The sequence below is a fragment of the Notamacropus eugenii genome, chromosome 6, assembly GCF_028372415.1.
Source record: "Notamacropus eugenii isolate mMacEug1 chromosome 6, mMacEug1.pri_v2, whole genome shotgun sequence".
Classification (NCBI taxonomy): domain Eukaryota; kingdom Metazoa; phylum Chordata; class Mammalia; order Diprotodontia; family Macropodidae; genus Notamacropus; species Notamacropus eugenii.
Genome location: NC_092877.1, coordinates 185067132 through 185211310, shown reverse-complemented (window position 1 = coordinate 185211310; position 144179 = coordinate 185067132). Strand labels below are relative to the sequence as shown.

The 144179-nt window shown below is 36.5% G+C and overlaps 4 pseudogenes; 1 reads left to right on the top strand and 3 right to left on the bottom strand.

Moving 5' to 3' along the window:
- Positions 1 to 39483: 39483 nt before the first annotated feature.
- Positions 39484 to 40142, bottom strand: LOC140512216 (ADP-ribose pyrophosphatase, mitochondrial pseudogene; annotated as a pseudogene).
- A 20800-nt stretch (positions 40143 to 60942) lies between these two features.
- LOC140512215 (ATP synthase subunit beta, mitochondrial-like) lies at positions 60943 to 86208 on the bottom strand (annotated as a pseudogene).
- A 9305-nt stretch (positions 86209 to 95513) lies between these two features.
- LOC140512214 (heterogeneous nuclear ribonucleoprotein L-like) lies at positions 95514 to 101091 on the bottom strand (annotated as a pseudogene).
- Positions 101092 to 119693: 18602 nt separating this feature from the next.
- Positions 119694 to 138222, top strand: LOC140512213 (guided entry of tail-anchored proteins factor CAMLG pseudogene; annotated as a pseudogene).
- Positions 138223 to 144179: the final 5957 nt, after the last annotated feature.

Genomic DNA, 144179 nt, shown 5'->3' with positions numbered 1-144179 from the left:
AATCACTGTGGTCATCTGTGTTGCATATCAGGCTTAGTTAAATTTCCCAGTTTTCCAAATGCTTGCAAGCATGTTGTCGAAAATTTGAAAGTAGAGCCTGACAGCCATCCTTTTGAGAGCTGTGAGGGTGGCCACATATGGGCACTATAATGACAAACTCCATTGATTCCTTTTTAGGAGGACCTGTCAAAGTGTACCCAAGTTACCCAATACCTAGAGGCACCAAATAACCAAATGCCTAACCAAAGAGATCTAGGAACTCAAACAAAAAGAGATGTAAGGTCTGAATTCTATAGGCTCACTCAACCAGGTCAAGCTGAGAAGTTGAATTTGGATTAGAACATAAAGGATTCTTAGTGATATCAACCCTTCCTTCTTTACGATGCAAACAAGTATCAGAAGATTCCCCAAGTCCAACATCTACCTTGTATCTCAAAGCTTTCTGAACAGAACGGAAGGGATAGCAGTGAATGATGATTGCCTAACCAGATATTTTTCTTAAGAGTCTGTATTCTTCCTCCTGGAGTCCAATTAACATTTATTCCTTAGCAATCAATCAAGTAAATATTTGATAAATGAATATTAGTAACACTTAGTTTTTATCAGGTATTGTGGTAGGCAACTGGGGTATAAATACAATGAACAAAACAATCATTCCTTGAAATCAGCTTACATATTAATTAGAAAGAGATGTGATTATAAAATTCACGTGAATAGATATAAAGTTAATAGACATATGCATATTTTACACTCACAGAGGGGAAAAGTAGTTAAAATTCAAGCTAATATGGAAGATAAGGCATTAATACTTAAAAGTCTTTATTCAGAGGAATGTGCTTGAGATGTATTTTAAAGAGAGAAAGACTCTATTAGGTAGGGAAAAGGACTCAAGAGTAAAGATCACAGAGCAGGTCATTTTTTCTTCATGGAGCAATATGAGAGCATAATGTCAAATCAAGCTGGAAGGATGGACTGGGACTTCAAAATTTAATCAGTTTATATTTTGATCTTACAAGCAATAGAAAACAATGGAGTTGGTTAAGAATGGGCACCATATAGTCATACTTTACCTTGAAACTTAAGGCAATGGACTCAATTAATAATTTGGTGTAATAATCTTCTTAAGAAGTGATAAGGACCTGAACAATTGTAGTAGTATTGTGAATTGGGAGAAGAGATCAGTTATAATACATATTGTGAAGAAAGAAGCATTAAGGTTTTGAAATTGGTTAGCTGTATGGTGTGAAGGAGAATGAGGAATCAGTTCCAAGGTTCTGATCATCGGATAGAGGAAGGATGATGGTGTCTTTGCCAGAATGAAGTGATTTTGGAAAAAGCAGAGGGTTTTCAAGGCAAAATCATCAGTTCAGTTTAGCCACGTTACATTTAAATTGTCTGAGACACATTCAGCTGGACATTACTAATAGGCAATAAGTCTTCCCCGAGTGGATCTCATGTGAGAAACTGAGCCTGGCTATATGGATCTTGGAGTAATTTCAATATAAAGAATACTTAAAACCAAAGAAACTGATAAGGTAACCAAAAGAGAAAAAATACAGAAGAAGAAGAGAGAACCATAAATAAGAGGACATGACATAAATATTTTTCCAGAAAAGGTGACTGAGAAAAAGAAAACTGAAGGGAAGCCTATCTGGAGAGAATAATGTCAAAAAAAACCTCTTGGAAGAGAGAGTATACAGAATGAGATTATGGTCAACCAGATAAAATGTAGAAAGTAAATCAAGATATATTAGGACAGAGAAAAGCTAATCAAATCTGACAATCAAGAGATTGTTGGTACATTTGTGTAAAAAAGTTTCACTTAACTAATAAAGCTGATAGCCAAAACCAAAGGATTGAGGGGAGAAGAAAAAGTTGGATGAGATGAGGGGAGACAACCTTTTTTTTTTCAATGATTTTGTCTGAGAAAGAAAAGCAAAGAAATGAGACAATAGCTAGTGCCATTTTAGGATGCAGTGAAAAGTTTTTTTTCTTGGTTCTGTTTTACCTTTGTTGTTATTCTTGTTTTGTATTTCTCTCCAAAGGTGGGCAAGATAGGTGTATTGGAAGGTAATAGGAAAAAAAACAATTCATAAGGAGAGGTTAAAGTTTAAAACAAAGATTTATTATGCCATCTTCTGGACTCTTTCTACAACTATTTGCATTTTCAATCATTACTCTCACTCATTGGTCAAGGTGGGGAATAATTGGAATAATTCTTGCTGCTAATTGCCACTTCCATGTCCTCTATGATCATCACTCATTTACCTCTTTTGCTCTGAGGTTCACTACTTTCATGTCTACTACCAAAAAATATCTGGTAACTGTTGTCTACCAACTTCTGGGACACCCTTTTATTTCCAAACAACTTCATGTCTATTTCACATTTTTTTATTTACTTGTCAAATTTACAAATATATACAGGAAAACGTTAACATACACATCTCAAACAACTTAACCTCACAGTTCTTCATTTTTTCATCGCACCCGACCTACTCCTCCACTCCAACTCCACCACACACAGACATGGTCATACTCTTAAGTTTGTCACTGCTCACAAATGTACAACTTTCATGTTCAAGAATTCTGAATCTCTTGCTATTCCATCTCCCCCTCTGCCTTGCAATTCCAACCCTATTTTTTGCCCTCACCAAGGAGTTCAATCCTTCAACTTCTTCTTTCCCAGGACGTTTCTGCTGCAATAGTTGTACTCTCCATTCTTGTGCATTTTGCTTCCTTGGTAAACCAGTTCAACTCTGCATTGTCCACTTCACATTATTTCCTTACTCCCTCACAGTCTCATTGAATTTATCATTCTAAGGCTCATTGTCAAAATTCCCACCACCCCTTACCTTCTTGAACAAAGTGTGAGAAAATTGCAAAATAGTGTTTATTTGGTCAATTACAAATGCATGTCACATAATATCAAATTGGGTCTCACTACTGCTACTCACTACTCTTTTTATATTGCTCTAATAAACTATCCTACTCACCATAGTAACTCTTTCAAATATTTCCATCTCTTCTCAAAACTCCCATAGCAACCGCTCTTCAGACAATCTTGTCATAGAATTTTGACTTATATCTTACATGAAAATATGAGAATATTCTTAGAAAGCTCCATCTTTTTCCCTCCTCCTCATATCACCCTGATTTTTATTCCACTATCTCCTCCCTCATCTACTCTTTCATAATAAGGTGGTCCTGGGGGTTGAGTCAAGATGGAAGAGAAAAGGCAGCCACTTTGCTGAGTTCTCCCCCCAAATCACTTCAAACACCTTTACGTAATGCCATGAAACAGGTCCTGCAGAAACAGAAACCACAAAAGGGCATGGTGAAATAATTTTTCAGCCAAAGACAATTTATAAGAGTGAAACACATTGCAGTGTATGCAACACCAGAAGATACCTAACACCAGAAGACCAGGAGCAGCTCTCAGAAGTCAATACTTCTGGAGGGTTCATCCCACAGATGATAAAGGAGTCAAAAATTGGTCAGAAGGAGATTTCAGGAATCTCTTGGCTACCACTGAAGCAGGACTCTGCTGCTTTGCTCATACTTGGATTTGGGTTGTAATCCTGTGTGGCAGTAACATAGTAAGAAAGAGCAAGAGCAAACCAGAGCATATGGCTAAAGAGAAGTGTGGACCCTCTTCACAGGCAAGAAAAGAGTGCCTATGGTCTCTCAGAGACCAGAGCACAGGCCAAGAGAGTGGTAAACATATCTCTTCTCGGAGAGCTCTGAACGTCTCTCCTTGGATTATATCACCTTGAAGAATCCTAAACTTACAGGTTCCTAGAAGGACCTTTGGGGAAAAGAAACCTGAAGCTTGCAACAGTGTGCCCTCAATCTCAGAAGCAGAGACCTTTTTTATTGAGGAGTTTAAGAAGTAGTCAAGAAGTAGACAGGGAAAATGAGACAGAGAAAAGACAAAATTCTGACCATAAAAAATCACTGATGACAAAGATTAAAGCACATACACAGAAGAAGATAGTATAGTGAAAGCTCTTACAACGAAAGGCTCCAAGGGAAAAAAATGAAGTGGCCTCAGGCCAAGGAAGACCTCAAAAATAATTTTGTAAATAAGGTAAGAGAAGCAGAGGAAAAATTGAGAAGGGACACGAGAATGATGTAAGAAAACCATGAAAAATGAGTCAATACCCTTGTAAATGAGACACACACACACACACACAAACACAAATAAAAATTGAAGATAATCATGTCTTAAAAAACAAACTAGAATTCCTGGAGTCAAGATGGCAAAATAAGCAATATGTCACTCTCACTCTCACTGATTGACCTCTGAAAACTCACAAAGTATTGCCCTCAGGAAAGAATCTAAAACAGTGTAGGCAGCAGAAAGAGGGGATGAAGCAGGTTTTTAGTACAAGAGGTTATAGGGAATAAAAAGAAAGGTCCCTATCACTCTGGTAGAAGGGGAGCAGGATAGGACTGGAGGCATCCCAAGAAACCTCGCCTCAGCAGACAAGAAGATTTTAAAACCCATGGTAGTGGATCAGGCAAGCATAAATGTCAGGACTCCTACACTCCTCACATACCTCAGCACAACCAGGAAAACCAGAATACTCCAACTCAGGGAAGCGCCAAAGTTTTGTTGCTCTAGCGTCCTCCAGCAGTCAAATCTTCTCCTGTATCAGCAAGATCCAGGTGAGCAGGGGTCCTCTAGGGGCCAGACTCCAATCCCATCCCATAAGCTTCACTGAAGCCCTGGAAAAATGCATAAATATCTCACCTGGGCTCAGTACATGCCAGACACCACCACTAGGACCCCAGCTTAGCAGAAGGTAAGCTACCGGACCTCTACAGCCTACAACTGCTAGTGCCTTAGGCCCTAGCACACAAAGTAAGAGACCAGACCCTGTCCCTCAAAGCAAGAAACCTGGAACTGGGCCCCGTGTGCCTCAGCAGGAAAGATCAAATTTAAAATACAGGAAATAGGCAGACATCATGAGCAACACTGTCAATATACCCACATTCAAAACCCCAATAGGAAATATGCACTGGAGCCAAGTAAAAAGAAAAATATTTTTGGAAGAGCTTAAGAAGGATTTTAAAAGTCAAATAAGAGAGTAGAAAAAACGGGAAAATAAATGAGAAAAATGCAAGAGATAGTCAGTAGCTTGGAAAAGGAAAGACAAAAATTGTAGTAAACAATTTCTTTAAAAAATTGGCCAAATTGAAAATAATAAAAAAAAAAGCTTCCTGGGGAAACAAGAAAGAATAACACAACAACAAAAAAAAATGAGCAACTCCTTAAACAGTGGAATGGGTCAAATGGAATGGGAGGCACAGAAGGCAATTAAGATTAGAATTGGGCAAGTGGAAGCTAATGACTCTATGAAACATCAAGAATCAGTCAAACAAAAACTAAAGAAGGGAAAAAATAGAAGAAAAATATAAAACACCTCATTCGAAAAATAACTGACCTGGAAAAGAGATCCAGAAGAGATAATTTAAGAATTATTGGCCTACCTGAAAGCCAGGAAGAGGAAAAAAAAGTGCCAGGATAGCATCTTGCAAGAAATCATAAAGGAAAACCACCGTGAGGTCCACAAAGCAGAGGGTAAAAAAGTTATTGAAAGAAACCACCGATCACATCCTGAAAGAGATCCAAAATTGAAAAAGTCAAGAAATATTGAAGTCAAGTTCCAGATTTATCAGGTCAAGGAGAAATAATACTGTAAAGAGGCACAAAAATATGTTGGAACCAAACTCAGGATTATGACAAAACCATTTGGCAAAACAGGTAAAGAATGAATCTTACCAAATTATTTTTCTGATAAAAATATGTTGCTAGGAAGATCAAAAAGATAGAAAGTTATTGACCAATTTACCTAATGAATATTGATGAAGGATCACAAATAAAATAAGAGAAAAAATATTACAATATCTTTTCACCAGGATAATATGCTATGCTCAGGCAGAATTTACATGAGGAACACAAGGCTGTTTCAATATTTAAAAACAAAACAAAACAAAGAAAAAAAAACTATCAGCATTATTGACCATATCAACAACACAAGTAACAGAAAATATGTGACCATCTCAATAGATACAGAAAACAAAGTCTGACAAAATACAGCACCCATTCCTATTAAAAACACTAGAGCACTTAAGAATCAATAGAGGCTTCCTTAAAATTATAAGAACCATCTAGGTAAAACCAACAGAAAGCATTATGTGTAATGGAGATAAGCTAGAATCATTTCCAATAAGATCAGCATTAAAACAAGGATGTCCATTAACACCACTATTATTTAGTATTCTACTAGGAATGTTATTTTTAGCAATAAAGAAGAAAAGCCAATTGAAGGAATTAGAATAGTCAAAGAAAAACTAAAACTATCACTCTTTGCAGATGATATGATAGCATAGTTAGAAAATACTAGAAAATCAAGTAGATATTGCTTGAATTAATAACTTTAGCAAAGTTGCAGGATACAAAATTAACCCCACCTAAGTCATCATTACTTCTAAATATCACTAACAAAGCTCGACAACAAGAGATAGAGAATTTCCATTTAAAGTTACTGTAGAGGTCATTAAATGTTTGGGAGTCTACCTGACATGACAAACCCAGGAACTTCATGAACACTATAACAAAACACTTTTCACACTAATCAGTTCAGATCTAAATGATTGGAAGAACACCATTTTGTCATAGGTATGCCAAGTTAATATAATAAAAATGACCATTCTACTTCAATTAGTTTGCATATCCAGAGCCATACCAATCACTCAAAAGAAATTTATATACCTGGAATAAACAATAATACACTTCATCTGGAGGAAGAAAAGGTCAAAAATATCCATGGAATTTAGTGAAAAAATGCATGAAAAGATGGCTTAACTGTACCAGATTTTAAATTTTAGTAAAAAGAGCAATCATCAAAACTCACTATTTAACAAAAACTGTTAAGAAAACTGAAAAGAAAAATTATATCAGAAGCTAGGCATAGACTGGCATCTTACAATCTATGCCAAGATAAAGTCAAAATGGCTACAATATATAAAGGAAGCTTGGGGATTCATGGGAAACTTCCTTGCTGCAGTGTAGGGGGAACATTATAATACAGAAGGCTTCCCAGAAAGTCAATGTCAATCCACAACTCAGCTAACCAGGGTGAGATTCTGAGCCCCAGGGTGGTGGAACAAGCAAGTGCCAAGCCCAGGACTTCCAACAGTGACTCAGCTCAGTCAGGGGAAACAGAAGACACCAGCTCAGAAAGCCACCAGATGCCCCAGGGTGCAGCCATAGTTCAGCAGCCAAAACTCTTGATGTTTCAGCAAAACTCCAGGAAGCACAACTCAAAGAGGCAAATATCCAGTTGGACGGACATCCTCAGCAATCAAAATTAGTGCTTCAAAGAAACCTGAATGAACAGACTTCTTCCAGGGCAAAGACTCCCCATCGCCCACCCCTAGAACTTCAATGTTGCTGACCCTAATAGAGCACCAGGTAAGCTGCCAAGACCTACAGCCTACAGCTGCCACAGCTGAGATTCCAGCACAAAAAGCCAGTCATCGAGTCCCAGGTCTTGGGTCACTGTCTTCTGTGGTCCAGTAGGAGAGCTCAACTTTAAAAGTCAGGAAATAGCAAATACCATGAGCAAAAAGCAACAATATATGATGGTCATCAATTCTTACTATGCGCACATGGAAGGTCAAATCACATTCAGAAGAGCACAACACTGCCAATACACCCATATCTGAAATTTCAAAGGGGTATATGAATTGGTGTCAAGTCCAAAAAGCCTTCCTGGAAGAGCACAAGAAAGATTTTAAAAGTCAAATAAGAGACGTAGAAGAAAAACTGAGAACGGAAATAAGAGAAATGTGAATAGCCAATAGGTTGGAAAATGAGGAACAAAAATTAATTGTGAAAAACAAGTCATTAAAAAACTGGCCAAGTTGGGGGGTGGGGGCACTACATGGAAGAAAACAAGTCCTTCAAAACTAGAATTGGCCAAATCGAAAAAGAGGCACAAACTGTAATTGAATAAAACAATTAATTAAAAATTAAAATTGAGCAAGTGGATGATAAGGACTGTATGGGACATCAAGAATGTCAAGCAAAGAAAAAATAATGAAAAAAAGAAGAAAACATAAAACACCACATTGACAAACAACTGACCTGGAAAGTAGGTCCAGAAGAGATAATTTAAAAATTATTGGTCAATGTGAAAGCCTTAATGAAAAAAAAAAACAAAACAAAACCTATAGAGCATGTTTCAAGAAATCAATAAGGAAAGCTTCACTGAGGTCCTAGAACCAGAGGATAAAATAGTTATCAAAATAATCCAACAATCACCTTCTAAAAGAAATCTCAAATGGAAAATGACGTGGAATATATTGTAGACAAATCCCAAAATTCCCAGATCAAAGAGAAAATACTGCAAACAGCTAGAAAGAAATAATTTAAATGTCATGGAAGCACATTCAGGATTATGCAGGAACTTCCAGCTTCTACTTTAAAACAGCTGAGGACCTGGAATATGATATTCTATAAGGCAAGGGAGCTTGGATTACAAGTACTAATTGAAATTGAGCATAATCTTTCAGGGAAGGATTTAGACATTCATTGAAATAGGGTACTTCAGCACCTTCCTGATGAAAAGAACAGAGGTCAAGAGAAAACTTGATCTTCAAATATAAGACTCAAAAGGTACATAGAAAAGTAAAAAAAAAAATGGAAGAAAAAAACATGTTATCAATAAGGACAAGCTCTTTACATCCTACAAAGGAAGATGACATTTGTAACTTTTGAAAACTGTATCATCGTTATGACATTTAAATGTGCACACATTGTTTATGACTATAAATTGAATTTGATGTGATGATAAAAATCAAATTAAGAAGTGAAAAGAAATTTCCATGGGAGAAGAGGAAAGGAGTCAGACAAGGAAAAATTACATCACATGAAAAGTCATGAAATATATTACGTTAGAGGGAAAGAAGAAAGGTAATGATCATTGTTTGAATCTTATTCTCATCAGATTTGGCTCAAAGGGGGGAATAATATATTCAGTTAGGTATAGAAATCTTAAATTAACACAAAGGCAGTAGAAGGGGAATGGGGGAAGCAAAGGGATATAGGCAGCAGAAAGGAGGGAAAAAGTAGTAGGGGGAAAGTAAAAGAAAAAGTAGGGACCTGATCAAAGAGAGTGGTGGGAGGGAAGTGGTGATCAAAAGAAACTCTAATGAGGAGGTAAAGGAAGAAAAGACAGAGAAAAGCATAAATGGGATTGGGGATTAGGATGGAGAGAAAGAAAAATGTAGTAATCATAACTGTAAATGTAAATGGGATGAAATCTCCCATAAAAGGGAAAAGGATAGCCGGGTGTATTAAAAACTGGAATCCTACAATATATTGTTTAAAAGAAACGCATTTGAAACAGAGGGATACACACAGAGTAAAGGTAAAAGGCTGAATTAGAATATATTATGCTTCAGGTGAAGTTTACAAAAGAAGAGTGGTAACCATAATCTCATTCAAAGTAAAAGCAAGAAGGGGACATCAATTAATTGGGCAGAACACAGAAAGGGCTAGGAAGGGAACAAATTAAAAATTCCAGATTAAATGCAAAATTAAAAACTCTGAAACAAAAGGAGAAATTAATAAAATTGAAATTAAGAAAAATATTTGTTTTTTATTAAAAATAATAAAATAAACATATTTAATTTTATTAAAAATTAAAGAACACCAAATTTCTAATATGAAAAGTGAAAAGGACGAAATGACCACCAATGAAGAGGAAATGAAAACAATAACTGGGAGCTACTTTGCCCAAATATATGCCACTAAATGATCAAAGGATGTGAACAGGCAGTTTAAAGTTATCTAAAGTCATATGAAAAACGTTCTAAAACACTATTGATTAGAGGAATACAAAATAACTCTGAATAACCACATCATATCTATCAGATTGGCTAACTTGCGAAAACAGGAAAATGATAAGTATTGGAAAAGCTGTGAAAAAATTGGAACACTAATGTATTGTTGGTCAACTGATTCAACCACTCTGGAGAACAATTTCTAACTTTGCCCAAAGGGTTATATATCTGTGCATACCCTGTGACCCACTAATACCACATATCTATCTATCCCCCCAAAATTATGAAAATGGCAAAATGATGTACATGTAAAAATATTTACAGAAGCTCTTTTTGTGGTGGACATGAATTGGAGCATGGCTGAATAAACTATGTTATACGAATGTAATAGACTACTATTTCTCCATAAGACATGAAGAGAATTGAACTTCAGAACAAACTTGAGAAAGCTGTATGAACTGATGCTGAGTAAAGAGAGCACAAGCAGTAACAACAAAGTTGTGTGATGAGTTATGTTAATAAACTTGCCTCTTCGTGGAAATGCAAGGATCTAAGAAAACTCAGAAATGCTCATAATGCAAAATGCCATTGATTTCCAGGAAAAACAAAACAAAACAAACAAATAAAAATTTATGGAGTTTGAATGCCGATGGAAGCATGCAATGCTCGCTCTCTCTCTCTCTCTCTCTCTCTCTCTCTCTCTCTCTCTCTCTCTCTCTCTCTCTCTCTATCTCTCTCTTTTGTTTCTTCTTTATTGTGGTTCCTGCCATTGATTGCAATTCTTCTTTACAACATGACCAATATGAAAAGCTGTTTAATATGAATGTATATGTAGAGTCAATATCAGGTTGCATACAATCTTGGGACGAGGGTAGGAGTTTAAGGGGGAGAAAATTTTACAACCCAAAATGTATTGGAATGAATATTTAAAACTAATTATGAATTAATTGATTAAAAAAAACAGACTAGGCCAAATGTAGAAGTGAATGAGGAAATGCTAACAAGAAAAATGTCAATGGGCAAAGGAATGACTTAAGAAGGAGAATTGGGCAAATTGGAAAACATGAGAAAAATTCACTGAAAGAAAAAAACTATTTACAGTATAATTGGCTAAATGTAAAATGAGATACAAAAGTTCATAGAGGAAAATAATTTATTAAAAATTAGAATTGAACAAATGCAAACTAATGACTTTAAGAGAAATCAAGCAGCAATAAAACAAAACCAAAGGAATGAAAAAAATAGAAGGCAAAATGAAATATTACATTGGGAAAAACAATTGACCTAGAGAATAGACCCAGGCAATATCATTTAAAAAGCAATGAACTTCCTGAAAGCCATGATAAAATAAAGAACCCAGATATCACCTTTCTAGCAATTATCAAGGAAACTGCCCTGATATTCTAGAACCATAGGTTAAAATGAAAATTTTAAGAATCCACCAATCACCTTCTGTATGAGATCCCAAAATGAAAACTCCCAGGAATATATTAGCAAAATTCCTCAAGGAGAGCATTTTCCAATCAGTCAAAAAGAAACAATTCAGTGTGGTAGATAAGGATCAGAGGGTTTGGAATATTATGCTACAGAGGACACAGGAGGCAGAATTACAACAAAGAATCACCTACCCAGCAAAACTAAGTATAATCTGTCAGAGGAAAAAAATGGTTATTAATTGATATGGGAGACTTTCCAGCATTCTTGACGCCAAGACCAGAGCTGAATAGAAAATTTGAATTTCAAATAAATGACTCAAGAGAAGCATAGAAAGATAAACAGGAAAGGGAATTCATAAGGGATTTAATGAGGTTCAACTGTTTACATTCCTATATGGCATGATGATAACTGCAACTCAAAAACGTTCTCATTCTCAGGACAGATAAAAGCAGTATATATAGACACAGAAAACATGTGTGAATTGAATATGAAGGGATAATACCTATAAAATAATATTATTTTGTTAATTATTATATTATATTAAGTGATTAGAGAGAGGAATGTACTGGGAGAAAGGGGAAGGGAGAGGTAGAATGGGATAAATTATCTCACATAAAAGAAGGAGGAAAAAGATTTTTCAGTATAGAGGAAAAGAGGGAAAGTGATGGGGAGTGAGTGAACATTTCTCTCATCAGAATTGGCTGAAAGACGCAATAATAAATGCAGTGAATTGGATATAGACTTCTATGTTCCCCTCTAGGAAAGAATGAAGGGAAGGGTATAAGAGAGAGGGAATGCTAGAAGGGAGGGCAGATTGGGTGAGGGGTAGTCTGAAGCAAAACGCTTTTGAGGAGGCAAACGGTGATTGGATAGAGAGAATAGAATAGGTGGAGCTGGGAAATAGGATGGAATGAAATTGTTTGAAATAGTAATTGTGAAAAAAATGAAACAAGTTTTCCTGATAAAGGTCTCATATCTAAGATATTTTAAAAATTGATTCAAATTTTAAAAAAAAAATATGTGCCATTTCCCAATTGATAAATGATCATCAAAAGTTATGAACATTTTTCAGATGAAGCAATCAAGGCTCTCTCTACTCATATGAAAAATGCTGTAACTCACTACTGAGTGGAAAAATGCAATTTAAAACAATTCTGAGGTACTACCTCATATCTATTAGATAACATAACAGAACAGAAACAAAGAGTGACAAATGATGGAGAGGAGGTGGGAAAGATGAGCTTTAATGGTGGAGTAGTGAACTGATTCAGCAATTTTGCAGAGCAGTTTAGAACTATGTCCAAAGGACCATAAAACCATGCATATCATGTGATGAAGAAATACCAGTAATAGATCTCTATCACAATTAGTGGAAGAAACAAAATGGGAAATAACTTGTAAGTACAAAAATATTTGTAGCAGCTCTTTGTGGAAGGCAAAGAATTTGAAAGTGAGGGGATACCCAAGAATTGGAGAATGGCTGAAAAATTGTGGTATGTGACTGCGATAGAATATTGTTGTGCAAACACGATGAATTGTAGACCTAACAATGAAGAGTACCAACAACAATGAGACAAGTTTGAGTTATAGCAGTCTTCAGAACCAGGACATGTGTACTTTTCATGTGTTTGTCTGGGCTCAGAGAAAACTTTGTGCTTATCAAAGAATTTGAATTATCCTGTGATTTTGCCAGACGGTAAGATCAGCCAGAGGATAAGTGCAAGGCAATACTTCTAATGTCAAGCCAAAGGCACAGCTCACTTGCTGAGTCTTAGCTATGAAAAACAGTATGTCTCCTCATATCTTGACCTTTTCTCTCCACGCAATTTCTCCCTGCTTCCTAATTCCTCCGTTACTATTAAGGACACCCAGTATCCTCCCATGTTCCTCCAATGTAGTCTATGTATGATTCTCAGTTTTTACTTTCTAACATTTCCCTGATATTCAATCTGTCACCAAGACCTATTTATTCAGCAATCTTCCTAAAGCACAGGTTTGACCATGCCACTTTTGTACTCAATAAAAAGTACTGGTTCCCTATTACCTCCAGACTGAAATATAAAATCTGCTATTTTGTATTCTAAGTACTTTATAATTTTCTCCCTCACTCAAGTTTTCTTACACTTTACCACCGCAACTCACTGAGCTCCTTGCTCTTTCCCTTGTTAGATATTCTATGTCCTAACTCTGGCTACTTATTTACTGGCTATCCCCATGCCCAGAATTATCTCTTTTCATCTTTGTTTCCGAGAATCCTTGACTTCTTCATATACCAGCCACATTCCTGCCTTCCGCAAGATATCTTTCCCAATCTCTTTTAATTTTAATGCTTTTCTTCACTGATTATTTCCAGTTTTTATCCTGCGTATCGTGTGTATGGCTTATTCATATGTGTTTGCATATTGTCATCCTCATTTCATATATTCTGTATTCTTCGTGTCCTGTAAATATCTTTTATTTTTTTAATATTCACAAATCCGAGGCATAATTCTTGATAAATACTGACTGCTGGAAAAGATAAGAGGGGGAAGAATGAAAATCACGTGAAAAAGAAGTTTCTCTGGCAAAGAGAAAGGACACAAATGTTGTTATGATTTTTTATTAGTTATTTTATTTGTTCTCAGTTTTCTACAATCACTTTCATATATCTTAGACTTTTCCCCTTCCTCCCACACTCCCTTGCCTAGACGGTGTGCAATCCTATATCGGTTCTACACATACAATCCTATTAAATGCATTTTCACCTTAGTCATGTTGCATACAAGAATTAAAATGAATTGGAATAACCATAAAATAAAATAAAATAAAATAAAATAAAATAAAATAAAATATAATATAATATAATATAATATAATATGATATAATATAATATAATACAAGAGAAAATGATCTACTTCATTCTTCAATGCAATTCCATAGTTTTTTCTCTAGATGTGGAAGGCATTTTGCCTCGAGTCTGAATGGAATGAAGTTAGTGAAGACTTCTCAGTGTTTAACAAAAGGCTTTTAGTGGATGGTTAGGCCTAAGTCACGGTTTCCCAGAAATCATGTGGCTTTTGGGAATATGAAACTTAAACGCCCCCCTTCTTTGAGTTGCCATATCAGTATAACACAACCACCCTTATTCCCTTGGGTTGCCACATCAACATAATGCCTGTTAGTTATTCCATTGTTTCCTTGTCCTCTATTCACAGGGTAGACTGTCATGTTAGATTGTGAGGCCGCCTTCCAATCAATGGGAGTAAAAGGCCAGCAGGGGGGTGGGATCTGCATTACGGGTATGTAATTTCTATTTTTGCCTTCTGTAATTGCCTTCCTCTCCTGATTACTTATCAGAGAGCAGATACCCTTTCTCACGAGATACTAACATAATATTGCTGCATTGCTTCTACCTTGAGAAGTCTTTAATTTTTATTTGAGTGAGTGGTCTCTGACCCACACAAGTTCATTGGGAATTTTTTAGGTACTTGCATTGCTGTGAAGGACTAAGTCTACCAGAAAAATTCTTCTTTCACTGTGGCTGCCACTGTGTACAAAGTTCTCCTGGTTCTGCTCCTTTCTTTTTTTTTTTTATTTAACTTTTAACATTTATTCTCACAAAATTTTGGGTTACAAATTTTCTCCCCTTTTATCCCCTCCCCCCCCCCAAACCCAAGCATTCTAATTGCCCCTGTGACCAATCTGCTCTCTCTTCTATCCTCCCTCCCTGCCCTTGTCTCCGTCTTCTCTTTTGTCCTGTAGGGCCAGATAGCTTTCTTGACCCCTTAACCTGTATTTCTTATTTCCTAGTGGTAAGAACATTACAGTTGATCCTAACACTTTGAGTTCCAACTTCTTTAGCTCCCTCCCTCTCCACCCCTTCCCTTTGGAGGACAAGGAATTCAATATAGGCCAAATCTGTGTAGTTTTGCAAATGATTTCCATACTAGTTGTGTTGTATAGGACTAAATATATTTCCTTCCATCCTATCCTGTCCCCCATTACTTCTATTCTCTTATGATCCTTTCCCTCCCCATGAGTGTCGACCTCGGATTGCATTCTCCTCCCCATGCTCTCCCCTCTATCCTCCCCCCCACCCTTCTTGTGCCCTTGTCCCCCACTCTCCTGTATTGTGAGATAGGTTTTCCTATCAAAATGAGTGTGCATTTTATTCTTTCCTTTAGTGGAATGTGATGAGAGTAGACCTCATGTTTTTCTCTCGCCTCCCCTCTTTATCCCTCCACTAATAAGTCTTTTGCTTGCCTCTTTTATGAGAGATAATTTGCCCCATTCAATTTCTCCCTTTCTCCTCCCAATATTTCTCTCTCACTGCTTGATTTCATTTTTTTTTAAGATATGATCCCATCCTCTTCAATTCACTCTGTGCACTCTGTCTCTATGTATGTGTGCGTGTGTGCATGTGTGTGTGTGTACTCCCACCCAGTACCCAGATACTGAAATGTTTCAAGAGTTACAAATATTGTCTTTCCATGTCGGAATGTAAACAGTTCAACTTTAGTAAGTCCCTTATGACTTCTCTTTGCTGTTCACCTTTTCATGGTTCTCTTCATTCTTGTGTTAGAAAGTCAAATTTTCTGTTCAGCTCTGGTCTTTTCATCAAGAAATCCTCCATTTCATTGAAAGACCATTTTTTCTCCTGAAGTATTATACTCAGTTTTGCTGGGTAGGTGATTCTTGGTTTTAGTCCTAGTTCCTTTGACTTCTGGAATATCCTATTCCATTCCCTTCGATCCCTTAATGTAGAGGGTGCTAGATCTTGTGTTATCCTGATTGTATTTCCACAATACTTGAATTGTTTCTTTCTAGCTGCTTGCAATATTTTCTCTTTCACCTGGGAATTCTGGAATTTGGCCACAATGTTCCTAGGAATTTCTCTTTTTGGATCTCTTTCATGCGGTGTTTTGTGGATTCCTTGAATATTTATTTTGCCCTCTGGTTCTAGAATCTCAGGGCAGTTTTCCTTCATAATTTCATGGAAGATGATGTCTAGGCTCTTCTTTTGATCATGGTTTTCAGGTAGTCCCAGAATTTTTACATTGTCTCTCCTGAATCTATTTTCCAGGTCAGTTGTTTGTCCAATAAGATATTTCACATTATCTTCCATTTTTCCAATCTCCTCGCTATGTTCTGTGATATCTGTCTTTCTCATAAAGTCCTTAGGGTCCATCTGTGCTATTCTAGTTTTGAAAGAACTATTTTCTTCAGTGAGCTTTTGAATCTCCTTTGCCATTTGGCTAATTCTGCTTTTGAAAGCATTCTTCTCCTCATTGGCATTTTGAACTTCTTTGGCCAAATGAGTTAGGCTAGTTTTCAAGGTGTTAATTTCTTCAACATTTTTTTGGTTCTTCTTTAGCAGAGAGCTGATCTGCTTTTCATGCTTCTCTTTCATCCCTCTCATTTCTCTTCCCAGTTTTTCCTCCACCTCTCTAACTTGATTTTCAAAATTCTTTTTGAGCTCTTCCATGGCCTGAGCCCATTGGGTGGGCTGGGACACAGAAGCCTTGATTTCTGTGTCTTTGCCTGATGGTAAGCATTGTTCTTCCTCATGAGAAAGGAAGGGAGGAAATGTCTGTTCTCCCAGAAAGTAGCCTTCAATAGTTTTGTTTGTTTTCCCTTTTCTGGGCATTCTCCCCAGCCAGTGACTTGATCTCTGAATATTCTCCTCACACCCACCTCACCTCCTGGTCCTCCCAGCCAGCGTTTGGAGACTGAGATTCAAATGCTGCTTCCCGCCTTAGGGTTTTTGGCGGGGGCAGGGCTGCTATTCAGTGTGAGAATTAAGTTCAAATGGTCAGGTGGGGGCAGGGCCGCCTCTCACGCACAGTTCCCTCAGGGGGTTTATGTACAGACCTTCCACAATGGATCCAGGCTCCCGCCTGCTTGGGGAGCCCTTGTCTGCAGCCGCCTCTAAGCTTCTATCTCCCGGGGGGTCCGAGCCATGGGGGCACCCCACTCCCCTCTCGACCCGCCAAAGAGACTCTCTCACAGACCCCCGTCACCTGTGGGTGGGGGGGCTTGTGCCGCCGCTGGAGATCCTGTCCCTGAAGCCTGTTGGGATCTGTACCTATCAGAGCCGCGGCCACTGCAGGTCTGGGCTGGGCTCCGCGTCTGCAGCGCAACGGAGCTTTTGCGAGAGGTTTGCAGGTCCCTCTGTGGGTGGAGGGACCCGCGTGGCCTCTGGAGATCCCGTCCCCATAGCCCACTCGGATCTTTTCCTCACGGTGTCAAGGCCGCTGCAGGGCTGCACTCAGCTCCCAGCCCTGGCACCCAGTCCCCAGCACAAAGGACCCCCCGCGAGAGGTTTGCAGGTCTCTTCAGAACAGAAATCTCCCTCGCTCCAATATTCCGTGGCCTCTGGGTGCAGAATTCACCGTGAGTTCGTCCCCTCTAGCTGTTCTGTGGGTTGTGGCTTCGGAGCTATATGTATGTGCGTCTTTCTACTCCGCCATCTTGGCTCCGCCACGGTTCTGCTCCTTTCAAACATCATCAGTTCATATAAATCATTTCAGGACTTTCTGAAGTGTTCCTGTTCATCTTTTCCTACAGTACAATAGTGTTTGATTATATTCATGTACCATAACTTGTTCATCCATTCCCCAACTGATGCGCATCCTCTTGATTTCCGGTTTTTGGTCACCACAAAGAGAGGTGCTAAATTTTTTTGTGTGCATGTGGTACCATTTCCCATTTTCACATTCTTTTTGTTAAACAGTGCTAGAAGCGATATTGCTGGGTCAAAAGTTATGTACATTTTTGTAGCCCTTTGCGAATAGTTACAAATTGCTCTCCAAGATGGTTGGATCAGCTCACAGCTACACGAACGATGAATTATTGATCCAACTCTATCACATCTCCAACATTTAACTTCCTGTCTTGTCATGTTAGCCAATTTGAAAGGTGTAATGTGGTGGCTCTCAATTGTTATGATTTGCATTTCTCTAATCAATAGTGATTTAGAGTATTTTTTTTTCATATGACAATAGATAACTTCAATTTCTTCCTCTGAAAATTGCCTGTTCATATACTTTGAACATTTATCAATTGGGGAATGGCTTGTATTTTTTTAAATTTGACATAATTGTCTATATATTTTAGAAATGAGGCCTTTATCACAGACACCTGTTGCAAAAATTCATTCCCAGTTTTATGCTTCCCTCCTAATCTTGGCTGTACTGAAATTGTTTGTACAAAAACTTTTCTCTTTAATATAATCAGAATTATCCACTTTGCACTTCATAACGTTTTCTATCTCGTGTTTGCTCAAAAATTTATGCATTCTCCATAAATCTGAGAAATACACTACTCCTTGCTCCGTTAACATGGTTATAGTATCAGTCCTTATATATAGATCCTATATACATTAGGATTTTTTCTTCGGTACTGTGTCAGGCATTGGTCTATGCCTAGATTTCACCACAGAGTCATCCAGTTTTCCCAGCAATTTTTGTAAAACAGTAAGTTCTTATCCCAGAAGATGGGGTCCTTGTGTTAATCAATTAGTAGATTGCTCTATTCATTGGCTACTCTATCTTGAGTACCTCACCTCTTCTACTGGTGTACCCCTCTATTTCTTAACTGGTTGCAAGTGGTTTTGATGATTGTTGTTTTAGAATACAAATTAAGATCTGGTATGGCTAGGCCACCTTCCCTACCTAGCATTTCTTTTCAATAGTTCCTTTGACATTTTGGACTTTTTATTCTTCCAGATGAGTTTTGATACTATTTTTACTAGCTCTAGAAAAGAATTATGTGTTAGTTTGATAGGTATGGCATTGAACAAGTAAATTAATTTAGGTAGAATTGTCATTTCTTTTTATATTAGGTCAGGCTAACCATGAGCACTTGGTGTTTTAACTTACTTAGATCTGACTTCATGTGTGCAAGAAGTGTTTTGTAATTGTGTTCATATAGTCCCTGTGCTTGTTTTGACAGGTAGACTCCCAGATATTTTATAGTGTCTACCATAGCTTGAAATGGGATTTCTCTTTCTGTCTGTTGCTGTTGGGTTTGATATATATATATATATATATATATATATATATATATATGTGTGTGTGTGTGTGTGTGTGTGTGTGTGTGTGTGTGTACATATATTTGCATATATATACATATATATGTAGATAGATAAATATATATAATATAGATAGATATAGATATATACAAATCTCTCTCTCTATATATATATATATTTATCATATATATATATATATATATATACATGTATATATACAGAAGATTTGTGCGTTTGTTTTGTAACCTGCAACTTTTCCAAATCTTCTTGTTATTTCAAGTAGATTTTTAATTGATGCACTGGGAATTTCTAAGTATATCATCCTATCACCTCCAAAGTGTGATAACTTAGTTTCTTCTTTACCTATTCTAGTTACTTCTATTTCTTTCTCTCCTCTTATTGCTAGAGCTAACATTTGTACTATCAATTGAATAACAGTGGTGATAATTTGACATCCTTGTTTCACCTCACACTTTTCACTGGAAATGAATTTAGTTTATGCCCATTGCATACAATACTTGCTGATTGTTTTAGTTAGATACTGATTACTATTTTATGGAAAATTCCATTTATTCCTCTCTTTTTCAGTGTTTTAAATAGGAATGGTATTGTATATGTCAAAACTTTTTCTGCATATACTGAGATAATCATATTTTTTGTGTTAGTTTTATTGTGGATATCATCAATAATTCTTATAATTTTCCCAATACTGAATGAGCCCTCTATTACTGACGTAAATCCTACCTGATCATGATGTATTATTCTCATGATAAGTTGCTGTATCCTTTTTACTAACATCTTATTTTGCATCTATATTCATTACAGAAATTGGTCTATAATTTTCTTTCTCTGCTTTGGCTTCTCCTCTTTTAGGGATAATAACCATATTTGTATCATAAAAAATTTGGTAGTACTCCTTCTACATCAATTATCCGAAATAGTCTATATAGTACTGTAATTAACTGTTCTTTAAGTGTTTGATAGAATTCACTTCTAAATCCATCTGGCCCTGGACATTTTTTGCTTAGGGTGTTCATTGGTGGCTTGTTCAATTTCTTTTTCTCAGAATGAGTTATTTAATTATTCAATTTCTACTTCTGTTAATCTGGGCAATTTCTATTTTTTTAAAAAATATTCATCCATCTTATATAGATTATCGGAATTATGGGCATACAGTTGGGCAAAGTAATTTCTAATTATTGTTTTAATTTCTCCTCATTGGAGGTGAGCTCACCCTTTTCATTTTTGATATTGGTAATTTGGTTTTCTTGCTTCTTTTTTTAAATGAAATTTATCAAAGGTTTATCAATTTTATTTGTTTTTTAATAAATCCGACTCTTATTTAGTGGTTCTATAGTTTTCTTAATTTCAATTTTATTAATCTCTTCTTTGGTTTTCAGTGTTTCTAATTTGGTATTTACTTAGGGATTTTCAATTTGTTCTTCTTCTAGCTTTTTCAGTTGCATGCCCAATTCATTGATCTGTTCTTTCTCTATTTTATTCATGCAGGCATTCAAAAATATAAAATTTCCCCTAAGACCGGCTTTTGCTGTATCCCATAAGTTTTAGTAGGTTATCTCATTATTGTCATTTTCTTTAATGAAGTTCTTGATTGTGTCTATGATTTGTTGTTTAACCCACTCATTCTTAAGTATTAGATTATTTAGCTTCCATTTATTTTTTTATCTGTCCATGATCATTTATCACATATAATTTTTATTGCATTATGATCTGAGAAGGATGCATTGATTATCTTTGCCTTTCTACACTAAATTGTGAGGTTTTTATGCCCTAGTACATGGACAATTTTTGTATATATGCTATGTAATGGTAAGAAAATGATATATTCCTTTCTATTCCCTGTTTTCCCAGAGATCTATCATATCTATCTCATCTAGAGATTTATTCACCTTCTTAACTTTTTCTTGTTTATTTTGAGTTTCGACTTATCAAGTTCAGAAAGCAGGATGCTGAAGTCCCCCACCGGTATAGTTTTACAGTCTGTTTCTTCCTGTAAGTCCCATAACTTCTCCTCTAAGAATTAGCATTGCATACCACTTTGAGCATACATGTTTAATTATGATATTGCTTCGTTATCTATGGTGCCTTTTTCCAGGATAAAATTTCCTTCCTTATCTTTTTTGATTAAATCTATTTCTGCTTTTGATTTGTCTGAGATGAGGATTGATAACTCTACTTTTTTTTACATCAGCTGAAGAATAATATATTCTGCTCCATCGTTTTATCTTTACCCTGTGTGTATCCCCCTGTTTCAAATGTGTTTCTTGTAAACAATATATTGTTGGATTAGGTTTCTAATACACTCTGCCAATCGTCTCCCTTTTGTGGGAGAGTTCATCACATTCACATTCACAGTAATGATTACTATCTAGTCATTTCCCTCCATCCTCATTCTTCACTTTTATGCTTTTAGGCTTCCCTTCTAGCTTTCCCTCCACAATCGAGTTTTAATTTTTGACCACCACCTACCTCATTCTTCACTCCCTTATTTATGTCCTCTTCGTGTTTACTTTTTTTCCTTATTGTGTTTTCCCTCCCTTTTTCGCCTCCCCTCCGTTTTCTTTCCCCTTTCCCCTCCTATTGACTACAGAGCTAGCTGGATTTCTATACTTACCTGAGTTTGTTGTTCCTTCTTTGAACCAAATCAGATGAGAGTAAATCTCAGAAAAATGCTCCTCTTCCTCCCCTGTTTCCTTCTGCTGTAATATATTTTGTGCTGCTTCCTGTGATGTAACTTACTTTTTTCTGATTCCTTCTTTTCACATCTGGTGTTACAATCTCTTTGCACTCTTAAATCACATTTTTTATCATGATGTCGTTTACTTATAGTCATTCCCTTTGTCTATGTATATGCCTTTTATATATCATAATAAATCTGCAGTTCCCAAGATTAACAAATATCATCTTCCCTTTCAAGGATGGAAATAGTTCCCCATATTAAATAACAAGTTTTTCCACCCATTTTCATTTTTATACCTCTCTTGAGACTTGTGTCCGAAGATAGAATTTTCTATTGATCTCTTGCCTTTGTCTGGAAAACCCTTATTCGAATGAACGCCCATCTCCTTACCTGAAATATTATCTGTTTTGCTGGGTAATCGATCCTTGATTATAGTACCAACTCGTTTGTCTTTCTCAATATTATATTCCAATCCCGGCAATCTTTTACTACAGAAGCTGCAATGTCCTGTGTGATCCTGACTGTTGCTGCCCAATATTTGAATTGTTTCTTTCTGGCCGTCTGCAGTATTTTCTCCTTCACTTGAAAGTTCTGGAATTGGGCAACTATATTCATTGCTGTTTTTAGTTTAGGATCCCTTTCAGGAGATGAATGGCAGATCCTTTCAATGACTATTTTACCTTCTGGATGTAGGATTTCTCGGCAGTTTTCCTTGATGATTTGTTTGAAGATTTTTTCCAGACTCTTCTTTTTCATCATGGCTTTGTGGTAGACCAATAATTCTAGATTTTCTCTCCTACATCTATTTTCCAAATCAGTTCTTTTTCCAGTGAGATATTTTACATTTTCTTCTATCTTTTCATTCTTTATATTCTGTTTGACTGATTCTTGATGTCACAGAATCATTAGCTTTTCTTTGCCCAATTCTAATTTTGATCAGATTTTCTTCAGTCAACTTTTGCATCTACTTTTCCATCTGTTCAACTGTTCCTTTTAAGGAGTTATTTTGTCGAGTGGCTTTTTGTACTTCCTTTTCCATTTGTCCAGTTTTGCTTTTAAATTCTTCTATGATTTCTTTGTTCATATTTTTAAAATCATTGGCCAGTTTTTCTTCTACTTCCTTAATTTGGCTTTTAAGATCCTTCTTGAGTTCTTCCAAGAATGCTCTTTGTGCTTGGGACCATTTTGTATTGCCTTCTGAAGTTTCACATTGGAGTACAGTCTCCATGTTGACCTTGTTGGTATTTGTGATTTGGTCCTTGCCTCCAGAGAAAGACTCTAGGGTCTTATCTTTTCTGGTTTGGTTCTTACTTATGATGCTCCCCTTCTCCTTGATTTTAAAGTGGATCTCTGTTTCTAGGGTGCAGAGGGCTCTGTCCTACCGTTCTTCTGCTTGGTAACTGAAGTTTTGTGTGTTGTGGCCTCTGGTTCTTTCAACTAGAAGCTAGAATACTATAGATTACTTGGTGCTGAACTGGCTGATGTGACAAAGCTGAGATCAGGTGAAGTCTTTCTGAGTTTCCCTGGAGTTACCCTGGCACTAGCTATGTTAAGTGTGGAGGAGGTGTTGTCTGACCACAGGCCGCCTCAGTGATTGGTGAACCCCATTTGCAATAGTTTCTTTCCTATTCCCCTGGTTGTGTTTAGGCAAGGCTAGTGTCCTGGTATTGATGATTGTGGGCTCCACCCCATGGAACTCAGTGTCTCCTCTCAGGTGGCTGAAGTGTGGCTGTCTGGGACAGCTGTGGTCCTTCACTGTTCTCCTGCATCTACAGCAAGAGAGATCTCCCTTTGTGATTTTCCTGTCCTCACGGGCTAAGAAACTCTTTACCCCTTTGGCTGATCTCAGTGTTCCAGGATTGTTCCTGGGGAAATATTTTATGAGTTTTTCAAGGTCAACCACGTGAGCAATAGAGCATTTAAAGTTCACTCTTCCATCTGGGCTCTCAGAAATTCAAGTATGTTACAGCCATTTAATCTGCGGTCTGATAGTCTCATCAGGGGCTGCTGCAATTTCCTGGGATTCTGCAGTTCTCTCTTTTTCAGTGCCACTGGACTCCCCTCCTGGGCTGACGTGTTTGAGATTTCACAGTGCAGCTGCTGTTTCAGCTTTTCAGGGACGTCCTTATTGGCTTTCCTATAGCAACGTCCACCTTGGCACAGCCTGTGTGTTGTGTGGTGTGTGTTCCTCCTTCCTCATGCCACAGGTCTTTCCAGTCAACCTTCCAGTCAGTCCTGGGTTGGAAATCTGCCACAGTCTGAATCCTATTGGATTCTTCTACTCTAAAGTTTATTTATGTTGTCTTTGTAGAGATATCTGTAAGAGTTTATGTTAGAGTTTACGTGAGTAGTTGCTCTTACTCTGCCCAAACACACCTCTTTTGACAGCCTGAGGGAAAGAAAGAGTCGGAAACATTAATGTTTTTGACTTAAATAAAATGGTAGAAGAGGAGTCTCATAACAAATTAACTCATTTTGTTTTTCATTAAAGATCCTTAGCTGAGACAGATGAGACTGATGGAGGAATGGATGCCAATAGAAGGAAAGTAATGTGATGATAGGAGAATGTGATAATTAGTGGTGTCATAACATTCACATTTGTCATCATTTCCCTTCACTGTATAGAAACCTCCCTTCACAAAGACCAATTGAAATTTTTCCTTGATAATTAGAAAATATGAGGAAACCTATTAATTCTATAACGTGGAAACATTGAAGAAGTCTGAGAATATATATAATTTGTCTGTCATCAAATGTATTCTCAGACTTTATTAAATATGAATGGTCCTTCCTCCCTCCCTCCCTTCCTCCCTTTCTCCCTTCGTCCTTTCCTTCCTTCCTTCCTTCTTTTCTTTCTTCCTTCCTTCCTTCTGTCTTTTTTTCCTTTTCCTTTCTTTATTCTTTCTTTCCCTTCCTTCCTTCTTTCCTTCTGTCTTTCTTTATTCTTTCTTTCCCTTCCTTCCTTCTTTACTTCTTTCTTTCCTTTTCCTTTCTATATTCTTTCTTTTTTTAATTTAATTTTTTCTTATTATTTTTTAATGTTTTACAATCACTGCCATAAAATTAAGATTATATGTACCCCTCACCTACTCCCCATTAGCCCCCTCCCTCCACGAGACCACATACAATTCTGTATAGGTTCTACATATACTTTCCTACTGAGTACATTTCCACTAGAGTCATGTTATGTAGTCGAAATAAAATAAATGGAAGAAATCATATAACAAATCAAAACATGATACACAAAAACACACACACAAACAAATATGATCTGCTACATTCTGCGAATGACTTCCATATTTCTTTCTCTGAGTGTGAAAGGCATTTTGCCTTAGAAAAACACCATTGGGATTTTTTTTAATAATTTCTTGCGTTATTACGAAATTCCAAGTCTACCAGAAAAAAACTCTCGCACACTGTGGTCGTCGCTGTGCACAAAGTTCTCCTGGTTCTCCTTCTTTCATTCAGCATCAGATCATATAAGTCCTTCCAGGCCTCTCTGAAGTCTTCTTGTTCATCATTTCTTATGTCACAATAGTATTCCATTATATTCATATACCATAATTTATTCAGCCATTCCCCAATTGATGGGCATCCCCTTGACTTCCAGTTTTTGGCAACTACAAAGAGTGCTGCTATAAGTATTTTTGTACATGTGGGACCCTTTCCCATTTTTATGATATCTTGGGGATACAGTCCTAGTAGCGATATTGCTGGGTCAAAGGGTATGCACATTTTTGTAGCCCTTTGGGCATCGTTCCAAATTGCTCTCCAGAATGGCTGGATGAGCTCACAGCTCCACCAACAATGAATTAGTGTTCCAACTCTCCCACATCCTCTCCAGCATTTATCATTTTCTTGTTCTGTCATGTTTGCCAGTCTTATAGTTGTGATGTGGTACCTCATAGTTGTTTTGATTTGCATCTCTAGTCAAAAGTGATTTAGAGCATTTTTTCATATGATTATAGATATCTTTAATTTCTTCCTCTGAAAATTGCCTGTTCATATCCTTTGACCATTTATCAATTGGGGAATGACTTGTATGACTATACATTTGAGTCAGTTCTCTATATATTCTAGAAATGAGGGCTTTATCCCCAAGCTTAACCGTAAAAACTCTTTCCCAATTTACTACATCCCTCCGGATTTTGGTTGCATTGGGTTTGGTTGTGCAAAAACTTCTCAGTTTAATGTAATCAAAATTATCCATTTTGCATTTCATAATGCTTTCTATGTCTTCTTTAGTAAAAAAGTCTTCCCTTCTCCATAAATCTGATAAATACACTATTCCTTGCTTCTCCAGTTTATTCATGGTATCAGTCTTTACACCTAAATCATGTACTCATTTGGATTTTATTCGTGTGTACAGTGTCAGGTATCGGTCTATGCCTAATTTCCGGCACACTGTTTTCCAGTTTTCCCAGCGATTTTTGTCCAACAGTGAGTTCTTAATGCAGAAGCTGGCGTCCTTGAGTTTATCAAACAGGAGGTTGCTATATTCCTTGCCTACTATATCTTGAGTGCCAAGTCTTTTCCATTTGTCTACCTCTCTGTTTCTTAGCCAATACCAAGTGGTTTTGATAATTGCTGCTGTGTAGTAAAATCTGAGGTCTGGTAACGCTAGGGCACCTTCCCAAGCATTTCTTTTCATTAGTCCCTTTGATATTCTGGACCTTTTGTTCTTCCAAATGAATTTTGATATTATTTTATCTGGCTCTAGAAAATAATTATGTGATAGTTTAATTGGGATGGCACTAAATAAGTAAATTAATTTAGGTAGAATTGTCATTTTTATTATATTAGCTCGGCCAACCCACGAGCAACTGATGTTTTTCCACTTACTTAAATCTGACTATATTTGTGCAAAAAGTGTCTTGTAATTGTGTTCATAATCCCTGGGTTTTTTTCGGCATGTAAACTTCTAAGTATTTTACAGTGTCTGCCCTAGCTTTAAATGGGATTTCTCTTTCTATCTTTTGCTGTTGGACTTCGTTGCTTATATATAGGAATGCAGAACATTTGTGTGGGTTTATTTTGTAACCTGCAAGTTTGGCAAAGTTGTTTATTATTTCAAGTAGTTTTTTACTTGAATCTCTGGGATTCTCTAAGTAAATCACAATATCATCTGCAAAGAGTGATAACTTAGTTTCTTCTTTGGCTATTTTTATTCCTTCAATATCTTTATCTTGTCTAATTGCTACAGGTAACGTTTCTAGTACCATATTGAATAATAGTGGTGATAATGGACATCCTTGTTTCACCCCTGATCTTACTGGGAATGCATCTAGCTTATCCCCATTGCATGTAATGCTTGCTGATGGTTTTAGATAGATACTGCTTATTATTTTATGGAAAGTTACCTTTATTCCTATGTTCTCCAGTGTTTTCAATAGGAATGAGTGTTGCATTTTGTTAAAAGCTTTTTCTGCATCTGTTGAGAAAATCATGTTGTTTTTGCTAGCTTTGTTGTTGATGTGATCGATAATGCTAATAGTTTTCCTAATATCGATCATCTCTGCATTCCTGGTGTGAATCCTACCTGATCATAATGTATTACTCTCAAGACAAGATGCTGTATTCTTTTTGCTAAGATCTTATTTAAAATTTTTCCATCTATATTCATTAGGGAAATTGGTCTATAATTTTGTTTCTCTGTTTTGTCTCTTCCTGATTTGGGTATCAAAACCATATTTGTATCATAGGAAGAATTTGCGAGGGCTCCTTCTTCCCCAAATTTCAAAACTAGTCTATATAGTATTGGAATTAACTGTTCTTTAAATGTTTGATAGAATTCACTTGTGAATACATCTGGCCCTGGAGATTTTTCCTAGGGAGTTCATTGATGGCTTGTTCAATTCTTTTTCTGAGATGGGGTTGTTTAGGTATTCAACTCCCTCTTCTGTTAATCTGCGCAATTTGTATTTTTTAAAATATTCATCCATCTCATTTAGATTATCAAATTTGTGGGCATAAAGTTTGGCAAAGTAGTTTCCAATTATTGTTTTAATTTCCTCCTCATTGGAGGTGAGTTCACACTTTTCATTTTTAATATTAGTACTTTGATTTTCTTCTTTCTTTTTTAATAAATTTAACAAAGGTTTATCAATTTTATTTGGTTTTTCAGAAAACCAATTATTGGTTTTATTTATTAATTCAACAGTTTTCTTAATTTCAATTTTATCAATCTCTCCTTTGGTTTTCAGTATTTCTTATTTGGTATTTTCCTGGGGATTTTCAGTTTGTTCTTTTTCTACCTTTTTCAACTGCAAGCCCAAGTCACTGATCTCCTCTTTCTCTATTTTATTTATGTAGGCATTTAAAGATATAAAATTTCCCCTAAGAACTGCTTTTGCAGTATCCCATAAGATTTGGTATGTTGTCTCATTATTGTCATTCTCTTGAATGAAATTGTTGATGTTTGTATGATTTCTTCTTTAACCCATTCCTTCTTTAGGATCAGGTTATTTAGTTTCCAATTGATTTTTGGTTTATCTTTCCATGGCCTTTTATTACATGTAATTTTTATTGCATTATGATCTGAGAAGGATGTATTGATTATCTCTACCTTTCTGCACTGGATTGTGAGATTTTTATGTCCTAGTACATGGTCAATTTTTGTAAATGTTCCCTGTACTGCTGAGAAAAAGGTATATTCCTTTCTATTCCCATTCAGTTTTCTCCAAAGATCTATATCTACCTTATCCAGAGTTTTATTTACCTCCTTAACCTCTTTCTTGTTTATTTTGAAGTTAGATTTATAAAGTTCAGAGAGGGGAGGTTGAGGTCCCCCACTAGTACTGTTTTGCTCTCCATTTCTTCCTTCAACTCCCCCAACCTCTCCTCTAGGAATCTGGATGCTATACCACTTGGAGCATACGTTTAGTAATATTTCTTCATTGTCCATGGTGCCTTTTAGCAGGATATGGTTTCCATCTTTATCCCTTTTGATTAGATCTATTTCTGCTTTTGCTTTGTCTGAGATTAGGATTGCTACTCCTGCCTTTCTTACATGAGCTGAAGCACAATATATTCTGCTCCTTCCTTTGTCCTTTATCCTATGTGTATCCCCCCATTTCAAATGTGTTTCTTGTAAGCAGCATATTGTTGGATTATGGTTTTTCATCCATTCTGCTATCCGTCTCCGTTTTATGGAAGAATTCATTCCATTCACATTCACAGTTATGATTACAATCTGTGTATTTCCCTCCAACCTCTTTCCCACCATTTGTGCTTTTAGCTCTCCAGTCTCCCTTCCCCTCCTCAATAGTATTCACTTTTCACCCACTCCTCCTGCAGCCTTCCCCTCCTTCTTTTAGCCCCCCTCCCTTTTACTCCCCTTTACTCTTATTGCTTCTTCCCTCCCTTTTATCCTCCCTCCCTTTTCTTCCCCCTTCCCCTCCTACTATCTATAGAGCTAGTTAGGAATATCTACTTAAGTTTATTGTACCCTCCTTTAAACAAATGAGAGTACCTCTCAAACAATGTTCATCTCCCTCCCCTCCTTCCCTCTACTATAATTTTGTACTTCTTCCTGTGATGTAATTTGCCATTTTCTGCTTCCTCCTTTTCACACCTCCTATTACAATCCCTTCTCATACTTAAATCATATTTTTGACATGACATCATTTACTTTATACCTGTTCACTCTATGTATATCCCTTTTATCATAATAACTGTACAATTCTCAAGATTAACAGGTATCATCTTCCCTTATAGGGAGGTAAATCGTTTGCCCTAATTGAGTAACAGGTTTTTTTTTATTCCCCCCGTTTACCTTTTTATGATTCTCTTGAGACCTGCATTTGAAGATCAAATTGTCTAGTGAGTTCTGGCGTTTTGGCCAGGAAGCTCTGGAAATACCTTATTTCGTTGAATTACTTTCTCCTTGCCTGAAATGTTATGCTGAGCTTTGCTGGGTAGTTGATCCTTTGTTGAAGTCCCAACTCCTTTGCCTTACGGAATATTGGGTTCCAATTCTTTCTATCTTTTATTGTAGAAGCTGCAAGGTCCTGTGTGATCCTGACTGTATGTTCTTGATATTTGAATTGTTTCTTTCTGGCTGCTTGTAGTATTTTCTCCTTCACTTGATAGCTCTGGAATTTACCAACGATATTTCTTAGGGTTTTGAGTTTGGGATCTCTTTCTGGAGGGGAACGGTGGATTCTTTTGACGACTATTTTGCCCTCTGAATCTAGTACTTCTGGGTAGTTTTCCTTGATGATTTCCTGGAAGATATTGTCCAGACTTATTTCTTCATAGTGGGTTTCTGGCAGGCCAATAATTCTTAAATTTTCTCTCCTGGATCTATTTTCCAGGTCAGTTGTTTTTCAAGTTAAATAGTTTAAATTTTCTTCTATCTTTTCATTCTTTAGATTTTGTGTGACTGATTCTTGCTGCCTCCTTGAGTCATTAATTTCTACTTGCCCAATTCTAATCTTTATCATGTTGTTTTCTTCAGTTAGCTTTTCCATCTCCTTTTCCATCTGACCAATTTTTCCCTTTAAGGAGCTATTTTCTCCAATTAATTTTTGTACTTCCTTTTCCATTCCACCAATTTTACCAGTTAGATTTTGTGTTTCGTTTTCCATTTGACCAACTTTCCCAGTTAGGTTCTGGGTTTCCTTTTCCTTTTGATCAAGTCTTCCTTTTAGGGAATTATTTTCTTCAGTTAATTTTTGAACTTCCTTTTCCGTTTGTTCAATTTTCCTTTTCAAAGTGATGTTCTCATCATTGAATTCTTTTTTTATAATTTTAAAATAAATGGACAGTTTTTCTTCTTTTTCCTTCTTCAGCTGTTCCAGGAGAGCTGCTTGTGCTTGAAGAAGTTCATAGCCCCTTCTGAAGTTTCAGATGGAAGTACAGTCTCAACTCTGACCTCTTTGGTGTTTGTGTTTTGGTCCTTATCCCCATAGAAAGACTCTATGGTTTTTCACCCTTCATCTGCCTTTTCCTGTTCATGATGTTGACTGAGTGTTGTAGCTTCTGGTTCTTTCAGTCAGAAGCTACAGAACTTTGTGTTGAGCTGCTGTGTGAAAAAGCTAAAAGCAGGTTTTTGTTTTTTGTTTCATGGATTAACCCTGGGGTTGAACTTGTTAAGTGTGGAGGAGGAATGGTCTGGTCACAGGAGATCTCCTCAGCTGAACTGAGGCAAAGGCAAGCTCAGGGGATGGTGATCCCAGCTTCTCTATTATCTTCCCTTTTCACCTGGAGGGCTGAGGCACGCCTAGACGCTAATGCATGCTCCCACCACTCCTGGGGCTCCTCTTCTGGCGGTGAGGCTTGCCTGGGTCCTCGTACAAGTTTTCTCTGCCCTGGGTCGTCTGTCCTTCTGGTTCACCTCCGCCACAGTAGGAGGAATCCCCCTTAGCTATTTCCCTAGCCTTTGCTGTTATGAGACTATTTGCTCCCTTCTGCTGTTCCCGGTGATCCACGATTTTTCTTGGGAAATATTTTATGGTTCTTTCAGGGTCATCAGTTGGGGAGGAGAGAGCATTTACTGATCGCTCTGCCATCTTGGCTCCCGGAAGTTCAAGTAGGTGACTTACCGAAGTTTAATCTTCAGGTTGTGGGTCTCAGGAGCTGCTGCGCTGATATCTGGCGCTCTTTGGCTCTCACTGGCTCGGTTTGGCTTGTCTCCTACTCCACCATTTCTGTCCGCAGCTCTCAGGTTTCTCGGGTCCCTTCCACTCTGCTGTGCTGACCGTGCTGCGCTGTGTGCTGGGGGCTCACCCCATGGAACAGATCCTTCTCTTGGACCTTCCAGTCTAACCTGGGCTCTGAATCCATCACAGTCTGTCTCCCGCTGGATTCTGCACCTCCAAAATTTAGTCAGATTCTCCTTTCAGCGGTATCCAAAGGAGGTTGTCCAAGAGCTTAGGTGAGTCATTGCTCTCACTCCGCCATCGTGGCTCTGCCCCCTCTTTATTCTTTCTTTCCCTTCCTTCCTTCTTTTCTGTCTTCCTGTCTTTCTTTCATGCCTTTTCCCAGTTCTCCCTCATGCTTGTAATGCCCTCTCAATCTTACTCACATTTATTTTTTGTCTGTTTTCACAATTATTTTATTTGTTTTCAGTGTTATATAATCACTTCCACATATCTTAGATTTTTCCTCTCCCTCCTCCACCTTCCTCCCTCCTTCTCCACTCCCTCCACGGTACTGTGCAATTTTATATAGGATCTACACATACATTCCTATTAAATACAATTTCACCACAGTCTTGCTAAATAGAAGAATTAAAATGAATGGAAGAAACCATAAAACAAAACAAAATAAACAAAACCTAACATAACATGAAAGAAAATTGTCTGCTTCATTCTTTCATCCAGTTTCATAGTTGTTTCTCTGAATGTGGAAGGCGATTTCCTTTAAAAGTCCATTGGGAATTTTTTAGGTCCTTGCAATGCTATGAATGAGTAAATCTACCAGAAAATTTCCTAGCACTCTGTGATTGTTGCTGTGTACAAAGTTCTACTAGTTCTTCTGCTTTAACTCAGCATCTGTCAGTGTAAGTCTTTCTAGGCCTCTCTGAAGCCTTCTTCATCATTTCTTATACCACAATTCTATTCCATTACCATATACCACAACTTGTTCAGCCATTCTCCAATTGATGGGCAGCCCCTTGATTTCCAGGTTTTGGCCACCACAAAGAGAGCTACTACTAATATTTGGTACATGTGGAACTCCTTCCCATTTTCATGATCTCTTTGGGATACAGTCCTAGAAGCAATATTTCTGGGTCAAAGTGTTTGCACAGTTTTGTATCACTTTGGGCAGAGTTCCAAATTGTTATCCAGAATGGTTGAGTCAGGTCATAGTTCCACCAACAAGGAACTATCTTTCCAACTCCTCCACACCTTTTCCAACTTTTACCTCCTTACTGTTTTGTTATGTTAGCCAATCTGATAGGTGTGATGTGATTCCTTAGTGTTGTTTTGATTTGCATATCTCTCATGAATAGCGATTTATAGCATTTTTTCATATGTCTGTAGATAGCTTTGATTTCTTCCTGTGAAAGCTGCCTGTTCATAACCTTTGACCATTTATCAATTGAGGAACGACTTGCAATCTTGTACATTTGACAGTCTTTACTATATATTTTAGAAATGATACTTTTATCACAAACACTAGCTGCAAAAATTTTTTCCAACTTTTCTGCCTCCCTCATAATCTTCCTAGCATTGGGTGTGCTTGTGCAAAAACTTATCAGTGTAATATAATCATAATTATCCATTTTGCACTCCATAATGTTTTATGTCTCATTCACTGAAAATTTTTTCCATTCTCCACAAATCTGAAAAATACACTATTACTTGATAACCTATTTTGTTTATAGTAACACCTTTTATACCTAGATTATGTACCCATTTGGACTTTATTCTTTTGTACTGTTTCATGCATTGCTCTATGCCCAGTTTCCACCACACTGCTATCCAGTTTTCCTAGCAGTTTTTGACAAACAGTGAGTTCTTATCACAGAAGCTGGAATGCTTGGATTTATGAAACTGTAGATTGCTATATTCATTCACTACTGTGCCTTGACTACCTAATCTATTCCACTGGTATACCCCTCTATTCCTTAGCCAACCAAGTTGTTTTGATGATTGCTGCGTATAATACAATTAGAGATCTGATAGGCCTAGGCCACCTTCCTTAGCATTTCTTTTCATTGGTTCCCTTGATATTTTGCAACTTTTGTCCTTCCAGATGAATTTTCATTTGATCTTTTTCTACCTCTAGAAAGTAATTATCTGGTAGTTTAATTGGTATGGCACTGCATAAGTAAATTAACTTAGCTAGAATTGTCATTTCTTTTTATATTAGGTCAGCCTACCCATGAACAACTGGTGTTTTCACTTACTTAGATCTGACTTTATTTGTGCGGAAAGTGTTTTGTAAATGTGTTCATATGTTCCCAGGGTGTGTACTGGCAGATAGAATCCCAGATATTTTATACCGAATTCTGTGGCTTTAAATGGAGTTATTCTTTCTCTCTCTTGCTCTTGGGCTTTGTTAGTAATATATAGGAATGCAGATGATTTACGTGGGTTTATTTTGTAACCTGAAACTTTGCTAAAATTGTTTGTTATTTCAAGTAGCTTTTTCCTTTCTCCTATGGGATTCTCTAAGTATATCATCATATCATCTGCAAACAGAGATAACTTAGTTTCTTCTTTACTGATTCCAATTTCTTCAATTTCTTTTTCTTCTCTTATTACTACAGCTAACATTTCTAATAATATTTTGAATAACAGTGGTAATAAACTTGTTTTGTTTATATTTTATGGAAATATCATTTACCCTAGTACTATATCAAGTATTTGTGGGAAGGGCCTATTCCATTTTTTATCTTTGAATCCTCAGGGCCAAAAACAATACCAACACGTTTCAGGCACTAAGGAAATATTGGTTGATTGATTAATCATGATCATCACATATTTGAGAAAAAAAGTGTAAAAAAATAAATAATGCAAGATGGCACTGCACTTACTTTTGTCTGAATACCTTAAAGGTATTTGATTTCATAAAGGAAAAGCTTTTTTCAGACAAAATGACAGCAAACTTTTCACATGTATATGAAAAAGTCATGCAAAATTCCTTGTAAACTATATTAAAATCAAAAAATACTGATGACTTTGATTACTATTGCAAGTACAGTTCAAAGCATGGAAAATCAAGTTTACTAAAGTTGCTTATTACTAACATGGAAGATTTTCAGCTCAGAATTTGAATTAAAGCGGAATTCCCTTACAGATTGAGGTTTTTCAGATGTATCTATTGGCAAATTCCATATTGATTACTAGATCTGGCCCTAGAATGTAAGGTATATCTGTACTTAGCTTTTAAATGCTGAAACCACACCATTTGTTTGTTTGTTTGTTTGTTCGTTTATTTATTTATTTATTTTAAGTTTTCAACATTCATTTCCACAAAATTTTGAGTTCCAAATTTTCTCCCCATCTCTCCCCTCCCACCACCCCAAAGCACTGATCATTCTAATTACCCTTACTATCTGTCCTCCTTTCTAACATCCCTCCCTTCCTTTTTCCCTGTCTTTTCTTTTGTCTTGTAGAGCAAGATAAATTTCTATAGCCCATTACATGTATTTCTTGTTTCCCAGTTGCATGCAAGAACAATACTCAACAGTTTTTCTTAAAACTTTGAGTTCCAACTTCTCCTCTTTCCTCCCTTCCCACTCATCCCTATTGGGAAGGCAAGCCATTCAATATTGACTAAATATGTGTAATTTTGCAAATGACTTTCATAATAGTCATGTTATGTAATACTAACTATATCTCCCTCCATCCTATTCTGCCCCCCATTTCTTCTATTTTCTCTTTTGACCTTGTCCTGTCCAAGAGTGTTCACTTCTAATTATTCCCTCCTCCCATTGCCCTCCCTTCCATCATCCCCCCCATCCTGCTTTTCCCCTTCTCCCTCACTTTCCTGTATTGTAAGATAGGTTTTCATACCAAAATGAATTCATTTTATTCCTTCCTTTAGTCAAATGTGATGAGAGTAGGCTTCATGTTTTCCCTCTCACCTCTCCCCTTTTTCCCTCCCTTGAAAAGTCTTTTTCTTGCCTTTTATGAGAGATAAATTGCCCCATTCCATTTGTCCCATACTCCTCCCAATATATTTCTGTCTCACTCACTAATGTAATTTTTTTAGATATGATCCCTTCCTCTTCAGCTCGCCCTGTGCGCTCTCTCTCTCTCTCTCTCTCTCTCTGTATATATATATATATATATATATATATACATACATATATATGTGTGTGTGTGTGTGTGTGTATGTGTGTGCGCGCGCATGTGTGTGTGTATATAATCCTACCAACTACTCAGATACTGAAAAAAGTTTCAACAGTTACAAATAGTTACAAATATTGCCTTTGCATTAAGGAACTTAAACAGTGCAACTTTAATAAGGCCTTTGTGATTTCTCTTTCCTGTTTACCTTTTCATGCTTCTCTTGATTCTTGTGTTTGAAAGTCTAATTTTCTTTTCACCCTTGGTCTTTTCATCAAGAATGCTTGAAGACCATTTTTTCCTCTGAAGTATTGTACTCACTTTAGCTGGGTAAGTGATTCTTGGTTTTAGTCCTAGTTCTTTTGACTTCTGAAATATCATATTACATGCCCTTCGATCCCTTAATGTAGAAGCTGCTAGATCTTGTGCTATCCTGATTGTATTTCCACAATACACAAATTGTTTCTTTCTAGTTGCTTGCAATATTTTCTCCTTGACTTGTAACCCTGAAATTTGGCTGCACTGTTCCTAGGAGGTTCTCTTTTTTGCTTTCTTTCAGGAGATGATTGGGGGATTCTTTCAATGATGATTTTTCCCCTCTGGTTCTAGAGTATCAGGGCTGTTTTCCTTGATAATTTCGTGACTTTCATGAAGTATGTAGTATGTAGTCACATACTTTTTAAATTGTCTCTCCTGGATCTATTTTCCAGGTCAGTTGTTTTTCCAATGAGATATTTCACATTATCTTCCATTTTTTCACTCTTTTAGTTTTGTTTTGTGATTTATTGGTTTCTCATAAAGTAATTAGCCTCCATTTGTTCCTTTCTAATTTTTAAAGAACTATTTTCTTCAGTGAGCTTTTGGACCTCCGTTTCCATTTGGCTTACTCTGCTTTTTAAAGCATTCTTCTCCTCATTGACTTTTTGAACCTTTTTTATCAATTGAGTTAGCTTATTTTTAAAGGTGTTATTCTCTTCAGCATTTTTCTGTTTCCTTTATCAAGCTGTTGACTTGCTTTCCATGATTTTATTGCATCTTTCTCATTTCTCTTCCCAGTTTTTCCTCCACTTCTATTACTTGATTTTCAAAATCCTTTTTGACCCCTTCCACGACCTGAGACCATTGAATATTTATTTTGGATGCTTGGGATATAGTAGCCTTGACTTTTATGTCTTTCCCTGATATTAAACATTGTTCTTCCTCATCTGAAAGGATGGGAGAAGATATCTGTTCACCAAGCAAGTAACCTTCTATAGTTTTATTTTTTCCCTTTTTTGGGCATTTTCCCAACCAGTGACTTGAGTTTGGGGTACTTTTTCAAGAGTTGGGTACACTCTGAGCATCTGTAAGATCTCAGTTCCTCCAAAGTGGCACAATCAAGCTGGTACACTGATCTAGAAGAAACCAGAACCTTTTGTGCCCAGAATCTGTGAGTACTAGTTTCCTCTCCACAACCACCTGGCCTCTAGTCCCACCAAGCCAGTTCTGGGGCCTGAGATTTAGGTAAGGGAATTTACATTCCCCCAGGGAATTTCAGCTGGGACAGGGTCACCATTCAGTGTGAGAGAAAGTCCAGCTGCTGAATTCCTCCAGGAGCATTGTGTGGGGGCAGGGCTGCCACACACTGCTGAGGTAAGGATCAGCTATTCAGTGCCCCCAGGGGTTTTATGATCCAACAATGGATGCGGGCTGCTGTGAGTGCTGCTCTGAGGGGTCTGATGTGGGAACTGCTGATGTGAGATGTGGCCTCTGCTGCTGCCACCTGAAGCTGGAGTTATGGGAAGAACCTGCTCCCTTTTTTGGCATCTTGAAAAACCCTCTCACTGACCTCTGGCTTCTGTGGGTTGAGGGATCTGCAAACCGCCGCTAGTGCTGCTAGAGATTCTGCCCCCAAGGCCTGCTAGTGTCCTCCCCACAGAGCCGTGCCCACGTGTCCAAAGCTGGGCTGGGCTCCACTCTCCGTCCAGAGTGACAGACCTTTCCCATTGGCCTTTCAGGTCACCCTTGGCTGTAAATGTCCTCCTCTCCGTTGTTCTGTGGCTTCTGCTGCTCTAGAATTTGTTGACAGTCTTTCTTTACAGGTATTTTACGGGATGTGGGGGAAGAGCTAGTGTATGTGCCTGTTTCTACTCCACCACCTTTCTCTGCCTCCCCTCTGAAACCACATTATAACTGGGTATTATCGGTATCCAATTGAAATTAAAATTATTTTGGTATAAGAAAAATAGCACTACACTCAGAAGATGTACGCTTAATTTCTGCCTGTGATATTTATTAATAATTGTGTGACATGAGCAAATTATTTTCTGCTTTGTGACTTTGTATTCTTTTTAATATGAAGTGAATTTTTTTTACTTCCATGAAAGGTTTTCTTTTTTGAAGAAAGCATTTTGTAAGCCTTAAACCATTATGCAAATGTTAGTAATCTATTACTGTATTTTGCAAGTGCCTTAGATTTGAGTATTTTGTTCCTTCCCCTCACTGAAGGAATCAGCCTTTAACATTTAGTATTTTATTCAGCTTTGTCCTCCATTTATCTATTTGCATTAGTATTTTTTTCCTCTTATCATCTGGCCAGCTTTTGCCAAGAGATTCTTCATTAAGATCACAGATTTAAACCAGGATGACAGGTTGAGAATGAAAAATTTAAAGACAGCAGGGAACTTCAAGGCCATCTAGTCCAACACCCTCATTTTTTGTCAGCTGGGGAAACTGAGACCCTGATGGAATAACTTTCTTGCCTACAGTAACATAGTTAGTTAGCAGCTACACTGTGCCATACCCAGCTAAAATAATTTTTAGGTTTAGGACTGGAAAGAAGTGTAATAATCACAGATAACAAAATGCAGTAAAAATATTTTAGTTAGAAAAAGCATAAGTATAAATTAGTGAAAAATAAGAATAATATTTAAAAGGATACAATTATTAGTTCCTAATTCATATGAAACACTACTCTATACTATCTTCTCATACATATTCACCATTACAACGGAATCTCTACATCAGGAACGTGTTTCTCTGGGAGTTTTATACTGTGCTGACCCTTCAGATAATGCAATTCCCATAAAGATGTCATTTTATACCTCATCAATTATTGAAATCCTAGTTGCTTGGATCAACCAAATCCTGAGAGCAATTTCCTTGACCCCTTAAGAGAAATTAGTGTGGTCTACCTGTGCTCCTCCTACGTTAGCAACAAGATTGTAAATGTGATACCTTTTATTTCCCTCCATTCTAGCAATGTAACTCTCCTAAGGCTGCCTTACTACATGGACTTCAACGTTATAAGGGTTCAAATACATAGGAGAAGAATAACCAAAATATGTTGTAGCAGCAAATATTTTATTTTTCGTTTTTTTCTTTCAGTCAGTTATGTGTTTATTACATCTACAAATCTTTAAAACACATCAGTAACTTAATTCGGCTTAAGCCATGGCTAAATATAACATGTACAGAAGACTACATTTTTATATTTCTCTTCTCTTAGCTAGAAAACTTTTCTTCTCTTTTAGCATTCTATTCTTTCCCTATCACACTCATGAGAAAAATATTTAAATACAATTTCAGAAAGGAATAAAATAACCATCCAAATAAGTGACCTGCCCTCATTAATTATCATTCTCTGCCCTACACCACTGTTCATTTGAAGACCTGAAATGAACATGGAGACTCTTCAGCCATCATCCATGGCAGAAGGCATCTGAGGCATCTATGTTCTCACTCTAGCAAGCGCCTTACTTCTCAGCCACATTTTTGATGAACTGGGAATAACTGGCATAGGTCTCAAGCTTATCACTAATGTCCACCCATTTCACTTTCCCAGCATCATTTCCTGCTTACACAGCCAGATTATCCATTTTTTCACCTGTTTAATCATGAGAGTTCACAGTTTCTATCTCCATCCATGTGTAATCATTATTTTCAAGATCATCCACATATCCCTTATAACCCATTAAATGTTCTTGGCTGAAGAGTTTGTGTAACTACATCTTTTGCTTCTTAGCACTGGATTTTGGTAGGGAGTTCATAACTTCTTCACGAAATTCTCATTTTAAGGTAGCACTGATTTTCTCTTCTGGATCCACAATTTCCCCTCCAGTCTTTCTTTTGGATTTCGCAAAATGTAAGATATTTCCCCCAGAAAGAGGGTGAATGATTTTATTTCCACTGGTGTCTCTTTTCCATCTAGTAATGATGGGAACTGCAGCATTGTTTCGGTCCCAACTTCTAAAAAGTCCCCAGACCAATTCATCCTGGCAAACCTTCTGGTTTTCTAGGTAATGTATTTTCAATCTCATAAAAACCATTCTGGCTCTTTCATTCAACATGTCCATTTTTTTCATTTAACTTCAGGAGAAAAATCCCTTATACTGTTCTGTGGATCTACCCACATGGATTCAGCCAAGACAGTGACTGCTGTATATTACACAGGATAATACACCTGCCGCTCAACAAGCCAGCCCACTTTCTCACTGGGTACTTGATAGTTTGACTTTTCAACCTCAATAAAGTGACATTGAAACCTTGTTGTGGGAATTTTCATCTGCACCATTTGAGGCTGATATAATGATTTCACTGTGATGGAACAAATGCGATGAAAATGAACTACTGTAAGATCACCCTCGTCTCGAGACCTACAGAGGAGCAGAACCGCAGCTACTGAGGGACCTACTGGTCATCCAGGACAGGCTCACACTGAGACACACAGCAGCTAAGTCCTGAGCCAGGCCGAGCTTTGTTGCAACGTCCAAGATCAGGGGAGAGAGGAGGGGAAATTGGCCTCCGCTGGAGAGATGAACTCGGGCAGTCAAGACCCTAGGTCTGGCTGTTCTACAAACCTGCCGGGGGCAGGCTCCTCATCTATCTCTGTCACAACTACTTGGCTTTAAAGCCGCAGAGACACCCAGGTGGCTCCTGTTCAATGGGAGTTCAATGGAAGCCCCAACCTCATGGCCAGGGAAGTGCCTAGGACCCCTGACCTCATGGCAGCCTCAGCACATATTGATTTTGAGGAAGATAGGGCTGAATCGCTTATTTGAAGAGATAAACTTCTTTGGTTCATGAAGCGGAAAATTGTATTGCAAAAGACCATCAGAAACCACTCATGCAAATCAATCTGTTTTATAATTTTGCATGACCGTTCCAGAAAAATAAGTCCCTGCTTTCACATAAATAATTGCTGACGTTCAAACAGCTGGAAAATGGCAGATGCAGAGTATGGATCATCTTTATTGCAATGCTGTTGATTGCCACAATTGAATCAAACTTATTTTGCATGATGTTGAAAGAAAAATAAAATATTTTGGTGTAGTGTAGAACTGGTGTATGACAAAATAAAACTCCAGAAGCATTACAAGGTTTAAACATTTCCAAGAAAAATGTAGCTGCCAAAAAAGCTAATGCAATTTTATTTCGTTACTCAAAGTTCTGAGATTTCATGGGTGATATTTGTGTTCTCTCCATCAATTCAGAATCATATACCTCTAAATCTTAAAAAAGTTTTTCATAAGTTTCTTTCTTTAAAAATAACTGTTATTGCTATTTCTGCTACTCTTATTATTAATACTGTGATTGGTTCCTGATAACCATCCTACACTGAGTTTAAGTAAACAGATCTTAGAAGAGATGGTCATGCAATTCCTTTCCGCCAAGATTACAAGACTGTAGAGCCTGTAAGAGGTAAAAGAGTATTTGCACAGGCTTCATGAACCCAGAATCATCTGCATGCTATGATCTGCTTTCAAGAGTAAGGCTAGAGTAGAAGAATGAACATTTGTAGAAGCACTGACAAGTAGAATATTTAGAACAAGATAGATGTTAGCATTCAATATCCCATACTGATCTCAGCCCTGTGCATAGTATGTTGGGTAGAATGTTCATAAACTGGGCTTTGGAAAAATTAAAAAAAAAAGGAGAGGAGAGGAAGGATCATGAATAAAAGGCTTGTCAAGAGGAACAGTTGAAATAGCTGCAATGCTTAGCCGAAAAATGAGAAGATTTAGAGAAAAAGTGTCTTTAACTTCTTTTGAGTATTTTATTTTTCTGTTATATGTAAAAACAATTTTTAACATTTGTTTTCAAAACTTTGGGTTCCAAATTCTCTCTTTTTCCCTCCCCCCCTTGAGAAGGCAAGCAATTTTGTATAGGTTATACATATGTAGTTATGGTGAACACTTCCATAACAGTCATGTTGTGTAAGGAAACAGACCAAAAAACATCCCAAGAAAATTAAATATTGTAAAAAAAAAAGTATGTTTCAATCTGTATTCAGACACCATCAGTTCTTTCTCCGTCATGCAGAGCGTTTTTCACCATAAATCCTTCAGAGCTGACTTGAGTTATAGTATTGCTGAGAATAACTAAGCCATTCACAGCTAATCTTACAATACTGCCGTTACTTTGCACACAGTACATTTCTCTTTGCATCAAGTCATGCAAATATTTCCAGGTATTTCTGACACCATTCTGCTCTTCATTTCTTATAGTACAATAGTATTCTATCATATACACATACCAAAGTTGTTCACTACCAAACTGATGGACTTCATCTCAACTTCTAATTCTTTACCCCTAGAAGAGAGTTACTATAAATATTTTTCCCTCCTAATGGATCTTTTTGCACTCTGTTTTTTATAATCTCTTTTGTTTTATAGACCTAGAAGTGGTATTGCTAGGTCAAAAGATATACATGGTTTTATAGTTCTTTGGACATAATTCCAAATTGTTCTACAGAATGTCTGAATCAGTTCACAACTCCACCAATAGTGAATTCACGTCTCATTTTTCCTACAACCACTCAAACACTCATCATTTACCTCATCTGTCCTACTAGCCAATCTAGTAAGAATGAGGTATTACCTCAGAATTGTTTTCATTTGCATTTCTACAATCAACAGTGAGTTAGAGTATTTTTATATGGCTATGTATAGCTATGATTACTTCATATGAAGACTGATTATATCTTTTAACAATTTATCAACTTGAGTATGACACATTTTTATAAATTTGATTCAGTTCCTACATTTTTGAAAAGTGAGGCCTTTAACAGAGAAACTTACTTAAATTTTTTTTCACAATTACTATAGTTAACTGTATTTCATTCCATCCTATAGCCCCCACTCCCATTTATGCGATTTTTCTGTCCTTTCCCACTCTCCCTTCTCGAAGAATGTTTTGTTTCTGAGTACTCCCACATACAGTCCTTTCTATCACCGCCCTCATTCTTATCCCCATTGCTTTCTATTTTCCTGTAAGGTAAGACAGCTTTCTATACTCAAGTCAGTGTCTGTTATTCCCTCTTTGAGCCAATTCTAATGAGAGTAATGTTCACTCACTCCACCTCATTTCCCCGCTCTTCTCTGCTACTTTAAAGCTTTGGCTTCCTTGTTTTATGCAAGATAATTTATCCCATTATACTTCTCCCTTTCTGTTTCTCCCAGTTGATTACTCTCTTTCATCCTTTAATTTTATTTTTTTAGAAATCATCCCTTCATATTAAAATCACACCTCTAACCACTATTTTAATAATGAAAAAGATCTCATGAGTCACAATTATAACCTTCTCATGAAGGGTATATGAACAGTTTAAAAGTTTTAAGACCTTTATGATTTCCCTTTTCTGTTTACCCTTTTATGCTTCTCTTGAGTCTATAATTGAAATTCCAATTTTCCATTCAGCTCTGATCTTTGCATCAAGAATGCTTGAAAGACCTCTATCTCACTGAATATCAATTATTTTCTCTCCTGAATAATTATACTCAGTTTTACTGGGCAGGTAATTCTTGGTTGTAATCATAGCTTCTTTGCTTTAATGTAGAAACTGCTAAATGTTGTGTTATCCTGACTATGGATTCACCATACTTGATTTTTTTTTCTCTTTGTGGCAGTTTGAAATATTTTCTCCTTGACCTACGAACTGTAGAACTTTATTATAATATTCCTAGGAATATCCATTTGGGGATTCCTTTCTGCAAGTGATTGGTGGATTTGTTTTTGAATGTCTATTTTACTCTCTGGTTCTAGAATATCAGGACACATTTCCTTAATTTTTTAAAAATAATGTCTCGATCCTTTATTTTATTATGGATTTCAGAAAGTCAGTTTTATTGGCTTGGCTTGCACACTGGCAACTGATATTTTTCTAATTATTTACATGTAACGTTAGTCTTGTGAAAAGTGTTTTGTACTTGTGTTCATATAGTTCCTGGCTTTGTTCTGGCAGGTAGACTCGTAAATATTTTATAATTCTTTCTATCTCTTCCTCTTGGGTTTTCTTAATAATATATAGTAATGCTGAAGATTTATATGGGTTTATTTTATATTCTGAAACTCTGCTAAAGTTATTTCCTATTTCAAGTACTTTTTTTACTTGATTCCCTTGGATTCTCTAAGTATATCATCAGATCATATGGAGCGTGAGAACATTATTTCTTTTTTGCATATTCCAATTCCTTCAATTAATTATTTTCCTTATTGGTAAAATTAATATTTCTAGTAACATATTGAAAAAGAGTAGAGATAATGGACATTCTTGTTTCCCTCTCCATCTTATTGGAATTACTTCTAGCTTATCCCAATAACATAATACTTGGTAATGGTTTTTGGTATGTCATTTTAGGGAAGACTACATTTATTCCTATGCTCTCTTTGTATTTTGTCAAAAGCTGTTTCTGCATCTCCTGAGATAATTAGACTGTTTCTATCAGGTTTATTGTTGATATGATCAGTTATGCTGACAGTTTTCTTAATATTGAACCATTCTTGCATTCCTGGAATAAATCCTGCCCAGTCGTAGTGTACTATTCTCTTCATAAGTTATAAAAATTTTTCTAATACTCTTTAAAAAATTTTTGCATCTCTACTTATTAAGAAAATTTGTCTGTAATTTTCTTTCTCCTGTTCGACTGTTCCTGGTTTACACACAATTACCATATTTGTGTCCTAAAACGAATTTGGTAAGACTCATTCATTGCCTATTTTCCCAAATAGTCTATGTAAAATTGGAATTAATCATTTTTAAATGTTTCGTAGAATTCATTTATAAATCTATACGGGCCTGAAATTTTTTCCGAGGGACGTCATTGATTGCTTGTTAAAGTTCTTTTTATGAGATACAATTCAATATAATTTCCCCCATGGATATCGGCAATGTAAATGACGTGGATGATTATTTGACAAAAATATAAATAGCGCATATTAAGAGAAGAGGAAGTTCAATACATAAATAACCTCATCTCAAAGAAAAGGAATGTAAAAAGCCATCAATAAACTCCCTAGGAAAAAAATCTCCAGGGTCAGATGGATTTGCAATTTAATTCTATCAAACATTTAAAGAACAATTAATTCCAATACTGTATAGACGCTTTGGAAACACTGGGGAAGGAGTCCTCTAAAAATCATTTTGTGATACAAATACAGTTTTGATACCTAAACTAGGAAGAACCAAAAGAGAAAGAAAATGCTACACCAATTTCTCTAATAAATATAGATGCAAAACTGTTAAATAATATTTTAGCAAAAAGAATACAGCAAATTATCACGAGAATAATACATTATGACCAGGTGGGATTTATATCTGGAATGAAGGGCTGGTTCAATAATAGGAAAATTATTAGGATTATTGATTACATCAACAACAAACCTCACAGAAACCACATGATTGTCTCATTAGATGTAGAAAAACTTTGGACAAAATGCAACACTCATTCATATTGAAAAAACCGGAGAGAATAGGAATAAAGGGAACTTTCCATAAAATAATAAGCAGTATCTACCTGAAATCTTCAGCAAGCGTTACATGCAAAGGAGATAAGCTAGAAGCATTTCCAATAAGATCGGGGGTGAAACAAGGATATCCACTTTCACCACTAATATTCAAAACCGCACTAAAAATGTTAGCTCAAACAATAAGAGAAGAAAAAAATTAAAGAAATTAAAATAGGCAAAGAGAAAACTAAATTGTCACTCTTTGCAGATGATATGATGATATGCTTAGAGAATGCCAGAGATTCAACGAAAAAACGACTTGAAATAATAAACAACGTTGGCAAAGTTGCAGCTTAAAAAATAAACCCACACAAATATTTTTCATTTCTATATACTGCTAATAAAGCCTGCAAGCAAGAGATCGAAAGGGAAATCCCATTTAAAGCTAGGGCAGAAGCCATAAAATAATTGGGAGTCTACCTGACAAAACAAATCCAGGGAATATATGAACACAATTACAAAACACTTTTCGTACAAATAAAATCAGATCTAAGTAAGTAGAAAAACAGCAGTTGCTCATGGGTAGGCCTAGATAATATAATAAAAATGACAATTCTACATAAAATAATTTGCTTATTCAGTGCCATACCAATCAAACCATCAGATAATTATTTTCTAGAACAAGAAAAAAAATAATATCAAACTTCAACTGGCAGGACAAAAGATACAGAATATCAAGGGAACTAATGAAAACAAACACTAGGGAAGGTGGCTTAGATCTACCAGGTCACAGACTGTACAGTAAAGTAGCAATTATTAAAACCAATTGGTACTCGCTGAGAAACAGAAGAGTAGACCAGTGGAATATATTAGCTATACAGTAGTCAATGAATATAACAATCTACTGCTTGATAAACCCAAGGAACCCAGCTTCTGGGATAAGAACTGACTGTCTGACAAAAATTGCTGGGAAATCTGGATAAGAGAGTGCCAGAAACTCGACACAGACCAATGCCTTACACCCTACACACGAATAAATTTCAAATGGGTACATGATCTAGGTATAAGGATTGATACTACGAACAAATCAGTGGAGCAATGAATAGTGTATTTATCAGATTTAAGAAGAAGATATCAATATTTGACTAAAGAGCAAAAAAGCATTATTTCAAATGAATAATTTTTATTATATTAAACTGAAAAGATTTTGCACAACCAAACCCAGTGCAATCAAGATTAGGAGTGTAGCAGAAAACTGGGAAACAATTTTTGCAATAAGTGTCTGGGACAAAGGCCACATTTCTAAAATATGTAGAGAACTGAGTCAACAGTACAAGAGTATAAGTTATTCCCCAATTGATATATGGTCAAAGGATATGAACAGGAAGTTCTCAGAGAAGGAAATTAAAGCTATCTATAGTCATATGAATAAATACTCTAAATCACTATTGATTAGAGAGGTACAAATCAAAGCAACTCTGAAATACCACATCACACCTTTCAAATTGACTAACAGGAAAAATCAGGAAGATAATACATTTTGGAGAAGATGTGGGAAAGTTGGAACACTAATTCATAGTTGGTGGAGCAGTCAGCTGATCCAACCATTCTGGAGAGAAATTTGGAACGATGCCCAAAGCGCTCTAAAAACATGCATACTCTTTGACCCAGCAATAATACTTCTAGAGCTATATCCCCAAGAGATCATAAAAATGGGAAAGAGTCCCACATGTACAAAAAATATTTGTAGCAGCTCTCTTTGTAGTGGTCATAAACTGGAAATCAAGGCGATGCCCATCACTCGGGAATGGCTGAATAAATTGTGGTATATAAACGTAATGGAATACTATTGAGTTATAAGAAATGACTTCAGAGAGGCCTGAAAAGATTTATATGATCTGATACTGAGTGAAAGGAGCAGATACAGCAGAACTTTGTGCACAGTAACGGCCAAAGTGTGCGAGAGTTTGTTTGTTTGTTTGTTTGTTTGTTTTAGTATACTTCGAACTCCATTGTAATGCAAGGACTTAAATAATTCCAAGTGATCTCTTAAAGCAAAATGCCTTCCACATCCAGGGAAAGAACTATGGAATTCGATCGCAGAATGAAGCAGGTCATTTTCTTTTGTGTTACGTTTTGGTTGGTTTTATCACCTCTCCCATTCATTTTAATTCTTTTATGCAACATGAATAAGGTGAAATGTATTTAATGGAAATGTATGTGTATAACCTATATAAAACTGTATGCCATCTCAGGGAGGGAGTGAAGAGGTTAAGGAGAAGGGGGAGAGGAAGGGGAAATACATAAGATATATGGAAGTGATTGTAGAGCACCAAAAGCAAATACAATTTTTTTTAAAAAAGAGAAACAGTATGTTTGATAACCAAATAAATTGTTTATTGAATGTTTAAAAATAATATATTTTTCTTCTGTTAATCTTGACAGTTTGTATTTTTTAGATATCCATCAGTTTTACTAAGATTGCCAAATTAAGAGTTCGTACTTATCATTTTAATTTCCTCTTCCTTCATGGTAAATTCCACAAAGTTCGTTCTCTGGATGTGTATGGCATTTTCCATTATGATTCACTTTGAATTGTCTTAGTTCCTTGCATTGTTGAGAAGGGCTAAGTTTATCAAAATCAGTCATCACACATGGTGGCTGTTTCTGTGAACAGTATTTTCATCCTTATTCTCACTTCACTTACCATCAGTTAATGTAAGTCTTTCAGAATTTTCTGAAGTCCCCTCAATTTCCAGTTCTTTGTCACCACAAAAAGATCTGCTGTAATTATTTTTGTACATGTGGGTCATTTTCCCATTTTTATGATCTCTATAGGATACATTTCTTTGAAGATTTCTTGAAAGACCCTGTCCAGGTTCCTTTTTTTCATCGTAGTTCCCATACCAATAATTCTTGAATTATTTCCCTGGATCTAATTTTCCATGTCAGTTGTTTTTGCAATGAGGTATTTTATGTTTTCTTATTTTTTTTATGCTTTCCATTTTGTTTGACCAATTCTTCCTGTCTCATGGAGTCATTAACTTCCACTTCCCAATTATAATTTTAATGAAAAGTTTTTTTTCAGTTAGATTTTGTACCTCTTTTTCCACTTGGCCAATTCTACTTTTTAAAGGAGTTGTTTCCTTCAATGTATATTTTCCCCCCATTTTTTAAATTATGTTTTCAATTTCTTTTCTTCCACCTCTCTTTTTTGACTTTTAAAATCATTCTTTACATCTTCCACGAAGGTCTTTTGGGCTTGAAACTAGCTTATATGCCCTTTTGAGTTTTGGATGTGGGTATATTACCTATATTGTCCTCTCCTGAATTTGTGATTTCATGTTCCCTGTCACCAAGATAATTTTTTTTTCGGTTATTGATTTCTTTTATTCTTCTTGCTCATGTTTTTTTTTCCTTTTTTCTGGTCTTTAAATTTGATCTCTGCTTCTAGGGTCCAGGGGGGAACCGTCTTATAGTTCTTTTCTTGGGGGTTTGGGTCCTTTTTACTTTGCTTGATCCTCAGGTACTGCCAGTTCAATGCTGTTGTGCTCTGATAGTTTGCCTGGTGCTGAGCTGAAGCTGATGGTGGGGGCTGATATGTGCCTGATGTTGGTACTTGCTTTCTTTGTCTGGCTGGGAGTCAGGATCTCCTCCAGAACCCCTGAGGTGAGGCTGACTGCTGGATTGCTGGGATGTCTCCCATGCTATACTGATCCCTTTTCAGTCACAACAAGAGTGATCTTTCACTTTAATCCCCCTAGCCACCCAAGCTGAAAGATTGCTGTACCTAGACTTTCTGCTATACTATTCCAAGATGTTTTCTGGGGCAATATTCTCTGGGTTTTTCAAGGTCAACAAAGCAGGGTGAGAGCAGCTTTCTGCTTGCACCAACATGATCCCTGTCCGGAAGTTTAAATGGATGAGTTTCAAAAATTCAATATGTGGGCTGATAGCCCCAGGAGCAACTGCTGCCACTGCCACGGATCCTACACAGAACTGCTCTTCTCTCCTACCCAGTTCCAACAGACCACCCTCTACTGAGAGGTCTGGGATTCACCACTGCTGTCAGTGATTCCTTCTCCTGGGGTCTGCTCCACCTTTTGTATGGTCTAGTCTTCACTGGTGTAGCCTGTGCACTAGACTGTACTCCTCTCTCCCATTATCCTTTTAAAGTAATTTTTCTCCTCCTTGACTTTTTAGACCTCTCTTACCATTGGACTCACTCTGTTTGTTAATATATTATTGTAATGGTAATTTAAATGGGAATATCTTTTCCCATTCACTAATAGGTCTATGTGACCTGCTTGGATCACATGGAAGCCTAAGTCACATGTGGTGAGAGGAGCTTGCTGAAGGAGTGGAACAGGAGGGGTAGAATAGAACCCGGAGTAATTTGATCAGAGCAGTTAAGGCAGAGGGACAGAGAATACACAGGTGAGCAAGCACAGCTAGGCTTGTGAGTGGATATTTGTGGGAAAGCCCCAGCATATTTTCCTTGGAGGCTTTGGATATAGAAGTTTTGACTTTGTTGTCTTCTTCTGAGTGTGTTTTGATATTTCCTGTAATCAAAGTAAATTTCCATAGTCAGAATCTTGTTTTGTTTTATTTTGTTTTCTATTTATTGCTCATTTTCCCAGCCTTTTAGATGGTTTTCAACTCTTTCTTAAGTAGGGCTCTGCTTCTGAGGGGAAGAGCATGCTATTCCAAGTTTCAGAGATTTTGTGCAACTGTTTTTGGAGATACTTCTAGGGGCCTGTAAGTTTTCAGTTCTTCCAAGTTGAAATGATCTAAGGAGAGGTGTTTGCTCCTCTCCTGGCCTGTGCTCTTGTCTGTGAGTGATCACAAGCACATTTTTCTGCTCTGAACTGCAAGAAGGGTCCCCACTCCATTGTTGATACATAGTCTGCTATGATTGTTCTCCTTCTTATCCTGTCACTGCCACTGAAATCGGGATCGATGTATGAGCAAAGAAGCAGAGTACTGCCTCAATGCTAGCGAAAAGATTCCTGCCATCCACTTTTAACTAGGTTTTTGAATTACAGTCTGTGGGCTGAGAGCTCTGGAACCAACCTTTGCCACAGCCAATGATATTGCTGAGTCATTCACTCCCAGGTCCTCCATCTGCTTTGCTAGAGTTGGGGCTGTGTTGGCATGGCATTCCTTGGACCTCTGCTCAACTCTCACCCAGATATGATTGACATTTCCTGATGGCTTTCTAAGTTGTCTTTGGCATCTGTGGACTGAGAGATAGGGATACCATCACTCCTGCCATTAATTCAGCTTCCCAGAGGCTGGGTCATGTAAGTTATGTGTATGTGTATGCATGTGTGTATGCATATATATATGCATATATATACATATGTATATACTACATACATATATACACACATATATACATATATATGCACATATGATTTTTTAAAAAATAATTTATTCATTTTCAGTTTTCAAAAGTCACTTTTCCATAAGGTTTTAACTTTCTACCCCTTCCTCATTCCCCTCCCCAAGAAAGCATGCAACTTTATTATATGGGTTCTATGCATACATTCTTGGTAAACTCATTTTCACTTTTGTCATGTTGCATAGAGGAATTAAAGCTAAAGGGAGAACTGTGAGCAAAATTTGCAAAATAAAACAAAACGTAACAAAAAAGAAACTTGTCTGTTTCATTCTGTGTTCTTACTTTATAGTTCATTCTCTAGATATGGATGGCATTTTGCATCAAGGGTCCTTTGGAAATACTTTCAATCCTTGCATTCCTGTGAAAGGCTGAGTCGATCAGAAACACTTCTCTTAGTGTGGCTCTTACTGGGGATAATTTTCTCCCGGTTTTACACATTTCACTCCACATCAATTCATATAATTCTTTCTAGTTTCTTCTGAAAACTACCTGTATGTCATTTCTTACAGTACAATATTATTCAATTGCGTTCATATGCCAAAACTTGTTCAACCATTCCCCAATTGATAAGCATCTCCTTGAATTCCAGTTCTTGGCCACCACAAAAAAAGCTACTATAAATACATGTGTATATGTGAGTTCTTTGCCAATTTTTATGATCTCTTTGGGGTACAGCCCTAGAAGTGGTACTGCTGGATCAAAGAGTATACACAGTTTTACAGCCCTTTGGGCATAGTTCCAAAATGTTCTTCAGAAAGGTTTGAATGGCTCTCAGCTCCAACATGGAGTGTTCCAAATCTGCTACATCTCTTCCCACATGTATCATTTTCCTGTTTTATCATGTTATCCAATCTGATAGATATGATGTGGTTCCTCAGAGTTGTTTGGATTTACATCTCCCTAATCAATTGCGATTTGAGACATTATTTAATATGTGGATAGATAGCTTCAGTTTCTTCCTCTGAAAACTACCTGTTCATATCCTTTCATATTTTATCAATTGGGAAAATCACTTCTATTCTTTTAAATCTGACTCAGTTCTCTATATATTTTTAGAAATGTGGTCTTTATCACAGACACTAGTTGTAAAAATTCTTTTCCAGTTTTCTGCTTCCCTCCTAAATATGGTTGCATTGGCTTTCTACGTACAAAAACTTTCCAACTTAATGTAATCAAAATTATCCATTTTGCATTTTGTAAAATTCTCTGTCTCCTGTTTCGTCATAAGTTTCCCAATTCTCCATAAATATGACAAATAAAATATTCCTTGCCACTAATTTGCTCATCATATCAGCCTTTATACCCAAATTGTGTACGAATTTGGACTATATTCTGGTATGTGGTTACAGACATTGCTCCATGCCCTGTACTGACCACACTATTTTTCAGTTTTCCTAGTAGTTTTTGTGAAAAAGTGAGTTCTTATCCCAGAACTTGGAGTCTTTGGGTTTATCAAACAGAAGATTGCTGTAATCATTGAGTGCTGTGACTTGTGTACCTAACCAATTCCAAAGATATATGCCTCTCTTTCTTAGCCAGTACCAACTGGTTTGGATGATTCCTGCTTTATAATACTATTTGAGAACTGATATGACTAGACCACTTTCCCTAGCATTTCTCTTCATGAATCCCCTTGATATTCTGGATTTTTATTCTTCCAGATGAATTCATTATTATTTTTTCTAGCACTAGAAAATAATTTTCTGATTGTTTGATTGGTAGGGCACTGAATTAGTAAATTAATTTATGTAGAATTTCTGTTTTTATTGTATTAGCTCAGTCTACCCAGAAGCAACTGATGTTTTTCTAATCACTTAAAAATGATTTTATTTGTGTGAAAATTGTTTTATAATTGTGCTCATACATTCCCTGGGGTTTTTGAGAGATAGATTCCCAAATATTTTGTAGTGTCTATCATAAGTTCAAAAGAAATTTCTCTTTCTATCTCTTGCTGTTAGTACTCTACAGAAATGCAGATGATTAATGTGGGTTTATTTTGTATCCTGCAACTTTTCCAAGACTTTTATGATTTGAAGTAATTTTTTACTTGATTCTCTTGAGTTCTTTACGTATATCATCATATCATCTGCAAAGAGTGATAACTTAGCTTCTTCTTTGCCTATTCTAACTCCTTCAATTTCTTTTTAAAAAAATAATTACTTTATTTGTTTTTTCAGTTATATACATTCACTTCCACAAGTCTTAGATTTTCTCCAGCTCCCTACCACCTCCCTGCCCTCTCCCTCCCCAAGATGGCATGCAATCTCATACTGGTTCTGCAATACAGTCTTATTAAACACATTTTAACTTTAGTCATGTTGCATGGAAGAATTAAAATGAGTGGGAGAAGCCACGAGAAAAATCAAAGCACAACATAGGAGAAAATATTCTGCTTCACTCTGCATTCCAATTGCATAGTTCTTTCTCTGGATGTGGATATGATTTTGCCTTAATCATCCTTTGGGAATGTTTTAAGTCCTTGCATTGCTGTGAAGGGCTAACTCTACCAGAAAAATTCCTCTGACACTGTGGTTGTTACAGTGTACAATGTTCTGCTTCTGCTTCTTTCACTTAGCATCAGTTCATATAAGTCTTACCAGGCTTCTCTGAAGTTTTCCTGTTCATCATTTCTTATAACAAAATTCTATTCCATTTCATTCATATACTACAACTTGTCAGCCATTTCCCAACTGATGGGCCTCCACATCGATTTACAATTCTTAGTTACCACAAAGAGAGTTGCTATAAATATTTCTGTACATGTGGAACCCTTTCTGATTTTTATGATCTCTTTGGGATACAGCCTTAGAAGCAATATTTCTGGCTCAAAGAGCATGCACACTTTTTAGTCATTTGGGCATATTTGCAAATTGTTCTCCAGAATGGTTGGTTATGCTCACAGCTCCACCAACAACAAAAATTTATGTTCCAACTCTCCCACGTCTTCTCCAACATTTATCACCTTCCTGTTTTGCAATATTATCCACTTTGATACATGTGTTGCAGTATCTCAAAGTTCTTTTGACTTGCATCTCTCTAATCAACAGTGATTTAGAGCATTTTTTCATATGACTATAGAGAGCTTCAATTTCTTCCACTGAAAATGGTCTGTTCCTATCCTTTGATCATTATCAGTTGAAGAATTTGTATTTTTGTAAAGCTGACCCATTTCTCTATATAGTTTAGAAATGAGACCTTTATCACAGACACTAGTTGCAAAAAATTGTTTCCCAGTTTTCTGCTTCCCTCCTGGTCTTGGTTGCATTGACTTCGTTTGTGCAAAAACTTTTCAAATTAATGTAATCAAAACTATCCATTTTGCACTTCATAGTGTTCTTTATCTCTTCCTTGGTCATAAATTTCTCGATTCTCCGTAAATCTGACAAATATTCTATTCCTTGCTCCCCTAATTTATTTATAGTATCAGTCTTTATACCTAGTTCATGTATCCATTTGGACTTTATTCTTGTATACGGTGTCAGGCATTGATTTGTACCCAGTATCTGACACATTGTTATCCAGTTTTTTCTCAGTAATTTTTGTCAAACAGTGAATTCTTATTCCAGAAGCTGGAAACCTTGGGTTTATGAAACACTAAATTGCTATATTCATTACCTACTATGTCTTGAGTACCTAACCTATTCCACTTGTCTACTCCTCTATTTCTTAGTCAGTACCAAGTAATTTTGATGATTGCTTCTTTGTAATAAAATTTGCGATCTGGTATGGAATGGCCATTTTCCCTAGCATTTCTTTTATTAATTCCCTTGATATTCTGGATCTTTTGTTCTTCAAGATGAATTTTGATATTACTTTTTCTAGGTCTAGGATATACTTTTTTATTAGTTTGATTGTTATGGCACTGAATAAGCAAAATAATTTATAGAGAATTATCATTTTTATTATATTAGTCTGACCTACCCATGAGCTAATTGCATTTTTCCACTTAATTACGACTGACTTTATTTGCGTGAAATGTGTTTTGTAATTATGTTCATATACTCCCTGGTTTTTTTTTGACAGGTAGACTCCCAGATACTGTCTTACAGTATCTACCATAGCTTTAAATGGAATTGCTCTTTCTGTCTCTTTCTATTGAGCTTTGTTAGTAATATATGGAAATACAGGTATTTTATGTGGGTTTATTTTGTAACCTGCAAGGTTGCAAAAGTTGTCTATTATTTCACATAGATTTTTACTTGATTCTCTAACATTCTTTAAGTGTATCATCATATTTAAGTGATTACTTGGTTTCTTCTTTGCCTTTTCTGATTTCTTCAATTTCTTTTTCTTCTCTTATTGCTTTAGCTCACATATCTAGTTCCATTTTTAATAAGAGTGGTGATAATGGCCATCCTTTTTTCATCTCTCATTCTATTTGAAATGCATCTATCTTATCGACATTGCATATAATGCTTATTGCTGGTTTTAAGTAGATACTGCTTATTATTTGATGAAAGCCTCCGTTTATTCTTATGCTCTTCATTTTCAAAAGGAATGGGTGTTATATTTCGTTAAAAGTTATTTTTTTCTTCATCTGTTGAGATAAGCATATGGTTTCTGTTAGTTTTGTTGTTGATATGATCAATAGCGTTGACAGTTTTCTTAATTTTGAATGAGTCCTGCATTCCTGGTATAAATTCTACCTGATCATATATATTATTGTTGTTATAATATGTTTCAATTTTTTTCTAATATCTTATTTAAAATTTTTGCATTTGTATTCATTAGCAAAATTGTTCTATAATTATCTTTCTCTATATCAGCTCTTCCCATTTTAGGCATGCGAACCACATTTGTAACATAAAAAGAATCTGGTAAGACACCTTCACCAATTTCCCAATTACTCTGTTTATTATTGGAATTAATGGTTCTTGAAATGTTTGAAAAAATTTGTATGTAAATTCATCTCACCCTGAAGAATATTTTTTCCTAGTGCGTTTGTGGGTCGTTTGTTCAATTTATTTTTCTGACATTCGGTTATTTTACTTCTTGTTCTATTAACCTGGGATGTTTAAATTTTTATAGATATTCATGCATTTCACTAAGATTGTCAAATTTATAGGCATATAGTTTGGCAAATTCATTTCTAATTATTGGTGTAATTTCCTTTATATTGGAGGTGAGTTCACCCTTTTCATTTTTGACACTGGTAATTTTGTTTTTCCTTTTTTTTTAAACAAAGTAACCAAAGTTTTATCAATTTTATTGTTTTTCCATAAAACCATCTCTTAGTTTTATTTATTATTTCAATAGTTTTCTTAATGTTTATTTTATTAATCTCTCAGAGCTCCTAATATGGTGATTTACAAAGAATTTTAACTTTTTTTCCTAGCTTTTTCACTTTTATGACCAATTCATTGACTCCTATTTTTCTATTTCATTCATGTAAATATTCAGAGATATAAAACGTTCTCCAAGTACTGCTCTCATTGCATTCAATAAATTTTGGTTTGTTGTCTCATTATTGTAGTTCCCCTGAATGAAATAAGATATTAGAAAAAAACTCTTGAGTGAAGTAGTTAACTGTTTCTATGATTTGGTGTCTGATCGCCTCTTCATTTAGGATTAGATTACTTAGTTTCCAATTAATTTTTTGTCCACCTTTCCATGACCTATTATTACAAATATTTTATCACATCGTGATATGAAAAGGATGCGTTAATAATGATATTATTTTGTTGTCTATGGTGACTTTTAAAAAGATATAGTTTCCTTCCTTATCTATTTTTGCTTCACTTTGTTTGAGATTAGGGTTGCTGCCCCTCCTTTTTTTTTAGCTGAAACAAAATATATTCTGCTCCAACCTTTCACTTTTACCATGAATGGGATGGGGAGAGAAGATGACAGAGAGAACAATACAGATAGTAATCATAAATGCAAATGTGAATTGCATGAACTCTCCCATAAAATATAGGCAGATATCAGAATGGATAAAAAGTCATAATCCCTACAATATGTTGTTTACAAGAAACACATCTGAAGCAGGGTGATACACACTCTAGGCCCATACATTGTGGGGTGCTCAAGCAGCTGAAAATTCACTTCCTCCACACCCACTGGAAGCAGAGAACTACCTTAAAAAAGAGCTCAAAAGTCAAGTAAATGATAAAATGAGCAAAAAGAAAACAACATTAAACGAATCAGCCTAGAGAGGCAACTATATAAGTTGGAACTCAAAGTTTTAAAAATGAATATTAAAAAAAATTGTTTTTACATGCAGCTGGGAAATAAGAAATACAGACAACGGGGTATAGAAATCTATCTGGACCTACAAGAAAATGGAGGGGAATGGAATAAGAGAAGGGAGGGGTGTGACAGAAGGGAGAGCATATAGAGGGAAGGGTTAATCAGAATGCAGGCTGTCTTGGGGTGGGCATAGGGTACAGATGGAGAAATTATTTTGAAGTCAAAATCGTGTGAAATTGATTGTTGAAAATTAAAAAGTAAATAAAAAAAGGAATAAGTTGCAAAATCGTCTGTAATCCTGACTGTAATTCCTCAATATCTGATTTTTTTTTCTGGCTGCTTGCAGTATTTTCTCTTTGACCTGATTGTTCTTGAATTTAGTAACAATACTTATTTTCATTCTTAATTTGGAATCCCTTTCAGAAGGTGATCAGTGGATTGTTTCGATGACTATTTTGGCCCCTGGATCTAGGACCTCAGGTCAGTTTTCCTTGATGAATTCTTGGAAGATATTGTCCAGGTTCTTTTGTTCATCACAGTTAGACCAAAAATTCTTAGATTTTTCTCACTTATATCTATTTTCCAGGTCAGATGTTTTTCCAATGAGATATTTTACATTTTCTTCTATTTTTTTCATTCTTTAGATTTTTTTCTGTTTATTTATGCTTTATTGAGACTTTAACTTCTATTGCCTAATTCTATATTTTAACAAATTATTTTCTTCATTTAGGTTTTGTACCTCCTTTACCATTTGTCGAATTTTTCCAGTTGGGTTACCTCCTTATTCATTTGACCAGTTTTTCTTTCCAAATATCTGTTCTCTTCAGTGATTTTTTTTTTCATTTTGTCAATTGTATTTTTGATATTATTGGTCAATTTTTCTTCTACCTCTCTAATTTGGCTTTTAAAATATTTCTTGAGCTCTTTCAAGAATGTTTTTTCAGCTTGAGTCCAGTTCATATTCCCTTTTGATTTCAGTTTTGGGGATAGTGTTACTGCTGTCCTCTTCTGAATTTGTTTTTTTGATGTTCGCTATCCTTGCAGTAAGATTTTATTGTCTTTCCTTTTCTGATGTGCTTCTTACTCGTGGCGATTGCCTTTTTTCTGGCTTTTAAAGTGAATCTCTTCTTCTGGGCTACCAGGGCTCTGTTCCATGTATATTGTGGCGGGAGTCTGAGACCTAGTTATTGGCTTTGTGTGTTGTGGCCTCTGGTTCTTTTAGCAAGATGCTATATAATCCTACTTCATACCTAATGCTGAGCTGGCTAGTGTGTAGTCGAGGCCAGGTGAAGTGTTTCTGATTTTCCTTGGTTTGCACTGAAGCTCATGGCATGAAGTGTGGACAAGGGGTGCTCTGGCTACAGAAAGTCTCCTCCTCTCCAAGGGATGAGCTAGATCATAAGCAGGGTCTGTGACTGGCAATCTGCTGTATACATTTCTTTGTGCCCAATTCCCCTGCATGCTTGGGGCGCTGGTGTTGGTGTTTAACAGCTCCAACCCCCTGGGGCTCAGGAACTTCTGCTGATCCACTGAGGTGGGACTTGCTGAGACACCTCCAGTCCTATGCTGTTCCCCTTCAGCCACAGCAAGAGGAACTCTTCTCTTCTATCTCTTTGTAACCTCTGAGCTGAAAGACTCCGACACCCCTTATGCTACTTCCACTCTTCTAGAATTTTTCCTGGGAAAATATTCTACCCATTTTTCAAGGTCAACAAGGGCAGCCTAAGAGCACTTACAGTTTACTCCACCTTCCTGGATCCCAGAAGTTCAAGGAGGTGACTTTCAAACAAATCCCAGGAGTAGCTGCTGCAGTTACCACTGGACCTGCACTTCCCCTCACTCAGTTCCACTATACTCCCAACTTTTGCTGATTGGTTGAGAATCCACAATGACACTTTGATTCAGTCCACCCAGAGCTATTCCCACTGAGTCTGAGCTGGTGCAGCCTCTACTCTGCATTCCCTCAGCTCACTGTGAGAGATCCCTCCCATAGACCTTCCAGGATGTCCTGGACTGGAAATCTGCTCTGTCTCATAATGGATTGTGTCACTCTAAAATTCGTTCATATTTACTTTTTAGAGGTATTTGAAGTAGTTTGTTGAAAAACTTCTGCTTTCACTCTGTCACCTTGGCTCTGTCCCCTGCATATATTAATTTTAAGTGAAATTATAATCAAAGTTGGGCTGGATGGTAGTAGAGTTTGACATAATTGAAGACTGATTGAATACAGTAGGTACTTTTTTACTGAAGTAAAAGTCACTACTTGTTGTTCACTTTTTTTAGTTTTGTCTTACATTTTGCGACCCATAGAGCAAAGTATGTCAAAAGTACCCACGGTATTTTCGTGGCAAAGATACTGGAATGATTTGCCATTTCCCTCTCAAATGATTTGCCTCTCCCGTATCTCCAAGGAAATATTTACAGCACTGGTGGTGACTATGAATATGCTAGCATACTTGTCAGTCACAAAGTATAACAGATTCTCCATATAGAAGGCAGAAGAAAACATTTATTTATACACCAGAAAGCCAAATCCCAGAACCAGAAAACAAAATTTATCATAGTGACCAAGATGTTAATACACATAATCATCACAGGGGACAAAGCTATTTCCAAGCCTCCCTCCACCCCCTCTTCTCTGCCTTCTCACAAACAATCATGAGCCTGAGCCTAAGTCTTTGTCACGCCTGCTAGCCTGTGTCTTCTCTCCTCTGACTCAAACCTGCACACTCACTTTCTCACGGTTCTCATCCACCCTTCCTGTTCTGTCCATTCACCAAACTCCTCCCATCACATATGACATTGGCTTCCAGGTGATATAAGCACATCGTCTGAGCCTATTAATGAATGAGAAAGATCTTTCCATTTGAATTGCTATTGCAGGTCCCACAACTAGTAAGTGTCTGAGACCAGATTTTAACTCTATTCTTCCTAAGTCCAAGCACAACACTCTATCCATTGGGCCACCTCATTGCCTCAGGATAGAAAAAAAAATCATTTATCTGAAAATACTTGAATTGATGCAACATGAAATAAACAATCAGGAGTACTTTGTTCATAGTAACAGCAATATTGTATGATGATCAACTGTGGGTGATTTAGCTGTGCTCAGCAATGGAATGATCCATGACAATTCTAAAGGAATCATGAAGAAAATGTTATTTGCCTACAGAGAAATAACTATTAGAGTTGATTCGAACGGAAGCATATTTTTTCTTTATTTTTCTTGTTTGTTTGTTTATTGGTTTGTGCTTTATTTAACAACATGGCTAATGTGAAAATGTTTTGTCTGATTGCACTTGATAACTCATATCAAATTGCATGCCTTTCCAACGTGGGGGGAAGGCATGGGAAGGAGGGAAGGAAATAATTTGACTCAAAAAAAATTTAAGAACAAATGTTAAAAAATATTTTTTACATGTGATTGGAGGGGTAAAGTATTATATATTTTAAAAGTCATTACTAGTTTGATAAATTTGTTGGTACATTTAGTTAAGAAAAGGTGAAAAATCTAAAAATTTCCACCTCTATTACCTCTGGAATTGTAACATTTCTTCTTTGATATCTTAAAATCTGGATCAATCATCTTTTAAAATTATAACAAGAAGTCCCCATGGGGTTGGAATGCTTGTAAATTCTACTCATCTCTTGCTTAAAGAGAAAACAGGGACATATTTGTGGGAAATAATATATTAATGCATTGTTCAACAGTATTGGGTTTGGTGAAATCATACATTTTGTTTCTTGGATTTTTGGTGGTGTGAGATATGTAACTTATTAAGAAGTTTAAATATTAGTCAGAAAGTAGTCAAATTTCCTAGTGAAAGTTCTTGTGTAATTGACTCAGACAAGTGAAATTGAAGAATGTAATGATGTGGCCGATAACTGTGACTCCTCATGAGTGTTCTTCAGCCAGGTTTTGGCTTTATCAAAGCTTCTATAATGGTTTCTACCATATTAAAGGACTGCTCTGTGAAATGGTTACATTGACATTTCAAAATCTATTGCAGTCCCTTAATGCTTTCTTTCATGGGTATGAACTACTCCATACGTACTGTGAATACCTCAGCAATCTGGAACAACTGTTTGTAAGAACTTCTGGATTTCCTGGGCATAAGGCAATGTCAACTTGTTTTCTTCAGACAATTCATTCATACCAAAAATATCAATTTTGTCTGATAGAAACATAGTCCTGCAGAATCTGAACATCACAGGCAACATCACAGAGATCCCTGCCAACAACTTTAGGGTCCATGCTCCAAGGGGTGGAGTCCAGAGCATCCACTGCAAGTAAATGTTCATTTCAGCTATAGGTTGGGACACCATGATGTTAGGATTCAAGTGGGCACATATAATGGCAGTATTATGGTCAGTTAAGTCATAACCTATGATAATTCTTTCCTGCATGGTGTCCATATTAGTGGCCAAGGTGGGCTAGTAACCAACAGCAGAGGAGATTCTGCCTAATAAAGCAGAAATCTCTGAGCCAGGCTGAGAGAATTGAAAGATAATATCAATATCAAAACAATATATCTTGACCCTCTTTCTCTTTGAAATATTCTGCCACAGTGAAACCAATCAAGGCTATCTAAGACCAAGCACCAGGTGGTTTGTTCATCTGGTCATATACCAATGCTACCTTGAAAGTAACATCTTTCATATTGATGACACCAAACTTAATCCTGTGGTCTAAGTCACCACCCTCTCGGGGCTATTCACCTACATGAACAAACACAGAATAATCACCATGGACATTGGCAACACTGTTGCTGACCTTTCTAATATCATTAAAAATCTAACAAAGGTACAATAATTGCATTAGCCAAGGTTTTGTTGTTTGTTCTGTATTTGTTTCTTTCCTTTCAGGATTCAAGGACCATAGTTAATCCAGGATATCATCTCTAAGTACCTCATTACTTATCCTTTGTATCTTTTAGTACTGTTTAATCGTGTTCTGTAATTTTTATCATGAAGTCCATTTTTCTTTGAAAAGAAAATAAATCCTTAGGTTGAGACCGGGTGACTCATTGGGACAGGGTTTTGAGACGACATACTAGTAGTTGGGGTGATGGGGAGGTTCTATTAGAAGCTTTTCCCACTGGTCTTTTATACCTTTCTTTCATTATTTTTTTGGTTTCATTTTGAACTGTTATGCAATACAAAATATCTGCAACTCCTATTGGCATCCTGGACTCCTTACCACTTCCACAATGTGGTTTCTTGCATTTTATATAGTAACCCCCCTTTTATATCTTTGAATACTCAGATTGCTACCACTCGTGGTTCTTTACTAATACTTGAAGTAGAGTCACACTGGGCCACTTCTGAAGTGAAATTTGCAAAGAGCTTTGTAAAGAGCTGCAGCAGCTTTACAGATAAGAGAACACTCTAGGGCAGTGGAGAAAAAAAAATTAATAGAGTGGGAAACTGGAAAGAGAGATGCAAATAACAACAGGTTGGTGAATTGGTCTTCAGTTATTTTGGGTTTTTTTCTGCAAGAGTTAACTTTTGATGTGTTTTTATGGATTTTCCTCCTCTTAACATTACTGATTTGGTTGAAATGAGGAAGGGACAGGTCACTTTATTGTTTATCTACATTTGTCAAAAAAGATCTGAGTTCTAGGTTACTTCTAATTCTACCATAACTTAAATATGATCCCCAATTCCCTAAAATTTTTGGATTTTAAAGAAAACAACTAAAGACTTTTATAAGAAATAAAAAGAAAACATTTCAGCAAAACCAATTGATATTCTGCTTGTATACTTCAGTTTACCCAATATCTCCTGGATATTTTAAATGAATGTTGTAGTTGACAGAATAATAAATTTATTCAAGAGACTAAATGTTTCACCCAAACTTTTTACCCCAAACCAAGATTTTGCTTCAAAGTATGCTGAATCTTAAAATAAGCAAAAATACACTATTTCACTTCACTTAATATAATTTACTATTGAGATGATCGAAATGGCTATAGCATTCCATTCATTTATGAAACCCAACTATAAACCATCAGGTATTACATGAATACAGGTTTCTTTTAATAGCTATATACAATGACAGATGTGTAGAAGGAAGGAAAGATTTAGTGAAACGTTAGAGAATTGTATTTCAGGGTTTTTTTGAAAAAAGGAATATTAATATAGTCCCTTTCTAAATTTATAGAACATCTCACATTGCATAGTGATATGAAAGGGAATTCTATTAGATTATAAACTCAAATGTGTTTTATTAAAATTTTAAAAATCATTAAATTTCTGTATACAGAACAGCGCCCAGACACATTTTGCACACAGTAAGTTCTCAATAAGTATTGGCAAGCAAAATAAATGAGTAAACATTTAATGAATGAATTTGTATTAATCGAGAGACAAAGATATGTATAGACTTTATACAAGTTGAGAGAAGTAAAGTTCCTTCTTGCAAAAGTTAATTTTGGTAAAAAAAGAAGAAAAGAAAAGATGAACATTTTTTTCCTCACCCAGTTTCATCCTATGCAACACTCTCCCCATATACCCTCTGAGAATCAATATTTGAAGTCTATCACATGACTTATACACCTAAGTCCCTGGTTCCTATTTCCATAAATTAATATTCTTTACAATATAAGATACTATGCAGTCAATAAAAGTTACTATTTATTTTATGATGATGCTTGGATTTTAGGTATTATCTCATGTAAAGAGTAAGAAAATATTTCAACCTTCCACAATAAAATAAATATCAAGAAAATAAATGTTAACTTAAGTGCAGAGTACATCTCATGTTGGGTATGTCAGAGAGCAGGCAAAATCAGTCTAAGTCTCAGAACGTGACCCTAATTATAGATAGTTCCTAACCTTCGTGTTACACCCCTATAACTAAAGAAGAAAAATAATACAGGTATTTCTTTACATTTTATAATGGATGAATAGTGGGTTAACATTGCTCTATAATTAGACTGTCTTCAGATAAAATTAAAATACAAACAATAAGTAAGTTTGTCAATGGAGATAACTCTTAACTCTGAATGTGAGCCCAATTTACCTATCGTTATCCAAAGAAGTGTCAAAAATATTTTAAAATATTCTCAAACCACAATAAATATTATTTTAGCAAAATAATTGGGAGACTTGCCAAACTTCTTAAAGACAAGTGAAGCAAGGCAACCTAGAGAGAGTCATCATGATGCAGTGGAGGAAAATGTATAGGAGATCAATGAGCTGGAGAGAGCTTAGTGACAGGGTAGGAACTGCGCTTTTGAAAATATCACGTGATTGATGAGTTAAAGATGGATTCAAGAAGGGAGAGACTTGAGATAGCCAATATTACTAGCAGGCTATTGCAACATTTCAGGCATGAGGTGTTGAGTGTGTGGTGGAAGGTCAGAGGTTAAAAAAAAAGAAATATTCAAGATATATACCAAAAGTTTAGTTGGCAAGCCTAGCAAAGAGATTGGATATGGGGTGGTAATGGTGGTGGAAGCGTTAAGACATAGTGAAGATTCAAGAATGACACTTAGGTTGAAAGCCCAAAGGATTGAGACAGGATATTATTCTTCAAAGTAACAGGAAATTTTAGACAGGATAAATATTTAGGGGGGAAAATGAGCTCCTTTTTGGATAAACTAAGTTTAAGATGTCTGCATGATATCCATTTTGAGATGTTGAAAGGCGACTGGATGTATAAGACATGATATATGAGATATATGTCAACATAAAAGTTATGGCAGGGTATATGTGTGTGTATATATATATATATATATATATACTTGAAATTCATCATAGGGATGATTATAAATCCATGGTAGTTCATGAGAAGACCATGGGAAGTAGTATAAAGGGAGAAGAAATCTTAGTATAAGGTGTTATGGGACACACATTATTAATAGATGTCCTGAATGAGGAAAAAAGCAGTGTCTTGAAGACCTACAGTGAAGAATATATCAAGGAGAAGAAAGTTATCTATTGTGTTAAAAACTGCAGAAGTGAAAAGTAATGAGGATTGAGAAATTGTTGTCACTGAATTTCTCAATTAAAAGATCATTGTAATTTTGGAGACAGCAGTCTTGGTTGAATGATGAGACTGGATGCCAGATTATGATGGGTAAAGTAGGGAGTGAGGAGAAAAAGGGAAAGAGCCTATTGTAGACAGTTTTCTTGATGGGTTTATCCTAAAATGGCAGAAAAGATACTGGAAAATAGTTTGTGGTGAGAGATACATCAAGTAAGTATTTTTCCGGATGCAGATGTGCATATTTTTATGAAGTACAGATGGAGCTCGTATACAATGAGACATTGAAAATAAGGGTTGAGATGAAAGAGAAAGATCTGTTGGAAGAATCAGAATGGAATAGAATACTGTTAGAAGGCAACAGAACACTGGGAAATGAGGATGAGGAGAAAGGGGGAATGCCATCAACTTTTTGGTAAGAATGAAGCAAGTTTCTCAGCTGCGAGCATGGGGGAGGAGAAATCTTGGAATGTTTGTGGAGGGAGGAAAATGTTTGGAAGCACTGCTGTGGAGAACGACAAAGTCACATAATAAAGGAGGATAGAAAGATTGCCTAGCAGTATGGATATCCCAGTTGAGGTTATTTGACATAAATTCGAGGTAGCCCCAGTCAGAATAGTAGTTTAGGGTTTTCTTCATCTTATTTCCACAGTACTTATGGAGAAACAAAAATATATATGGTGTGGGTGATTCAAGTCTAAATCTCAACAGAGAAATACACACACACACATATTTGCACTCATTTATAGAATTCAATTGGTTCATCATTGGCCAAAACAGGAAAATAGGAGAAAGTAACTATTCCATTGTTGATAGTCTGGGACAGAAAATAGGAGTCTGGTGATTGGAACCTGGGGTAGGATTTAATAAGGAAAGATAGAGGGATAAGTAGAAAACCAATATAATATAGTAAGATAAGAGTATTTGGGAATTCTCAAACATGGAAACTGTGCATCAGTCAGTGATGGCAAGGGCACGATATGACCATTTTTGTGAATACCAGAAGTTGAGTGCAGAAAGGAGACTAAAGAACTGTGCGTTAAATCCGAGGAAACAGAGTGAGGGCAAGTGTTAGGGAAGACAGAAAAAATATGAACTTGGTACTGAACTCATTGAAGAAAGAAGAGGAATGACAAGTAGATTTATAGACAAAAGTTATCATGATTTTGATTAGGTATGGATTGCATGAATCTCAATGGAAGACAGGTTACTAGTAATGATGGTAGGGAGAGGAACTGTGGCAATGGGGAGCAAGTGGTATTTCAATTCCCTTGCCCACAATCAGTGAGCTAATGAGAATGAGAGAACATGTGGCAAGGATTAGAAAGAGTGTCCAGAGAAGCTGTATGATCAGGGTATGGCAGTTTCAGTGATTGATAAAAGATGGAAATAGTGATAAAGAAATATATTGAAAAAAGAGGTAAGTTTGTTACCTGATGGAATGGACTTTCTAGAGGGCATAGTGGAAGGGGTTGGTAGAATTTAGTTGGAAACCTGAGACGGAATAATTAAAGTGGTTGAGAATAATGAATCAGGTAATAAAGAACGGTTAATGGATTTTGGATGATGACCTATACATCTTCAGAATTACTGAGATCTGTAGGATATGACCAGGTGTGGGATTGGTCATCTCTAAATATAAGGTGCCATTCCTCTTCCCAGATGAGGGTGAACATTAATATAGCATGATGGCAGCACTTTAAATAGGAGACTCTGGTTCATTTCACATCTTCTATAGAAACCTATATGTTAGGCAGAGGATAGCACAGCAGGAGATAGAGGGTAGAAGATAGCACATATGAAAGTCATCTTGGACATTTGCCAGGTTCTTTATGGAAGAAAGCATAGCAGAGGATAGAAAATGTCATCAGTTACCTATTAAAGTTTTTAATATATTAATATTAACTATTATGTTCATCAAATTTGCAAATCACACGGAGTTTGCAGATACCACCAACACATTAGATAGTAAAATATTTTGAGAATTTAAAGCATTGAGCTGAGTTTAATGCAGCAGAGGTAAAGGTAAGTTTTTCACTTGGTATAAAATTCATTTTCACAAGCATAAGAAGCAGGAATAAGGAACATATTAATAAATAACAGTTATTCTGAAAAATAATATCTGTGATTTTGGTGGAATGCAAGGTTATGAGTTAGTATTACCATCACTATGATAGCAAAAATAAAAGTTTAAAAAATCTAAAGAAATTTTGGGGATTATTGAGAGGGCTAGAGTACCCTGCAGGAAGTAGGTGATAGTTCTTTGCCCTGTTCAGATCTCAACTGTACTATTCTGTTCCATCACGGACACCAAGGGATTTTTTCCTTTTGTTTTGCTTTTTTACTTTATTTATTTTAAGTTTTCAACATCCATTTCCACAAAATTTTGAGCTACAAATTTTCTCCCCATCTCTCCCCTCCCTCACCTCAAAACGCCAAGCATTCTAATTACAACTACCACCAATCTTCTCTCCCTTCTAACATCTCTTCCTTCCCTTATCCCCATTTTCTTTTTTGTCCTGTAGGGCAAGAAAAATTTCTATACACCATTACCTGTATTTCTTATTTCCCAGTTGTATGCAAGAACAATACTCAACAGTTTTTCCTAAAACTTTTGAGTTCCAACTTCTCTTCCTTCCTCCCTCACCAGCCATCCCCATTGGGAAGGCAAGGAATACAATACAGGCTATATATGTGTAGTGTTGAAAATGACTTCCATAATAGTCATGTTGTGTAAGACTAACTATATTTCCCTCCATCCTATCCTGCCCCCCATTTCTTTATTATCTCTTTTGACTTTGTCCCTCCCCAAGAATTTTTACTTCTAATTGCCCCTTCCTCCCATTTTTCTCCCTTCCATCATTCCCCCACCCTGCTTATTCCACTTCTCCCCCAATTTCATGTATGGTAAGATAGGCTTTCATACCAAAATGAGTGCATTTTCTTCCTTCCTTGAGTCAAATGTGATGAGAGTAGGCTTCACGTTTTCCCTCTCACCTCCCTCATTATACCCCCATTGAAAAGTCTTTTTCTTTCCTCTTTATGAGGGATAATTTGCCGCATTCCATTTCTCCCTTTCTACTCCCATTATATTCCTCTCTCACTCCTTAATTTCATTTTTTACGATATGATCTCTTCATATTCTACCCTGTGCTTCATATTCACCCTATGTTCTCTCTGTGTGTGTGTGTGTGTGTATATATACACACACACATACGTATTTATACACACACATATTATACATATATATGTATAATGTGTGTGTGTAATACCAATTACTCAGACAGTGAGAAAAGTTTCAAGAGTTACAAATATTGTCTTTCCATGTAGAAATGTATAGAGTTCAACTTTAGTAAGTCTCTTATGATTTCTCTTTCCTGTTTACCTTTTCATGCTTGTCTTGATTCTTGTGTTGGAAAGTCAAATTTTCTTTTCAGCTCTGGTCCTTTCATCAAGAATGCTTGAAAGTTCTATATTTCACCGAAAGACCATTTTTCCCCTGAAGTATTATACTCAGTTTTTCTGGATAGGTGATTCTCAGCCCCAGTCCTAGTTCCTTTGACTTCCAGGACATTACATTCCATGTCCTTCGATCCCTTAATGTAGAAGCTGTTAGATCTTGTGTTTTCCTGGTTGAATTTCCACAACACTCAAATTGTTTCTTTCTAGCTGCCTGCAATGTTTTCTCCCTGACCTGGTAACTCCGGAATTTGGCCACAGTGTTCCTAGGAATTTATCCTTTTGTATCACTTTTGGGAGGTGATGGGTGGACTCCTTCCATATTGATTTTGACCCCTGGTTATAGAACATCAGGAAGTTTTCCCTGATAACCTTGTGAAAGGTGATGTCTAAGCTCTTCCCCTGGTAATGGCTTTCAGGTAGTCCCACAATTTTTAAACTGTCTCTCCTGGATCCATTCTCCAGGTCAGGCACCCTTCCAATGAGACATTTCATATTATCTTCCATTTTTTTTCATTCTTTTCGTTTTGTTTTGTGATTTCTTGGTTTCTCATAAAGTCTTTAGCCTCCATCTGTTCAATTATAATTTTTAAGGAAGAATTTTCTTCAGTGAAATTTTGAACCTCCTTTTCCATAAGGCTAACTCTGCTTTTTAAAACGTTCTTCTCCTCATTGACTTTTTGAACCTCTTTTACCACTTCAGTTAGCCTGTTTTTAAAGATGTTATTTTCTTCAACACTTTTCGGGTCTCCATTAGCAAGTTGTTGACTTGCTTTTCACGATTTTCTTTAATCTCTCTCATTTCTCTTCCCAATTTTTCCTCCACCTCTCTTACTTGATTTTCAAAATTCTTTTTGAGCTCTTTCATGTCCTGAGACCATTGAATATTTATTTTGGATATTTGGGATACAGAAGCCTTGACTTTTATGTCTTTCTCTAATGGTAAGCATTGTTGTCCCTCATCCCAAAGGATGGGATATATGTTCACCAAGGAAGTAACCTTCTATAGTCTTATTTTTCCCCGTTTTTGGGGCATTTTCCCAAGAACTTACTCGACTCTTGGGTTCTTTGTCAAGAGTAGAGTATACTCTGGGGGTCTGTAAGATCTCAGTTCCTCCAAGGTGGCACAGTCAAGTGTGCACACTGTTCTAGGAGCAAACAGAAACCTTTGTGCCCATAATCTGTGAGTAGTAGAGTTTCCTCTCCACAGCCACCACTGGGGGCTGAGATTCAGATAAGCTGCTCAGTTTCTACAGGGGCTTTCAGCAGAGGCAGGGCCACCATTTACTTTGAGATAAAGATCAACTGCTCAAATCCCTCAGGAGCATTAAGGGGGGGCAGGGCCTCCACATAGGAGTGAGGTAAGAAACAGTTGCTCAGTTTCCCCAGGGGTTTGACGATACAACAATTGATGAAGGTGTCTATGGGGGAGGCTGCAGCCCAATGTCCCTGCTCCTCTGAGGCTGGAGCTATAAGGAGACCCTGCTCCCTTCTTGGGGAGCTGAAAAAACCCTCTCACTGACCTTTGGCGCTTCTGAGTTGAGGGATCTGCAAGCTTCCTCTATTGTTGCTAGGAATTCCACCCCGAGGTCTGCTCAGATCCTCCTCCTATCACTGTGCAGCATGTCCAAGGCTGGTCTGGTCTTTGCTCCACGTCTGATGTGACAGACTTTTCCTATTGGTCTTTCAGTTCACCCTGGGCTGAAAACCTCCTCCACTTCATTGATCTGTGGCTTCTGCTGCTCTAGAATTTGTTGAGAGTCTTTCTTCACAGGTATTTTATAGGCTGTGGGGGGAAAGCTGATGTGTGTGTGTGTGTGTGTGTCTGTGTCTGTGTTTCTACTCTGCTATCTTGGCTCTGCCCCCCGACACCAAGTTTTAAGAATCAAATTAAGAAGCTGAATAACATCCACAACCCAAGTGGCGAAGGACCTTCAGGTCATGCTATATGAAGATTATTTGAAAAAAAACTCGGTACAATTAGCCTGGTTATAAGAATACTCTGGGGAATAATAGAACTGTCTTCAAACCACTGAAACTTTTATGTGGAGCACACTTATTTATTTATCTTCAGAGTGCACAACCTAGAGAAAAGATAGAATTTGCAAGGAGAAATTTAGGATTACTATTAAGGGTAACTTCCTAACAATTAGAACTGTACAGAAATTCTCCTTGTGAGTATTAAGCAAATTCTGGATAACCACATGCATGGCATTTTTCCTGGGGATTTGTGTATTACGTGGACTGAACTGACCTTGTCAGGTGCCTGACAAATCTACAATGTTATCATTCTGTAAGAAAGACCCAGAAGGTGGTAGAACCCAGAAAAAAAAGGACTTAAAAGAAAAGAAAATGCCACAGTTACAATGACCTCTCCAGCTCCCTTGTAGCTCTAACATAACCAGTCATTCTCAGATCTCAAAAGTAACAAATCTCATCCTAATATGATGATATGAAGGAAAAACAGCAGAATAAGCAGTAAAGAGGGAGGATCCTGGGCATTCAGAAGGGAAAGGACTAGCAGTAAGAAGCACATGTCCTATGTATATTAAAGAAAATAAAAAAAAGCAATAGCGAGATTTAAAGATAGACACAATGTGACAAATAAGGGGAAGCGAATAAACTTTAGAAGAAAAATGTCATTAAAATGGACAAGCATTTCATAAGAAAAGAATTACTCTGAGGAAGGTGAATATATAAAAAATTCTTCAAGTTCCCGAAACTTACAATGAGATAATTCCAAAAGTCTATAGAATGGTTTAGAAGAGCAATTCAAGAATTAAGTAAAACTATCAAAGAAAGAAATAGATTTGTAAGGAAGAAATCAACAGATTTGAAAAGAGGTTAGAAGATTTATGAAACAAAAGACAGGGATTGCTCATAAAATTCGGTTCTGTGAAAATCTGTAAGAGAATGAGAATAAAAAATGCTTAGACTAAAAGGAAATTAATATTACAATTTTAAAAGATGAGAAGAACAGATATAAGTTTTACAAAATAAGAATATTAAACTTCAGAAGCAAATAAATAATACCTGTATTACAGGTTCATTGTAAACATAAAAACATTCTGAATACAATGCCAGGAAAACACATATAGAAATTGTATATAAATATTGGAAGCAAATGAAAAGCACAGATCCAATGTATTCATAGAACATCCAAAGATTTTACTACAATATCAAATAACAAATTTTCAGAAGCCAAACAAATTCATTTCATATTACAAAGAGAATCATGTAGGATACCGGAGGATTACTCCGTTTTTGTAAAAATATAAAGGAAAAAAGAAAAATTGTATTAAAAAAAAGATTTACTAGCATTGCCAAAAAACATCCTGCAAAGCTAAAGCTATGCATCAAAGAAATTAAGAAGTTTAGTAACAGTTTTGGAAGACTTTTTTTATTCCTTCAAAAGCACACAGTGGTAATCAGAATATTCAACCTGCAAGGTGATTTAACAAAAGATAGCTAAGTATAGTCATACTCATACACCAGTGAAAACCTTAAATATGGAATGTTAGTTTTCAAATGTCATTTCATGAATGGGAAATGGGTGTATGTTTATTGTTTGGTTTTCTTTTAACAAAGAAATTTTAGTTCTCTCACTGTCTGAAAGATATTGAGAAGACAATGAGATGGTCAATATGTCAAAGAACCTAAAGAACAAAAGCTACTGTAACAGAAAAAACATCAGAAGGAAAATGAGTGCAAAATGTATATTTATATTTCCAGTGAAAGAACTATATTGTCTCAGTATTTTAAGTGGCAGGTTAATAAAAAAGATCCCCTGTTGGCAAGAAATAGTTGATAAGACTTCAACACATGTTGACAAGCGGCTTTTTTAGATTTTTTCTCTTGTATTTTGGTGGATGGCAGAAGATTAAAGGTAGAACAATGATGTAGGAAGCCATGGAAAGAGGAACAGAAAATGAATGGTTCCAGCAGAAAGTATTGATCTGAAAGTATTGTTTAAGGCCTTGATAGAAGCAGGACCGAATCAGAAAGGAGTCCTGCTATGAACTACATCAGAGGGTTCAACATATCAGGAGATTATGTTTTATAAGACAGGGTCAAACTTCTAGGTACTATTTTCTATAATGGTGGAAGTGTGTAGACCTGGAGGAGGTAGAGAAGTGAAGGCTCAAAGAATGTTGACAAAATCTATAACAGTGACTGCTAGCTTCATAGGGAAAGTGGCATGTCATCGAAAAGAATCAGTAGTAAGGGAAAAGACAGAGACCAAAATTAGATTATTGCAAGCAGAGCAAATTAGAGACAATAAGTGAATTTCTAAAACAGGGAGAAAGTAGAATGTATACGTGTTCACATATTCAATGCAATTAATTAGAAATAATTATAATCTTAATGGATTATAGCTCCCAATTAGAAGAATAAGAATTGAAAAATCAATAAAACAAGAGAACTCTGAAGTTTTGTGATTGCAAGAAAATAGAAAATATACACAAAGATGTACACTGGGAAAATGAGAGAATTGAAATAACTGAATATGCTTTAGACAATGTAAACAAGTAGATCTAATAATCTTATATATGGAAGCAATGAACTTGATTTCTAGGCAGCATAGGCAAAAAAATTAACGATATTAAATGTGAGGGGCCGGAGAAGCCTACATGGCAGAGTAGAAGCAGGGAATTGCCTGGGCTATCCCCCCAAACCTCTCAAATTACCTGTAAAAATGGCTCTAAACTAATTCTAGAGCACGAAAAGCCACAAAGTGACAGATTGCAAAAGGGTTCCAACCAAAGACAATCTGGAAAGATGGCAGGAAGAATCTATTGCACCATTGGAGTGGAGCCTTAGAGCAGAACACAGGGCAGCTGGCAGAGATGGTACTGAAGAAAGACTCAGGGGCTGAATCACTGGCAGCTGTAGTGGTTTTCAGACTTCTCAACCCCAAAATACCAAAGACAACTTCAAATGTAAGTTGGAAAGCTCTCTTACCTAGGTGAGAGAGGAATGTGTTCTGGCCACAGCCCCAAGGTGGTGGTAGAGCTCTCAGCCTAAATATGATGAATGAATTGAGTCTCGGATCTGGGACATAGTGCTGGGTGTCAGTCCTGGGGAGAAGAGGAGTGCAGGCATGGCAGAACTGCAGGCAACTGTAGAGAGTAAATCCTACTCAAATGTCCAGGGCAGAAAAGAGTGCTTGTGGGTGCTCACAGACTAGAGTGCAGGCCAGAAGAGGCTTCTGCTTTGACCTCACTTTGGTGGAAATGTGAATTTACATGTCCCTAGAGATATTTCTGAAAACAGCTACATAATACCCCTGAAATTTGGGACAGTACACCCTCTACTTAACAAAGAGCTAACACGTCAATTGGCTGTGAAAAAAGACCAAAAAGGGAAACAAAAATAAGACTATAGAATGTTGCCTTTGTGGTGAAAAGGTATTTTCTTATGATGAGGAAGATAAAAGCATACAACCCAAGGAATGTCAAAGCACACAAACAGAGTAAGACAGTAAGGTCATATTCCTACATCCAAAGCTTTGAAGAAAAATATGAAATGATCTAAGGGCATGGAAGAGCTCTAAAATAATTTTGAAAATCAAGTTAGAGACGTAGATGAAAAAAATTGGGAAGAGAAATAGGAGAGACTCCAAACATTCAGAAGAAAATAACACTAAAAATAGAGTAACCCAAATGGCAAAAGTGGCCCAAATAAAGCAATGAGGAGAATAATGCCTTAAAAAACAGAACTGGACACAAGGAAACAATCTAAAAGTTCACTGAAGAAAATAATTCCTTAAAAATTAGAATGAAACAAATGGAAGATAATGACTTTATGAGAAATCAAGAAATTAAATAACATAACCAAAGGAATGTAAAAGTAGAAGACAATGTAAAATGTCTAAATTGAAAAAGAACTGAGCTGTAAAAAAGGTCCAGGAGAGACATTTTCAAGTTATTGGACTACCTGGAAAACTGTGTTAAAAAAATATCATAGACATCACCTTCCAATAAATTATCAAGGAAAACTGTCCTGATATTCTAGAACCAGAGAGTAAAATAGAAATCGAAAGAATCCACTGATCACCTCCTGAAAGACATCTGAAAAGAGAAACTCCTAGGAATATTGTATCCAAATTCCAGAGTTCCAACGTCAAAGAGAAAATATTACATGCAGCCAGAAAGAAACAATTCTAGTCTTGTGAAAATAGAATCAGGAAAACACAGGAGTTCTCATTTTCTGCACTAAGGGATCAGAGGTCTTGGAATATGATATTTCAGAGATTAAATGAGCTAAGATTAAAAATCAGAATCACCTACCCAGCAAAACTGTCTATAATACTTCGGGGGAAAAATTTGAATTTCGATGAAATAGAGGACTTCCAAGGACTGACTTCGAAAAGACCAGAACTAAATAGAAAATTTGGCTTTCAAATACAGGAATCAAGAGAAGCATGAAAAGTTAAACAGGAAAGAGTAGCAGAGACTTCAAAGAAGGACCCATTACAGACGAACTGTTTATATTCCTACATGGAAAGATGGTATTTGCAACTCATGAGACCTTTTTCAATTTTAGAGTAGTTAGAGGGAATATATATGTGTGTGTGTGTGTGTATATATATATATATGTATATGTGTGTGTGTGAATGTGTATATGTGTATCTTATATAGGTGTAGGCATTGGTGTATGTATGTGCATATGTTTGTATATATGTGTGTATTTACATGTAAATATATGTATACATATATATATGTATATACAGAGACAGTCAGAGAGAAACAGAGACAGAGAGACAGGGTACAAGATGAGCTGAATATGAAGGGAAAAAACCTAAAAAAATTAAGTGTAGAGATGAATGTACTGGGAGGTAGAAAGGGAGAGGTATAATGCAGTAAATCATCTCAAATAAAAGAGGGAACGGAAACCTTTTACAATGAAGGGGAAGAGGGAGCAGGTGAGAGAGAATACGTGAGCCTTATCTCATCGGATTTAGCTGAAGGAGGTAATAATTCCCATTCGACTGGGTTTGGAGGGCAAGGTGATAGTACAGGGAGGATAACAGAAGGAACTGCAGATTGGGGGAAGGGTTAATCAGAAGCAAACACCATTGTAGGAAGACGAGTCAAGGGAGAGAAGGGAATAAATAGAGGGCAGGACAGAATATGGAGAAGTGTGGTTATTCTTTCACAACAGGACTGTAACGGAAATGTTTTGCATGGCCACAGATATATGACCTATATCCAATTGCTTGCTTTCTCAATAGATGTGGGTAGTGATGTAGGAAGAGAGAGAATGTGTAACCCAAAACTTTAAAAAGCAAGCCTTAATTTGTTTTTTTAATGCAACTGGGAAATAAATTGTAAAAGCAGTGGGGTAAATGGGGAAATCTATCCTGCCCTACAGGAAAATAGAGGGGAGGGTTGGGAAAAGGTGGGTGGTTACAAAAGGGAGGGAATATTGGGGAAAGGGATGGTTAGGGTGCATGCTGTCCTCAGGTAGGGGAGAGATTGGGAGAAAATTTAGAATTCAAAAACTTTTGGACATTGGTGTTGAAAAATGAAAATAAATTATATAATATTCTTCTAAGAAACCACAAAAAAAGAAAATTCCCAGAGGATCACAACCCCTTATGAAGGGAATAGTAAAGTGGAAGAATTGCTTTTTTTGGAGTTGCTGGTCCAATTTTCTACCTTTTAGATAATCTCAGAGGTAACAGTATCAGATATTTACATAGCACTTTAAAGATTTGTAAAGGGTTTTACATACATCATCTCATTTGAGCCCTACAACCACCCCCCGAAGTAGTTGGTCTCCTACAAAAAAACAAAAAACAAAAAACCGCCCTGCATACCCTTTGACCTGGGAATATCAATATTAGGTTTGTATCCCAAAAGACATTTAAAATAAAATGGAAAAATGACATACATATATATATATATATATACTCACATATATATGTATATATACATATATGTATGTATATATATACACACATATATATGTATATATACATATATGTGTGTGTGTGTGTGTATATATATATATATATATATATATATATATATATATATATATATATAATATTTATAGTAGCTCTTTTCTGGGCTAAAGAATTAGAAGTAGAGGGCTTGTCCATCAGTTGGGGAATGACTGAACAAGTTGTCATATAGGATTATTTTGGAATATTATTGTATTGTAAGAAATGATGATCAAATTACTTTCAGAAAAAACCCGGTAAAACGTACATAAGCTCATGTAAAGTGAAATGTACTGTGTCCAAAGTAACAGCAATTTTGTAAGATGATCAGCATTGAAGGACAGTCATTCTCAGCAATACAATGATCGAACACAACTCTGAAGGACTTATGATGAAAAATGCTGTCCATTCCCGCAAAAACAACTGTTGGTGTCTGAATACAAATTCAAGTATAGCTTTTTTATTTTAATTCTTCTTGAGTTTTTTCAACTCTGTTTTCTTTCACAACATAACTATTATGAATATGTTTTGAAATACTACATATGTGTAACCTTCTTTGAATTGATTGCATTGTCAGTGGGGTGGGGGGAGGGAGGAAATTAGAGAAATTGAAACTCAGTTTTCGGTACAGATGTTAGAAATTGTTTTTATATAAAACTGTGGAAAATAAAATATTAATAAAAGCTGAAAAATTATAGATAAATGTATATATATGCATACTTACATGTATACGTATAGGCATTGTAGACGTATATGTATATTAGATTGCGTGTATAGGAGAGGGCAAATGTAATTGCGACTGAATTCTTAAAAGGAAAACTTACACAAATTAGAAAAGTTAGAACCAAAGAAGAAGGAGAGAGAGAAGGGTGGGAGAGGGGGAGAAAGGGAGTGGGGGGAGGAGGGAGAGAAATAGAGAGAACATTATACTGAGGCTTAGATAAATCCAAAATAAGATAAAAAGATGTAAAACACAGTGGTAAATAAATTATTATAAAATTCACATTTGAAAACCAGGTTTAATGCTGTATACCCTACATTACCAGTCACCTAACAAAAAAACAAGGAATATATATCCTAAATAAGAAAATCTCCCCAAAAAATAAGCGAATAAGAAATGAATCCCCATAATTATCTTTCCATATCCATTGTTTTAGCCTGGAACATAGCAACTGCTTTGTTCATTTATAGAAAATAGGAAAAATGGAAAGTTGTCAAGAATACAGGTGGTGTTTAAAAAAAAATGTGCAACTATGAATGATCTTATTAAAGCTTTCCTCAAATCTTCAATTCATAGAGAAATAAGAATTAAAACAATTCTGTGGCTTCAAATAATATCATAAAATTAGCAAAGGTCGCAAGAATAGGAAGTCATTCTTGAAGAAGCTGGAGGAAGACAGGAATGTAGATAAATTAGATAGATAGCGCAAGGAAAGATCAAACAAATAAATGAATGTGTGTGTGTGTGTGTGTGTGTGCGTGCGCGCGTGACTTGGGGAGGGAACTGTAACCTTTTCTATTATGGATAACCTTTTGAAATTATTCAAGAAAAGTGACTAATCTAATTCAGTTCTGTGACCCAGGGATTCTACTGCTGGGAACATATTGTAGTTAGTCTAAGCCAGAAAAAAAAGGTCCGGCCCATACTAAAATATTCACAACAGCACTTCTTGTCATATGAATGGTGTGGAAGTTAAATCAATAAAAATCAAGAAAGGGCTAAAACAAACAAACAAAAAATGCTGTATAGATATAATGTAGTACGATATTCTTGTAACAACAGAATGACAAATGTGAAGAATTCAGAGAACCACAGAAAAATTTATGTGAACTAATGCAGAATTAAACAATAGATTAAAAAATGTACACAATACAAGCAATGGGAATGAATGGGAATCACACTAATGCTGGAGAAAAAAGCAAGTGATCATCAGACATTGGTGAAACTAACTATGACATATGAATGTAAGGAAATATTACTGCACCATAAGAAACAACGAAGATTCAAATTTCAGAGCAGTATGGCAATACTTAAGATTCAGAACAAAAGTGATATTAGAGATTATTTGATATAGCATCATCGTTTTGCAGGACAGGATACTGAATAATACATGTAGGAAATGTATGAGATGATCGCTGTACACATGATATCTCTCTTATATGAACCGATATACAGTGAAATAAGCAGACTAAATGAAATAATATCCACAACGACTAAAGGACTATAAGATGCAGGGAAATTAGAATTACTGAGAAACTTATTTCTGGAGAGCTTGGGTGATTGCATCTTTCTTATTTGAAGAGGTAGAAAATTATGGATGTAGAGTAATACATATAGTGTCTGATGTGGTTGATACATTGGGAGAGGATAGGGGATTGCCCTTTTATATAGTACCTGGCAGTGTTAGATACTTAACAAATTTTATCTCCTTTCATTCTCTCAGTCCTTGCAAAATAGGTGCTGTCATTTTTCTCATTTTATATTTGAGGCAAAAGAGGCACACAGAGGGTGAGTGACTTGCTCAGGTTCAAACAATTGGTAAATATCAAAGACTGAATTTGAACTCAAATCTTCTTAAACTACGCCCAGCCTTCTACTACTTTGTCACCTAGCTACTACTTTTTGTTTGGTTACTTTTACTGAATGTTATTTTTTTCATATTTCTACATTTTTTCTTCTTTTTTCCTTGTTAAAATGAATAGCTTACTTGATATAGAAGCTCAGAGAACTATATATTCAAAAATGAGGTGAAATTAAAATTAAAGATAATAATATTTCTTTTTAAAAATCACTAAATGGAAGCTGGATACTGAGCAATTACAACAAATTAATAAACAACAATGGTCTCAAATAACAAACAGCTCAATGTGGATACAATGTTTTTTTCAGGAACGCTTATCTTTTTTCTCTTGAGGGAGGGAGGCGTCATTTTCTCTAGAAAAGACCATGATATGAAAACAAAAAACATCAATCAAACTAAAGGCAAAGTTTGGACCAGATACTTTTTAAAGTTCCCTTCTAGCTCTAAATCAATGATCCTACTAAACTCCATGGAGAAAGTCTCATTTAAGGGTTCACATGATTTGAGAGGATAGAAATAAAATAACGAAATACCAATGGTATAAAAATGAAAGATTTTTTCATAAAACTCTAAAAAATAAAATAACACACTTCAAAACATTTTCTTCATGTTTCAAGATTTTCCCCCTGTGGACTTATCATTTTCTGCAAAAGTATCATTAAAGGTAATGTTTAGAGATTAAACTTTATTGCAAATATAAGTAATTTTGCTGAAAGGAAGTAGTCTTGGTTCTCATTTGTGGACTTAACACAGTATAGTGTCCTTTTCCTTGTATTTAGCTATTTGAACATTGGTTTTCTAACAAAACTTCCAAGGTGGTAACTTGGGTCAGTATGCAGTGAGATTTTTTTTCTCAAATATTTTCTTTTATCCCTTTGTTTTATGAACACTTCCACATTTGGATGCCTTCTGCTCTCTGGGAGATCTACCAACCTCAGACTGCTTTCTTAGAGCCTTTTATGAAGTTCTCTTACCTTTATTATGAGAATAGTAATGGCTTTTCTATGAAACATTTCTAGTTGATTAATGTGGTAAACACTGTGACTTTGTGTGAGTCACTTTGATTCCTCTCCCTCAAACTGTATTCACATTTTTATGTGTGGTTTTTTTTTGGTTCTCCATTGATTGTCTTGCTAGGTCTTTCCCTATTCATTCCAAGAAACTGAAATTACGTCTTTCCCATACATTCCTTTTAACGTTGAGGAAGGATCTTACTGAATTGGTCATTCTATGGTAGTGAGTCTCAGAATGAATTACTGTCTTTCTACATAGTGAAACAAACTCAGAAGGGATCTTGAGAATCAATCTGATCATCGTAGGGTAGGATGTGAAGGGGAGATGGAAAGAAATTATCAGGTCTAGAAACACTATAAATGGAATATATTGAATTGAAATATATTGTATCTCTCCTGACATATTTGTGAACTCCCTGAAGACAAGAATTAATGCACTTTTTTCTTGTCGTCTGTTAAAATTCTTTGTCTACTTCAAAATACCTGTAGGATCTTCAGTCAAAAATAAATAAAAACAGAGACAAAAAAACAAAGCCATCTGATCCATCTTCTAGAGAAAAATCTTTCAAGAATTAGAGAAAAATATTATTTTTTCAGGTCTTTTCTTCTCTAGGCTAAATATCCTTGACATTGTTGTAGAGCATATGACAGTGCCAGATATTTCTTAAAACTGTTTTCAAGCATTTCAAAGATAATTCAAGCCCACAAAATGAAACATGGTCTAAACTCCAAACAAAACACAAAGGAAAGCACTGCATAAAAAGCAAAATAGCAAAAACGCAACAACATAAACTACAGCATAAAACAACATTTATTCCTCAGAAAATAAGCAAATACTTTCAAAGGGACCTGAAAGCACCAGAATTACCCTTAATTTTTGCATCAATAACAAGAGAGTCAGTAAAAATCAACCCTCAAAAATGGAAATGATAATTCTTGCTGTGAAGAAAATGAAATTGGATTACTGGAGTTGAAAAAACAGATTTTTTTTTAACTGATAAAGATGAATTTGTCATGCAGCACTAACAAACCTGTTATTAAAGAATACCATGTAAGACCTATGAAGTATGTGTATCTTTATCAGACTATAAAATACTTAAAATATCTATACCCCAAGATATATTAGGGTACATTTTACTTCCAGTTGGCATTGGAGTCTTTTCCCCATTGATGCAATGATGATTACAATTAATAATAATAACAATGCAATTAATTACTATTAATATAGTAAAGAATAAAAAAAGGATTAAAATCAAATTGTAGAAACATTCAAATTGTAGTGGAATACTTAGATATGGTCCTGTACTGTGCCATGTGTCAACCACAGTTAAACTATTTATTTAGAATTTCAAAGATCAACCTACTTCAGTATCACAGAAAGTCACTGGAGCACCAATGCAATATTTACAGTGTCTATGGTGGCCATGAGTATGCTGGTGAAATTCTGAATCACAAAATACCACAGAATTTTCATTTGGAAAACAGAACCAAAATATTTATTCAGACAGCATAAAGAAAAATCCATCACAGTATCAAGAATCTAAACACAATAACAATGCAGAGAACAACACCATCCTCAAGCCTTCCCACTGCAAGGCTTCTCATAAACGAGCTTCATTAAACAATTCAAAAGCAGCCTCCCTTAAATAAAATCACAAACAAGCTCTTTTACTCATGCTAGCCAGCTTCCTGCTTGCCTACACCCTTCCTAACTCTAAGTGGTTTCTGATCAAATTTCCTGTCAACATTGCTCTAACTCTGCCTCTTCTTTTTTCACTCTTCCTGTTCCACTCATTTTGTCACCTCCTCCCTCCGCAGACTCAAGAGACTCAGGATTCCATATGACCTTGGCAGGTTACATGGGCTTATTAATGAATGGGAAAGATATTGCCGTTTAAATAACCATTACACAAGGCCCCATGATTTGTTTCTATGGATTACATAGGTCCATGGGGCAACTGGTATCAACAGGACTTTAAAAGGGATTGTAGAAAATAAGCACATAAAAAAATATCCTAGATAACTGGTGTCAATAGAACTTTACAACAATATAACAGGGATAACACAAAATGAGCACATAAAATAATATCTTAGGGTGGGACTTGAGCACAAGCTCCCCATCATACCCCCTTGAATGAATGAGGCCCAAAATCTTGGGGCAAGATTTCTTCTATAACTACATCCTGCTGAAATTGGATGTAGAGTTGTCACTGCTCCAAGAGGTCCCATTCGAGGACTCAGTTCTTTAGCTGGCATTTTGAGGTTGGTGGATGCCAGGTCCAGAGGTGACATTGCACATTGGATGGGACTGACATCTGACTTAAGCAATCAGACACCTAAAGGTGGAGTATATTAAATCTGCAGAAAACAAATCTGACAAACAAGGTGAACAAACAAAAAGTCAAAAAGAAACAAAGAGACAATAATTATAAACAAGGTCAATATAGGATCAGCCACACTTTTGGAGTTCATGAAGCCACTATTATAGCCTTGTTCACTATTGTGTAATGTTTTCTAATTTGCAGTTCTGGGGTTATCATTCTGGCTAAAGATACACTTTTTTTAATATGAGCTGGGGCCTGGCAAATCTCTTATTCTTCCTGCAGATGTGAGACATCTGGATACTGTCTTTCAGGAGGATCTGTAAGGGCAGCTCTATTTCCCTGTTTGGTCTAATATCCAGCACCTTTTCTCCATATATTTTGCAGAGTTCATTAATATGGTATGTCATATATTTTTCCAAAACGTACCGCTCATCTCAATAGAGCAGTATATTTATTTTCCTGTTAATCTATTCTGACTTTGCATCTGCTGGCCATTTACACTTCTTGCTTGAGGAAATTTAGTTTTTTCATTGTTTCTCACCATGAAGATAGCAAAAGTTTTGACATCTTTGGGTGAACTCACTCAAAATATCTATGATCTTCTGCTGAGTAAAAGCCTCAATTACGTCCCCAATCACTCTGTGACCCCTGGATTCTGCTGTTGCACTTCTGCTTGAGAAGCCGCACATATCCTTTCTATTGTTACTTTTTTGCTGCTTTTTTTGTGAGCTAAATTAACAACAGCTTTTTCTTGAAGATTACCCCTTCCCTCAATATGCCCTCCCTTCTATCACACCCCTCCCTTCCCTTATCCCTATCTTCTCTCTTTTCTTGTAGGACAAGATAGATTTTATTACCCCATTACCTGTATTTCTTATTTCCCAGGTGTATGCAAAAGCATTTCTCAACATTTGTTCCTAAAACTTTGAGTTCTAACTTCTCTCCCTTCCTCCCACCCCACCTATCTCTACTGAGAAGGCAAGCAATTCAATATAGACTATATATGGGTAATTTTGCAAAAGACTTCCATAAGTGTCATGTTTTCTAAGGTTAGCTATATTTCCCTTTATCCTATCCTGTCTCCCCATTTCTTCTATTCTCTCTTTTGACCTTGTCCCTCCCCATAAGTGTTTACTTCTAATTACTCTCTTCTTCCATTTGTTCCCCCTTCTATCATCTCCCTCACCCCACTTGTCCCCTTCTGCCCTTATTTCTTGTAATACAATAAAGATTTTCATACCAAATTGAGTGAGCATGTTATTCCCTCCTTAAGCCAAATGTAAAGAGAGTAAGTTTCACTTTTTTGCTCTCATCTCCTCCCTTTTCTCCTCCATTGAATAAGTTAATTCTTGCTTCTTTTATAAGAGATAATTTGCTGCATTCCATCTTTCCCTTTCTCCTCCCAATATGTTCCTCTCTCGTCCATTAATTTTATTTTTATTTTTTAGATTTCATCCCTTCTTAATCAATTCACCCTGTGCACTCTCTCCTTCTCTCTCTCTCTCTCTCTCTCTCTCTCTCTCTCTCTCTCTCTCTCTCTCTCTCTCTCTCTCTACATATACACTATATATATATATATATATATATATATATATATATATATATATATATATATATATATATATATATACACACATATATATATAAGTGTGTGTGTGCGTGTATGCGTGTGTGTGTGTATTGGAGTGTGTGTGTGTGTTTGTATAATCCCTTCAACTACCCAAATACTGAGAAGAATCTCAAGAATTACAAGTATTGTCTTTCCATGTAGGAATGTAAACAGGTTAACTTTGGAAAGTCCTTTATGATTTATCTTTTCTGTTTACCTTTTCACGCTTCTCTTGATTCTTGTATTTGAAAGGCTAATTTTCTCTTCAAGTCGGATCTTTTCATCAAGAATGCTTGAAAGTCCTCTATTTCATTGAATGACCATTTTCCTCCTGAAGTACTATATTCAGTTTTGCTGGGTAGGTGATTCTTGGTATTAATTGTAGTTCTTTGACTTCTGGAATATCATATTCCAAGCCCTTCAATCCTTTATTGGAAAAGCTGCGAGATCCTGTGTTATCCTGATTTTATTTCCACAATATTCGAATTGTTTATTTCTACCTGCTTCCAATATTTTCTCCTTGACCTGGGAACTCTGTAATTTGGCTAGGATATTCCTAGGAGTTTATATTTTTGGATTTCTTTCAGGAGGTGATCTGTGGCTTATTTCGATATTTGTTTTACTCTATGGTTCTAGAATATCAGGACAGTTTTCCTTGATAATTTCATGAAAAATGTTGTCTAGACTCTTTATGTGATTGTGGCTTTCGGGTAGTCCCATAATTTTAGAATTGTCTCTCCTGGATCTATTTTCCAGGTCATTTGTTTTTCCAATGTGATATTTCACATTATCTTGTATTTTTTTCATTCTTCTGGTTTTGTTTTGTAATTTCTTGGTTTCTCTAAAAGTTATTAGCTTCCATCTGTTCCACTCTAATTTTTAAAGAACTGTTTTCTTCAATGAGCTTTTCAATCTCTTTTTCCATTGGGCTAATTCTTCTCTTTACACCATTCTTCTCCTCACTGGCTTTTTGAGCATCTTTTGCCTTTTGAGTTGGTCTATTTTTTATGGTGTTAATTTCTCCAGCATTTTTAGGTCTCTTTTAGCAAGCTGTTGACTTTCTTTTCATAGTTTTCTTTTATCACTCTCAGTTCTCTTTCCAATTTTTCCTCCACCTGCCTTGATTGATTTTCAAAATACTTTTTCAGCCTTCCATGGACTGAGACCACTGCATGTTTATTATGGAGATTTTGCATGCAGAACGCTTGACATTTAGGTCTTCCTATGAAGATGTAAATTGTTCCTCATCATCTGAAAGGATGGAAGAAAATACTTGCTCACCAAGAAGGTAATGTTCTATTGTCTTATTCTTTTTTTCCCCTTTTTGAGGCATTTTCCCAGACAGCTACTTGACTTTTGATTTCTTTGTCAGGGCTGAGCCCAGGGTCGGGATTCAGATTAGCAGCTCTATTCCTCCAGAGGCTTTAGGTAGAGGTCTCTCAGGGCTGCCACTAAACGGCTGAGATTCATATCAGCTGCTCAATTTTTCAAGAGGATCTAGGCAGAAGGCTCCAATAATGCTGCTGCAATGGCTGCTGCTGGGGGTCCAGGCTGTGCTCCCCTCTCCTGGGTGAAGGAGCCCCCCTACTGACCTTTGAAGCTATTTATGGGTTGAGCAATCTGGGAACTGGTGTTTCCCTACAGCCTGTTCAGGGTTCTGTGTCTGTCACGTCAGACTGTGCTCCACACTTCCTGACCTGTGCTGCATCCTCTCCATGCTTCCTGGGCTTCCTGTAGCTTGTTCTTTTAAAGGAGAGTTTAAATGGTGCCTCATAAAAAAGCTTTTCATAAAAGTAGTCAACTCCTTTTCCATCTGAGCTTTCTCTCCCAGCAGGTTATCTGTACTTCTACACATAAGGGAATAACTTGTTAGGAAGCCTCTCCTACATACTCCTGTCAGTTCTTTCCATGATTCTATTGGTATTCCTTGCAAATATATTTCTAAATCCCTGAGTTCTCTCTTCTGTTGCCTTGATTCCTGTTTTTCACAGATATGATGGGTTTTTAGCCCATGCTCTTGGGCTAAACGATTAGGATAATCATTTCTTTCTCTTTCTATTTCTTGGAGGCCTTTCAGCCTCCAAATAGAAGTGTTATATTTCATGTTCCCATCTTCATCATCATATGCAGCCCCAATGTGATATTCATAGCACCCACAGTGGCCATGAATATGCTGGCTCAATTCTGAAGCACGAAGTACAACAGACTCTTCACATGGAAGACTGAACCAACACATTTATTCAGACACCAGAAAGCCAAATTCATCATAGTATCAAGTATCTGTACACAGTGACAGTGCAAAGGACAACACCATCTCCAAGCCTTCCCCCTGCAAGGCTTTGCACAAGCCAGTTCCATTAAACAAACCACAAGCAGCCTCACTGAAACAAAATCACAAAGAAGCTCTTTCACTCATGCTAGTCAGCTGTCTATTTGCCCTCATGCTTCCTACCTCTGAGAGTTCTCTTATCAGATTTCCTATCAGCTCTGCTCTAGCTGTCCTTCTTTCTGTTCCATCCTTCCTGTTCCACCCATTCAGCAAACTCCTCCCTTCACAGACTTATGTTACTCAGGATTCCATGTGACCCAGCTAGTAATGCGGTCCTGTTAATGAATGGGAAAGATCTTCCCATTCAAGTTACCATTACATACATTGTTGACTGACAATTTATTAGATATAATTAGGGTGAGACTAGGTGAAATTGATCATTTATTAATGGAATTATTTACAATATATGCTTGTATATCTATATCTATACATCTTATGAGCTCAAAATCAAGCCATATAAAACATGTGATTATAATCCAAAAAAAAAAAATCAAAAGTTTAAAGGTTTTAGAAATGTAAACATTTGCAAGGTCCATTAAGAAAATAATTTTAATCATTTTACTTGGTTAGTGAAAAATAGCACATGATTATAAAAGATCTTTAATATCATTTTCTTGTTCAGTTTTATATTAGCCACAGTCTATCTCACAGAGACGTTATGAGAGTCAGAGGAAATAGTGAATACAAACCCTTTATCATAATGAAGTATAAGTTAAATGTGTTAAACTTGAAGTTATTTTATTCTTAGAGGGAGCCATCTTACGGAAATTTCAGTTTACCCAGCTATAATGTGGAACTCATTCAGAAAGGAATATAAGGCTGAGTGTGTAGGGAACAGAAAGAGGAGAAAAGAGGAATTTTTAGAGGGGACCCTATTCACATCAGATCTAGGTTAAAGAGAGGAATATACACATACATATACATACATATATATGTATATTTTTATGTATATGTATATATACACACACACCTATGCATATACACTCACATATACATATATGAATAAAAGTCTTCTAATTTTTTAAAGAAAGAAGAGTGTGGGGAAATAGGGTAAGGGAGGCATAGAAGTGTATCAAACAGGAACGAGATAAACAAGGAATAACATACATTTTTAGGTCTCTGAAATTCTTCTAAATTTATATAAAAACAAGAGGGCAAGGGGGAAAGTTGGAGGGGAAAGGACAAGGGGATAGGTTAGATAACAGGAATATAATGTAGAAGGTAGAAACAAAGTAGAGGAGTCATGTGGGATAGGATATGAGATATACACACTAACATAAAATAAAGGTCTGGGATAGAATTTATTAAAGAAATAAAACCAGGGGTGGTAATGATCTCAGGCAAAGCTAAAGCTAAAATAAATTTAATCCAAAGAGAAAAATAGGGAAACTGCACTATATGTGAGTCATATTAATCATTATTGTTTTAGACCAAATAATTAGGAAATATGAAGTTAAACTATTTCTATGGTGTCAGAAATTATGAGTTGGCGGACTTAGAAAAATAAAGAAAGATTTGAGCTCATGCAAAAAGATATTATCCATCCTAAGGGAAACAGGGAATATCAAGTACAGTATGGTTTTACGTATATGCATATGAATGTTTACTTCTCCCTCTCTCTCTCTCTCTCTCTTTCTGTCTCTCTCTGTCTCTGTCTGTGTGTGTGTGTGTGTCTCTCTCTCTCTATGTATATATATATATATATATATATATATATATATATATATATATATATATATATGTATATATGTGTGTGTGTGTATATATATATATTTATACTCATATATATGCATATATATTTATATTTATACATATATACACACATACATACATATGTGTATATGTTTGTGTTTATACGTGTTGTGTACGTGGTGTGTGTGTGTGTGTGTGTGTATGTATGTCTATGCTCAATTGTAGCCTGGGGAAGGGGAGGGAGAAAGGGGGAAACATAGCAATTTAAAAAGTGCATAGAGAGAACACAAGAAAACTTACAAAGAAGCAAAGATACATAGTGTTTAACACAATTTGTAGCATTTATTATATAGAGTTCTTTTAGATGGAAATATTTTACTGTATATTTTGAATCCTTTTATGTTTTGCTATGCATATAGTAATGCTATTTTCTTCTTTCAATTTAAATTCTAGTAAGTTTAAAACAAATTAACCAAAAAAGACTCATTATTTGCATTACATAATTCATAAAATTGTTACAACTAGTACTTGTAAACTCTAAACTACCATATTCTTTATAATGAAAAATAAATACAATAATTGCTTAATTACATCATCAAGACTTATACCTTAACAGAATTTGATAATTAACTGGTGAGCATTACCAGGAGTCTTAGCAGCAGCTAGGCCTTAAGGTCATAAAAATGTTGGTCAAAGTAATGATTTGTATCAGTAAAGGAAACATTTAGGTCAAGAAAACTATGCATCCTTGAGGTATTGCAACACTGAAGTAATATTGTTATTGATTTTCGACTCTTGAAATAAGCAAATGTAGTACTACTTATATAGTATTAGTAGAAACTGTACTAAAAAAGATCTATAAATTCAAAGAACTGTAGAAGGAATATTCATAGTTATGGTTTCATTATTTTTCTAAATTAAAGTCTAGTGCATAAGTTAAAATCACATTTGAATATTCATATAGATAAATAAAAAGTAACAGATAATTAATATTACATGGAATAACAAATCCAAAACTTTTAAAAGTATTTTTCTTGAATTATTGTTCTTCTTTCCCCCATCCCAACTCCGGAAATGGCTTTGGCAGAAATCCTTTCTAGTTTCATTTTTGAAATATTTATATCTCAAGCATGGTCCCTGATATACTCAAAAGCAAGAAGATTCCTTTTGATCCACATCAAAATGTTGAGAACAGGCTACAAGGTGAGAAATAGAAAATAGAAAACTGTAAGAATAGTTTTGTCACAATCTGTATAATATTCAAGAAATATACTGCAGAGGGCTCAGTGAGGTCAGCATTTGACCCTTTTAATGCATGCCTCCAGTCCATATAATATTCCCAGAGAATGGCATCTACTTGTTTTATAGTTGGACATAATTGATAAACAAATATTACAAGAAGATAAGAAAGCCCCTCCCCACTCCCCCAAAAAACAGGCCCCATGAAAGCCAGGACAAACAGGTATAGACAAATATTTAAAACCATAGAAAAGTCCTTACAGTCAAATTTGGGTCAGAATCTTCAAAAGAAAGCTGTGTTTTGTCATACCATTTGGAAATGGGAAAGGTGATCAGGGCTATGTTATTCTGAGAGGGTTGTTTGTGTAGACAGGAAATGGGAGAAATGGGAGGTGGTTCTTTTCATACCGTAATGCAAGTAAAATAGGATGTTTAGTTGTTTTCTTTTTAGTATAATCGAGAAGTATAATGCCTCTATTTCAATGTGAGTGAGGAGGAACTTTCCCACTCATAGATGGGAAATTCTGACCATTGTGGGAATCTTGATTAGGGGAGTTGTTCTGTAGGAGGGTTCCAAGTACCTTTGTTTTTTCTATTGAGGCACTGGGTGAGAGTGTTATGCCCTCTGGCTCTAAAAGGCGTACAAATACTCTGAGGGTGAGATTTTACTTAGGAGCTTACTGATTGAAAGTGTTTGTTTGATCTGGGAAGCTGTTTTTAGGATACCCCAGGCTTTGAGATGTCATGCTTTCCCCTCTGATAATTATGAGCAGACAGTTGTCTGTTTAACTAAGGTCAGATATTTTGAAAGCATTTCTGTTGACTTTTAATTTCTCTATATTTTCTTTGAAGTTCAGAGTGCTTGACTTCCCTGAAATAGGTGAATGATATATGTTTGGTTAAAGGATTGATACATATCCTTGATTAAAGTGATTGTTAACCCCTGAAAAGTTGCCTTTCCTTTTATGAATGCAGATCTAAGAATCTGTGACAGCAGATCCCCCTGTGTATATTGGGCTGCTTACTGTTATACATACTCACTCCTCAGAAATTATAGAGTTCATAGGCCTGAACTGGTTCTTGCGCTGAGAAAGAGATAGACATAGTGACAGAGACAGAGATAGGGAGGGAGAAGGGGAATGGTTTCAGAGGAATTGTTTGTCCCTTTCATATATTCTCTGAGTTCTGGCTTCAACTCAGACCTGGGAAAGACATTAAATTAAAATTAAATTAAATTAATTAAATTTATAAATTCAAAAAATTAAATCAAATTAAAAAGGCCAAGGTCTCCCAATGAGTCCAGTGCTATCTCCTGTCATCCTGATCACTCCAGAGGAGAAAGTGAAGTGGATGACTTTGCACAACCCTCCTACACTTAAATTTAATTCACTTGCTAGTCATGACATCACCTTCCTAAGGTCATAGTCCTCTTTGACAATGAAGGAAAATCTGCCAGTTCTAGTGGAGCAATATAGTGCCTTCCTTCCTCCTCTCCCTTCCTTTCCGCAATCACATAGAGTATTATACCCTTACTTGTGGGTGCTCTGCCCAAAGGAATGTAAATTTTGATTGCTGAAACCTCGTGCAATATCTTGGGGCTTGCAGGCTACATTTCTTTCTTAAGGAAAATGTCTTAAACCCAGATCACTTTGGCTGCCATTGGTTGCCCAGCAAGAGGTCCCAACTCAAGCCTCACTTGGTCATTGATTGGGCCCAGATGGAAAAGAGTAAATGTATATAACAATTGTTTCTATTTTGTCCAGGAACCCTAATGGTCTTCCCCTCCTGAATTGATTTTTTTAATTAGGTAAAAGAGAGCATTCTTTTCCTCCTCTCTTACTTAGCATTAATCACTAAATGGATATTGTCTTAGACAAACTGAGATTTGGGACAGACCTTATCTTATCAAGGCCAAGGTTTTCCACTGAATCCAAAGCCACCTCCAGTCATTGTGATCTTTGTCTTTCCACTGAACTCAGACGGCTCTGGAAGAGAGAGTGAGGCTAGTGACTTTGCACAACCCTCCTTCCTTTAAATGCAATTCACTTGCCAGTCATGGCATAACCTTCCTGATATCATGGTCCTCTTCAAGAATGAAGGACAAAACAACATGTTCTGGTTTGTCACAAATTTGACATCTCAATTTGTAAGTTCTTGAATCATAGATGTCCAGAAGTAGACTCCCTCCAAGTTTCCACTTGGCCAATTAAAATTATTTGGGAAATATCCATGTATGTTGTATATGATGCACTAGGAAGGTCAAATATGATCATGTTCCTTGCTCTGTTAATCATATTTGTTCCTTTTGCACGATAATATCAATTACCATTGACTCCGTAATGTTTCTGTGTGTTTACTTGGTTGTTTTGTTTTGTTTTGTTTTTAACTTTGTGTATTTCATAGTCTGGTTGAATCAAAATGCCTGGACATCTTTTCAATTCTTATACATGTCCTCACAACATTTTTTTGGTAATGGGTCCACTTATTATTTTATCATAATGAGTCATGAAATTCCTCCTAACTTTTTCAGATCTCCATTATAGCACTATGAATGTATGTCTGTCATGTCTTTTTTATCTCATATGACCAGCTCATCTTCCTACCATATAATTCCTGTCATAAAATGTACAAACTCCGTTCTTTAGAGTTCCTCAATGTATATGAATTACAACCTGTCCATACCCACCACTGAACCTCTCTTGTTCTCTGATAGTCACTTAAAATTTTTGAGAGACTGTTGTGTTTCATATGTAGCTTCCATGATCAAGCCTCACTGGCAGTGTATTCTTTCTAACAAAATGCTTTCACTTTCATGAGACATTTGGGGTCAATAAAAAAAAGTTTTCTATTTTTACAAGGTAATTCAATATACTTTGTATCTTATTCAACTTTATAATCTACTTTGTACGCTCCAGATATATTTGCTGATGGACAAATTCTAATTCAAATTGCATATTGTCATCTGCGCAATAGACATTAACTTTCTTGGTCTTCCCAATGTAAGAGTAGGCAAATAAGTTATTAGTTATCAAATTGCTTCCTTGATTTCTCATTCTGCATAATTTCTGACTGTCTGGACTTTTCTACCATTCTTCAACATCCTTTTCATTCTGGAATAAGCCTCTTCCCTTACAGTCTTCTCAACCTGTAAGATTTTTATGCTTCAGGCCCCATTCCTTTAATTTATGAGGTCCTCCAATAAACTCTATTTTGATGAAGTACTTGGGCTATCCATTCTCATTTCTTTATTCTTCTCTAGATTCTTCTTCTGACTCTTCATACTTCTCCACTTTTTTCTGCCACCACCACATTTTGCAGCAGCATTTTATGTCTTACTTTCTACTATTAGAATGCAAATTTTGAGGGTAAGAAGTACCTTTCTATTTTATTGTATTTTTTTAATTTTCGGCAGGTAGCACACAAGAAGCAACAGGTAGATAGATAGATATACAGACAGACACAGACTGATAGATAGATAGCAGATAGACATAGACAGATAGATATTTGACTTGATTTCTTATTCACTTTTTTTGGAGGGAGAGGTAAAACAATTAGATATTTTTTACGTCTTTGGTATCTATGCGTCCTTCAGATGCCTTGCATCTGATCTTTCAGTCCCTCACATTGTGACACTTTTATCATCGTTCTTCAATAGCTCCATGTGTATACATCATGAACAGACATTATATATATATATATATATATATATATTCCAATATCACTACTTTTCCAATCTTCTTAAAATAATTTGCCTCCTATGGACTTCTGAGATTGGAAGAATAGGGTCCAAGTATGGTGATTAAATTGTGTTTCATGGAGAAAACTATTTTTATAATGATTTTAGCAAATGTATTTTTTTCATTTTGTTTTCTCTTTGTACTTGACTTTCCATTTTGAGTCTTGAATACTCTTGGTATACTTACTTGAATGTGTCCCTAAGTGTTTTATAAACTGGTCTCACCCTCTAGTGCATCTCTCTGCTACAAGTATTGATTTTGCTTTTTGTTCTATGTTTATTTACTCTCGTTTTATATTAACATTTGTCTATACATGCAATCCATTCAAATCCCACACAATGAGACCCGCTTTGTCAAAAAGGGGTGGGGGGAACAAAATAAAACCAAGAGATATATCATCCGCATGAAATTTTTGTCATGACATGCAATTCCTTGGCTCTTTTTGTATATTTGTTATGGTATTTAATTTACATTAAGCTTCTGGATAAAATTATCCTAGGTATAGCAGGAATTCCTTGATGTATGAACTGGACTACATTACCACAGGGTTTCTTTCCAACTCTCTAAATCTGTGGTTACGTTACTAATGTCTCTATCAGCCCAGATTACAACCCATTCATAACCCAGAATAATATTTGGGGAAAGAATGTCTGAAGAAAATTCTACTTTTAGCTATTGCTTCCCTCAATCTTCCCTCCTTTCAATCAGTCCCCCTCCCTTTTCTTTCCCTTTTCCATTACTACTTCTTCCCTTCCTTCTAACCAGTCCCTAGCTTTTCTTCCCCCTTTCCCCTATCCTGCCTGTAAGGCAAGTTAGATTTGTATACTTAACTGAATATATTACTCCCTGTTTGAACCAAATTCGATGAGAGTAAAGCTCAAACAGTGCTCATCTGCCTCCCTTCATTCCCTCTACTATAATATGTTTTTGTGCCCCTTCTTGTGATGTAATTTAGAATTTTCCCCCTCCTCTCCTCTTCTCACTTCACCTCCCTTAAGTTTTTTATCATCACATTAGTTAATTTACACCCTTACCCTCTATCTATATATAACTCTTTCAAATATTGCAATAAATATACAATTCTTAAAATTAACAACTATCACTCTCCTATATAGTTATGTAAACAGTTTTCCAATATTAAATGACAGTTGTTTTTTTTCTGTTAACATTTTTATGCCTCTCTTCAGTCTTATATTTGAAGATTAAATTTTCTTTTGAGCTCTGGCCTTTTCATCAGGAAAGTCCGAAAGTTCCCTATTTCACTGCATATCTGTCTCCTTGTCTAAAAGTTTATGTTCAATTTTACTGGGTAACTGATACTTGGTTGTTGTTCAAGTTCCTTTTCCTTACAGAATAACAAATTACAATCCCTCTCAGCTTTCAATGCAGAAGCTACAAGGTCCTGGGTGATTCTGATTGTAGTCCTGCAATTTTTGGATTTTTTGTTTCTGGCTGCTTGCATTATTTTTTCCTTGACCTGATAATTCTGGAATTTGGCAACAACATTCTTGATGTTTTCAATCTGAGATCTCTTTCACAAGGTAGATTCTTTTGATAAGTATTTTGCCCTCTGGATCTAAGACCTAAGGACAGTTTTCCCTGATGATTTCTTGGAAGATATTGTCCAGGACCTTTTTTTTTTCCATCATGGCTTTCTGGTAGACCAATAATTCTTAGGTTTTTCTGTCCTGCATCTATTTTTCCACATCAGTTGTCTTTCCAATAAAATATTTTACATTTTATTCAATTTTTCTCATTCTTAAATTTTGTTCAACTGATTGTTGATGTCTTATAGAGACATTAGTTTCTACTTGCCCAATTCTAATTTTTAATTAATTGTTTTCTTCAGTAAGGTTTTATACCTCATTTTCCTTTTTTCCAATTGTTCCTTATCAGGAATTTTTTCTCCAGTTAGGTTTTATACCTCTTTCTCCATCTGACCAGTTTTGCTTTTTAGGCATCTGTTCTCTTCAGTGAATTCTTTTTGGTTTTCATTTTGTCAGTTGTAGTTTTTAAATTATTGGTCAATTTTTCTTCTACCTCATTCATTTGACTTTTAAAATCCTTCTTGAGCTCTTCTAAGAATGCTTTTTGAGCTTCAAATCAGTTCATATTCCCTTTTCTGTTTTTAGATATGGGTATAGTGTCTCTGCAGTCCTCTTCTGAGTTTGTATTTTGATCTTCCTTGTTCTTGTAATAAGATTCTATGATCTCTGCTTCTCTAATTTGCTTCTTGTTCATGGTGATTGTCTATTTCCTGAATTTTTTTTTAAATTCTATAACAAGTTTATTGAAATATGGTGGAAGCACAGGGGCAGGCAGCATAAATGTATGAACAGAAAAAAAAAACACATGTACAATAATTTTCAGAAGTGAAGGTTAATCTTGGAGATCGAGCCTCCCACTCTCCTGATATGCAGGGTTTTCATTATGGTTAAGCCTCTACTAAAACTAGCATTAGAAAATTAAGACAAGAACTTTTTTTAAAAAAAAAATGGCAAAAAAGAAAGGATGATGGGCTCAGGCCTCATCTTGGCTGTGCTATTAGGAAGAGAACTGGGTGGTGGAGAAACACAGCTTCAGGGTTTAGGGATATGGACCATTTGAATTCTTGATCTGGTAGTGGTTCCGAAAGGACAGGGTCTCCAGAGTGTCACTCTTGGACTCCCACTACAACAGACCCAAGAAGCTTCTTTCACTTTTCCCTGAAAACACCTTCACTGAAGCAGGCCTCTTCACTCCTAGCTCATTGTAGTTCTTCAAAGAAGTTGTCTTCAACAATATCCAGGGGCACATTGAAGAAATGCAGCACATTACTGGGGGTGCTGAATTCTGTTCTTACCTGCCTTCTCCTGGGTGAGAACTGATTGTTGGGTGAACCAGTAAAGTCTTTGTAGCTGCACAACTCACCTTTCTGCCCATAGGACTGACGAACAATGATGGCCTGTGGCTTTGAAATGCACACATTCAACTTCTGTCCAAGCATGAAGTTGTTGAGATCAGTGATCATTCTGTCCATCCACCATCTCTTTCATGGCAGCCCTGGCTTACTCTCCATGAACTTTACCTTCTCCACATTGTCGTAAAGACCAAAGATATTGAAGAGACTGTCACAGTTTATCCGGGACTGGTCAAGGCCATATACCATCAGCACAGAGCTATCTGCATGGGGCCACACTCAGAAGGTGAGAAAGGGGACAGGGGTGGCCATACTGAGAGCCATATCAGGTTAATCCCCGACAATGGCTCCCGACTGATGGGCTTATCCTTCTCCCTTTGTAGTGAGGTGGAGGGGGCTTGTAGCCCTCCTCATGGTAATGGCTCTGGTACCCACCATGAAGCCCTCCTGGGGGTGTGGAAAAGAAAGAGGAGGAGTAGGAATGAGAATTTGCCGTGCAGATGGTGGGCAGAATTGCATGAGCCATGGGAATCCATGGAGGGGAACCCGCTGCCCTCACCATATTCTCCAGGGTGATCTCCCAGGAGAGGAGGCTCTCTCTGATGCTTAGGAATAAGGATTTGTTGAGTTATTTATTTGACAGGGGGTTTTCCCCGATGAGGACACTCTTTTTTATCAAGGATCAGAAGTGAGAAATACTTCATGAGAATTTAATTTTTAAAAGTTCAAATTAATTTTTCTTTTTTGAGACAGCACCTTCCTTACCTCTTTATCACTATAGAATAATCTAACCTATATGGAGAGATGACAAGGACCATAGCTTTAACTATATTTGACCTCTTTTTATAACTCTAGAATTAGAGGCAGAATTAGTAAGTGTGAAATTATGATACTGAGGAGATAGATTTGACTTGTAATGTTTTATTCATCCACTCAATGAACATATATTTATCAAATATCCACTGTGTTCTGAGCAGAAAATCACTGTGGTATAATGGTAAGAATATTGGCCTTACATTCAGACAGAACTGAGTTCAAATCCTTCTACGGACACAGGCTATATTACCATGAGTAAGTCACTTCACCCCTCAATATTCCAAGAGATTAACATTACAAATTGACAGTAAAGGTGATCCACCTACATTGGAAAAAAGAGTGTGCTCATCTGGGAGCACCCTGTATTAATTAAATAGCTCAAAAAATCCCTACTCCTATGTCTATCACATGTGCCAGTCACAATCATTGTATGTAAATGCAAACATTGAAAAAATCTTATATTTTAATGAGAAAATGAGCATATATATATGTATATACATATATACATATATATATATGTATATGGAGAGAGAGAGAGAGAGAGAGAGAGAGAGAGAGAGAGAGAGAGAGAGAGAGAGAGAGAGAGAGAGAGAATAAATCCAAACAAAATAAAAAGTAGTTAAATATAGGGCAATTGCAGCAGGAAGGCACTAGCAGTTGTGGAATTGGAGATTAAGAAAACCTTCATGTAGTTGATGGTGGAGCTGTCTTGAACAACCATTTGGCAGCAATATTCTCTTGGAAAGTTTTCCTGATTCCTTCGTCACCAGTAAACAATATGAACCTCTAAAATCTAAACTTGATTTAAATTTGAAAAAAAAAAGTTCCTTTTAGCTAAAGTATTTGTGGACGTTTACAGTTTGCACTTCAACAGAAGAGTGGATTCTGACCCAATTCTGTCACTAGATTGCTATTAGTTATGTATGTAAAATATATTTGCAACTTTATGCATCTCTGGATTGCTTCCTTACATTCCAAACTTCTTTGTTTTTGAAGACGGAAGTTGGAGGAGCATTGAACAAATATCCTAACATTGAAATCTTTAACTTAATAATGATTATATTCTCTTTTGACTTAAGGTTTTGGTAAAATAAAACCATCATGATGATAAATGTTTCAATTAAACATACTTCCAAGAAAACTCAGTAAATTGACGAATGACACTTATAAAGAAATGATACAGATTCTGTTGGTTTGCTGGCATTCTATAAAATGTAGAATACACACACACACACACACACACACACACACACACACACACACACACACATATATATGTATATGATCTGTGTGTCTATACACACACATCTTCAATTTTGATTTGTTCACACTTTGGCAGGTGTAAAATCTTTGATGATAAGAACCCCCTCTCCATGTCTATATATGACTTCATAGGGGTCTAGTGCCCAGCTATTATAGATATGCAATGGAAATTATCACCTTAAAATTAGTTTGTAAAACTGCTTTTAAAATGCAAACTATTATGCAAAGCTAAAGTGATGTTGTAAATGACAGGGCTGACAGATCTAAAGCTACCTCAAGAGTAAGAAAATTGGCAGGTTAAGAAACCTAGAAATGCTTTTTCTCTTTTTTTCAAATTATTTTTTGTATTTATTTATTTTTAGATTTCGACATTCATTTCCACAAAATTTTCAGTTCCAATTTTTCTCCCCATCTGTCCCCTACCCACCCTCTGATACCTTTCATTCTGATTACCCCTTCTCTCCAAGTATCCTCCCTTCTATCACATCCCACCCTTCCCTTATCCCTATTTTCTCTCTTTTTTTGTAGGGCAAGATAAATTTCTATACCCCATGACCTGTGTTTCTTATGTTACAGTTATATGCAATAATAATTCTCAACACTAGTTTCTAACACTTTGAATTCCATCTTCTCTCCCTCCCTCTATCCCTCCCTACCCTTCCCCATGAAAAGGTGAGCAATTCAATACAAGCTATATATGTGTCATTTTACAAAAGACTTCCATAATAATCATATTGTGGGATACGAACTATATTGCCCTCTATCCTACTCTATCCCTCTCTTTTGTTTCTCTCATTTGAAGTTGTCACTTCCCAAAAGTGTTTACTTCTAGTTACTCCCTTCTCCCATTTGCCCTCCCTTCTATCATCCCCCTCACCTCACTTCTCCCTTCCTCCTCTCCTTTCCTGTCATGTAAGTTAGATTTTCATACCAAATTTAGTGAGCATATTATTCCCTCCTTAAGCCATATGTGAAAAGAGTAAGCTTCACGTTTTCCCTCTCATCTTCTCCCTTTCCTCCTCCATTGAACAAGATTTTTCTTATGTCTTTTATGAGTTATAGCCTGCCGCATTCCATTTCTCCCTTTCTCCTCCCAGTATTTTCCTCCCTCGCCCCTTGATTTTTATTTTATTTTTTTATGGATATCATCTCTTCTAATTCAACTCAATCTGTAGTCTCTGTCTGTGTGTGTGTGTGTGTGTGTGTGTGTGTGTGTATGTAATCCTGCCATCTACCCAAATACTGAGAAAAGTCCCAAGAGTTACAAATGTTATCTTTCCATGTAGGAATGTAAACAGTTCGGCCTTAGGAAGTCTTTTATGATTTCTCTTTCCTGTTCACCTTTTCATGCTTCACTTGATTCTTTTGTTTAAATGTCAGATTTTCTACTCAGTTCTGGTCTTTTCATCATGAATGCTTGAAAGTCCTGTATATCATTGAATGACCATTTATTCCCTTGAAGTATTGCATTCAGCTTTACTGGGTAAGTGATCCTTGGTTTTAATCCCAGTTCCTTTGACTTCTGGAATATCCTATTCCACGTCCTTCGATCCATTAATGTAGAAGCTGCCAGATCCTCTGTTATCCTGATTGCATTTCCACAATACTCAAATTGTTTCTTTCAAGCTGCTGGCAACATTTTCTCCTTGACCTGGGAACACTAAAATTTGGCCACAATATTCCTAGGAGTTTCTCATTTCAGGTCTCTTTCAGGAGGTGATTGGTGGATTCTTTGAGTATTTATTTTGCCCCCCGGTTCTAGGATTTGAAGGCAATTTTTCTTGATAATTCCATGGAAGATAATGTCTTAGCTCTTTTTGATCGTGGCTTTCAGATAGTCCCATAATTTTTAAACTCCCATAATTTTTAAACTATCTCTCCTGGATCTATTTTCCAAGTCAGTTGTTTTTCCAATGAGATGTTTCACATTATCTTCTATTTTTTCAAGCCTTTGGTTTTGTTTTCTAACTTCTTTGTTTATCTCATGGTCATTAGCTTTCCTGAACTCGACTCTCTCTTTAAAAGAACTATTTTGTTCAGTGAGCTTTTGAACCTTCTTTCCCATTTGGCTAATTCTGCTCTTGAAAGCCTCCTTCTCCTTTTTGACTTTTTGAACCTCTTTTTCCAATTGAGTTAGCCACATTTTAAAGGTGTTATTTTCCTCAGTATTTTTTGGTTCCACTTTAGCATGCTGTTGACTCGCTTTTCAAGCTCTTCTATGGCCTGAGCATACTGAGAACAGTATGCCTTGTTCTTCGTCATTCAATATGATGGAAGGAGACATCTGTTCACCAAGAAAGTAACCTTCTATGGTCCTATTTTTCCCATTTTTTGGGCATTTTACCAGCAAGATACTTGACTTCTGAATCCTTTGTCAAGAGTAGGGTCCTAGTGCTCCTCCTCTCCCCAGTTCCATGCTCAAGGCTGGGATACAGACCAACTGCTTAACATCCCCAGGGACTTTGGCTGGGGGTGGTGCCACAACTGAAGGCTGAGGTTCAGATCAGCTGCTCAGTTACGACAGAGGCTTTAATTTGAGCTGCCTAGACAATGGACCCATGCTGCTTCCTTGGCCACCATAGCCTCCCACTTCCTGCTTCTTCTGCTCCCGTGGCCTGGAGCTAGTGTTTGGAGATACCATTTTCCTCTTTCTGCCAGCTGGGAAAGTCCTCCCACACTGACCTTTGGAGCTTTCATTGTCTCTTGTGGTTTGAGGGATCTGGGTCCCTCCCTGTTGGGAATTCTGCCCCGAAGTTTCTCCCAGTGCTGTGAGGCCAGGCCTGGGCTTCGCTCCACTCAGTGTCCTGTGAGATAGACCTTTCCTTTTGGCATTCCAGGTTAACTTTGGCTGGATACCTCTTTCACTCTGTTGTTCTGTGACTTCTGCTGCTCTAGAATTTGTTGAGGGTTATTTTTACAAGTATTTTGTGGTCTGTGGGGGAATCGCTCTGCCATCTTGGCTCTGCTCCCTAGAAATGTTTCTCTCAAGACCAAACATAATTATGAGATTGAAATGTTAAGAGAGCAGACAGTGTTCTGTGGATTTTTAAGGGCAAGAAGTGGGTTAATTAAAACATTGAAAGTCCTCCATGAATTTACCTTGGACTGCCAGTATTTTTCCTTTTGAAAACCCAGGTTAGACATCTTTACCGGTATACTCGAATGCATTTAATATGGAAATTAAATTATGCAATCTTCCAATAAAGAGTCATGTATTTTACAATATATAGCTTATATGTAAACATCAGTTACACTTATTGGGAGATACTAAATTATATGAATACATATTCTATTAGACTAAACTCTATGAGATTATTCATTTCAGGTGATATCCATCTCACTTTCTACACATATATAAAAGGATATACAAATTATTAAAGAGGGTACCATTAGCAAATCCTGTTGATATCAATCAAAGTTGCATATTTGTAAAAACTGCAGAATTGAACTCTAAAAGTCATTCTGTTATACAATAGTTCAGGTTAGTTTTGTTTTCTTTTGTTTTTTTTCCAGTGGTTGTAGTTAAAATGACTCACACCATCAACTGCTTTAGTGTACATATGCTGCCTATACTGGCTTATAGCACAAAAATATGTAGAAATTGTGGATTGATTCTCTTTGTGAGAAACTCCCAATATGGAATTTTCATCAAAAAACATAATGTGACTGTAGCTAGGAAAAGTTTTAACGAATTGCTTGAAGTATAGAGTGATTATAGTGCTTCTGAAGTCTCTTATAGGAGGTAAGTGGTAGAGGTATCATTTGAACCAAGATCTTGAATGATTCCATTGTTATGAAAAGCTTACTTTAGTTCTTTTTTTTAAATTATTTTTTGGGAGACAATGCTGTTTAACAAGTTATACTCTCTGAACCTACAAAATAGGTGCAACAAAACTCAAATTATTTAACCATTATACAGTGGGGGGAATATATCTTTCTCACTTTTATTCTTTGCAAATAATTGAAAATGTTTTGTTGTCTTACTAGTCTGAAAGAATTTACGTTTTTCTCTGTTCAGCTGTTCAGTTAGTGCATTCTAGAAGATTGCCGTGTTGTTATTTTTCGCAGTTAGTCACTAGGAACAAGAGAAGATAACTATTCAGTCCTTCTTATTAAATTCACTAAAGTGCATCACATATCACGTTGGTTTTTTTTCAATGTTGTTTCTGCTTTGCTGAGTATTTATAATCATGCTTTGTACTTTGAGACCATTTTCCAACACACTTTCTGCAAATGGGCAAAGTGGAAAAAAAAGGCATTCTAGACAATTTTCCATTTGACAAACTGTTCATGCCAGTCTGCCACATGCCATCTGCATTAGAAAACTCTTCTTCATTTTATATAGGCTTTGGAATTGATAGTCCATATCACTTACAAAAAGCCAAAGTGCAGTTAAGCCATGACTGGCTAAGAGTAGACATCAGGATTATTAGCTATTATGAGGATATAAACTAGGTTCCTAGTGGTTTTTTCCTCCTAAATCAGATTGCTCTATCACTAGTGCTAAAGATGAATCTCTCATTATTAAGTAATGATGAAGGTTTTATAGACTAAAGATGACAAGGCCAGTCTTATACCTTGGGTTTAATGTTGGAATAAAATTAAATGCTCCAAGCAATCTGACAGTTAACAAAAAGTTAACTGAAGATTTCTATTGTCCAAGATGACATAGTAAGTAGTAAATTACTCATTCTCATTCTCATACCTGAACATCCATGAAGCATCACCCCAGAACAAAACCCGGAAAAAATGGAGCCAGTGGAAATATTGTGGGGGAGAAATCTTTTGATTTGGGAGACTTAGAAAACCAGCAAATAGTACTTTTATGACTCAGGTAAAAGGGGAGCACAGTCCAGTATAGAAGTGTCCCAGCAAGCCTGGCATAGCGTAGCAGCAAGGACCCTGAAACATACCTGCTAGCACAGGTCCTTAGATATGCTTTACTGACACGACAGCAAGTTTTGAAGGGTCAATAACTTTCTTTAATCACATATATGTAGAGAATTCACAGTGCCCATGGCAGCCATGAATATCCCAGTGCAATTCTGAATCTCCAAACACCAGATTCTGCTTGTTAAATGTAGAACCAAAACAGGTATTCAGACTCCAGAAAGCCAAATCCCATCATAGTAACAAAAATCTATACACAATGACAATGAAGAGAACAACACCATTCCCAAGACCTACTAGGCTTCCCACAAACTGGTTCCATTAAACAAATCAGAAGCAGGTCCTGTTGAACAAAATCACAAACAAGTTCTTTCATCATACTAGTCAGCTGCCTGCATCCTTCCTAGCTCATGCTGCTCTCAAGACTTATCTTCCTCTCAGGTATGCTCAAGCTCCACCTCTTCCTCTTCCACCCGTTCAGCAAACTCCTCCCACCACAGGCTCCATGTGACTCAGACTCATGCAAATTAGACTTCCACATGACTCAGGCAGGTTACATGGGCCTATTAATGAATATGATTTTCCATTTAAATTACCATTACATGTGGACCCAAGATCATTCATAATCATTATATAGGTCTGGTCGGTGTGGAAATGGGTATCAATAGAATTTTAACAGGGATAACAGAAAATAAAGCATATAAAAATATATCTTAGGCAGCTGCTGTCAGTATAACTTTGTAGCAGTATAACAGACCTAACACAAAAGGAGCACATAAAATTGGGTCTTGAGCACAAGCACTTCATCATTTATCCCCTCAAAGAGATAAGACCTAACATCTTGGGGTAAGGGGCAAAGGTGTCTTGTTCCATGGATACATCCTGCTTAAATTGGATGTAGTGCTGTCCCTGCCTTAACAGTCCCCATTTGAGAGATCATTTGTTTAATTGGCATCCAGAGTTAAATCGACTTTAGGTCCTGAGATGACACATCACTGTTGTGGATTGGGGATGACACCTGGCTTGAGTGATCAGGCATCCACAGGTGAAGGATACTAAGCCTATAGGAAACAAATATAGCAAACAAATTTAACAGACAAAAAGTCAAAAAGAAACAAGGAGACAGTAACCAGAAGCAGGATAGCTATAGGGGCAGCCATGCTTCTGGAGTCCACGCACCCACTACCATAGCTTCATTCATTATTGTTTACTATATTCAAATTTACAGTCCCTGGCACATTATTCTGGCTAGAGGCACACCCTCTTTAATATGAGTTGGATTCAGTATTTCAGAACAACCTGCAAGGAAAGCTACTACTTCCCTGCTCAGTCTAAAATCAAGCCTTTTCATTGATACATTTTATATGGTTCATTAGTTGGAATGCCATCTCTTCTTCCAAAATCTACCCCTGCTCTCAACAGAGCAGTAAACAATTCTTTTCACATCAGTGCATTCTGACTTTGAATTTGCTGGCTATTTACTCTTCTCTCTGGAGGAAATTTATCTTTTTCAATTATTCTTACGGTACAAGATACCAACCATTCTCCCATTCTTTGGGATATCTGTGATCTCCTGCTGACTAAAATCCTCAGTTCCCTACCAAAACCGTGAGGGGGCCTGATTCTCTGGCTTCTGTCTTAGTACTGCCTGACCCTCAGCCTCTTCATCTGTTTCTTTCTCCCTAACACATCTTCCTGTCCTGTGTTTAGGATCGAATCAAGCTCGGCCTGTGCCAGGAATGCGGTCACTTTCCTATTTTATCTTTTTGCCTCCTGTGATCAAAACCAACATAAGCGTTTTCTTCCACCAACCGAAACTCTCTAGCTTTCTCTTCTAAAGGGGTGTCTGAACACTGCAAGATAAAACACTTCTCCTGCAAATCTTCCAACTCCCTTTCCATCTGAGCCTTCTTCTCCAGCAGCTTGTCTCTGCTTTTACATATAAATTAATAACTTGATATCAAGGACCAGTCTCTCCTAAACACTCCTAACAACTCACTCCTTGGTTCCATTGTCATTCCCTTCAAAAATCTTCCTAAGTCTCTGGGTTCCTCTCTCTGTAGCCTCAGATTCCAGTCTTCCCGAAGCCCTGTGCTCCTAGCTAACTCTTTTGCCAGGGAGCAAAAAATCAAATCATTCCACCCCAGGATGCACACTGCCTCTTGTGTCTTCTCTGCTTTCTGTCTCCAAATAGAGTTCTGATATTGCCCGATCCCATCCCAGACACCATTTGTAGCATGAATGCAATATTCACAATACCCATGGTGTGCAGGAATATCGCAGCAGAATTCTGAATCATGAAAAATAACACAGACTCTTCTCATGGAAGGCACAACCAAAACATTTATTCAGACATCAGAAAGCAAAATCCATCACAGTAAAAAAAAATCTAAAATCTATACATAATAACAAAACAGAGAACAACACCATCTCCAAGCCTTCTCTCTGCTAAGCTTCCCACAAACCAGTTCCATTAAACAAATCACAAGCAGGTCTTCTTAAACAAAATAATAAACAAGTTCTTTCACTCACACTAGTTAGCAGTCTGCCTCCTTCCCAGCTCAGACTGCTCTCAGAACTAACTTCCTCTCAGTTCTGCTTCTGCTCCACCTCTTCCTGTTCCACTCATTCAGCAAATTCCTCCTGCCATATGCTCAGTACTAAGACTCATGTACTTCAGGCTTCCATGTGACTCATATAGGTTACATGGGACTATTAATGAAAATGAAATATTTTCCATTTAAATTACCATTACAACATACCAACAGAGAAATTAAGCCAAAAAAGGAGCCCTTAGAAAAAATGAACAGAGACCATCAACTATTTCTCTGCGGACAGAGAAGATCAAAACAAAGGCAAAAGAGGAAAACATTGTCAACACATCCAACGTTGAAGCCTCAATGGGCACATGGACTGTTCCTAAAGGACTTCTTGGAATAACTCAAGAAGTATTTGAAAAGTTAAATAAGGAAAGCAGAAGAAAAATTGGCAAAATAAATAAGAGCTATGCAAGGGAGAGTCAAGAGTCTGGAAAAGGAACGACAAAAATTAACAGTATGAAAAATAGTTCCTTAAAAAACATAACTGGAAAAATTGGGGAAAATTTCACTGAAGAAAACAACTCCATTAAAAGTAGAATTTACAGAAAGAAAGAGGAGGAACCAAAACTCACTGAAGAGAAGAATTCCTTAAAAAAGTATAATTGGCAGAATGGAAAAAAAGGTACAAAAACTAACTAAAAAACCAGTTTAATTAAATTTACAATTGTGCAAATGAAAGCTAATAATTCAATGAAACCCCAAGAGCAGGTCAAACATAATCAAAAGAACGAAAAAAACCCAGAAAAAATATAAAAGGCCTCATTGTAAAACAACTAACCTAGAAAGTAGGTCGAGGAAAAACAATTTAATAAATATCAGGCTACCTGAAAACCATGATAAAAAAGTATCTAAACAGCATCTTTCAAGAAATTGTAAAGGAAAGCTGCCCTGAGGTCTGAGAGCTGGAGCATAAAACAGTCATTCAAAGAATCCACTGATATTCTCCTGAAAGACACTGCAAAATGAAAACTACGAGGACTGTAGTAGCTAAATTTCAAAACTGTCAGTTTAAGGAGAAAAAAAGTACAACTAGTGAGAAAGAAAAAATATATGTATTTTGGAACTACATTCTGGATTATGCAAGATTCAGTAACTTCTAAACTAACAAGAAACAGGGCCTGGATAATGATATTCTATAAGGCAAAAGACACTGAACTACAAAAAAATCAATTATGCAGCAAAACTGATCATATTCCTTCAGGGGTAAAGAAAGTGATTCAATGATATGAGGGACTTGCAATAATTCCTGATTTAAAAAAATAACAAAACAAAACACAATTCAACAGGAAATTCAATCTTCAAATACCAAATTCAAGAGAAACATAAGAATGTAAACAGGAAAGAAAAAAAAAGATGTTATTAAGTAAGGTTAATCTGTTTACATAGCTGCATAAAAGATGGTATTTGTAACTCTTGAGAATGTTACCTTTATTATGGCATTTTGAAGGGGTATACACAGACAGAGGGCTTGGCAATAAGTTTAATTTGAATCATTCATAAAACTAATCAACTAAGGACTAAAATAATGGATTATCCTGGGAGAAGAAAGGGAATCAGAATTGAGTAAATTACATCACAGGAACAGGCACAAAGACCTGTGACATTAGAAAGTGTTGGGGGGGGGGCGGAGCCAAGATGGAAGTAGAAAGACGCACACACACATAGCTCTGAACACACAAACCACAGAACGGCTAGAGGGGACCAAGCCAGGGCGAATTCTGCACCCATAGACCACGGAGTATTGGAGCAAGGGAGATTCCTGCTCCGGAAAGACCTGCGGACCTCTCGCGGGGGGTCCTTCGCGCCGCGGACTGGGCGCCGGGTCGGGGAGCAGAGTGTGGCCCTGTTGCGGACACGACACTGAGGGGAGGAGATCCGAGAGGGCTACGGGGACGGGATCTCCAGCTGCCATGCGGGTCCCCCCACCCACAGAGGGACCTGCAAACCTCTCGCAAAAGGTCCGTCGCGCTGCAGACGCGGAGCCCAGCCCGGACCTGCGGCGGTGGCCACGGCTCCGAGAGGCACAGATCTGAGAGGGCTCCTGAGGCAGGATCTTCAGCAGCGGCACGGGCCCCCCCACGAACAGGTGACTGATGGGGGTGGGTGAGAGAGTCTCTTTGGTGGGTTGAGAGGGGAGTGGGGTGCCCCAAGGCTCGGGCCCCCCCGGAGGGGCTGAGAGGCGGCTGCGGACGGGGGCTCCCCAAACGGGCAGGAGCCTTGATTCATTGTGGAAGGCCTGTGCACAAACCCCCAGAGGGAACTATGCCTGAGAGGCGGCCCTGCCCTGACCACCTGAACTTAATTCTCACACTGAATAGCAGCCCTGCCCCCGCCAAAAATCCTAAGGTGGGAAGCAGCATTTGAATCTCAGTTCCCAAACGCTGGCTGGGAGGACCAGGAGGCGAGGTGGGTGTGAGGAGAGCATTCAGAGGTCAAGCCACTGGTTGGAGAAAATGCCAAGAAAAGGGAAAAGAAATAAAACTATTGAAGGGTACTTTACCGGAGAAAAGACACTTCCTCCCTTCCTTTCTGATGGGGAGGAACAATGCTTGCCATCAGGCAAAGACACAGAAATCGAGGATTCTGTGTCCCAGCCCACCCAATGGGCTCAGGCCATGGAAGAGCTCCAGAGGAATTTTGAAAATCAAGTTAGAGAGGTGGAGGAAAGACTGGGAAGGGAAATGAGAGGGATAAGGGAGAAGCATGAAAAGCAGATCAGCTCCCTGCTAAAGGAGAACCAAAAAAATCTTGAAGAAATTGGCACCTTGAGAACTAGCCTAACTCAGCTGGCAAGGGAGGTGCAAGGGGCCAATGAGGAGAAGAATGCTTTCAAAAGCAGAATTAACCAAAAGGAAAAGGAGATTCAAAAGCTCACTGAAGAAAATAGATCTTTCAAAACTGGAATGGTACGGATGGACGCTAAGGACTTTTCGAGAAAGACAGATATCTCAGAACATACCGCGTATATTCGAAAAATGGAAGATAATGTGAAATATCTTACTGGAAAAACAACTGACCTGGAAAATAGAATCAGGAGAGACAATGTAAAAATTAGGGGACTACCTGAAAACCATGATCAAAAGAAGAGCCTAGACATCATCTTCCATGAAATTATCAAGGAAAACTGCCCTGAGATTCTAGAACCAGAAGGCAAAATAAATATTCAAGGAATCCACAGAACACCGCATGAAAGAGATCCAAAAAGAGAAACTCCTAGGAGCATTGTGGCCAAATTCCAGAATTCCCAGGTGAAAGAGAAAATATTGCAAGCAAGCTAGAAAGAAACAATTCAAGTATTGTGGAAATACAATCAGGATAGCACAAGATCTGGCACCCTCTACATTGAGGGATAGAAGGGAATGGAATAGGATATTCCAGAAGTCAAAGGAACTAAGACTGAAGCCAAGAATCACCTACCCAACAAAACTGAGTATAATACTTCAGGAGAAAAAATGGTCTTTCAATGAAATAGAAGACTTTCAAATTTTCCTGATGAAAAGACCAGAGCTGGAAAGAAAATTTGACTTTCTAACACAAGAATAAAGAGAACCATGAAAAGGTGAACAGCAAAGAGAAATCATAAGGGACTTACTAAAGTTGAACTGTTTACATTCCTACATGGAAAGACAATATTTACAACTCTTGAAACATTTCAGTATCTGGGCAATGGGTGGGAGTACACACACACACACATGCACACACGCACACATACATAGAGACAGAGTGCACAGAGTGAATTGAAGAGGATGGGATCATATATTAAAAAAAAATGAAATCAAGCAGTGAGAGAGAAATATTGGGAGGAGAAAGGGAGAAGTTATATGGGGCAAATTATCTCTCATAAAAGAGGCAAGCAAAAGACTTATTAGTGGTGGGATAAAGAGGGGAGGCAAGAGAAAAACATGAGGTCTACTCTCATCACATTCCACTAGAGGAAAGAATATAATGCACACTCATTTTGATAGGAAAACCTATCTCATAATACAGGAGAGTGGGGGACAGGGGCACAAGCAGGGTGGGGGGGAGGATGGAGGGGAGAGCATGGGGAGGAGAATGCAATCCGAGGTCGACACTCATGGGGAGGGAAAGGACCATAAGAAAATAGAAGTAAAGGGGGACAGGATAAGATGGAGGGAAATATAATTAGTCCTATACAACACAACTAGTATGGAAATCATTTGCAAAACTAAACAGATATGGCCTATATTGAATTGCCTGTCTTTCAAGGGGAAGGGGTGGAGAGGGAGGGAGCTAAGGAGGTTAGAACTCAAAGTGTTAGGACCAAATGTAATGTTCTTACCACTGGGTAACAAGAAATACAGGTTAAGGGGTCAAGAAAGCTATCTGGTCCTACAGGACAAAAGAGAAGACGGAGACAAGGGCAGGGAGGGAGGATAGAGGAGAGAGCAGATAGGTCACAGGGGTAATTAGAAAGCTTGGGTTTGGGGGGGGAGGGGAGAAAAGGGGAGAAAATTTGTAACCCAAAATTGTGTGAAAATAAATGTTAAAAATTAATTTAAAAAAAAGAAAGTCTTAGGGTCAAGATATTTCCTGTTCATTTATGGAATTATGTGACACGTTGTGTTCCCTTTTTCCTTTGGAACAGGGGCTATGTATAAAAATACACAAATATTTCAATCATGTATGTCTTATGCTTTGATCACTAGTCCAGTTCACAGCTGTGATAGATTCCGTGTTGAGTCATAGAAAATTTTCACACCTTTAGACACTGAGCCAATTAAGCAGTGCATCACATGGGTTGTGATGCCTTCTGGCTCTGAGCCTATTAGTTGAAAACAATATCTATATCTACCTATATCTACATATCTATCTATCTATATACATATATACCATATCTATTTATCTATCTATATACATATATATTTACATATCTATCTACCTATATCTATCTATCTATATACATATATACACATATACATATATACATACATATACATGTACATGTACATGTATATGTATATGTATGTGTTTAGCTGAGATCCTTGTCAGTTGGCCAGACAAGAGTTGGGGTAGCCTTTGTTAATGGCTCTCCCTCTTCAACTTTCTGAATCCAGATGTTGGTGCTCTCTGGTCTGGTGATTATGTATCCGTTATTCTGTTTAGACAGTTGGGGCCCTGTCTGTTGAATTGTTTCCTGAATACTCACTTCTCTCTACTTATATATCTTTTTCATTGTTTCATTAAATTATGATTACTAAACCCTCTGAAGTTCTCTTTCCTTTAGAAAAGCAGATCAAGAACTGCATCAGTAATTTTCCTTTCTGTTAGTGTTATTGGTCTTACACCTCCAGAAGAGCTGCTAGTAGCATAAGCACTACAGAGGGAAAGAACAGAGATGGTGAATGTAGTTTGAACCTTGCTCTCATTGGATTTGGTTCAAAGAGGAAAAAAAAACATACATATTCATTTGGTCATAGGAAGCTATCACACTCTGTATGGAAGTAGGAGGAGGAAGGGTAAAATAAGGGAAGGGTCAAGAGAAGAAAAAAGAGTTTAAAGGAGGCAGTGGTCATAAACAAAAGGCAGGTAAGGCAGAAAAGATTGAAAGGAGAGAGACAAGTAAAAATGGAGCAGGGCGGGGACAGTATGGAGAGAAAGACATACATAGTAATCCTAACTTTGAATGTGAATGGGATGACCTCTCCCATAAAATGGAAACAGATAGAAAAATGGATTAAAATCCATAATCCTACGATATGTTGATTACAAGACACATTTGAAATAGAGAGATACACAGAGATTAAAGGTAAAAGACTGAAGTAGAATATAATATATGTCACCTGAATTAAAAGAAAAAAAAGAAGGATAGCAATCCTGATCTCAGACAAAGTAAAAGCAAAAACAAACCCAACTATATGAGATAAAAAGAAAACTGTATTTTAATAAAAGGAACAATAAACATTCATGTATCAAGCAGAATAGCATTCAGATTCTTAGAGGAGAAGTTTGGTGAGTTACAGGAAGAAATACATAGCTAAAGTATACTAATGGGGGAACTAAACCTCCAGTTCTTTGAACGAGATAAATCTAACCACCAAATAAAGAAAAAAAATTAAGGGAATGAATGGAGTTTTGGAAAAAGTTATATACTGGTAGAACTCTAGAGAAAATTAAATCAGGACAGAAAGGAATATATTTTTTCTCAGTGGCACATGACATCTACACAAAAACTGGGCTAGAACTAAGGCATTAAAATCCTAACAATCCAATGCAGAACACAGAAATATTAAATGCATCCTTTCCTGACCATGATGCAATAAAAACTACAGGAAATACAGCCAGATGAAAAGATAAACTAAAAATTAAATAGAAACTCATCTAAATCTAAAGAAGATAGAGATTAATAAACAAATCAGAGCAATAATCAATAGCTTCATGCAAGAGAATTACAATAATGAGAGATGCTAAAACTTATGAGATGTAGGCCTATTTCCTTACAAGAAATTTTATGCCTCCAATATTTTCAGTTGATTCTTTTCCAAAAGATTAAATTTATTTATTTTTCATTTGCAACATTCATTTTCACAAGATTTTCAGTTCCAAATTTTCTCCCCATTTTTCTACTCCCCCCACCCTGAGATGACATGCATTCTGATTACCCTTTCCACCAGCTTGCCCTTACCTTTATCACCTCATATTCCCTTCCTCTTTACTTTAATTAAGGTCAAGACAGATTTCTATACCCATTGCCTATACACATTATTTCCCATTTGCATGTAAAAACAGTTTTTTTTGACATTTCCTTTTAAAACATTGAGTTCCAATGTTCTTCCCTCCCCACCTATGCCCATTGAGATTGCAAGCAATTTAATAAAGATTGTACATGTCTAGATATGCAAAACCCTACCACAAAAATCACGTTGTGAAAGGCTGACTATATTTCTCTCCATCCTATCCCATCCTGAATTATTTTATTTTCTCCTTTAATCCTTTCCCTTTTCTAAAATGTTTGCTTCTGACAACTCCTTTTCCTAATCTGCTCTTCCTTCTGTTATCTCCCTCTATTATCCCCTTATCCCCTATTTTGTTGTAGGGTAACATACCCAATTGAATGTTTATGTTATTCACTCCTTAAACCAAATTTGATCAGAGTAAGGTTCACACAATCCTTTTTACTCCCCCTATTCACCTCCCTTGTGAAACGATATTCTTGCTTCTTTTATATGAGATATTTTACCCCATCCTATCTCTCCTTTTCTGCTTCTTTCAATATATTCCTTTCTCACACCTTGACTTTATTTTTAGAAATCATCCCCTCAGGGTGGAGCCAGGATGGTGGAGTGAGAGCAACTATTCACCTAAACTGTTAGACAAGCTCCTACAGATACCTCTAAAAAAGAGAATTTGACTAGATTTTAGAGAGGCAGAATCCAATTGGAGATAGACTGTGGTAGATTCACAGTCTAGAACACACTGGAAGATCTACAGGAAGGATCTGTTCTGCTGGGCTGGAGTAGCACAAAGCACACAGCACACAGGCTCTACCAGCACATAGCCACCATGGCAGGGCCAAGCAGGAAGCCACAGGCACTGTGAGGCAACAGCTTCACTGTGGAATCTCGGGCATATAAGCTCAGGACAGGAGTCCAGCCAAATTGAGCAAGTGAGTGCTGAGAAGCCCCAGGCATCTGCAGTTGCTGCTCCTGAGACTATCAGCCCGTGGATTAAATGTTAAGGAACCTACTTGAACTTCCTGGAGCCACGATGGTGGATTGATCTGTAAATGCTCTTCTCCTCCCTTTGTTGACCTTGAAAGAACCATAAAATATTTCCCCAGAAAAAAATTCTGGAACAGTAGGTTCAATAGAAGGGGCAAACAGTCTCTTAGCACATGAGGCAAAGAAAATAGCAAAGGGGGATCCCTCTACTGTGGCTGAAGGGGAGTAGTGCAGAACCTGAGCTGTCCGAGACAGCTCTACCTTAGAAAACCTGTAGGAGATCCTGAGCCCCACTGGGTTGGATGGCAATGGCAATGGCAAACAGCAGGACTCTAGGCATGCCTAAATACCCCAGCAGAATCGGGAAGATACTAGGGCAGACGGGATCACTAACCACTGAGCTTGCCTATGCTCGAGCTCAGCAGAGAAGATCTACTGTTGCTAGACCATTCCTCCCCCTCGTTAAACACAACTAGCACCAGGACAACTCCAAGGAAACCAAGAAAGGCTTCACCTGGCCTCTGCTTCCCCACATCAGCCAGCTCAGCCCCAGGTAAACTGCAACATTTTAGCTTCAAACTGAAAGAACAGGAGGCCAAAACACACAAAGTTCAAGGCACAATAAATGTGGAACAGAGCCCCTTGTGGCCTCAAAGCAGAGATCTACTTTAAAAGCCAGGAAAAAGGTGATCATAATCATCATGAGTAAGAAGCAAAGCAGAAAAGAAAAGACCATAGAATCTTTCCATGGGAACGAGGACCAAAACACAATTACCAAAGAGGTCAGCATTGAGACTGTACTCCTATCTGAAACTTCAGAAGGGAAAATGAACTAGTTGCAAGCACAAAAAGCACTCTTGGAAGAGCTGAAAAGGATTTTAAAAGCCAAATTAGAGAAAGAGAATAAAAACTGGCCAATGATTTTACAAATATGAGGAAAGAATTCACGGAAGAGGACAGGTCCTTAAAAAGGAAAATTGAACAAATGGAAAAGGAAGTACAAACTGTAACTGGGAAAACTGGACAAATGGAACAGGAAGTACAAAAACTAATGGGAGAAAATAACTCCTTAAAAGGAATAATTGGACAGATGGAAAAGGAGATGCAAAAGGTAACTGAAGAAACAATTTGAAAAAAAAAATAGAATTGGGCAAGTAGAAGCCAATGACTCTATGAACCATCAAGCATCATTCAAACAGAATCTAAAGAATGGAAAAATAGAAGAGAATGTAAAATTTCTAATTGGAAAAAAAAACAAAACCAGATGACCAGGAAAATAGATCCAGGAGAGAAAATCTAAGAATTATCGGTCTACCAGAGAGCCATGATGAAAAAAAAAGATCCTGCACTATATCTTCAAAGAAATCATCAAGGAAAACTCCCCAGAAGTCCAAAATCCAGAGAGTGAAATAGTCATCGATAGAATCCATCATTCACCTTCTAAATGGGAAGCTAAACTAAAAAGACAAGGAGCACCGTTGCCACATTGCAAAACTAGTAAGTGAAGGATAAAACACTACAGGCAGCCAGAAAGAAATCATTCGTATATAGAGGAGCTACAGTCAGGACCGCACAGGACCTTGCAGCTTCTATGTTAAAAGATAAAAGGCAACTGAGTTGGGACTACAACCAAGGATCAATTACCCAGCCATTCCTCAACTGATGGACATCCCCTTGATTTCCAGTTTTGGGCCACCACAAAAAGTGCTGCTATAAATATTTTTGTACATATGAGACCCTTTCCAATTTTTATGATCTCTTGGGAATACAGTCCTATAAAATATATTGTTGGGTCAAAGGGTATGCACATGTTTGTACTACATTGGGCATAGTTCCAAATTGCTCTCCAAAATGACTGAATCATCTCACAGCTCCAGTAACAAGGAATTAGTGTTCCAACTCTCCCACACCTCCTTCAACATTTATCATCATCCTGTTTTTGTCATGTTAGCTAAAAATGACAATTCTACCAAAATTAATTTATTTATTCAAGGCCATAACAATCAGATAATTATTTTCTAGAGCAGAAAAAAATTAATATCAAAACTCATCTGGACGAACAAAACGTTCAGAATATCAAGGGAACTAATGAAAAGAAATGCTAGGAAAGGTGACCTAGCTCTATCAGTTTTCAGACTGGATTATAAATCAGCAGTTATCAAAACCACTTGGTTTACTTTTTTCTAATTTTTCCTTTGGTTTTGTTTCTTCTTTCATAACTAATGTGGAAATATGTTTAATATGATCATATGTCTGTAACCTATATCTTCTTGCATGCCATCTTGGGGAAGGAGTAAATGAGCAAGGGAAGAAAAAATTACAACTAAAAATTTTATAAAAGAAAAGCTGAAAGCTAAAAATAAACAAATAAATTTTAAGAAATTAAAACTAAAAATATTAGTGATTCAGAAAACAGGAAAGGTATTCTGAGAGGGAAAATATTATTCGTTGAGCATATAACCTTGAATAAACTAAATACATGTATCTTCTGTTCTGATGCTGGTCATTCTGTTTGTCTCTGGTGAGAAAAATTATTATTTTTCCAGACCTTCATTCTCTGACTATCATTTTACTTAAGCAATAATGAAAATAACTTAACAACCTGATCATTAGCACGTGGAGTCACTTTACTCTCAAGGAGAATGTCAGTCTTTTTACGTGAAACTTTTCTAGTACACATAAAGTGGAGATTTAGGAGATTACTTTCATAACAGGAGGCAAATATAATTTGAAGGGGAAAATACCCTGTGTATTTATTATTACATTAGCATAAAATAATGATATTTATTAATCGGGTGTATGGGAGAGGGTTTTTATTTTGAGAGTAAAATAGAACTTGCACTTTCATAGATGTTTGGAACTACTAGTGTGGAAATTCCCTTCTTTTATATAATTTGCAAGTCACTTTATTTCTCTTTTTCTTAGTTTTCTCAAATGTAAAATGGAGCTACTAATACCAACTATCTTAACACAGTCACTTGTAGAGAAGAGACTGTGTAAATATAATTATTCCCTTCCTTTTTCCTTCCCCTAAACTGGCAAATTATAATCTCTATTTCATATTCTTACAGATTTCACTAGATAGGCCTGAAAAGATAAAGTAATTGTGCATGGACATAACTAGTATGTGTTACGTATAAGACTTAATGTCTTAATAATTGATCCATTGTGTCATGCAGTCACAACAAAAGTTGGAAATATTTGGAAAATAACGCACATATTATTAATCTGCAATTGGAAAAGATAGCAATAACATGTTGAGTTCTATGTGTGCTCACTTGAAAATGAGTGTAATAACTTAATATTTCTTTGACATTTACTTTGTGTTTTCATAAAAATTTAAGTTAAATATCGTCATTCCCATTGTATAACAATGTATGGCCCACTGGCGATTCTCCTTATGCAAGAAAAGGATGCACTTTTTAATATTTCCATTTTGCTCTGCCTTCAGATTATTTCCCCAATGAACAAAGACCAAAAGTTTCCTGCTAGTAGTTTCTAGAGAGATGGAAGAACGGAGCCAGTGCTAGAGAAAAAAAAATACAATCCATACAAAATGATTTATTCCTTATGTAAAGCTTCAAAGATCCTAGGCTTTGAAGCTTGCATTTTTAAACACACAAATGACTTTTAAACCGAGTAGTGAAATCTGATGTTGGAATTGTTCTCTGGTGAAGGGTGTTAATTTTATTTTATTTTTTTTCTTGACAATGCCTTGAAATATTTCAGTGTTAAAATCAGTGATATCATTCTTTCACCTCAAATATCTGTTCTTAGGGAGAATACATCAAAGATTAAATAAAGAAATGAAACAATTTCTGAAGTAATTCAATACAAAAAAATCTCTCATTAGAGCTATCCAGATCATCAGAGCTAAAGATAGAGATTTAAGAGTCATCTAGAGAGATGAATAAGATCTGAGACTGTGAGACAGAATGATGTTTCCACAAAATGGAAGAGTACTAGTTGAGAAAAGAACAGGATCTTGATCAACAGCTACCTTCAAGGAGAGGAAAAGGAAGAGAAGCCAATTAAGGCAACAAAAAAGGAGCAATTAGGATAGCGGCGAAAATCATTAACAAAACCAGCAGAATAAATCTTTAACTACCTACTAAGAAGATAGCATCCAGTAAGAGAGGACGTTCAATAATATCAAATATGATAGAGAGGTCAAGAAACGTGAAGATAAAAAAATTACCGTTGGATTTGGAATTTTAAAATATTAAACTACTGATTTACTAGAAAATACAATCTTAGTTGGTGAAGTAAAAAAAAAAAACGAATATTAATTCACCCCTCTGACAATGATGTGAATTCCCGAAACACAGAAAACTTGTTAATGAAAGTATTTGAAATGATACCCAGTTCTCCTAGTTTCCAGTCCAGTAATTTTTATTCTACATTCCAGCATCTCTCAATGTAGCTATTGTATATTGATTTTAAAAACACTTTTTTAAATTAAAATTGCATCATATGAAAGAGGAAATTTGAAATTTTTCTTTTAAAAGTTTACACATAGGTATTTGCATCCAAAAAAATGAATGTTAAAATATTTAATGAAGAACAAAATGAAAAAAAAAATCCTAGAACTCTGTGAAATTTCAAAATCATTCCACATTCATCAACTTCCATGAAATATGCAACATAGTCCTGGGTACTTAAATATTTTGATTATAATGTGTGAACTGAGGTGCATACAAACTAGTTAGAGTTGATCTGTAAACCGGATAGACATTTGTGGTTCTTGTGGGTGGAAGTATAGCGAGACACTAAGTTGGGAATGAAACACTGTAGAAACCTGAAACGTATTTGAATAATTGAGAGTACCTCCTTTACTTTTGAGTCTAATAGCTGTGGTCTACAAACTCCAGTGACCATAACTTCAATTTTAACATTTTCTATTGGATTGCAGAAGTGCTTATATTGAATTGATCTTAGACAAAACCTCAAATTTTCCAACTTAAAAAAACAATCGGAAGACCAAGGGAAAACCAATGTCTATTTTGTTATGTCCCCTGGAAACAGTAAGTGACATAGTTGAAATTTATGCTACTTTTCAAATAGCACAACAATCTACTTCATTTACTACATTTGAGCACTGGCATCTGACAAGTTACATTTCAGCTGAACTGAAGTTCTTAATAGTCCTTGCAGGACAGCCTCTCTAAAGTTTTCTTCATGTAGCAATGTTTGGTACTGCTTTTTTCTTAGTTCTTTGTGAAGTATGTTAATTGGATGATTTTACACTAATCGAAACTATTAGTAAATAGGCTCCCCCCACCCCAGGTAATGCAAATGGGAGTTCCATTTTTTTTTTTGGAGGAGGGGAACTGATGGATCCTTATAGAGACAAAATATATAAATACAGAAAGAAATTCACTTTCTCATTCCTGGTGTTTAATATTTTAGATTCATGAATAATGTTGCATATTCTTTGTCCTTTTACATTTCAGACAATAAAATAATACAAGGCTAATTGATTCTTTTTGATTTCTTACAGCAGAAGCAGCAATGGTTTGGAGTCAGACGACTGAGAAAAAATTAACCTCACATCTTTATTATATATGTGTCTTTTGGCAAGTTACTTAATTGATTTTTGCCTTGATTTTCTCTTCGTTATAAAAAAAGGACTCTATAATTCCCGGGCCATAGATGACATACTTCTCAGTTAGAATTCCTTCTACTTAAAGTCTTACTTTATAAAACTATGAGACTACTCCTTCAAATTTACCTTTAAAATTATTTAATTCCCTTTACTCCAATTTTATTTCCTCTTAATTTTTAAAGCCTCTGAATTTCATTTATTAGTTTCAAAAAACTATGAATCCTGTATTTATTTTCATCCATGACTTATATATACATAAACGTATACACACACATAAACATATATGTACACATACACACATATATGTATATACACATATATGTAGTACTTTGTATGTGTACATGTGTCTGCATATATGTATGTGTATATGCACATATACACAACATTTATGTATGTATGTATACTTCTATAAACATACAATTGCATATATATGCATGCATGGTTATGCATAATGCATGTACATGTGTATACATGCATGTTTGTATGTATCTATATATGTATATGCATAACTAAAGAAAAACATTGAAGCAGAAATCAGGAAATGTGGATTGTAATAACTAGTAGAAGTGGCTAACACATAACAAGGGCTAAATAATTGCTTTCTTAATTCATTCATGGATACACAGATCTTTCATAAATTATGTTACCCTGGGCAGTAATGGGTAATACCAGGCAGTTCTGTCACTCATTATCCAATGTTCTGTAATTTTTCCAAGGTGGACAAATATGCTACCAAGTATATGTAAAGATCAAGAAATAAGCTATAAAGATGCAGTTGTGTGCCTCTGATTCTAAGAGTACAGTAGAAACTCATTTCTAACCTTCAGTCCATCATATGAGCTTGCAGTGGAATAAATCAGGAGAATAAATCAAAATCAAAGAAAAACTAGCAGCTCAGTTCCTCTGAATCTACAGAAGCTTACAGTGGGCTAACAATTACCGAGTACAGCAGCAGTTCACTGAAACTCAACCATGTACAAACAGGCACAAAAGTGGGCCAGAAACTTGCAGAATTCAGACCAGGAAGGCAGTGAGCAGGAAACTCATCAGAACATAACTACTTTGTAAGCACCAAAAACTTAGAGTCTCCTAGACTGAGCTGTGAAAGTAGCAGAAATAGACACAAACACACAAATTCAAGTTTGACATCCTCTGTAACACCCCCCCCCCAAAGTGAACAAAATCTGCCCTAACAAATATGAAGTCCAAAAGCAAGAAGTACATTGAAAATAAACAAGATGACGTTGTCATCATCAACAATAACAAAAAGAATTCAACTATACAAAGGAATTAATGTATCAGTTAAATTAAAGACAGAAATACAAAAGTCAATGACTTGCAAACATGAGCAAGCAAAGTCTTAATGAGAAATTAGCATTGGACAGTGGCCTTACAATAGCTTTTCCAAGAGTTAAAGAAATATGTGGTTTTTTAATTATTTATTTATTTTTGGGTTTCAACATTCATTTCCACAAGATTTTGAGTTCCAAATTTTCTTCCCGTCTCTCCCCTCCCCCATCCCAAAACACGGTGCATTCTGATTACCCATTCCCCAAGTTTATGATTTCTCTTTCCTGTTAACCTTTTCATGTTACTATTTATTCTTGTATTTAAAAGTCAATTTTTTTCAACTCTAGTATTTTCCTCAAGGATACTTGAAAGTCCTCTATTTCATTGAATGATCACTTTTTTCCTGCCTGACGTATAATACCTAGTGTTTCTGGGTAAGTGATTCTTAGTTTTAATCCTAGTTCGTTTGATTTCTAGAATGTCATATTCCAAGTACTCTGATCCTCTAATGTAGAAGCTGCTAAATCTTGTTATCTTTTTTATTATTATCCACAATACTGGAATTGCATCTTTCTGATTTCTTGCAATAATTTCCTTGACCTGTGACCTCTGGAATTTGCTACAATATTCCTAGGGGTTTTTCTTTTGGGATCTCTTTCAGCAGACAGTTGGTGGATTCTTTCAATATCTATTTTGCTCTTTGCTTCTAGAATATCAGGGAAGTTGTCCTTGATAATTTCTTAAAAAAAAAAATCTAAGTTCTTTTTTTATCATGGTTTTAGATACTCCTGTCATTTTTAAATTATTTCTCCTGGATCTATTTACCTGGTCAGGTGTTTTTGGAATGAGATAATTCACATTGCAAGCTCTTTTGTTTCATTCGTTTGCTTGTCTTTTATAATTTCATGATTTTTTAAAATAGAGTCATTAGCTTCCATCTGCTCCATCGGAATTTTTAAGGAATTATTTTCTTCACTAAACTTTTGAACCTCCTTTTCCAGCTGACCAATTCTTCTTTTTAAGGCATTCTTCTCCTCGATGGCTTTTTGGATCTCTTTTGCCATTTGGGTTAGTCTCTTTTTAAGTTGTTACTTTCTTTAGTATTTTTGGTTCCCCTTTAACAAGGAGTTGACTCATTTTTCATGATTTTCTTGCTTCATTCTCATTTCTTTTCACAATTTTTGCCCTAATTCTCTTACTTGATTTTTAGGGTTTTTTTTTTTTTTTTAACTCTTCCACGGTCTAATACCCATTCATATTTTTCTTGGAGGCTTTGGGTGTAGGATCTTTGACTATATTGTCTTCTTCTGTTGGTTTTCCTTGTCACCAAAGTGAGATTCTATAGTCTGATTACTTTTCTGGTTTTTGGGTGAGTTTACTAACAGTTGATGGATCTCCCAGTAATCTCTGGGTCTAGAACTCCAGAAACATGCAGTTCCTTTGTCCGTGCTATGGCTTCACCAGGCTCCTATAACCCCTCCACCACACTGGGGCTGGGTCAGAATCACTCTATTCTCTCACACAGTTCTAACCGGGTATTGCCACTGAATTTCCAAATTCTCCAGCATATTTTGGGGTCACATAGTCTGGGAACCACCACAGAAGCCAGTGAATAAGTCCCCCCAACGTCTGCTCAGGTATTGTCTGTGCCAGAGTGGCCATCATTGCACTGAATTCTGCTCCCATCAAGCATGATAGACTCTTCCTGAAGACTTTTCAGGTTATCTGAGGCTGGAGGTTTGCCTTACTCCACCATTCTGTGAGTTCTTCAGCTTCCAGAATTTGTTCAGAATGATTTTTTAAACTGATATTTGGGGATGAGAGGTCTGGTAAGTCTCTGCTTCTCCTCCACCATCTTAAACAGTAATTTTAAGTGAAATTTCTCTTTCTATCTCTTGCTGTTGAGCTTCGTTAGTAATACATAACAATCCTGAGGATGTATATGGGTTTATTTTACATCTTGCAATTATGATAAAGTTGTTTATTTCAAGCAGTTTTGTTTTAGAAAGCGTGTTTCTAGGTTACTATAAGCATAGCAAGATTTGCAAAGAATGGTAGCTTCATTTCTTTTTGTCCTATTCTAATTCCTCCAATTTATTTTTCTTCTCTTATTGCTAAAGCTCATTTTTCTAATACCATATTGAGTGACAGTACTGAAAATGGAGATCTTTCTTTTACCCTGATGTTACCAGAAATACTTCTAGCTTATCCTCATTACATATATTACTTACTGATGGATTTTTATAGATATTACTCATCATTTTAAGGCTACATTAATTCCTATGATCTCTAGTGTTTTTAATAGGAATGGGTTTTTTATTTTATCAAAAGCTGTTTCTCCATCTATTGAGATAATTATGTGGTTTCTGTTAGGTTTGTTGTTGATATGATTAAATATACTGATAGTTTGCTAATATTGAAACAGTGCTGCATTGCTGCAATGAATCCTACCTGGTAACAGTGTATTATTCTCATGATAAGTTGTTGTAATATTATTGCAAATATGTTTTTTTTTAACTTTGGCATATTGGTCTATAAATTTTCTTTTTCTGTTTTGAATCTTCCTGGTTTACATATAATTAAGACATTTCTATCATAAAAAAGAACTCAGTAGGACTCCTTCTTTGCCTGTTTTTTTAAAGATCTGTATCATATGGAAAATAATTGTTCTTTAAAATAGTGATAGAATTTCCTTGAAGATCCATCGAGGCCTGGAAATTTTCTCTCAGTGAGTTCACTGATGGACTTTTCAATTTCTTTTTCTGACATGGGTTTATTTATGCATTTTACTTCCTCTTTTTTTAATCTGGGCAATTTGCATTTTTGTGAACATTCATCCATTCCCCTGAGATTGTCAAAGTTATTGGCATTTACTTCTGCAAAATAGTTCCTAATTGTTGCTTTAATTTCCTCTTTTTTGGTGATGAATTCAACCTTTTCATTTTTGTTAGTGGTTATTTGTCTTCTTCCTTCTTTTCTCTTTTTTCATATTTTCAACTTAATCATGTTGAATGGAAGAATTAAAATGGATGTGAGAAACTACGAGAATAAACAAAAGAAAACACAAGAGAAAATAGTCTGCTTCATTCTGCTATCCATTTCCAGAGTTCTTTGTCTGCATGTGGAAGGCATTTTGCCTCAAGAGTCCATTGGGAATTTTTTGGTCCTTGTATTTCTGTGAAAGGCTAAGTCTAACAGAAAAATTGCTCATACACTGTGGTTGTTATTGTGCACAAAATTATCATGGTTCTGCTCCCTTCACTCAGCATCAGTTCATGTAAGTCCTTCCAGGTCTCTCTGAAGACTTCCTGTTCATAATTTCTTATAGTACAATAGTATTTCATTACATTCATATACCACAACTTGTTCAGCCACTCCCCAATTAAAGGGCATCCCCTCTATTTCCAGTTCTTGGCCAACACAAAGAAAGCTGCTATAAATATTTTTGTACATGTGGGACCCTTTTCTATTTTTATGAACTCTTTGGGATACAGTCCTAGAAGCAATATTGCTTGGTCAAAGGGAAGGCACATTTCTGCAGTCTATTAGGGATATTTCTAAATTATGCTGCAGAAAGGTTGAATTAGCTCTCAGTTCCACCAACAATGAATTAGTGTTCCAATTCTCCCACATCTTTTTCAACATTTATCAACTTTCTATTTTGTCATGTTAACCAATTTGATCAGTGTGATGTGGTACCACAGAGTTGTTTTGATTTGCATCTCTTTAATCACAAGTGATAAGCAATATTTTTTAAATTAATTTATTTAACTTTTAACATTCATTTTCACAAAATTTTGGGTTCCAAATTTTCTCCCCTTTTGTCCGCTCCCGCCACCAAACACCAAGCATTCTAATTGCCCCTAAGACCAATTTCTTCTCTCTTCTATCATCCCTCTCTGCCCTTATCTCCAACTTCTCTTTTGTCCTGTAGTGCCAGATAACATTCTATACCCCTTTACCTGTATTTCTTATTTCCTAGTGGCAAGAACATTACTTGACAGTTGATCCTGACACTTTGAGTTCCAACTTCTTTACCTCCCTCCCTCCCCACCCCTTCCCTTTGGAAGGCCAGCAATTCAATATAGGCCAAATCTGTGTAGTTTTGCAAATGACTTCCATAATAGTTCTGTTGAATAAGACTAACTATATTTCACTCCATCCTATGCTGTCCCCCATTACTTCTATTCTCTTTTGATCCTGTCCCTCCCCATGAGTGTCAATCTCATATTGCTCCCTCCTCCCCATGCCCTCCCTTCCATCATCCCCGCAACCCTGCTTATCCCCTTATCCCCCACTTTACTGTATTGTAAGATAGGTTTTCATACCAAAATGAGTGTGCATTTTATTCCTTTCTTTAGTGGAATGTGATGAGAGTAAACTTCATGTTTTTCTCTCACCTCCCCTCTTTATCCCTCCACTAATAAATCTTTTGCTTGCCTCTTTTATGGCAGATAATTTGCCCCATTCCATTTCTCCCTTTCTCCTCCCAATATATTTCTCTCTCACTGCTTGATTTCATTTTTTTTAAGATATGATCTCATCCTCTTCAATTCACTCTGTGCATTCTGTCTCTATGTGTGTGTGCATGTGCGTGTACACGTGTGTGTGTGTAATCCCACCCAGTACCCAGATACTGAATAGTTTCAAGAGTTACAAATATTGTCTTTCCATGTAGGAATGTAAACAGTTCAACTTTAGTAAGTCCCTTATGACTTCTCTTTGCTGTTCACCTTTTCATGTTTCTCTTCATTCTTGTGTTTGAAAGTCAAATTTTCTGTTCAGCTCTGGTCTTTTCCTCAAGAATGCTTGAAAGTCCTCTATTTCATTGAAAGACCAGTTTCTCCCCTGAAGTATTATACTCAGTTTTGCTGGGTAGGTGATTCTTGGTTTTCGTGATTCTTGGTTTTAGTTCTACTTCCTTTGACTTCTGGAATATCACATCCCATGCCCTTCAATCCCTTAATGTGGAAGCTGCTAGGTCTTGTGTTATCCTGATTTGTATTTCCACAATAATTGAATTGTTCCTTCCTAGCTGCTTGCGACATTTTCTCCTTGACCTGGGAATTCTGGAATTTGGCCACAATGTTCCTAAGAGTTTCTCTTTTTGGATCTCTTTCAGGCGGTGTTCTGTGGATTCCTTGAATATTTATTTTGACCTCTGGTTCAAGAATATCAGGGCAGTTTTCCTTGATAATTTCATGAAAGATGATGTCTAGGCTGTTTTTTTGATCATGGCTTTCAGGTAGGCCCATAATTTTTAAATTGTCTCTCCTGGATCTATTTTCCAAGTCAGTTGTTTTTCCCATGAGATATTTCACATTATCTTCCATTTTTTCATTCTTTTGGTTTTGTTCTGTGATTTCTTGGTTTCTCATAAAGTCATTAGCCTCCATCTGTTCCATTCTAATTTTGAAAGAACTATTTTCTTCAGTGAGCTTTTGAATCTCCTTTTCCATTTGGCTAATTCTGCTTTTGAAAGCATTCTTCTCCTCATTGGCTTCTTGAACCTCCTTTGCCAATTGAGTTAGCCTATTTTTCAGGGTGTTATTTTCTTCAGCATTTTTTTGGGCCTCCTTTAGCAGGGTGATGATCTGCTGTTCATACTTTGCTTGCATGTCTTTGGTTACTCTTTCCAGTTTTTCCTCCAGTCCTCTAACATAATTTTAAAAATTTTCTGAACTCTTTTTGAGCTTTTCCATGGTCTGATCACATTGAGTGGGCTGGGATACAGAAGCACTGACTTCTGTGTGTTTCCCTGATGGTGAGCACTGCTCTTCCTCATCAGAAAGGAGGGGAGGATAAACCTGTTCACCAAGAAAATAACCCTCTATAGTCTTGTTTTTTTCCCTTTTCTGGGCATTTTCCCAGCCAGTGACTTGACCTCTGAATATTCTCCTCACACCCACCTCGCCTCCTGATCCTCCCAGCCCGCACTTGGGGTCTGAGACTCAAATGCTGCTTCCCAACCTCAGGGCTTTGGGTGGGGGCAGGGCTGCTATTCAGTGTGATATCAAGTTCAGCTGCCTGGGTGCGGACAGGGCCGCCTCATAGGCTCAGTTCCCTCAGGGAGTTTTTGCAGAGACCTTCAACAATGGATCAGGCCTGCCTGTTTAGAGAGCCTTGGTCTGCTCCGGCCTCCGCTGTTGCCTCCCAAAGGGGCCTGAGTTATGGGGGCACCCCACTGCCCTCTCGACCCACCGAAGAGACCTCCTCACCGACCCCTGTCACCTGTGGGTCGAGGGACCCACGCGGCTGCTGAAGATCCTGTCCCTGACGCCCGCTTGGATCAGGTCCTCTCGGTGCCATGGCCGCGGCAGGGCTGTGCTCGGCTCTGCTTCCACAGCACGACCAGCCTTTTGCGAGAGGTTTGCAGGTCCCTCTAGAACAGAAATCTCCTTCACTCCACTGTTCTGTGCCCTCTGCTGCTCCAGAATTCGCCATGAGTTACTTTATACAGATGTTCTATGGGTTGTGGATTCAGAGCTATGCGTATGTGCGTCTTTCTACTCCGCCATCTTGGCTCTGCCCCGATATGCAACATTTATACACGTGATTATAGATAGCTTTAATTTTGTACTCTGAGTGTTCATATCCTTCCAAAGTGTATCATTTGGGGAATAGCTTTTATTCTTGCACATTTGACTCAGTTGTCTATATATTTTGGAAATGAGGCCTTTATCATGGACACTAGTTGCAAAAATTCTTTTCCAGTTTTTTGCTTTCCACTTAATCTTGGTTGCTACGGGTTTGTTTATGAAAAAATTTCAATTTAATAAAATCAAAATTATCAATTTTGTCTTTCAAAATATTCTCTATCACTTTTTTTGTCAAAAATTTTTTCCATTCTCCATAAATCTGAAAAATGAACTATTATTTACACCCCTAATTTGTTTATAGTATCCATTGTTATACCTAGATAATGTAACCATTTGGACTTCATTCTTGTGTGCACTGTCAGGTATTAGTTTTTGCCAAGTTTCCACCACAATGTAATCCAGTTTTCTCAGCAGTTATTGCCAAACAGTGAGTTCTTTTCCTAGAACCTGGGGTCCTTGGATTTATCAAATAGTAGATTTCTATATACATTGACTATTGTTTCTTGAATGCCTAACCTATTCCATTGGTCTACCCCTCTATTTCTTAGACAGTAACAAGTGGTTTTGAAGACTGTGGCTTTATAATTAAGTTTAAGATCTTTATAATACAATTTGAGGGATATGACTCCTTCCTTAGCATTTCCTTTCATCAGTTCCCTTGATATTCTGATCTTTCATTCTCACAGATGAATTTTGAAACTATTTTTTTCTAGTGATAGAAAATAATGTTCAGGTAGTTTTATTGGTACAGCACTGAATAAGCAAACTAAGGTAGGCAGAAGTATCATTTTTATTATATTATCTTGGCCTACCCATAGGCAGCTGATGTTTTTCCACTTGTTTAGATCTGACTTTATTAGTGAGAAAAATGCTTTGTAATTGTTTTCATATAGTCCCTGCACTTGTTTCGGCAGGTAGACTTCCAGATATTTTGTATTGACCCCCTTAGCTTTAAATAGAATTTCTCTTGCTGTTGGGCGAATATATAGAAATTCTAATGATTTATGTGAGTTTATTTTGTAACTTACAACTTAGGCAAAGTTGTTTAATATTTCTAGTAGTTTTTTTTTTACTTGATTCTCTGGGATTTTCTAAGTATATTATCATATCATCTACAAAGAGTGATTACTTAGTTTGTTCTTTGCCTATTTTAAGTTTTCCAATTTCTTTTTCTTCTCTTCTTGCTAAAGCTAACACTTCTAGAACCACAATGAATAACAGTGGTGATACTGGACATACCTTTTTCACTCCTGGTCTTTTTTCTAGACTATCTTCATTACATATAATGCTTGCTGATGGTTTTAAATTGGTACTGCTTATTATTTTATGGAAAGTTCCATTTATTCCAATGCTTTCCAGTGTTTTGAATAGGGACGAATGTTGCATTTCCTCAAAATCTTTTTCTTAATCTGTTGAGATAATCGTATGTTTCTCTATTTTTTTTTTTGGTATGATCAATAATACTGATAGTTTTCCTAATATTGAACCAGGCCTGAATTTCTGATATAAATCCTACCTGATAATAATGTATTATTCTCATGATAAGTTGTTGAATTTTTGTGTAAATATCTTATTTAAATTTTTTTGCATCTACATTCATTAGAGAAATTAGAATTAGATTGTCCAACTTATGGTCTCACAGTTGGGAAAAGCAATTTTGAATTATTGTTTTAATTGCCTCTTCAAGTTGAATTCATCCTTTTCATTTGTCAAATTGATAATTTGGCTTTCTTTGTTTTAATCAAATTGCCCAAAGATTTATCAATTTTATTGATTTTTTTCTTATTAAACCAACTCTTGGTTTTATTTATTATTTCAAAAATTTTCTTAATTTCATCTTTGTTTCTCTTTAGGTATTTATTTTGGGATTTTAAATGTGTTCTTTTCCTAAGGTTTTCAGCTGCATGCCCAATTCATTGATCTCTTTCTCTATTTTATTCATGTAAGTGTTCAACAATAAAACAAAACAAAACAAAACAAAAACTTCCTCCAAGAAATGTTTTTGTAGTATCCCATAAGTTCATAAGTTTCGGCAGTTCGGCTCATTATAGTAATTGTCTTGAATGAAGTCGTTGCTAATTTCTATGGTTTGTTTTTTTAACCCACACATTCTTTAGGATTATGTTATTTGGTTTCCAATTAATTTTTGGTCTATCTTTCCATGGCCTTTTATTGCACATAATTTTTATTTCATTGTGATCTTAGAAGGATTCATTCACTACCTCTGCCTTTCTGCACTGGATTGCGAGATTTTTTTTTTTTTTTGCTCCAATACGTGTTCAACTTTTTCTATGTGCCATCCACCGCTGACCAAAAAGTATATCCCTTTCTATTCGCATTCAGTTTTCTCCAGGGATCTATCATATCTAACTTTTCCAGAGTTTTATTCACCTCCTCAACTTCTTGTTTATTTTGAGCTGAGGCTTGCCAAGTTCAGAGATAGGGAGAATTAGGTCACCCACTAGGATAGTTTTGCTGTCTATGTCTTATTGCACCTCCCTTGACTTCTGCGCTAAGAATCTGGATGCAATAACACTTGGTACATATATGTTTAATAATGATATTGCTTTGTTGTCTATGGTGCCTCTTAGCTGGATATAATTTCCTTCTTTATCTTTTTCTGCTTAGGTTTAGTTCTGCTTCTGCTTTGTCTTTGAGTAGGATTGCTACCCCTGTTTTGTTTTTTTTCTTTTACATCAACTGAACAGTAATATATTCTGCTCCAAACTTTTGATTTTATCCACTGTATATCCTCCTGTTTCAAATGTGTTTGTTGCAAACAACACATTGTTGTTTTGTGGATTTTCATCCATTCTGTGGTCTGCCTCCGTTTTATGGGAGAGATCATCCCATTCACATTCACAGTTATGATTGGTATCCGTGCCTTTCCCTCCATTCTATTTCCCCTTGTTTATGCTTTTCGTTCTTACTTCTCCCATATCCTCCATAATAGAGTATTGATTTTTGACAACTCCCTCCCTCATTCGTTGCTCCCTTCTTTTTACCATCCCTCCCTTTTCTTTCCCCTTTTACCTCCTACTGCCTATAGAGCTAATTAGATTTCTATACTTAACTTGAGTTTGTTGTTCCCTCCTTGAAACAAATCAGATAAAAGCAAATCGCAGACAGTGTTCATCTCCCTCCCCTCTTTTCCTCTACTGTAATATGTCTTTGTGCCTCTTCCTACCATGCAATTTACCTTCTTCTGCTTCCGTTTCATATTTCTCATTATATTCCCTTTGTACCCTTAAATCACATTTTTTCATCATTTCATTTCATTTGTACCCACTCCCTCTATATATGTACATCATTTTTAAATACTACAATAAATATACATGTCTCAAGATTAGCAAATACCATCTTCCGTTCAAAGAATGTGAATAGTTTGCTTATATTTAATAACAATTTTTCCACTTCCATTTTTATGTCCCTTTTGAGACCTGTGTCTGAAGATTAGATTTTCTCATTTGCTCTGGCTTTATCATCAGAAAGTTCTGGAAATTTCCTGTTTCATTGAATATCCATCTCCTTGTCTGCAATATTATGCTCAATTTTGCTGGGTACTTGATCTTTCATTGTAGTGCCTTCTCCTTTGCTTTGTTGGAATATCATATTCCAATCATTCTTATCTTTTAACGTAGGAATTGCTAGCTTCTGTGTGATCCTTAGTGTAGTTTCTCGGCTTTTGAATTGCTTCCTTCAGGGTTCTTGAAGCATTTTCTCCTTCACTTGAGAGTGCTGGAATTTGGCAACGATATTCCTTTGAGATCCCTTTCAGGAGGTGGATGTGAATTCTTTCTATGAATATATTACCTTCCTGATCTGGGCAGTGTTCCTTGATGATTTCTTGGAATACATTGTCCAGGCTATTTTTCTCATCATGAATTACTATTAGAACAGTAGTTCTTAAATTTCCCCTCCTGGATCTATTTTCTTGGTCTGTTGTTTTTCCAATTAGATTTTTTTTTGCATTTTCTTCTATCTTTTCATTCTGTAGATTCTGTTTGACTTATTCTTAATGTCTCATATTGTCATTAGCTTCTTCTTGCTCACTTCTAATTTTTATCCAATTGTTTTCTTCAGTTAGCTTTGTATCTCCTTTTCCATCTGTCCAGTTGTTCCTTTTCAGCAGTTATTTTCTTCAGTTACTTTCTGTACTTCCTTTTCCATTTGTCCAATTTTCCTTTTAAATACTTCTGTGATTTCTTTTTTCATATTTTTAAAATCATTGGCCAATTTTTCTTCTATTTCTCTAATTTGACTCTGAAAATCTTTCTTCAGCTCTTCCAAAAATGCTCTTTCCATTCAGACCAGTTTCTATTCCCTTCTGAAGTTTCTGACTGGAGTACAGTCTCAATGCTGTCCTCTTTGGTCCTTGTCCACATAGGAAGATTATATGTTCTCTTGTTTTCTGCTTTGCTTTGTACTCATGATTATCACCCTTTCCCTATCTTTTAAAGTAGCACTTAATTAGTTTTTTCTTTAATTATCCCATCAAAATCAACTTTAACTCACACTCTCTGTCTATGTATTTCCCTTTTATATGGTGTAATAAATATACAGTTCCCAAGAGTTACAAGTATCATCCTACAATGTAGAAATGTAAAAAGTTTATCCTTTTTGAATAGCATGTTAATTTTCTTCTTTTTCTCCCCTTTCTTGTTTACCGTTTTATGCCTCTCTTGAATCTTGTATTCAAAGATCAAATTCTCCATTACGCTCTGCTCTTTTCATCAGGAAAGTTTGGAAGTCCCCTGTTTCATTGAATGTCCATCTCCTTTCCTGAAATATTATGCTCAATTTCTTTGGGTAGTTGATGCTTTATTGTTGTTCCAGCTACTTTGCTTTACAGAATATCATATTCCATGCCCTCAGCTCTTTCAGTGCAGAAGCTACAAGGTCCTGTGTTACCCCTGACTGTGGTGCCCTGATATTTTAATTGTTTCTTTGTGGTGGATTAGACTATTAGCTTATGATCTGATAATTCTGTAATTTTGCTATAACATTCTCTGATGTTTTCATTTTGGGATCTCTTTCAGTGGGTGATCAGAGGATTCTTTCATTGGCTATTTTTTCTCTCTAATCCCAGGACTTCATGATAGTTTTATTTGATGATTACTTGAAAGATGTTGTCCAGCCTCTTTTTCTACCATATTTCTCAGATAAGTCAATAATTATCAAATTATCACTCCTGGATCTGTTTTCCAGGTTAACTGTTTTTCTAATGAGGCATTTTACATTACTTTTCATTCTTTCTATTTTTCTTTGATGTTTAATAGAGTCATTATCTTCCATTTGGCTACTTATAATTTTCAACAAATTGTTTCTTCAGTTTTTAAACTCTTTTTTCATTTATTCAATTCTAATTTTAAGGAGTTGTTTTCTTTAGTATAACTCCTCCTTCCCCCATTTTCTCAATTGTATTTTTAAAATTTTCTTCCACCTCTTTTATAATTCCTCTTCTAAGAAGACTTTTTTAGGTTTCAAAGCAGTTTATATCCCCTTTTAAGGATTGAGATGGGAACATACATATTGTGCTCTCCTGAATTTTTGTTTTGATCTTCCCTGTCATCAAGATATTTCTCTGTGATCATTAATATTTTTCTTCTTTGTTCTCAGGTTGTTTGTCTTTTTTCTGATTTTCAAAGTGAATCTCTGGTTCTGGGGCCTGGATATCTGTCCTAATCGTTTTTTTTGTGAATTCCATCACTATAGAATTTTTTCAGTTTCATTTCTTGAGGGTATTTTAAGGAGTTTGTAGGAGAGCTCAGGTGAATCCCTGCTTTTATTCTGCCACATTGGCTCACTCAATGAGCCCAAATATGTTGTAAATCATCTCTCCTGGATCTATTTGGCAGGTCAGTTTGTTTTTCCAAGGAGATATTTCACATTGTTTTCTGTTTTTTTAATTCTCTTGGTTTTGTTTCATAATTTATTTTTTTCTCATAAAGCTTTTTTGGTCCATTTCAATTTTTACGGAATAATTTTCTTCACTGATCTTTTGGACCTCTGTTTTGAAGAATTTGGACAATTCTTTTTAGGTTATCCTTCACCTCTTTGACTTTTTGGATCTCTTTTGCCATTTCAGTAAGTCTGTATTTAAGGTATTATTTATTTCAGTGTTTTTTGGGGGGTCTCTTTTAGTAATCTGTTGAAATATTTTTGATGATTCTGTCGTATCACTCTCATTTCTCTTCCCATTTTTCCTCTACTTATCTTACTTGATTTTCAGAATCATTTTTGAGATATTCCATAGCCTGATACCAATTCATATTTTTCTTGGAAGTTTTGAATGTAGGATCTTTGACTTTGTTTTCTTCTTCTGGTTGTTTATTTTGATCTTCTTAGTCACCAAAATAAGATTCTATAGTCTGAGTTACTTTTCCCACTCTTTGGTCATTTTCCCAACCAATTACTTGACTTTTTAATTGATTGTTAAGGTAAGGCTCTGCTTCCAGTGTGGAGGTTTTAGTGTCTCAATATTCAGGAATTCTGTGCAACTGTTTTCAGAGATACTTCTAGACACCTGTAAATGTTCAATTCTTTATTTTTTTAATTATTATTTTATTTATTTGCAGGGTTCTACAATCACCTCCATATATCTTAGATTTTTTCCCTCTTTCCCTTTCCCCTAGGTCCCCACTCCCTCCCCGATATGGCATACAGTTTTATATAAGTTCTACACACACATTCCTATTAAATATATTTGATTTTCAGTTTTTAGCCACCACAAATCAAACTGTTATAAATATTTTTTGTATGTGGAACCCTTTCCTATTTTCATGATCTATATTCATTAGGGAAATTGTTCTACAGTTCTCTTTCTCTGTTTTGCCTCTTCTTGGTTTAGGAATCAGAACCATATTTGCATCATAAAAAAAAAATTGACAGGACTCCTTCATCCCTAATTTCCCCAAATAGTCTATATAGTATTGGAATTAACTATTCTTTAAATGTGTGATAGAATTTATTGGATATCCTTCTGGCCCTGCAGATATTTTCCTAGGGAGTTCATTGATGCCTTGTTCAATTTCTTTTTATCAGATGAGACATTTGGTATTCAACTTATTCTTCTGTTAATCTGGGCAATTTATATATTTTTTAAAATAATCATTCATCTCATTTAGATTCTCAAATTTATGGGCATATAGTTGGGCAAAGTAAAAGACATGTTAAATCTCTGGAGAAAATTAAATGAGTTAAAAGAGGACAGAAAGGAATATATCTTTTCTTTTCAGTGGCACATGGCACATATACAAAAACTGACCACGTTATAGGGCATGAAAACCTCACAATCCAGTGCAGAAAGGCAGAGATAGTCAATGAATCCTTCTCAGATCGTAATTCAGTAAAAATTATACGTAATAAAAACATGGAAAAATAGACCAAAATTTAATTGGGAACTAAATAATCTAATATGAATGAGTGAGAATGAGTGAGTTAAATGACAAATCATACAATCAACAACTTCATTCAGGAGAATGACAATAATGAGACAACCTGCCAAATCTTATGGGATATTTCAAAAGCAGTTCTAATGAGAAGTTTTATATTGTTTCATGCCTACATGTGTGTGTTCGTCCTTCTTTGCCGACGAAGATCATGCCATCAAAGAAATGATGACATGACTTGCACCTGACTTTGTTTTGAGTCAGGGTTGTGCAGGTCACCAACCACACTTCTCCAGAGCCATCTGAATCCAGTGACCAGATATTCACCGGGATGACTGGAGATGACCCAGGATGAGGCGCAATTGGGGTTAAGTGTCTTGCCCAAGGTCACACAGCTAGTGAGTGTCAAGTGTCTGTGAGGTTTGAACTCATGTCCTCTTGATTCCTTCACTGGTGCTCTATTCACTGCGCTACCTAGCTGCCCCGTGCCTACATGAATAAAATAGAGAAAGAGGGCATCAATGAATTGGGCATGCAACTGAAAAAGCTAGAAAAAGAACGAATTGAAAATCCTCAAGTAAATTCCAAATTAGAAATACTGAAAACCAAAGGAGAGATTGATAAGATTGAAATGTAGAAACTAATTTAACTAATAAGTAAAACTAAGAATTGGTTGTGTGAAAAAAAAATAAAATTTATAAATCTTTGGTCAAATTGATTAAAAAAAGAAAAAAATTACCAAAGTACCAATCTCAAAAATGAAAAGAGTAAACTCACCTCCAATGAGGAGGAAATTAAATGTTCAGTTCTTTCAAGATGGTATGAGCAAAGGAGAGATGTTTACTCTCTATTGGCCTGTGATCTGTTCTGTGAGTGACCACAAGCACTCTTTTCTGCCTTGGAACTGTGAGGAGGAGTCCCTCTTCACCACTATCAGAATCTCTGCCCTGCCAGCACTTCTCCTCTCTCCAGGATCAACAGCTGGGACTATGACCTAGATCAAAGCACAGGCAGAGCAAGAGAATCCTAAGCCAGCAAAGAGATCCCAACAATCTCCCTCTGATCAGCCACCAAATTCCCCCACTGTCTCAGTTGAGAGTTCCAGAAGCAACTGCTGCTGCTGTCACCACTTCAGAGCTGGGGCTACTCAGGGTTACTCTCTCACTCTGGTCTTATGGACCTTTCCTACTGATATTCTAAGTTGTTTTTGGCATTTGTGGGTTTTGGATTCTAGAAACTGTCACAGCTGCCAGTGATTCAGTGACATAAGGTCTGCTGCAGGTTTACTTTGAGGCTCTGTTTGTGGTGGCATTGCAAAGGTTAGTCTGGACTCCTCTTCCAGCTCAGTGCAATTGACCTTTTTGTTGAGTTTTCAGGTTGTTTTGGGCTGGACATTTGCTTCACTCTGTCCTTTTCTATGGATTCAGCTATTATATAATTTCTTTTTTTCTTATTATTTTATTTGTTTCCAGTGTTCTACAATCACTTCCATATAACTTAGATTTTTCCCCTCCCTCCCCCTCATTTCCCTTTAATTCCCCCTCCCTCCCTTAGATGGCATGCAATTTTATATAGGTTCTATGCATATATTCCTATTAAATATATTTTCACCTTAGTCATGTTGCATAGAAAAGTTAAAATGAACGGAAAAAATCATAAAACAAACCAAAAAGTAATGCAAAAGAAAATGATCTGCTACATTCTGCAATTGAATTCCACAGTTCTTTCTCTGAATATGGAAGGCATTTTGCCTTAAGAGACCATTGGGAATTTTTGAAGTCCTTGCATTGCAATGAAGTTCTAAGTTTACCAGAAAAAATCCTCTTATACTGTGGTTGTTGTTGTGTACAAAGTTCTCCTAAAAGTCTTTCCAGGCTTCTCTGAAGCCTTCCTTGTCATCATTTCTCATAGCATAATAGTATTCCATTACATTCATATGCCACAATTTATTCAGCCATTCCTCAATTGATGGGCATCCTCTTGATTTCCAGTTTTTTGGCAACCACAAAGAGTGATGCTATAGATATTTTTGTACATGTGGAACCCTTTCCCATTTGTATGATCTCTTGGGGATACAGTCCGAGAAGCAGTATTGCTGGGTTAAAGGGTATGCACATTTTTGTAGCCCATTGGTGATTTAGAACATTTTTTCATATGAGTATAGATAGCTTTAATTTCTTCCTCTGAAAACTGCCTGTTCATATCCTTTGACCATTTGTCAGTTGGGGTATATAATTTCTTTGGAGTCACTTTTACAAGGTTTTCAAGGGATTTGAGGATAAGCTCAAAGAATTCCCTGCTTTTACTCTGACATGTTAAGAAAGATGTTTTTAGAGAGAAAAAAAGACAAAATAAAAATCTAATAAGAATGAAAGAAGAAAATGGGAAATGAAATGAGAGCTGTATATGACTATTATGAAAAGAAATTTAAAGTTTGGTTAAAGGAGTAAAAAAAAAAAAACTCTCCTGAAGAAAAACTCCTTAAAAATTAGAATTGTACAAATGCTTAAAGAGATACAAAATATTACTTAAGGAAATGAATCTGTTAAAATGAGAATTGGTCAAATAAAAACTTGATGCTGCATGATACATCAAGAAACAATAAAATAAAATTTAATGACTGAAATATAGAAGAAAACACCAATTATCTCACAAATTTTAAAAACAAACAGAAAAAACAAAAATTAAAATAAAAGTGAAAATGTGACAATATCCAGAACTGAGACCCTTCTACTTTTCAAAAGCAAAAGCTCTGAAAGTTCAGCCTACCAACTGAAATAAGCCTAACAAGTCAAGAGTTATGAATGAGGCAATGATGTTATTTCAGAAACAGAATTTTATTTAACTGAAGAAATCTTTCTGGGGCATAACTCTCATTAAAAACAAATGGGAAGCGGGGCAAGGCAGGAAAAAATCGAATTGCAGTGTTCCAAATCAACTAGTTACATTATTGTAAACCCATGGTGTCTTTGCAAACAGTGTGCATTTGTTTTCTCATCTGTCCTAAGAACTCTGTTCTTTATTGACTTTAGCAGAGACAGCAGGAACAGAAGAAAGCGCAGTGTTAAAAGTATTTGTGTTGACTTCTGGTTAAAAGTAGTCTCTGTTCTGATTAGCTGCAAGGTCAAAGTCTCATAACCTAAATAGGGGCCAAGAATTGAACAAGTACTTAATAAAAGTAATCACTGTGGACAGCTGGGAGAAGATTTAATGGAACAAGACAACTGTCAGCCGTACTTAAACCTCTTTCAAAAGGCTTTAAATAGGTTCTCAGGGAGTGGGCCCATTGTGTGAGGGGAACCAGGGGCCTGCTGCCAAAGCTCTGTGTGAGGCAGCCTCATTCCCTTGATGGTGTCCTTGACCGTTCCCACCAGTATGACTGGCCAGACCACCCAGGCCCTCAGAGAGCTCAGCAGCTACTTTCCAGCGTCAGGTGGATTTGAGGTAAAGAAAATTGTTAATGAGCAGAGAGCTGTTATTCAACTGTATCTTGGGCTTCCACAAGAGTGGGAGTTTCGTGGAAGAAGAAGTGAACAAAGAATCAAAGCAGTGTGACACTGACAAACTGAACTCCCTCTTCCATCAGTTTAAAAGTGAGAGGTGTTGGGTGATTTGACTAGCACAGAAAGAATGGACAACCAAAGTGGCATTGCAGAGATCAAAGGAAGCTAACTGTTAGATAAAAAGTACTCCTTAATCAATCCACCTGAAAGTAGTAGTGATAGTAACCTTGAACTCCATCATCAAAAAGAGATGATCTGACAAGTAAAACTGTCCAGAAAACCTCCCAGCATGGCTTAGACCAGTATCTTTCCATATACGATGAAGCCATAAAATTAAGGAAGCAATTATTAAGAAACCTAGTCAAGAGAATGGAAATGCAGGGGAAAAAGTTGACACTTTCCAAATTTTCAGATTGGTGGAATGTGATCTTCTTGCCTTTGGAGTCTGGGGTTTTGCACGCAAATATTTGTCCAGACTTGTTCCATTTCTTACTTTGCAACTTGTATTCATGGGATTATCTAAATACTTCCCCAAAAATGAAAAGAAGGTGAAGACAATACTAAGTGCTGCACTTTTATTGTCTGGAATCCCAGCTGAAGTCATCAGTTGATCTATGGATACCTATAGAAGAATGTTTTTACAGATCTTTGTGTCTACTTTTTCACTTTCATCTTCTGCCATGAACTGTTTGTTTTCTGGGGCTCCAAAGTTCCATGAAAGCTATAGAACATAAAGAGTATCTTATAAACCCAATTTTCTGTTCTCTATGAATCTAGGGGAAAGAAACCAGTTTATATTTTTACAGCATTCTTACTTGATAAGAGTTATCGAACCACTGGATAATGAATAGATGGCAGAGTCCCCAGTTCAAAAGTTTTGCACTCGTCCTGATGTGAAGAATGAAGTACAAATGCCATTAATTTCTTTGTGTTATTCATTTAAAAGATGTGTCGGTTACCCTGACTTACATTTCACTCAGGTTACATTCTTTCTTTTTTGGCCTGTGATAACACAACTAAGGTGTCTATGCTCTTTGCAGAACTGTTAAACATTGTCTTCACCATCACTAAGAACCGCTTCTGTTACTTGTTTTTCCTTCTCTTAAAATAAATGATTCAATCTTATACCAAAAATTAAATTAGCTGAGTTTTCTAACCTTCTTGTATACAATGTAACGTCCAATAATTAAATGAATTAATCAAACCTTAGTCTTTGTCCTCATTGAAAACAAGTCTTTATTTTCTATCTAGTCCCTAGAATTTAATCAAATATAGGAACCCATTTGTACCAATAAAATTGGAGGGGGGTTTGGGAAGACAAATAAAAGGTTCTAAATGAAGTTATGTTGACTGTCCATGAATATCACTAGTACAAGATGGACACCTTTTATAATATAAATCCGTGTTTTTCTTTTCACATGGTGAACCTCGACCTAGCAATTATAAAGAAAACAAAAAATAAACAAAAAACAAAAACAAATGGTATAGTCTAAAGCTTAAGCATGTTTTAACAAATGTGAAATGGAATCTGATTACAAACCCAATCAAATGTACTTTATAATAAATGGTCCCATCTAGGACTGTGGGGACATTAGTGCCTTGCTCATTGACCACAGCACCTTTTCTTTAAAGTTTCTCTGGGTCGTCTAGGTTGTCTTCAGCTTCACTCTTGGTCTCCTTTTTGAGCTCTGGCCCTGCCTCAGACTCCTCCTGTGGTGACTTGATAGTGGATCCCACAGCAGCAGCACCTGCTGCCTTCTACTTGTTATATCTCTGTGTGTATGTGTGCCTGTGTGTGTATGTGTGTGCTTCTTCTCTTCTCCTTTTTTGTGTTTCTTGTCCTCCTTTGCTTTTCCAATAACCCTCCTGGTCTGAATTCCTGGCAGGTGATGTACTGTTCTTGGGACTTTTAGCAATGTTGACAGGTGCTGCTGGAGACCAGTTTGTGGATGGGGACAGAGACTAGGTGGGGATGGAGGGATTTGGTGTTTCTGAGCTGCTGGCTCAGGGGATCCTGGAGGCAGATTTGGAGGATGAGACCCTTCTTAAAGACTGGGGACTTGGCCAGGCAGCTTTTTTTTATTTCTTTTGTGGGTCCCTGGGCTCTGGAGACTCTCCTGAATGGACTATTGCGAGCGCTAGGGACTACCTTCTTTAGGGTGAAGATCAAGCTTTTTTTTTTGATGAGGAGGACGACTTGCAGAGCTCTGAGGAAGTTGAGGGCGTGGTGAAAGTGAATGCCGTTTGAGGAGACCAGGTTTTGCTGTACATACCTTTGGGGGGGGGGGTGCGTTTCCTGTGCTTAGATGATAAGAGGAACGTCTCTGTAGCAGGAGAACTTCTTGACTTTGGAGGTGGTGAATGGGAGACCCATTACTTTGTGGAAGATGAAAGAGATGCTCTTTGTTTGGGATGTGGTGAGAGTGAAGCTGTTCTTCTCTTAGGAGGTGGAGAAAGAGAATATCTCCTCTAGAATGGAGACAAGAGTCTTCTTGGCGATGGTGAGGGCGTCAACGTGGGGTGGTAATTGTGTGAGAGACTTCTTTCATTGTCGTCTGGTGAGAGGTGGTGAAGGACTTCTCCAACTACTTTTAATCATCTGTTGATTGCCACCTCTTTCCCATCTGCATCTGAGGAGAGGACTCTTTCTCATATTTCCGTGGTGAAGAGGTTGGAGTCCTGGAGGACGAATGTTTTCAAGGCTTCTCCGTTTTTCACATTTGCTCTCTACAATAGCTCTGCTTGTGAGAAGGAGCAGGAGCCAGAGTCAGAAATATGCTGGTTTTGTCTCTAGTATTTCCACCTCTGTTGCATGGAATCAGCTGCTACCATTTAGCCATTTTTGTCTTCCAATTCAGATCACTCCACTTTCCAAGGTTTTGGTGCTGGTGAAGGTGAGTTCCATTTCTCTGTATCTTTATGTTTTGCTGTTTTACCTTAGATTCTCCCTGGAGTAACAGACTTTTTCTCGTACAATTTGAATTCTAAGGTGTTGGTGACCAAAGGGATTTTGGCGGTGGGCTTGCTGGCAGAGACGGGTTGATGCCTTTGCCACGGAGGGCATGAGAATGGAGTCTAAGAGTTTTTCTAGGAGGACTGGAGATTCTTTTATGTGGCTTCTTTGGAGGTGGACCCGAAAGAGGCAAAAATGATGATGAGCTGGTTTTAAAAAGTGTAAAAATATATTGAAATACTTTTTCTTATGGAAGATTACAAAGAAATGCTTTCTACCAAAATTCTAAGAATTTGTTGAAAGGAGAAAGATAATAGAAAGTTCCTTTATGTCATATTCAGAACTATGATTTAGTCAATAGGAGATATTCTTTATGATATATATTTTCTCTCTGACTGATTGTCTTGGAAATTTACCTATGTCACTGTGGTATCAAATGACTTGCCAATATATATCAGTTAATTTGTTTCAGAGGGAGATTTTTAACCCACCTTCTTGACTCTAAGACTGGAATTATTCCGCTATGTCACAATTTCACAGTAGTTCTGAAGAAATAATATTAATGAACAAAGCAGTGATTTTTCACTTTTTGACAGGAAAAAGCCCCAGAAAAGGTTGAATTTCTTGGGGTGCACTTGGTGTAGTTATGCAAAAATGCAGATCATGGAATGTGGATCCAGAATAGACTTCAGGGACAAAAAAATTACGACTTGTCATACTGATGAAGAGACTTAACAAAAAAGTTACTTTTGCTTTTCTTTCATTGTGTTTCAATAAATGAAACTAACTCTTTTCTCCTTTCCACTCTTGCCACAATAAAAGCAAAACAAAACGACCACATAGTATAACAAAAACAATAATTTTCTCCAAATCACACAGATAACAACTAGCAGATTTAGAATTACTCCAGATTCAACTCTTTTTCCACAGAATCATACATTTTTTTTCTGAAAAGTATTCAATTGTTCCAAATAGTTGAAATAATAGTCTAGAAAGGTTCAATGGCCAAATCATTAGAACTCTGAAACAAAAATAAAAATCTAGAGATTTTATGGGAAATAACATTCAATTAAAAAGATGTATTGAAAGTACGGAAATGGATGATGAAAAAAATAAAATGAATTGACCAAAAAGTGATTGTAGTGAGTTATGAATCACATGGGTTCCACGCATAGAAATCTGCAGAAGAAAAATTGTAATTGGTTCAAAATGACTCAACTGTTTTCAATCTGCTTGAACTCCTCCAATATGGATGCAAAATGCAGTTCATTTATGCAGTCTCTATGAGATCAAATAACTGTATCTTTTGTTATAAACTAGGTCAGTCGTATCTTGAACAACTTAATTTTTCATATTTAATCAGATGTTTATCATTATGTCAGCAAAACTGTATTTTTTTTTTAGTTAGGTGTTTTACAGATAAGAAAAGTGTGCTCTTAGAAAATTCTTTTTGTTTCTCTTAATTCTTATATATTTATGATGCATTTATGTAGCCTTAATATCTAGCAAGAAGATAGTTATGCAGCTACACAGTGAGTTATTTAGCTACGACAGTGACTGAGTTAGTTACGACACTGAGTAAGATACTAAAATAAGTTTATCTCCTAATTTTGTGTTGTATTTATTGAGTGCTTCTTGTTAGAGACAGGAAAGCTTAAAAATTAGCATTTAGGGATTCTGTTCAGAACTTTAAGAATTGTGCTACTCAGTTGCAGTTGTATTCGTTCTTTGTTTTCAAATAAGACCATGACATCAGAGAAATAATAACATGACTTGCACTTGACTATATTTTGAGTGAGGGAGGGCTATGCAAGGTCACCAACCTCACTTTCTCCTCCTGAACCATCTGGATCTAGTGACCAGATAATCAATGAGATGACTGCAGATGGCCCAGGATGCAATAAGAAAGCTTGGCTTTTTTCACCTAAGGCGTATTCAGGTACTCACTAAGAGTGAAGTCATGATCTTTGAGTGAATAGCCCTCTTTAAGAAGCAATCAGAAAGGAGGAAGAGCCAAGATGGTGGAGTAGCTCTCCCACCAAAGCTCATAAAGTACCCGTAAAAATGATTCTAACCAAATTATAAAGCAGAAGAAGCCACAAAACAACAGAGTAAAAGATATTTCCAGAACTAGGCAGCCTGGAAAGCTGACAGGAAAGGTCTATCACATTAGGCTAGGAGCAGCGAGCAACCCACAGAGTGCAGTCCAGTCTTGGCCAGGAGGGGCAACACAGAAAGGACTAGAGAAGGATTCATGGGCAGCAGCTGAGGTTCTCAGATGCCTCAACCCACAAATACCAAAGACAGCTTCATAGGTCAGTGAGAAAGCTTTTTCACCTGGGTGAGAAGGGAGCAGGTTCCTTCCCTAGCCATGGCCACAGACAGCTGCAACATCCATTTCTGCAGCACTCTGCTTAAAGCCCCTGGGATAATAAAGTATTTGATCTGGATCTCAGTCCTGAGCTGAGGTCCTGAGTTGGGGAGGACCATTGGCATGCTGGAGCTGGAGGCAGTTGTGGAGAGGGAACCCTACTCACAGATCCTGGGTAGAAAAGTTTGTGGTTGCTTCCCAGACCAAGCTCAGGTCAGGAGATGAGTAAACTCCTCTCCCTTGATTGTGCCACCTTGGAGGAACTTACAGGTCCCTTGAGTATACCCTCCACTTGACAAAGGTCTCAAAAGTCAAGTTACTGGCTGGGAAAATATCCCAAAAGGTGAAAAATAAGACTATATAAGGTTACTTTCTTGGTGAACAGGTATTTTCCTCCATCCTTTCTGATGAGGAAGAACAAAGCATGCCATTAGAGTAAGATATCAAAGCCAAGGCTTCTGCATCCAAAACCTCCAAAATAAATTTGCAATGGTCTCAGGTCGTGGAAGAGCTCAAAAATTATTTTGAAAATGAAGAAAGAGAGGTGGAGGAAAAATTGGGAAGAGAAATTAGAGCAATGAAAGAAAATCATGAAAAAGGAGTCAACAGCTTGCTAAAGGAGACTCAAAAATGCTGAAGCAAATAACACTTTTAAAAATAGAATAACTTAAATGGCAAAAGTGGTCCAAAAAACCAATGAGGAGAAAAATGCTTTAAAGAGCAGAATTACCCAAATGGAAAAGGAAGTTCAAAAGCTCAATGAAGAAAATAGTTCTTTAAAAATTAGAATGGAGCAGATGGACGCTGATAATCGTATGAGAAACCAAGAACTGACAACGCGAAGCCCTAAAGAATGAAAGAAAAATGAAATAATTTGAATACAATGTTGACTATCTCATTGGAAAAACAACTGTCCTGGAAAATAGATCCAGTAGTGACAATTTAAAAATCATGGAGCTACCTGAAATCCATGATGAAAAAAAAAAGAGCCTAGATATCATCTTTCTTGAAATTATGAAGAAATTCTGCCCTGATATTATAGAACCAGAGGGTAAAATAAATATTGAAGGAATCCACCAATTGTTTCCTGATAGAGATCCAAAAAGAAAAACTCCTAAGAATATTGTAACCAGATTCCTGAATTCCCAGATCAAGGAGAAAATATTGCAAGCAGCTAGAAAAAAACAATTCAAGTGTTGTGGAAATACAATGGGGATAAGACAAGATCTAGAAGCTTCTACATTAAGGGATCAAAGTCCTTGGAATAAGATACTCCAGAATTAAAAGGAACTGGAATTAAAACCAAAAATCACGTACCTAGCAAAGCTAAGTATAATAATTCAGGGGAAAA